We start from the raw sequence: 144,179 nt of genomic DNA, 5'->3' as shown, positions 1-144,179 counted from the left end.
TATGTGTTTTTAGCTCTAAAGTGAGTCTCTTTTAAGTAGCATATAGATAGACCTTGCTTTTTGATTCATTCCATCCATTCAGCCACCCTATGTCTTTGTTTAGAGCATATATTATTAATGTTATTATTAACAGATATGTTGTTGTTTTTGTTCACTCAGAACTCATGCTCAACTCTTTGCAACCCCATGGACTGCACCTTGCCAGGCTTCCCTGTCCTTCACTGTATCCCAGAGTTTGCTCAGATTCATTGGCATCATCATTCAACTGGCATCATTCAGTCAGTGATGCCATCCAACTCATACTCTGCTGTCCTCTTCACCTTTTGCCTTCAAATTTTCCCAAGAAAAGGATCTTTTCCAATGAGTCAGCTCTATGCATCAGGTGACCAAAGAATTGGAGGTTCAGCATCAGTCCTTCCAATGAATATTCAGGATCGATTTCCTTTAGGGTTGACTGCTTTGACCTCCTTGCAGGCAAAGAACTCTCAAGTGTCTTTTCCAGAACCACAGTTCTAAAGCATCAATTCTTTGGTGCTCTGCCTTCTCTGTGGTCAAACTCTCACATCCATCCATATTGGAAAAAACATAACTGACTATACAGACCTTTGTCAACAAAGTGATGTCTCTGCTTTTTAACATACAGTATACTTTTGTTATAGCTTTCCTTCCAAGGAGCAAGTGTCTTTTAATTTCATGGCTGCAGTCACCATCAGCAGTGATTTTGGAGGCCAAGAAAATAAAATTTGTCACTGCTTCTAGTTTTCCCCCATCTATGTGCCATGAAGTGATGGGGCCAGGTGCCATGATCCTTGTTTTTTGAATGTTCAGTTTTAAGCCAGCTTTTCCAGTCTCATCTTTCACCCTCATCAGGAGACTTTTTAGTTCCTCTTCTCTTTCTGTGTGTATAGTGGTATCATTTCCATATCTGAGATTGTTGGTGTTTCTCCCGACAATCTTGATTCCAGCTTGTGATTCAGCCAGCCTGGCATTTCAAGTGATGTACTCCTCACATGGATAAAGGAAACAGGGTACGTACTTGTTGCCATTTTGTTACTTGTTTCCTGTTTGATATTTCTGTAGTTTTCTGTTATTTTCTTCTTTTGATAATTACTTCCCTTATAGTTTTATTTTCTTTAGTATTATATTTGTATTCCTTTCTCTGTTTTTTGTGCATCTTTTGTAGGTTTTCTAGTTACCATGAGGTTAAACTATATGTCTATGTCTGTATCTATAATCATACTTGTTCTAAACTGATAGTTATTTAAACTCAAGCACATTCTAAAACTTCTACAATTTTTACCCCCATGTCTCCACAACATTTTTTATTTTGGTGTCATACTTTGCATCTTTATGTGTATCCATAAATTTTTTATTGTAGTTATGATTGATTTTATTATTTTTGTCTCTTCAAGTTTGTATTAACTTAAATGACTGATACACGCTTTTTACTATATATTTACCTTTACCAGTGAGATTGTTTATATATTTTCTTATTTCTTAGATTCTGTAACAATTCCTATACAGACAGTTTGTTTGTGATGAACTGTTTTCTTTTTTTTTTTTTAGAGTTTGGTTTTTTTTTTTTTCATTTATTTTTATTAGTTGGAGGCTAAATACTTTACAATATTGTCGTGGTTTTTGTCATACATTGACATGAATCAGCCATGGATTTACATGTATTCCCCATCCTGATCCCCCCTCCAACCTCCCTCTCTACCCGATCCCTCTGGGTCTTCCCAGTGCACCAGGCCCGAGCACTTGTCTCATGCATCCAACCTGGGCTGGTGATCTGTCTCACCCTAGATAATATACATGTTTCGATGCTGTTCTCTCGAAACATCCCACCCTCGCCTTCTCCCACAGAGTCCAAAAGTCCGTTCTGTACATCTGTGTCTCTTTTTCTGTTTTGCATATAGGGTTATCATTAGCATCTTTCTAAATTCCATATATATGTGTTAGTATACTGTAATGGTCTTTATCTTTCTGGCTTACTTCACTCTGTATAATGGGCTCCAGTTTCATCCATCTCATTAGAACTGATTCAAATGAATTCTTTTTAATGGCTGAGTAATATTCCATGGTGTATATGTACCACAGCTTCCTTATCCATTCGTCTGCTGATGGGCATCTAGGTTGCTTCCATGTCCTAGCTATTATAAACAGTGCTGTGATGGACATTGGGGTGCACGTGTCTCTTTCAGATCTGGTTTCCTTGGTGTGTATGCCCAGAAGTGGCATTGCTGGATCATATGGCAGTTCTATTTCCAGTTTTTTAAGAAATCTCCACACTGTTTTCCATAGCAGCTGTACTAGCTTGCATTCCCACCAACAGTGTAAGAGGGTTCCCTTTTCTCCACACCCTCTCCAGCATTTATTGCTTGTAGACTTTTGGATAGCAGCCATCCTGACTGGAGTGTAATGGTACCTCATTGATGTTTTGATTTGCATTTCTCTAATAATGAGTGATGTTGAGCATCTTTTCATGTGTTTGTTAGCCATCTGTATGTCTTCTTTGGAGAAATGTCTGTTTAGTTCTTTGGCCCATTTTTTGATTGGGTCATTTATTTTTCTGGAATTGAGCTGCAGGAGTTGCTTGTATCTTTTTGAGATTAATCCTTTGTCTGTAGCCACAGTCATCAAGACAGCATGGTACTGGCACAAAGACAGAAATATAGATCAATGGAACACACTAGAAAGCCCAGAGATGAATCCATGAACCTATGGACACCTTATCTTCGACAAAGGAGGCAAGGATATACAATGGATAAAAGACAACCTCTTTAACAAGTGGTGCTGGGAAAACTGGTCAACCACTTGTAAAGGAATGAAACTAGAACACTTTCTAACACCATACACAAAAATAAACTCAAAATGGATTAAAGATCTAAATGTAAAACCAGAAACTATAAAACTCCTAGAGGAGAACATAGGTAAAACACTCTCCGACATAAATCACAGCAGGATCCTCTATGACCCACCTCCGAGAATGTTGGAAATAAAAGCAAAAATAAACAAATGGGACCTAATGAAACTTAAAAGCTTTTGCACAACAAAGGAAACTATAAGCAAGGTGAAAAGACAGCCCTCAGATTGGGAGAAAATAATAGCAAAAGATGAACTGTTTTCAGTTCAGTTCAGTTGCTCAGTCATGTCTGACTCTTGGTGACCCCATGGACTGCAGCATGCCAACCTTCCCTGTCCATCACCAACACTCAGAGCCCGCTCAAACTCATGTCTGTCATGTCAGTGATGCTATCCAACCATCTCACCCATGCTATCCCCTTCTCCTCCCGCCTTCAATCTTTCGAAGCATCAGGGTCTTTTCCAAAGAGTTGGTTCTTCGCATTAGGTGGCCAAAGTATTGGATTTTCAGCTTCAGCCTCAGTCCTTCCAATTAATATTCACGACTGATTTCCTTTAGGATGAGCTATTTGGATCTCCATGCAGTCCAAGGGATTCTCAATAGTCTTATCCAACACCACAGTTCAAAAGTATGAAGCCTTTGGCACTCAGCTTTCTTTTTTTTTTTTTTTTTTACTCAGCTTTCTTTATAGTCCAACTCTCACATCCATACATGACTACTGGAAAAACCATAGCTTTGACTAAATGGACCTTTGTTGGTAAAGTAATGTCTCTGCTTTTTAATATTCTGTCTAGGTTGGTCATAGCTTTTCTTCCATGGTGCAAGCATTTTTAGTTTGTACTTATCTAGGAAATTCTTTACTTCTTCAATTCTGAATGATAGCCTTGCTGGAGAGAATATTTTTGGTTGTAGGATTTTTCCTTTCAGCATTTTACATTACCTCATTCTCTTCTAGCTAGCAAAATTTCTGCTGAAAAGACAGCTGATAGCCTCGTAGAGGTTCCCTTTTATATGAATATTTTTCTCTTGCTGTATTTAAAATACTTTTTGTCCTTAACTTTTGTCATTTTAATCATATGTGTTTATGTGGGCCTCTTTTGGTTCATCCTGTTTGAGATTCTCTGTGCTTCCTGGAGTAGATACCTATTTCCTCCTTTAGGTCTGGGAAGTTCTCAACCATAATTTCCTCAAATGTTTTCTGCCAGTTTCTATCTTTCCCTTCTGTGACCTCTCTAATGTGAGTGTTAGCATGCCTGATGTTGTCCCAGAGGTCCCTTAAATTATCCTCATCAATTATTTTTCTTTTTGCTGTTTGCATTGGGTGATTTCCACTCTTTTATCTTCAAAGTCTCTTATCCATTCTTATGTACCACTAAATCTGCTGTTAATTATAGTTGTTTTTCATTTCACTTATTGTATTCTTCAAATCTGATTAGTTCTTATATTTTCTAGTTCTTTGTTGAAGTTATCACTAGGTTCCTTTGTTCTTTTCCTGTGTTCAATGAGCATTTTCACGATGATTTCTTTGAACTTTTTATCAGATCATTTACTTAACACTATTTCTGAGAGTTTTTCCAGGATTTTTTATCATGTTCTTTCATTTGGAACATACTTCTTTATCTTCTCATTTTGTTTGACTATCTGTTTGTCTCCATGAAATTAAGTGAAATAGTAACACATCCTTGTCTTGAAGGCATGTCCCTGTGTAGGCATATCCCTCTATAGTCTATCTGTGCTCACTGGCTTTGGTGGGGAAGCTGGATCAGTGGTTAAGATAGGCTGCATCTTCTCCTGGGTTGCACTGTTGGCTTCCGCCTTGGTTTTAATCCAGAGAAGGGCAGTGCCAAAGAATGCTCAAACTACTGAACAATTGCACTCATTTTACATGCTAGAAAGTTTAGTTCAGTCGCTCAGTCCTGTCTGACTCTTTGCAACCCCGAGAACTGCAGCACGCCAGGCCTCCCTGTCTATTACCAACTCCCGGAGTCCACCCAAACCCATGTCCATTGAGTCGTTGATGCCATCCAACCATCTCATCCTCTGGCATCCCTTTCTCCTCCTGTCCTCAATCTTTCCCAGCATCAGGGTCTTTTCAAATGAGTCAGCTCTTCACATCAGGTGGCCAAAGTATTGGAGTTTCAGCTTCAACATCAGTCCTTCCAATGAACACCGAGGACTGATCTCCTTTAGGATGGACTGGTTGGATCTCCTTGCAGTCCAAGGGACTCTCAAGAGTCTTCTCCAACACCACAGTTCAAAGCCATCAATTCTTTGGCCCTCAGCCTTCTTTACAGTCCAACTCTCACATCCATACATGACCACTGGAAAAACCATAGCCTTGACTAGATAGACCTTTGTTGACAAAGTAGTGTCTCTGATTTTTAATATACTGCCTAGGTTGGTCATAACTTTCCTTCCAAGGAAGTAAGCGTCTTTTAATTTCATGTCTGCAACCACCATCTGCAGTGATTTTGGAGCCCCCAAAAATAAAGTCAGCCACGGTTTCCCCATCTATTTGCTATGAAGTGATGGGACCGGATGCCATGATCTTAGTTTTCTAAATGTTGAACTAGAAAGTAGAAAAGTAATGCTCAAAATTCTCCAAGCCAGACTTCAATAGTATGTGAATTGAGAACTTCTAAATGTTCAAACTGGATTTAGAAAAGGCAGAGGAATAGAGATCAAATTGCCAATATCTGTTGGATCATAGAAAAATATCAAGAGAATTCCAGAAAACATCTACATCTTCATTGCTATGCTAAATCCTTTGACTGTGTAGATCACAACAAACTGTGGAAAATTCTAAAAGAGATGGCAATACCAGACCACCTTATCTGTCTCCTGAGAAACCTGTATGCAGGTCAAGAAGCAACAGTTAGAACCTGACATGGAACAATGGACTGGTTTCAAATTGGGAAAGGAGTAAGTCAAGGCTGTATATTGTCACCCTGTTTATTTAACTTATATGCATAATACACCATGCAAAATGCCAGGCTGGATAAAGCACAAGCTAGAATCACAATTGCCAGGAGAAATATAAATAACCTCAAATATGCAGATGACACCACCCTTATGGCAGAAAGCAAAGAGGAACTAAAAAGCTTCTTGATGAAGGTGAAAATGGACAGACAGTGAAAAAAACTGGCTTAAAGCTCAGCATTCAGAAAACTAAAATCATGGCATCTGGTCCCATCACTTCATGGCAAATAGATGGGGGGAAAAAGGAAACAGTGACAGACTATTTTCTTGTGCTCCAAAATCACTGCAGATGGTGACTACAGCCATGAAATTAATAGACGTTTGCTCCTTGGAAGGAAAGCTATGAACAGCCTAGACAGCATATTAAAAATCTTTGACCTTACTTTGTGAACAAAGGTCTATCTAGTCAAAACTGGTTTTTCCAATAGTCATGTGTGGGTGTGAGAGTTGGATCATAAAAAAAGTTGAATACTGAAGAATTGATGCTTTTGAACCATGAAGAAGACTCTTAGAGTCCCTTGGACTGCAAGGAGATCCAACCAGTCAATCCTAAAGGAGATCAGTCCAGAATATTCATTGGAAGGACTGATGCTGAAGCTCCAATACTTGGGCCACATGATGTGAATAGCTGAATCTCTGAAAAGACCCTGATGCTGGGAAAGATTGAGGACAGGAGGAGAGGGGATGACAAAGTTTGAGATGGTTGAATGGTTATCACTGACTTGATGGACATGAGTTTGAACAAGCTCTGGGTGACGGTGAAGGACAGGGAAGCCTGGCATGCTGCAGTGTGAGGGGTCACAAAGAGTTGGACACAACTGAGTAACTGAACAACAACAACAAAAATGGCTGGAACTAGAGAGGCATAGTGGGAGCCTGATCAGAGCTGAGACTTCTTCCAGGCTCAGTGATACTCAAATGTCCTGTCATTTGGTGGGGCCAGGGCCCCAAGAGCTAGAGCCACAGTCGAATCAAGCTAAGTTTATCTTAGCATGATGGTGGTTTCCCCCTTGGCTAGAGACAGTGCCAGAACCTGAGTGGCTGGAACAAAAGGCCTAGGCTTCTCCCTAGCTTAATGTCTGCCTTTGCCTTGACCAGAGGTAGGGTTGTGGCCCCAAGAACAGGAGCCCAGTAGAAATCTTGGTTTCTCCCAAGGTGCAGTGGTGATTTCCACCTGGGCAGGGAGCAGTGCCAGAGCTGGAAGGACTGGAGCCTGAACTTGGTCTGGGCTGGAGGGTGAATTAGGGGGTAGTCCTGATAGACTGGCCAAAGTACCAGGTAGTTTTCAATATGCTACCTCTATACTAGGCCTGAGGGCAAGTAAATCTATAAGTGCACTCCTCAAAAGCAGATTTCAATTTCCTACAGCCCTCCACTAAGCCCCACTGCTTTTCCAGCCAGCCAAGGGGTCGCATCTTTCTAATGCCAGACACTAAGGCTAGAGGGCCTAATGTGAGATTTGAATCCCTTCACTCCTACACAGGATCCCTGAGCCTGTGATATGACCATCCTCTTCAGGTGTGCCCACCAGGGTGTGGGTCCCAACTGTACCACTTATCCTCCATTCCAAATAGAGTTCATATGGTTCTTTACCTATAACATTAGTTGTAGAACTATTCTGGTAGTCTTCAAGTGATTCTCAGAGAGAGTTGCTGTCTATGTAGTTGCAATCTTGATGCATTTGTCAGGGGGAGGTAAGATCAGCATCTTCCTACTCTTCCATCTTGATCCTGCCCTCTACTTTTGATTTTTTTAATTATTTTTATAAACTAGGAAGACAAAAAGTAAAAATATTATATGTAGTTTTAGAAAACTAATTGCTTGGTGCCTACCAAACTATAGCCTACCGCCTGCTTTTGTTAATAAAGTTTCATTGGAAAACAGCACAACCATTTACTTATGTGTTATATATGATTGCTTTCACATCATAATGGAAAAGTTAAGCAGCTGTAGCCAAGACTGTGTCGTCCAAAAAACCAAAAATATTTACTATCTGGCCCTTTTCATTATAAAAAGAAAAAAAATGCTGACACATGGGGTAAAATCTATTATTACAGCAGTGTATTTCACATAGTTAAAATCGTTGTTAACATAATTTTGTACACCTTTTCCATTTAATATTATAGAGAAGACATTTCCTTACTGCTATTTTTATGAACATAATCTTTAATGATTTTCTGGCAAGTCATCTATTAGATAAGACATTATTTAAAAGAACATATTTTTATTGTTGAGCATTTAGCTTCCACTTTTTCAGCACTGAAAATACTTCTCAGAAGAATAACCCTAATACATATTTGGAGCACATTTTGGACAATTCCTTTATGTTAGATTTTTAAAAATTGAGTTAGAGTGTCAAAAGATATAAATATTTTATAGTTTTCATAGAAATTATCACATGAATGTCTAAAAGATTGTACCAGTTAACAATGGTAGAAGTAATTCATGCTGGTGCTGAATTCATTTCACAATGTCAGGAAAGGTTATGGGGATAGTATGCTTCATAAATACAGATACATATTTAGAATATAAATATATATACATAAAGTTTGTCTCTCATGAGTTTATAATCTGTATCTCTTTGCTTACTTCTCAGGTTTCATTTTTTTCCATTCCTTTTTAAACTTTTGGATAGTATCCCTTATCATTTTTGGCTCACATCTTTGGGAACTTCAAGTTATTTTGTTATCATATTTATGATTTTTATGTAAAAAATTATCTGACATACTTGCTTAAATACTTTAAACTTTCTTAGTTCTTTGTATTTGACCAAACACTTTAAATCGATATTGTCTGTCTTCCATCTTCTATTTTACTGAAGTGCTAGAGAAAGTTTCATTAATGGTTTCTCACCTTTTATAGCCTACTCCCAGTGTATTATAATTATTTACATGTTTGAATTCTCCATTGGGTCATAAGTTCCTAAAGAGTGTCATTTCAATCTCAGTTCTTAGAATAAAGCAAGTGTCTACATTGATTGTTAATTAAAAGTTTAACTATAGGCATTCATATATTATGAATATAAGGTACTGTATTAGTTTACCAAGGCATTTAGCCTTCACTTTAATTATGATAAGGACAAAAAGGATGTCTACTCAAGATATTTTAAATGTCAACAGGTAGGTTTGGATTATTCTTACCATCCCTTTAAGTCTAATACACAAGCAACAATATGTAAATAATCTTCCTAACAGAGTTAATTGACTCAATAAACTAATTTATTAGAATTTTTAAATTCAGTAAATCTGATGTAAATTTTAAAGTTTCAAACATTTTTATGATGACAAAATTTCATAACATATTCTCCCCTTTGCCTTGATAGGAGAACAAAACCATGGTCCAAAAAATAACAAACATGACCATTCCTTGAGATTACTTTCCTCTCAGAAAGTTTTGGATTTAGGGTTATCTTTTGCATATTGTCACAAGTAAACAAAAATACTGAAAAATGATGCTTGTACTTGAGTTAATTTCTACTTCTTTAAATGAATTATGTTCTAAAGGTCAGAAATAATAGAGAGGGAGTCAATAGATATGTATACATACAAAAATTATAAAAATAATTTCTAGAAAAAGAGCTGAAATTAGTACTTTTCAGACATTAATTCTGTGCTTTATCTATATCATTACATGTCAGAACTTGTCAACCCAACTAGATAGAAATGTATTAAGATAAGAAGAAAGTGTACTTGAATATGATACCAGGAATAAAGCATGCTAGGATGACATAAACTAGGACTTTAAATTATTTTTCATTATCATGTCTTGATTATAGCTTTGTAACCAACTACAGAGACATTACAGAAGACAGAGAAACAAAGATACAACTAAGGACTCACTTTGCATGTTTATTAATACTGTATTGGTTAATATCAGACAAATACAATTAAAATAAGAAAAACTTCCTAGAAGAGAATGTTGTAAAGAAGATGAAATCCCAAGTAAATTTAAAAACAGGAGAATCCAGGGCACTCAAAACATCTTGTTATAGCAGCCTTTTTTAACTAAAAAGCACTTTTAGGTTATGTAAAACAGTTTCTCAAGTTTCCCCTAGATATAAAAGGATTAACGACTGTAACTAGAACATTCTCTCTACAATGAGGCAATACTGAAAGGTATTATTTCTACCATCTTCAAAAAAACTCTTGTGCCACTCCATCATTTCTCCCAGATGAAAATGGTCAAACATAAATGAAATGTCAAAAAAAAAAAAAAAAGAAACTGTTCAAGTGCTGTACCATACCTGTACCTGCCAGAAATGATTACTAAAGACTCATTCCCATAAACCATCTCTGATTACAGTATTCACTTGGAAAAAACCTCTATCAAAGTCCGTTCTAAGAAGAAAATATAAACCACTCCTTTATAGGCAGCACTAGTATGAACTGGAGTGCTGCCTTTTATACGCAAATTAAGCCAAACTTAATTGGACTCTTCCAATAGCAACTTCAGAGCTTGTCAGCGATCTGTATTCACTACTTTAGCAATGCAAAATCACAATAAAAAAGGACAACGTTCAAAAATACCATTCTTTGCATTTGAGGAGAGGTTAGGTTGAACAGCTTTTAATAAGAATGAACTCTATTCAGTTGTTTGAAAGGATTTTCATTAAGAATGAAAACGTGGCTCCTTTTCCAAGTGGCCACGTACAGAGTATATTTAGCATTTTACTTTTTTAAAGGAAAATCTCACTAAACTATCTAACTTGACAGCACATTTCAGAGAGAATATGTTTAATATACAATAGATCAATGTTTGACTTGTGCATTCATTTGTGGAAAGCTAAATTATACACAGTAAATTGGCATAATTAAATCACCCAGTAATTTAAAATTTATAATCACTTGGATATATTTGGTTAAAGTTTGTGTTTCCTTCTATTTAAAAAAATGAAGGTTTCTATTTTCAGCAATATCAAGTGTACACAAGGAAAGGGATTTCCATATTTAAGAATAAAGACCACAAACATACTAATGTAAAATTAGTGTTTATAGACAAATATTGCTTAGGCTCATGAAAATAAATTCCTAGTATATGATGAGTAAAGTTGTTTTTTTAAAAGCAGGTATTTAATACCAAAATAACATTACTTTTGACAGAGAAGGAAAAGGGAATTTCAGGAAACTAGGATATAGTTGGAAGAATTCTCATCTGACATTCCTTTTCTGCCTATCCTAGTTTTAACAATGCTTTAGGCCACTACTACCAAATAATAAGAGTTTGCACTTCTGATAAGAAACTATTTCCCATACCTGGAGTAGGAGCAGGAGAGCATATTGCTTATTCTTTGGAAGGTAAATTGCCCTGCTGAGCTAAAGGAGAGGTTTTATGTAAGAAATATATATGCTGAAATAGGTCCAGTTATAGAAAGCTATGAAAGGCAAGTTGAAGCTTTTGTGGTGTTAACTTGTAACACTTCAGTTCTCAAACCTTTTTCTTTGGTAGCGTCAGGCAAGTGTATGCTCTTCGGTTCTGTCTCATTACAACAAAGATTTAGAGTGACAGACAGTAAAGCCCTCAGAGTGTCACAGCTCTTGGATCTTGGACAGACCGTGTTATAGCTCTCAGGTCTCGAACAGACCATGTTATAGCTGTTAGATAAATCAGTGTTACAGTTCCGTGTTACAGCTCTGTTTTATTTAGAAGATAGCAGGAAAATCCATCTTCGAGGTGTGAGAGCATGTTGATCCAAAGACATGAAGAGAAGAGCGCCCCAGCGCGTGGGATAAAGAGAGAGAGAGAGCCCTTTGGCTCCTCTTTTTATATGTTTTTTTCTTCCCCCTGGGCCTGCCCTATGCAAATTGGGCTTAGCCAGGAGTGCTGTTCTACCTGAAGTCCTCACTCTGGTCCTCGGACCTTCCTTGGTTCTATTTTTGTGGGCTTTTCCCTTCCTTATCTTTTAGCCACCGCCATTTTGGACTTCTGTTATCTACTCTAACTACCTAGCATTCCTCCCTCAAGACATGGGAGGCCCAATTCTTTGGGAATAGGGGCATTGAGGTCTTTCTGGCTACTTCCAACTGCATTGGGATGGCGAGGGGTATAGGGCCTCCCCCTCTTGCTAGTCTCAAGCTTCAGAGTCCTTATAGTGATGTCCATCTAAGGGTGAGTGATATTTTCTGTGGTCAGCTGTAGTTTTATATCTTTGTTGAACTGGCACTGCATGTTGTAGCTTGTTGACCTGGGCAGAGACAAAACAGGTTAGACAATTGACAATACATGGAACAATCATAAGCAGCATCAATATGGCATAACAAGGGCTAGTAGGGGCATTAGCAAATTCCAAATTTACATCGCCAGGATGGCTCAAGTCCCTCCTTGTTCAGGGATCAGAGTATCTATCTCCTGTCTGTTGTGGAGTACAGTCTCTGCCAAGCTGTGTTGGCTCTTTAGAGTATCCTGAGAAATCTTATCTCCAGAAACTTGATTTTAAGGGTGTTCATTGGAATGGCACTCATTTGTAGTTCTGAATAGATATCTGAGATCTCCAAGGGGCTCACAGGTGGATTGATTGTCCTCTTCTGTTTTCTTCCATGGCTTGACTCGTGAGTAGTAATCCAGGAGTCATGTCCTGGTACCTTGACTGCTGTGGGGGTAGAAAGTATTACAGGGTAGGGGCCTTTCCTTGTGGGCTGGAATTGAGCCTTTGGGAACCAATCTTTCCAGACTTTAATTAGGTCTTGAGTCCCTTGAGGATATAGTGGTGACTCCTTAGAATCTTTTGGGTCCTGGTCCATACCCCACAAGCGTATATCTTGTTGGAATTGCCCAATGGCCATGGTATAAGACTGGAGGGTCTGAACCTCTGGATCTAGGAAGAGGTCATTGACATAAACAAAAGGTCTCCCATATAGCATCTCATAAGGACTAAGACCAACCTGTTCCTTAGGGGCAATACAGGTGTGAAGGAGAGCTATTGGTAAAGCCTCCTTCCATCCCAGGGAGGTCTCCTGGGTTATCTCTTTTATCGCTGATCTTAAGAATTATTTGGTTCTTTCTACTTTTCCTGAAGACTGAGGCCTCCAGGCACAAAGGAGATAATAAGTATTGCCCAATGCTTTAGAGACCCCTTGGGTGACCTTAGAAGTAAATGATGTCCCATTGTCACTTTGTAATGACCTGGGCAGACAAAATCTTGATATGATTTCATGGAGCAGTTTTTTTTACTACCTCCTCAGCCTTCTCAGTCTGGATGGGAAAGCCTTCAAACCATCCTGTGAATGTATCTATCATAACTAGTAGGTATTTATACCCTTGAGAAACTGGCATCTGGGTGAAGTCCATCTGCCAGTCCTCTCCTGGGTAGGTCCCATGTCGTTGGATGGGCTGAGCCAGCTGGGGTCTTCAAGCTCCTTGGGGGTTGTTTAATTGGCAAGTGGGACAAGAGGAGACCACCTGTCTTATAGTTGTTTGGAAGCCTGTTCCTCTGAAGGGCCTTTCTAGTAATCTTTGGAGGGCCTTTTCCCCTAAATGGTAGCATGTAAGGAGTTAACCAACTTCCATTGGAAGTTCCCGGGCAGAAAAAGGAGTCCCTCCTTTTGGAACCACCTCATATTATCTTCTTGAAAGCCCTCACTCTTAGCTTTAAGAGTCCCACCTTCAGTATATGAAGGAGTTTCCGGCAAATTAGTCTGTGGAACTAAGGTGGCAATCCCTATTAGGTCATGGTCCTGTAATGCTGCTCTCTTAGCTGCCTGATCAGCTGCTTGGTTCCCTCGTGCCACTTCCGTGCTCCGTTTTTGGTGTCCTTTACAGTGAGAGACTGAAACCTCAGTGGGCAGACTGACTGCCTCCAAGAGTCTAAGAATTTGATCACCATATTTGACTGGGGACCCTCAAGTGGTCAAGTGACCCCTTTCTTTCCAAATAGCCACATATGCATGTAGCACCAGAAAGGCATACTTGAAGTCAGTGTAAATGGCTATTCTTTTTCCTTTTCCCAGTTTTAAAGCTCAAATCAGGGCTATGAGTTCAGCTAATTGGGCTGAAGTACCTGGTGGCACAGGCTTAGCCTCTATGGTCTCAAAATTGGAGACTACTGCATACCTGGCTCTTCTTTGTCCATCTAAGACAAAGCTGCTTCCATCAGTGTATCAGATTGCCTCAGGATTGGTCAGAGGATCTTCTGACAATCCCTCTCGGGGTTTTGTCCAGTGGTCCAAGGTTTCTAGACAAGAGTGAAAGGGGAAAGAGCCCTCGGGGGTAGGCAGGAGGGTGGCTGGGTTAAGAACCTCACAAGGGGATATAGTGAGGCCTGGATTTTCCATCAGCATTACTTGATACCTGAGGATTCTTTGATCAGGCATCCATAAATGGCCTCTCCCATTTAGGAGTTGTTTTATTTGGTGGCTGGTAAAAATAGTTTGCCCCCAAAGGAGAGTTTTAAAGCATCTTCTATCATGATTGCAATAGCTGCAAGATTTCGAAGGCAGGGGGGCCAGCCTCAGGTGGTCGGATTGAGTCTCTTGATTAAGTAAGCTACAGGCTGGGGCTCAGACTCCAGCCTTTGAGTTAACACTCCCAAGGCTATTCCCTCTCTTTCATGGACATAAATTTGGAATGCTTTTTCTGGGTCTGGCAACCTCAAGGCAGGTGCCTAAGTTAAGGCCTGTTTTAGTGTAGCCTCTGCCTTCTTTTGAGGAGTTCCCCACATCATGGGATTGAATCATCTCGTCCCGTTAAGCTTTCATATAAGGACTGGGCAACTAGACCATATTTGGGTATCCAGATTCTACAATACCCAGTTTGCCCCAGGAAAGCTCGCAATTGTTTCCGAGTCATGGGGGAGGGCAGCTGGAGGATTCCTTGTACTTGATCAGAGGACAGCCTCCTGGACCCATGTGTAATCTGAACTCCCAGGTAAGTGACTTTTGTCTTGACCATTTGTGCCTTAGCACAGGAGACTTTATATCCCCTTTCTGCCAAAAAGTTTAGAATCTGAATTGCATGTTGTTGGGCACTTTTCTCATCTGGAGAGCAGATTAATAGGTCACCTATATATTGTAATGTTTTCCCATTAGATCCCAGGTCCAGATCTAGGAGATCCTGGCTAAGGGCCTGTCCAAACAAGTGGGGGCTATCTCCGAACCCCTGAGGTAATACTGTCCAAGTCATCTGTTGGTGTTTTTCTCCTGGGGCCTCCCACTCAAAGGCAAAAATATATTGGGATTCTTTAGCCAGTGGTATGCAAAAAAAATGCATCTTTGAGATCAAAGACTGTAAACCACTTGGCACTGGGTGGTATTTCTCCCAAAATTACATAGGGATTGGGTACTGTGGGATGGGAGGGGGGGGTCTACAGCTTCATTTATGATCTGGAGATCTTGAACCATTCACCAGTTTCCATTCTTTTTCTTTACTGAGAGGATTGCGGTGTTACATGGCAAGTTGGTGGGGACCAATAGCCCACAAGCAAGGAATTTATTTGTTAAAGGCTGTAGTCCCTCCCAAGCCTCTGTTTTGAGGGGATATTGTTTCCGGTTAGGAAACCAAGTGGGATCTCGAAGGACAATGACGACTGGTTCAGCTTGGTGGGCTCGTCCAGGAATTCCCTGGTCCCACACCTGGGGGTTAATTTTGTCTTCCCATAGTTTTTGGCCCCTCTCTATTGGAGAAGGTGTAATGGGTTCTTTAGTACTAACCAGGAGCTGTAGAGCTCTAGGGATTGAAAAGCTTCCCATCACAAGGGTGGTCCCCAATTTAGTGAGTATATCTCTTCCCAATAAGGGAGTAGGACACTCAGGGACCATCAGAAACTGGTGGGAAAATATTTGTTCATCCCAGCAACAAAGAAGTGCTTGGGTGAATCTTTTAGTAGTTGTTTTTCCTGTAGCACCCAAAATGGTACAGGTTTGGGAGGAGAAGGCTCCAGCATAGGATATCAAGACAGAGTAAGTAGCCCCGGTGTCAACCAAGAAATTCTCAGACCTACCTGTCACATCTAGTTGCACCCTTGGCTCCAGCCCCATGATGGTTATCTGTGACAGGCAGGCTGGCTGGAGCGGGCCGCTTCAGTCCTCTTGAACCATCGTGAAGGAAGGCTTGGCACTTGACCTTGAGGTTCTTGGGTCCCGAGGGCAGAGTGCCGCCCAATGTCCCAGTTGATGGCATTTGTAGCAAGCCGTTTTAGGAGACTTGTCACAGTTCTGACACTCTTTGGCCCAATGCCCCACCTGTCTACAGATTAGGCACTTGCCTTGTGCCTTGTCCTTCAAGGACTCAGGGTTTGCCATAGGGCTTCTCTGGAGGGTGGCCAGCATCTGGACATGCCTTGTCTCTTTCCTTCTCTCCCTCTCCTGGGCCTTGGCCTCCTTCTCTTGTTCCCTGTTATAAAAGGTATTGATGGCAGTCTGGACCATCTCATCTAAAGAGGAAGCAGGGTCCTACTGCTGTAGCTGTTGTAACTTAATTGTGATATCTGATGCACATTGGGACAGGAATTTGTCCTTTAAAATCACCTGTTCCTTGTAAGAGTTTAAGTCTAGATTGGTAAACTTTTGGAGGGCCTCTTTTAGCCTTTCCAGAAAGGTAATGGGGTTCTCATTGCACTCCTGAGTTATTGCTGAGACTGGGCACAGTCCCACAAGTAATAGGCTTCCTTCTATTCCCATGGGTGGACTTCCTTAGGGGTGAGTCTTTCTGAAGCTTATCCTACCCAGTACTGTTGCAATCTGAGAGCCAGGCATCCCTGGGTCAGGGTGCAGATCCCCAGGCAGGCTGAGGCATGACAGCCTCCCAGAGATCAAATCCCCAGGCAGGTCGAGGTATGACGGCCTCCTGAGAATTGGGTCCCTGGGCAGGTCGAGGAGTGAAGACCTCCTGGGACCCCTGGGACTGGCAGGTCCCTGAGCAACTTGAGCGTGACAACCTTTCGAGCACCAGATCCCTAGGCAAGTCAAGGCAGGTTGACCTCCTGGGACACCTGGACTGGAGTTGGGCGTCCCCAAGATCTCCAGCATGACCAGTGCTGGGTAGGATTGAGGGGTTGGATATTATACAGTATTTCCCTCCCAAGGCCAGTTATTTTCTGGTTGTCCCTCCAGAAGATTGTAGAGGCAACATTGTGGGCCCGGATGGGGCTGAGGAAAGGAGCATGAAACAGGAGGGAAGGAGGCAGAGCACAACTTTTGAAAGAATGTCATAGCACAAGGGCATAACGTAAACCAATTAAAATCAATTGGGTCCAAGATTACAAGTCAAATTCAAGTAAAACTTAATCCCCAATCTATAAATCAACAGACACACCCAGAGGTGGCAGGACAGCTCTAAGGCACTGTCAAAAGAGGGAGGAGTGGGTGGTTCCCCAATGGTTGTGATGATCCTCCCACTCATTAGCATATGTAATGCAAAACCTAACCAGGCCACATTCCATGGCTTGAGCCCTTGCCCTCGGCAATGGCGCACACCCTGAATATTCTCTCTGAATCCTAACAAATTCACCTCTTACCTATCACTTTGTCTCTCAATGAATTTTTGCAATGAGACATCAGAGCCTGAGCTTCATTAGGTCCTGAAGCCAGGCATCCTGGGTTTTGGCTGGGCTTGAGTCCCAGGACTCAACAAAGTTGGCATTACTTTGCCAACAAAGGTCCGTCTGGTCAAGGCTATGGTTTTTCCAGTGGTCATGTATGGATGTGAGAGTTGGACTGTAAAGAAAGCTGAGCATTGAAAAATTGATGCTTTTGAACTGTGGTGTTGGAGAAGACTCTTGAGAGCCCCTTGGACTGCAAGGAGATCCAATCAGTCCATCCTAAAGGAGATCAGTCCCAGGTGTTCATTGGAAGGACTGATAAGGAAGCTGAAACTCCATACCTTGGCCAGCTCATGTGAAGAGTTGACTCATTGGAAAAGACCCTGATGCTGGGAGGGATTGGGGGCAGGAGGAGAAGGGGACGACAGAGGATGTGATGGCTGGATGGCATCACCAACTCGATAGACATGAGTTTGAGTAAACTCAGGTGTTGGTGATAGACAGGGAGGCCTAGCGTGCTGCGATTCATGGTGTCACAAAGAGTCGGACACGACTGAGCGACTTAACTGAACTGAGTTCCAGGAGAGATCTGAAGGACAGGAGGAAAAAGCAGTGGGAAAAACATGCCAAGGAATCCCCTTCATAGCCATCCAGAAAATCTGCTAAATTCCTGACCTGTGCTCACAGTTTTCATTGGCCTGATTCTTGGCACAGAGAAGACAAAGGACAGAAGAACCCCCACCAGCTTGGGTAACAGCTACTGGGGTCCAGCAGATAGTGCCTTTGGGACATACCAAAGAGTAGCCTATCCAGTTCAGTTCAGTCACTCAGTCATGTCTGACTCTGCGACCCCATGAATCGCAGCACGCCAGGCCTCCCTGTCCATCACCAACTCCCAGAGCTTACTCAAACTCATGTCCATTGAGACGGTGATGCCATCCAGCCATCTCATCCTCTGTGGGCCCCTTCTCCTCCTGCCCCCAATACTTCCCAGCATCAGGGTCTTTTCCAATGAGTCAATTCTTCACATGAGGTGGCCAAAGTATTGGAGTTTCAGCTTCCTTATCAGTCCTTCCAATGAACACCCAGAACTGATCTCCGTTAGGATGGGCTGGTTGGATCTCCTTGCAGTCCAAGGGGCTCTCAAGAGTCTTCTCCAACACCACAATTCAAAAGCATCAATTTTTCAATGCTCAGCTTTCTTCACAGTCCAACACTCACATCCATACATGACCACTGGGAAAACCATAGCCTTGACCAGATGGACCTTTGTTTGCAAAGTAATGTCCCTGCTTTTTAATATGCTGTCTAGGTTGGTCATAACTTTCCTTCCTAGGAGTAAGCATCTTTTAATTTCATGGCTGCAATCACCATATGCAGTGATTTTAGAGCCCCAAAAAGTAAAGTCTGACACTGTTTCCACTGTCTCCCCATCTATTTCCCATGAGGTGATGAGATCAGATGCCATGATCTTAGTTTTCTGAATGTTAAGCTTTAAGCCAACTTTTTCACTGTCCTCTTTCACTTTCATCAAGAGGCTTTTTAGTTCCTCTTCACTTTCTGCCATAAGGGTGGTGTCATCTGCATATCTGAGGTTATTGATATTTCTCCCGGCAATCTTGATTCCAGCTTGTGCTTCATCCAGCCCAGCATTTCTCATGATGTACTCTGCATATAAGTTAAATAAGCAGGCTGACAATATACAGCCTTGACGTACTCCTTTTGCTATCTGGAACCAGTCTGTTGTTCCATGTCCAGTTCTAACTGTTGCTTCCTGACCTGCATACAGGTATCTCAAGAGGCAGGTCAGGTGGTCTGGTATTCCCATCTCTTTCAGAATTTTCCACACTTTATGGTGATCCACACAGTCGAAGACTTTGGTGTAGTCAATAAAGCAGAAATAGATGTTTTTCTGGAACTCTCTTGCTTTTTTGATTATCCAGCGGATATTGGCAATTTGATCTCTGGTTCCTCTGCCTTTTCTAAAACCAGCTTGAACATCTGGAAGTTCTCGGTTCACGTATTGCTGAAACCTGGCTTGGAGAATTTTGAGCGTTACTTTACTAGCGTGTGAGATGAGTGCAATTGTACGGTAGTTTGAGCATTCTTTCAGATTGTCTTTCTTAGGGATAGGTATTGGAATGAAAACTGACCTTTTCCAGTCCTGTGGCCACTGCTGAGTTTTCTAAATTTGCTGGCATATTGAGTGCAGCACTTTCACAGCATTATCTTTCAGAATTTTAAATAGCTCAACTGGAATTCCATCACATCCACTAGCTTTGTTTGTAGAGATGCTTTCTAAGGCCCACTTGAGTTCACATTCCAGTTTGTCTGGCTCTAGGTGAGTGATCACACCATTGTGATTATCTGGGTCATGAAGATATTTTTTGGAAAGTTCTTCTGTGTATTCTTGCCACCTCTTCTTAATATCTTCTGCTTCTGTTAGGCCCATACTATTTATGTCCTTTATCGAACCCATCTTTGCGTGAAATGTTCCCTTGGTACCTCTAATTTTCTGTGCAATGGACTGCATAGAAGCACGCCGGCTACAACAGACAGCACAGAAACGTGACTGTGAGGAGCTACCCCTCGCCCAAGATTAGGGGTAGCCACAGAGAGCACCAGGCTGTGACAGCGCAGAAGCGGCAGCAGAAAGGAGCTTCCCCACGTCCAGGGTCAGGGGCGGTAGCCAAGAGGAGCTACCCCATGCCCGAGGTCAGGGGTGGTGGCCGAGAGAAGCAAACCCACCTCCAAGGAGTGGCTGCTGCATGGGCGCAGGAGGGCCGAGAAGAGCTACTCCACGTTCAAGGTCAGGAGGGGCGGCCGTGAGAGATACCCCTCGTCAAAGGTAAGGAGCAGCGGCTGTGCTTTGCTGGAGCAGCTGTGAAGAGATAACCCATGTCCAAGGCAAGAGAAACCCAAGTAAGACGGTAGGTGTTGCGAGAGGGCATCAGAGGGCAGATGCACTAAAACCATAATCACAGAAAACTAGCCAATCTGATCACAGGACCACAGTCTTGTCTAACTCAGTGAGACTAAGCCGTGCCATGTGGGGCCACCCAAGACGGTCGGGTCATGGTGGAGAGGTCTGACAGAATGTGGTCCACTGGAGAAGGGAATGGCAAGCCACTTCAGTATTCTTGCCTTGAGAACCCCATGAACATTATGAGAAGGCAAAATGATAGGATACTGAAAGAGGAACTCCCCAGGTCAGTATGTGCCCAATATACTACTGGAGATCAGTGGAGAAATAACTCCAGAAAGAATGAAGGGTCGGAGCCAAAGCAAAAACAATACCCAGTTGTGGATGGGACTGGTGATAGAAGCAAGGTCCGATTCTGTAAAGAGCAATGTTGCATAGGAACCTGGAATGTTAGGTCCGTGAAGTGGTCAAACAGGAGATGGCAAGAGTGAATGTCAACATTCTAGGAATCAGTGAACTAAAATGGACTGGAATGGAACTAAAATGGACTGGAATTTAACTCAGATGACCATTATATCTACTACTGTGGGCAGGAATTCCTTAGAAGAAATGGAGTAGCCATCATGGTCAACAAAAGAATCTGAAATGCAGTACTTGGATGCAATCTCAAAAACGACAGAATGATCTCTGTTTGTTTCCAAGGCAAACCATTCAATATCAAGGTAATCCAAGCCTATGCCCCAACCAGGAACGCTGAAGAAACTGAAGTTGAACGGTTCTATGAAGACCTACAAGACCTTTTAGAACTAACACCCAAAAAAGATGTCCTTTTCATTATAGGGGACTAGAATGCAAAAGTAGGAAGTCAAGAAACACCTGGAGTAACAGGCAAATTTGGCCTTGGAGTACAGAATGAAGCAGGGCAAAGGTTAATAGAGTTTTGCCAAGAGAACACACTGGTCAGAGCAAACACCCTCTTCCAACAACACAAAAGAAGACTCTACACATGGACATCACCAGATGGTCAACACCAAAATCAGATTGATTATATTCTTTGCAGCCAAAGATGGAGAAGCTCTATACAGTCAGCAAAAACAAGACCAGGAGCTGACTGTGGCTCAGATCATGAACTCCTTATTGCCAAAATCAGACTTAAACTGAAGAAAGTAGGGATAACCACTATACCATTCAGGTACGACCTAAATCAAATCCATTATGACTATACAGTGGAAGTGAGAAATGGATTTAAGAGACTGGATCTGATAGAGAGCCTGATGAACTATGGACAGAGGTTCATGACATTGTACAGGAGACAGGGATCAAAACCATCCCCATGGAAAAGAAATGCAAAAAGGCAAAATGGTTGTCTGAGGAGGCCTTACAAATAGCTGTGAAATGAAGAGAAGCAAAAAGCAAAGGAGAAAAGGAAAGATATTCCCATTTGAATTCAGAGTTCCAAAGAATAACCAGGAGAGATAAGAAAGCCTTCCTTAGCGATCAGTGCAGAGAAATAGAGGGAAACAACAGAATGGGAAAGACTAGAGCCTCTCCAGGGTCCCTCAATTGTGCCCACTGCTGCCCGCCTGTTTACGGGGGAGTTCAAGGAAAAAAGAAATGAGAGATTGTAAAGGAATTAAGATATTGTTAGGCATGTCCCTCCTGCCATAGGGGAGAGGACCTCCTACCTTAACCAGAGGTCTTCTGGAATCTGAGGCTGAATCGCGTGAGCTTTCTGCTTGAGTCTCCTGCGCTGGGTTTTCTTCACGTTCCGTTTCGACCATGGGAGCTTTGGCTGAGTTGGGCTCCTGCTGTGCTTGGCCTCTTCCACGCGGAGGTTGTTTCAGCCAGGTTAAACCCGAGTCACGGAACCATAGATGTCAGGCGAGTGTGTGCTCCTTGGTTCTGTCTCATCACAACAAAGATTTGGAGTGATGGACGGTAAAGCCCCCCTCGGCTTCACAGCTCGCAGGTCTTGGACAGACCGTGTTATAGCTCTTAGACAAATCAGTGTTACAGCTTCATATTACAGCTCTATTTTATTTAGAAGATAGCAGGAAAATCCATCTTTGAGGCATGAGGGCGTGTCTATCCAAAGATGCAAAGAGAAGAGCGCCCCAGTGCAGAGGCGAGAGAGAGCCCTTTGGCTCCTCTTTTTATATGGTTTCTTCCCCCTGGGACTGGCCTATGCAAATTGGGCTTAGCCAGGAGTGCTGTTCTACCTGAAGTCCTCACTCTGGTCCTCGGACCTTCCTTTGACCTTCCTTTCTTCTATTTTCACGGGCTTTTCCCTTCCTTGTCTTTTAGTCACTGCCATTTTGGACTCCTGTTTCCTATTCTAACTACCTAACAGTAACATCTGATGGATGGTATTCAGATGAACAGTGCATTCCCATAAGTGTATCCCGCGATACATGTTAACTCCCAGAGTAAGAGCTCTGGCTCCACCCTCTTCTCTTCCATGTAAAATGGTGTTTCTGAATCAGTGAGAATGTTGTTATATGAATAAGTGTGAATCTAGTCAAATGTGTTATTTAAATCATATGTAAATTGTACTTCCATATTAGTAAACAATTACTTGTGATACATCTCAAAATTGACTATAGTGCGAGAAGAATCAGAGTTGGTTGGATGTTTTGGGGAGAAGTCCTATGAGGTCCCAATGTTTAATCATAGTGAGGAGGCAGCAAATCATTTAAGTATCAACTCTAGGATTTTAGATTTCAGGTGCTTTGGGACCCTCCAGACTAAGATAAAATGGTAAACATGGAAAGATAAGATCTTAATGATATAAATTACAAAGAAAAATTAATAGGTTTTGTACTTTTTATTACCATTGCCAATAAAGACTGAGGATGCATTGTGTTGAGGTTTGTGTAGCAATATTTTAAAGTTTAACAATTGAGTTTAAATTTAGATTGATGTTGGCATCAATATGGCCCAAAGAAATAATATTTTTCAGTTATGATAAACCATATGAAATTGCTGACATTTGACATTTTGACCTATAGAAATAATAATTTCATATAGTTCAGTCTAATATAATCCTTGTTTTTGTGGGAGAGGCAGACTTGTTTCTGGGGTAAACTATAGGCTTTAATCAAGTAAAGGATGAGCAGCAATGGAATGGCACTCTTTGTGAAAGGTAACTGGAACAAATGAAGTAAATAAAAGATCTGAAATGTAAAAAATTAACTCCCTTAGATATATAAAAGGTTTGGAATTCTCAAGGAAAAATGATCCAAAATGTATAACAAAAGGGAACATTAAGTATCAAATTATATTTATGGCTATATGATACCAAATGATTTATAAATATTGAATATTCAATCATGCTGATGTTTTCAAGTATTGTATAGACGAAATATCCAGATAAATAAATGTACATTTATTTTTCTTCTAGATATCTAGACATAATCTAAGATGGGATTTCAAAGAGTAAAAAGTGATTCCATATAATCATACTAAATAAAAATGCATCCCCCTTTTGTACTTCTTATTTAAAGGAAAAGAATGCAAGCAATGTCAATATAGGATTTAGAAAATACACTTTTTTTAAAAAAAATTAGGGGAAATAGCCTTCTCTTATAGTTAAGTACTAAGTAGACAGCTAATCTATATATAAATTTGATAAAGGGAGCAAAGTGGCAGCTTACAGGCATATATTGTTCTGTCACTAATAACAATAGCAAATAATTATTAGTTACTAATTAATAATTATGACTAGTGTTCTAATCATTCTTTAATACAATTTCAGTGTTTAAAAATTCAGAGTGACTACAAGTTTGAATTTCTAGCCTCTCTTGAAAATTTAAAAGATTGAGCAACACTGACCTCACGTTTCCAGATGTCAGCAATCAGCCAAAAGTGAAGAGCAGATACTCCCTTTAGATGAGGCAAGCACTTTAATTTTCCAATCAACCTTCCCAGCTCATTTCACTCCATTATGTTCTATTTCCTTGTGAGCCTTTGAGTTTGCAATCCCTGACATAGTGTTTGAGGACCAAATATGGATGATTGGGACAAGTTGTGGCAAAGGGATGAATTATATAAATCAAGAGGAATTCTCTTATCCTACACTCTCCTCCTCAACCTTGTGGAAATGTATATATGCTTCAAAATGAATGATGCTAAAAGCATGTGATTAATATAATTTGCATTTAAACATTTTAACAGAATTACATCCATCTGTGAAAAGATTATTTTGGTAGAGGCAAAGGGAAGGCCTTTTCCAGAGCTCCTCAAATCAAATGGTATACATACCGACTTTAACTTATATGGATAATGATGATTCAGTTCAGTTCAGTTGCTCAGTCATGTCCAACTCTTTGCGACCCCCTGGACTGCAGCACGCCAGGCCTCCCTGTCCATCACCAACTCCCGGAGTTTACTCAAACACACGTCAATTTAGTTGGTGATGCCAGCCAACCATCTTATCTTCTGTCATCCCCTTCTCCTCCTGCCTTCAATCCCAGCATCAGGGTTTTTCCAAATGAGTCAGCTCTTTGCATCAGGTGGCCAAAGTTTTGGAGTTTCAGCTTCAGCATCAGTCCTTCCAATGAATATTCAGGACTGATCTCCTTTAGGATGGATTGGTTGGATCTCATTGCAGTCCAAGGGACTCTCAAGAGTCTTCTCCAACACCACAGTTCAAAAGCTCTCTTTTATTCTTGTGCATTTATTTCCTGACAGATTTTTCATGAAAGCATTTTTTCATTTGTTGGGAGATTATTTCCTGAAAGTTTTTCAGAGTAATATTAAGTCACTCTTCACTGGGATTGGAGAAAGAGGAATTCATGAGAGAGTGAGATATGATTCCAAGTTGCTTTTTGCCTTGATGTTCCCAGTTTGGTAAAAGAGTATTCATACTCCTTGGCTCAGAGCCCAGAATAGGCCACCCCTGGCTCATAATGCCCTGTGTAGTCTGGTATTTGTTTTTCTACTGATCCAATAGAGTGACTTTTCTCAGCCTGGTAGACAAGCTGCTCTAGAAACAGTATAATCAGGAGAACAGGTACCAGTGTTAGTCATCTTAATCTTTATTTTTTTTCAAGGTTGTGCCAAACAGCATGGGGAGAGCACAGGATGGGGTGAGGATAGTCGGCCATGAATATAATGAATAAGAGGATGCTGTACTTGAAGAGAATTTAAAAATAATCAAACAGACTTTTTGACTATCAACTTTTACTATCACCATATGTCAGAATTTCTAAACATTGTTGGTGATAAGATACTCTTCCTGTCGTGGCTGACTACTCCCATGGACCCTTCCACCTTGCTATTTTCACTGCTCTTTCCCCCTTATTTTTCTAAGTAAATTGACAAAAAACTTATAATCATAAACACAAAACCCCAACTCCTCTGCCATTTAATAACTACGTGACCTTAGGTAACTCATTTAACATCTCTGTAGGTATATTGATAGAATGCACTTTACAGATATATGCGAGAAATTAATGAGTTTATTTTTATAGTGCTTATGAACACATATCCTCTTAATGTGTTATAATTATTATAATTATCATTCCTTTAGGGATTTGATGGTTACTTTTTAAAACAGGTACAATAATACTAGGATTTTATTAATTTGTAATTCCAAATTGCAATAGTATTTGTTACATTTGCACTGCTTCTGGATATAATCAAACAACTCAGGCTTAAAATAGAAGAAACTGCTCTTTTATATATTTTCCTAAACTCTGTATTAAAACAGGAACCAATTAAAAGAGACTGATTTTATAGAAAACCTTGATTTGTGAATAGGAGAATGTTCCTTATTTATTGAATGTCAAATATATCTTAGGTATTGTGAGTGATACCAAGGTATGAAATATCTCTACCCTTGCAATCTAGTGGGTGAGAATAAATCAATACCAAGACCTGTATATACACAAAGTAATTCTCCTGTTTGACCATGGAAGATATCATTAATTGATCACAATGCTATTTCTAAATATTAATGGCTTTACAGTCCTTTTGAATGTAAAACCTCAAGTAACCATCATCTGTCTATGGAAGTTGGTGATTGATTTAGTCACTAAGTCGTGTCCGACTTTTGCGACCTCATGGACTGTAGCCCGCAAGGCTCCACTGTCCATGGGATTCTCCAGGCAAGAACACTGGACTGGGTTGCCATTTCCTTCTCCAATGGAGGTTGGTAGTTAAAATCAAATCTACTTTCTGTCAAGGTCAAGATGATACTTAACTGTTAAATGAATAATCTGAGCAGAAGGAAATCATATTAAAGGGATTAAAGAGTAAAACCTTTGAAAAAGAGTGACCTTCAGTTATACTGAAGATTAAATAAAAAGATACTTAAAATGACCCAAGTGATACAGTAAGGTTTAACAACTATTTTAATATAATAATATAATTTTATGGTCACTTATTTTAAAGAAAATACGGTATTCATCTTTCAAAGTTTGAAGTAAGTTTTATGAACACAAAATGTTCTACTGAAGTCAAGCAATATATCTTTAGATTATTACGGTCAGTCTCAGTCTAGAATTAGTGTTCTATAGATAAAATAGATCAGCTGTATTTATACCCATTTGTTGAATTATTTAGATTTTAAAAATCTAAAAATCAATTAGAATGAAACTTTAAAGGTGATGTCTTTCTCTTTAGAAGATATAAAATATATGTACTTTAGTTTTTATGGGAGATACATAGAGCCCCAAAATAAATAAAACATAAGAAAGGACGTTTTATACATATACTCACAGATATTTACATATTTATCCCGTTTGTTTCTTTGGAAATTGCCAGTTCATATAACTTCATGTTCAAAAACAAAGTATTTTTTTATGAATGCTAAACATGACCTATTTAAAAAATAAAGCTCTCACCTGCACTGCAGGTAGCTCTTTGTAAATTAAATGTATAAAAAGTCAAGAGTTCAAGCTAAAAATATTCAAATGCATATTTAATCTTAAAATAGCATTAGCCATTCTTTTAAAATGTGGAGTTAACAGGGGGTATGATCTCATGATTCACTTTTTATTTCCTTTTTTTGAGTTGGTATCTCCTAACATAATATTCCTAGCTTAGGGAAATAAAGCTATTAACAATTAACACTTCCTAAATAGGGAATATAATGTTATAGTTATTCTGGAAAAAAAAATCAACATTTCTTAATTTCAAATACTTGGAAAAATATTTTATTGAAGTATAGTTGATTTACAATTTCATGTTAGTTTCATGTGTATAGTAGAGTGATTCATACTGATAAATATCTATTCATTTTCAGATTCTTTTCCATACTAGGTTATTAAAAAATATTGAATATGGTTCCCTGTGCTATACAATAGGTCCTTGTTGGTTATCTATTTCATGTGTAATAGTATGTATGTGTTAATCCCAAGCTCCTACTTTATTCCTTCCTCTTTCCCCTTTGGTAACCATAAGTTTGTTTTCTATGTCTGTGGGTCTATTTATGCTTTGTAAATAAGTTCATTTGTATCTTTTTTTAGATTCCACATATAAGAAATAAAATATTTGTCTTTGACTTATTTTACTTAGTATGATGATCTCTAGGTCCATCCATGTTGCTGCAGATGGCGTTATTTCATTCTTTTTATGGTTGAGTAATATTTCATTATATATGTATATATGACATTTTCTTTATCCATTCATCTGTTGATGGGCATTTGCTTTGCTTCCATGTCTTGACTACTGTAAAAAGTGTTGCAGTGAACATTAGGGTGCATGCCTCTTTTCAAATTGCAGTTTTCTGCAGATATGTGCCGAGGAGTGGGACTGCTGGATCATATGGCAAATCTATTTTTAGTTTTTAAAGGAATCTCCCTATTGTTCTCTATAGTGGCTGTACCAATTTACATTTCCACCAGCAGTGTAAGAAGGTTCCCTTTCTCCACACCCTCTCCAGCATTTATTTGTAGACTTTTTGATGATGGCCATTTTGACTGGAGTGGTGGTACCTCATTATAGTTTTGATTTGCATCTCTCTAATTAGTGATTTGAGCATCTTTTCATGTGCCTGTTGGCTGTGTGTAAATTTTCTTTGAAGAAATGTCAATTTAGGTCTTCTGCCCATTTTTTTATATTGAGCTGTATAACCTGTTTATATATTTTGGAAATTAATCCCTTGTTGGTTGCATTACTTCCAAATATTTTCTCCTACTCAGTAGGTTGTCTTAAATGCAAATATAACTTTTTTTTTTCAGAGTAGAATTTGTCTTATTTTACAGAAGAGATTGGTAGGAGTATCTTCATGCAGTGTAGTGGGAAGGAGTAAAGAGAAGACCTGGGATGCATTTTGCAGGGAAACATAGAAGCCAGTTTTCACTGGGGATAAAGAATCTAATAGATCATGTGGTTATCGAGCTCTTCCTAAGTGCTATTGCCTGTTTCACTTTTCTTCTGCTTTTTCCTGGAGGGAATCAGTATAAATCTGATTTCTGGTATGTATTAAAACATAGAACAACCAGCTGGCAGGAATAAGGTGTCTAGGTAGGCAACAATTTAGTTTTCTGGGAACATTATGGTGTGAGAACAATTCAGGCTCTTCTTCCTGATCCCATATACTTCTGTTCTGAATGAAAGAGTTAGTGGCAGTAGGAAAATTTACATCTCATCATTGCTACACCTTCAAATGACCTAATGTTTCAAGAAGAATAAAGGAGTCACTAGTTCTAAATATAATAGAGAAATAAAGTAATGTGTGGCTCAGTGGTAAAGAATCCACCTGCAATGCAGGAGTCATGGGCTCAACCCCTGGGTTGGGAAGATCCCCTGGAGAAGGAAATGACAACTCACTCCAGTATTCTTGCCTAGGAAATCCCATGGACAGAGATCCTGGAAGGCTACAGTCAGTCCTTGGGGTCGCAAAAGAGTCGGACATGATTGAGCAAATAAACATCAATAAAACAAGGACTGAAAAGTATCCATTGGGTTTAGCCCTTGATTGTTGTTGTTCAGTTGCTCAGTCATACCTAACTCTTCATAACTCCATAGACTGCAGCATACCAGGCTTCCCTGTCCTTCATCTCCCAGAGCTTGCTCAAACTCATGTCCATTAAGTCAGTGATGCCATCCAACCATCTCATCCTCTGTCATCTCCTTCTCCTCCTGCCTTCAATCTTTCCCAGCATCAGGGTCTTTTCCAGTGAGCTGGCTCTTTGTATTAGGTGGACAAAGTATTGGCCCTTAATATTTTATGAGAAATGCATTAGAATGGTGAATGATTAACCTACAGTTTTAATTTCAGTACCTTCCATATGGAACTATTTGGGAGACAGTAGGCCTGGAGTTGGGATGGAGAAGAGAGTGAGATTAAATAAGAGTTGAGCTTGACTGAATTGTGGATAAATGGCAAGCAGAAATGATAGATTGAAGATGGTCACATGATGCTGTGGAGACAGGAAAATTAGGATCACTAAGACACAGTGTGTTGATCACCACCTAGTTCTACAGGGGTTAAGTCATAACCCACTGCATTTGCTGACCAACAATGTATCCTGAGAGGAATTCAGGATGAAAAGCATGATAAGGTACTCCATGATTTGGGCAAGTAGGCCTTAAGCATAATTCAATGTATATTTCAAGAAGAATTTTAATTACTCCAGATTCTTGAAACTTCCCACACATAGAAAAGCACTAAAATCGTTAACTTGAGATTATCTGTTCTTTGTGACTAGAGTAATTCCTTACCAAGTTCTACGTTTGACTGCAAGTATTTCCTAGCCCAAAGTCACAGACAACCTGGCTTATCCCCGACCTCTTCAGAGTAATTTCAAAGTCTCACAGCTAACTGAGTGGCTGTCTCCCAGGCTATAGCCCATAGTAAGACCCTTAATAAAACTTAAACTCACAACTCTTACGTTGTGTGTTTTCTTTAAGTCAACACTGCAGTGTCTTTGCTTAGATAACCATAAGGTTTATTTTCCTACATCCTATAGGTCTCTTCTCAAATATTACCTCTCTGAGAGGATTTTCTTAACCACACTTTTATTGTCTCCTTGATTTCTTTTGAAGGTATGTACAGAGAGAATGAGTGTACTATTTGGCATACTGCTATACCCCAAATTTTAAAAGTAGTTTATAACATATAGGTGCATATTACTAAATATTTGAAGAGTGTCTGAATAAAAGAATATTTAAAATTACTGGAAAAATGATTTTATTGCACAATGTTGCATATTTTTAAGTGGTACAAGGAATCATGCTTCCCTCATGACTTAGTGGTAAAGAAACTGCCTGCCAATGCAGGAGACGCAGGTTTGATCCCTGGTTCGAGAAGATCCACTGGAGAAGGAAATGACAACCCACTTCAGTATTCTCGCCTGGGAAATCCCGTGGACAGAGGATCCTGATGGGCTACAGTCCGTGGGGTTGCAAAGAGTTAGACACAATTAGTGACTAAAGAACAACATAGAGGATCGTAAGAAGAAAAGAATTATTGTGGCCTGAAGAAGATGTCTTGAATTGTTCTTGATAGGAAAAAAAGGTTTGGGAAAAGAAAAATAAATTTTATTATGAAATAAAGAATGAGCATAGCATAGAAGCACTAGTAAGAATTGCATTTTTAATGATTAAATGTCCAACCTTAATAGGAAATAATAGATCCCTTTAGGGTAAACAAAGCATGGGGGAAGACTTAACTGGCAGTGCTTATCTTTACCTTAGTTTTGACATCAATATGCTCGTATAAGTCTGTAACGTTACTTTTAAATCCAGGGCGAAAATTTGTAAGAGTGACTTTGCTTTTTATTATTTCAAATTGGTGATTACTTCCCAGATTATTTTGGCTATAGAAGCACTATATAATGACAGCCAGTTAAGTTTTGTGTGTGTGTGTGTTTGTTTTATTTTTTTTGCACCCACTAAAATATCTTAGACATAGACTACTGAGGAGTTACTCATTAGTAATATCCCTATAGGCTCTCATAAGAGCATACTTATATAGGCTAATTTATAGGTTTTTCTAAGAAGTACAGGAAAGTATGATGAAACAGAAAATGTTTCTTCAGTTCACTGTACTATTAGGTCTCTGGCTTTGGGGTATGTAAACACTGAAATAATTAATCAACTTATTATGTTCAAAAAGTGGGAAAAGATGATCTTATGTGTGGATGCACTTTATAGAATCAGTGAAGACAAAGTGCCACTTACCTTTTTTCTGCTTCTTCTATGAATACCCCAATGCCTCATGAAGGATATGCATGCGAAGAATAGATATGGAATAAATGAATGAGTGACACAATAGTGAGAGCAGACTGAATCACAGGACTTCCATATTGACCACATGGTTAGCTGAGATAATTATTAAGTTCTGTGTTTAATATGCATTTTAAATTCACTAAACTCTGATAGAGATGTATATTTCTAGTCTATATTTCCTGCATTGGTCCTTATAAACAAAATTCCAAAATGTCTTGTTTTTGGATAATTCCTAACAATGGGTCATAAAACCCTTTGAAAATGTGATAGAAATTATGACTTTTTCCCCTAAGCTGGGGTGAGGTAACACAGATATATATGCCTCTATACAATTTCAAATGATTCATTAATGTTTTTAAGCTCATCCTCCAATTAAGGACCTTTGAAATTGAGGACAATATTTATTCATGAGGAATTCTCTTAATACATGGCTCTCTATTGTAATGAGCTAGTCTCTTTGGGAAATGAACTAACTCAGAAAACTATAGGACCTTTTACTCAAAAAAAAATACACTTTTTTCCTGTGACATCAAAGTATTAACATTGGTATTATAATCATAAATCTAATTATTGTTGTTCAGTTCAGTCACTCAGTCGTGTCCAACTCTTTGCGACCGCATGAATTGCAGCATGCCAGGCCTCCCTGTCCATCACCAACTCCCGGAGTTTACTCAAACTCATGTCCATTGAGTCGGTGATGCCATCCAGCCATCTCATCCTCTGTCAGCCCCTTCTCCTCCTGCCCCCAATCCCTCCCAGCATCAGGGTCTTTCCAATGCGTCAATTCTTCACATGAGGTGGCCAAAGTATTGGAGTTTCAGCTTCAGCATTAGTCCTTCCAATGAACACCCAGGACTGATCTCCTTTAAGATGGACTGGTTGGATTTCCTTGCAGTCCAAGGGACTCTCAAGAGTCTTCTCCAGCACCACAATTCAACAGCATCAATTTTTCGGTGCTCAGCTTTCTTCACAGTCCAACTCTCACATCCATACATGACTACTGGGAAAACCGTAGCCTTGACTAGACAGACCTTTGTTGGCAAAGTAATGTCTCTGCTTTTTAATATGCTATCTAGGTTGGTCATAACTTTCCTTCCAAGAAGTAAGTGTCTTTTAATTTCATGGCTGCAGTCACCATCCGCAGTGATTTTGGAGCCCAGAAAAAGAAAGTCTGACACTGTTTCCACTGTTTCCTCATCTATTTCCCATGAGGTGATGGGACCAGATGCCATGGTCTTAGTTTTCTGAATGTTAAGCTTTAAGCCAACTTTTTCACTCTCTTCTTTCACTTTCATTAAGAGGCTTTTTTGTTCCTCTTCACTTTCTGCCATAAGGGTGGTGTCATCTGCATATCTGAGATTATTGATATTCCTCCCGGCAATCCTGATTCCAGCTTGTGCTTCTTTCAGTTCAGCGTTTCTCATGATGTACTCTGCATATAAGTTAAATAAGCAGGCTGACAATATACAGCCTTGACGTACTCCTTTTGCTATTTGGAACCAGTCTGTTGTTCCATGTCCAGTTCTAACTGTTGCTTCCTGACCTGCATACAGGTTTCTCAAGAGGCAGGTCAGGTGGTCTGGTATTCCCATCTCTTTCAGAATTTTCCACAGTTTATTGTGATCCACACAGTCAAAGGCTTTGGTGTAGTCAATAAAGCAGAAATAGATGTTTTTATGGAACTCTCTTGCTTTTTTGATGATCCAGTGAATGTTGGCAATTTGATCTCTGGTTCCTCTGCCTTTTCTAAAACCAGCTTGAGCACTTGAAACTTTAAAAAATAAGAAATTTAATGATCTACTAGCCAAAAAGTCAAGATATGTTTCCCAGGATCAAATTAAGTGCACAGCAAATGTAAATGGTCAATATTGTCAATGTAAGGGTAAGGAAAACAAAACAAAAAGCATGAGGTCTGTTACTTTTGGTTCTGAGTTCATAAGAAACCCCTCGTATAGATACATAAATCTTCAGAACTGACTTCCACAGAAGTTTGAGCTTTTTGGAGGGGGTGAAGTGAGAATTGGATAAAGTCCTTTTACAGGGATCCTAATAACTTTTCATATAAGGAACTATCTCCTTAGCTTACATGTAGGATTTAATTTTAGATTATTATATGCTTACCAGACTGTCTAGATTTCATAATTAGTAATATAGGTTCACAGGACAAGTTTCACAGAAGTTATCTAAATAAAAGAAAAACAATCATATCTCTGTATAATGAGTATATGTTTATCCATAGATTCATCTAGTCAACAATACTTAACAAATTCCTACTGTGATAAGACAATTTTCCTACCACTGCAGCAGAAAGATAAAATATGTACGCAAAGCACAGTAATGCAGTGTTGTGTGTGGTATAAGAGATTAAAACACTTCATGGGAGTTCAGAAGAGGGACAACAAATGATTCATGACTAGGAAAGAACAGAGAAGGTTAGGGAGCAGGAGAATGCCCTGGTCTCTGCTCTATTTGATGAAGTTTGAACTGATCAATACAAGGATGTTTAGAATGAAGGGCTCGAAAGCAGGAAGACTTAAGCAGTGGTTTACAGAAGAGAAATTTTATGCTCAATAAAGAGGGGTAGCTGTAGAGGTGAAAACTAGATTAGAGAAAAAAATAAGGCACCATAAAGGTTAAAGAAGCAGACCTTAATAATGTTCGAACATTAGTAATAAGGAAGAATCAAAAACAATCCAGTATACTTGGTAGGAAGGACTCATAATTAGCAAAAACAGGAAAGGCAAAATAAAAGCAAGGTGTGGGAAATATGGAGAATTTGATGCATGCTGAAAATCTAGGTTGGTAAGAACTGTTTAAACATCATCTTCTGTCAAAAAAGTTCACTCCTGTCATCACCAGAGTTCTGTCAACATTAAAGTAATGAGGCTCTTACCTCATTTTTACCCCATACAGGTTAACCTGTGTAAAAATTCTGTCTTCAACACCCTAGAATAAATTTTCTGTTCAAGTAAATAGTGAGATAAGTAACTGATGATGGAAAAAAGGACTACAATTCAAAATATATTTTAAGTACAGAAGGGTAAAAACACTCTTCACATCCCTCTTTGACCTGTGAGACTGCTGGGTTTTAAGCCAAGAAATTTGGGTTGAGAGGTGTTATTGTTCAGTTGCTAAGTTGTGTCTGACTCTTTGCGACCCCATGGACTGCAGCACACCAGGCTTCCCTGTCCTTCACTATCTCCCTGAATTTGCTCAAACTCATGTCCATTGAATCAGTGATGCCATCCAGCCCTCATCCTCTGTTGTCCCCTTCCCCTCCTCCCTTCAATCTTTCCCAGAATGAGAGTCTTTTCCAATGAGTCAGACCTTCGCATCAAGTGATGAAAGTATTGGAACTTCACCTTCAGTTCCCTTGTAGCTCATAGGGTAAAGCGTCTGCCTGCAATGTGGGAGACCTGGGTTCAATCCCTGGGTTGGGAAGATCCCCAGGAGAAGGGAAAAGTTACCCACTCCAGTATTCTTGCCTGGAAAATTCCATGGATGGAGGAGCCTGGTAGGCTACAGTCCATGGGATCACAAAGAGTCAGATACAACTGAGCAACTTCAGCTTCAGCATCAGTCCTTCCAATGAATATTCAGGGTTTATTTCCTTTAAGATTGAATGGTTTGATCTCCTTGTTGTCCAAGGGACTCTCAAGAGTCTTCTCCAGCACCACAGTTAGAAAGCATCAATTCTTGGGTGCTCAGCATTCTTTATGGTCTAACTCTCACATCAATACATAACTACTGGAAAAACCATAGCTTTGACTATAAGGACCTTTGTCAGCAAAGTGACGTCTCTGCTTTCTAATACACTGTCTAGGTTTGTCATAGCTATTCTTCCAAGCAGCAAGCGTCTTTTAATTTCATAGCTGCAGTCACCATCCACATTGATTTTGGAGTCTATGAAAATGCAATCTGACACTGTTTCCACATTTTCCTATATACTTGCCATGAAGTGATAGGACAAGATGCCATGATCTTTGTTTTTTGAATGTTGTTTTAAGCCAGCTTTTTCATTCTCCACTTTCACCTTCATCAAGAGGCTCTTTAGTTGCTCTTCACTTTCTGCCATAAGGGTGGTATCATCTGCATATCTGAGGTTGTTGATATTTCTCCTGGCAGTCTTGATTCCAGCTTGTGCTTCATCCAGCCCAGCATTTCTCATGATGTACTCTACATTTAAGTTAAATAAGCAGGGTCACAATGTACAGACTTGATGTACTCATTTCCCAACTTGAAGCTAGTCCGTTGCTCCATGTCCTGTTCTAACTGTTGCTTCTTCTCCTGCATACCGGTTTCTCAGGAGGCAGTAATGTAGTCTAGTATTCCCATCCCTTTAAGTAAGAATCTTTCACAGATTTTTGTGATCCACATAGTCAAAGGCTTTAGCATTGTCAATGAAGCAGTAGATGGTCTTATTGGCATGTCTTTGCTTTTTATATGATCCAGCATATGTTAGCAATTTGATCTCTGGTTCCTCTGCCTTTTCTAAATCCAGCTTGTACATCTGGAAGTTCTTGGTTCATGTACCGCTGAAGCCTAGCTCAAAGGATTTTGAGCATAATTTTGCTGGCATGTGAAATGAGTGCAATTGTGTGGTAGTTTCAACATTCTTTGGCATTGCCTTTCTTTGGGATTGGAATGAAAACTGACCATTTCCAGTCCTGTGGCCACTGCTGTTTTCCAAATTTGCTGGCATAATGAGTACAGCATTTTAATAGCATCATCTTTTAGGATTTGAAATAGCTCAACAGGAATTCCATCACCTTCACTCGGTTTGTTTGTAATAATGCTTCCTAAGGCCTACTTGACTTCACACTCCAGGATATCTGGCTCTAGGTTAGTGACCACACCACCATGGTTATCTGGGTCATTAAGAGCTTTTTTGTACAGTTCTGTGTATTCTTGCCTTAGGCACGTACCAGTGTTTGATATGTAACAGGATTATATTACAATTGCTTATTTTCATTGTATAAATAATACAGATTGAGTCAAGTGATACTAGAAAAGTGAGGAAACCCTTAAAATTTCTGTAGCTTTTCAATTTTGTGTGTTTTTTTTTAGTTCTCTCCTTTGTTTCAGACCCATGTGTACAAAATTTTTTCTTTCCAAAAATGAAGGAAGGTTGGTTTGTATTTATCTACTGTCAGCTTGGGGCTTCCCAGGTGGTGCAGTGGTAAAGAATCTGCCTGCCAGTGCAGGAGATGTGGGTTTGATCCCTGTGTCAGGAAGATCCCCTGGAGGAGGAAATGGCAACCCATGCAGGTATTCTTGCATGGGAAATCCCATGGACAGTGGAATCTGGCGAGCTACAGTACACGGGTTCGCAAAGAGTCAGACACAACTGAGCACACGTGAGTTGTGTTACGAGTTATGAGCTTAGCTACTGTTAACTTAGTAGCTATGTAGCTTAATAGTTATGAGTTGAGTTACTGTTAACTTAGCACTTTCTCTCTACCTGTGAGGAGGTACCAGTTGTAACAACAATTCAATCTAGATTTTAAAAGTAATTTCTCAATAGGATAAAAGATTAAAATGAAACTTCTATAACAGTAGTAAGAATCACTACTACAATGCTAAGAGAAAATGAGATGGTAAACCCATTTTGTGAAACTGAGGAAGACCTTTGCATAGAAAAACTAGTACAGAAAGTCATTATCCATGAAATTTAAGATGTATTGGTTCAAAAAGTACTGGATAAATAATACCATTTATAATTCATATGAGAATAGTGGATCTAAATTTGGATTATTTTCCTATTTGACTGTGAGATATAACTGACCTTTAGATTAAATTTTCTAGTGTCAGTTTCCCATTAATATTAAACGTCCCAAACCAGCTCTCAAGCAGGTTTTCTCAACTTTTGATTTGGGATGTTATATGATCTTGATTATATACCAGTTTTTATGTAACCTTTAAATGAAATGTATATTCAAACAAAATCATTACTAAATTCCAATTTAAAATTTTGATTTAAATTAACTTTGGTTTAACAGAACTTTGGATACAAGTTTTAAAAATCCTCAAATATTTATTGTTATTTAATTTCATTATTATTTTTATCAGTTATTAAATCCACATCATCTTTATATTCATAAAAGTATTTCATATGTTGAAAGTGAAAATGTTAGTCACTCAATTGTGTCTGATTCTATGTGAGCCCATGGACTGTAACCTACCAGGGTCCTCTGTCTACGGGATTTTCCAGGCAAAAATACTGGGTCGCCATTCCCTTCTCCAGAAGATCTTCCCAATCCAGGGATCGAACCCAGATCTCCTACATTGCAGGCAGATTTTTTACCATCTGAGCTCCAAGGCTGATTCAAAGTCTATGTTGTTGCAAATAACAGGATTTCCTTCTCTTTCTACAAGCTGTTTTAAATTTGTCAGTTGAATCAGAATTTACTTGCTTAAGTAAGCATTAATATATAAAATACTGTGCCAGACATTTCTCTTGAATGTATTCTTCTCAAAATTGAGGCTGATTTGCTGATGGATGGAGATGAAATAAAGAATGAAGAAGCCCTTGGAAGCCATGAAGTACAGAGAAACAACTTTAGTTTACCCATCAAAAAGTATGAGTTCAACATCCAACTCTACCAACTTTACTAGTATAAGACTTCAAGATTGGGGAAGCTTATGTTTACATGCAATTTTAATGTTATTTAATGATATGACATATTGCCAAAAATGAGAGTGTCCTCATGCTCCTCCTTCAATATCCTATGCTATCCAGAGCAAGAGACATAATGATTTTTGCATTACTTCTGTCTCCTATTTATCGATCTACAGTCTATTGATATACATGTCTATACAAATATAGAGATACACTGAGTATTTCTATCATATATATATTTTTACATATATACGTTTGTGTTATATGTGTATATATATATGTAAAATATGTGTGGAATACACAATTTAATATAGTTTTGACTCAGTTCAGTCCTAGCTTTAAATCTTGGTTCTAATTCTTACCTGCTATGTGACCTTGAACAAATTGATTAATCTTTCTGAATCTTAACTTTGTCATCTGTGAAAATGGATATGATGATACTTCCTTAGAAAGTTATTAGTAATAATCAGCATAATCTTAGAGTTCACTTAACATACTAGCAATATTTTATGCTAGCTCTTTTATATATATACACACACACAAAATATGTCTTCCCAGGTAGTGCAGTGGTAAAGAATCTGCCTACCAATGCAAGAGACACAGGAAGATGCTGGTTTGATCCTTGTGTTGGAAACATCCCTTGGAAGAAGAAATGGCAATCCACCCCAGTGTTCTTGCCTGGGAAATCCCATTGAGAGAGGAACCTGGTGGGCTACAGTCCATGGGGTTGCTAAGTGTTAGACACAATTGAGCAGCTGAGCACGCGCACGCGCGCACACACACACACACACACACACACACACACACACACACAATAATCCAAAAAATACAAAAATATCCATAACAAAAAGCCCAAATCTATTTTAGAAATAAACATCAATTTTATATCATAGCAACTGAAGAATTCCAATAAAAATAGGCATTAAATTTCTGTCAGTATCCACTGTGAAATCAAGCACAGATTAGAAGCGTTTTGCAATATGATAAACCTGTGGACTCTATACAATTAGCGAAATACCAAGCTTTAGAAAATTAAACCACCTTATTTGATAAACTGAAATTGGTAATCTCTCTCAGACTGACATGGCTGTTTTTAGTGACTCAAAGTGAAACACAACCATTTGTATCTTTTTACTGTTGGTTTTACCTGTGGGCTAAAAACAAACAACAAGCAAACAACTATGATTCTAATTCAACAGAAATAATAAACAACAGTTTAATATTAAATTCCCTCTGCTAGAAAACATTTCAGATGTGCCTTTCCTTCTAGGTTTTGTTAATTCTACTCATCCTTTTGGATTTGGCCTAAGTGTCATATCTGTAGGGAAGCCTTTGCTAGGGCTCCTAAAACTAAGTTATTTCCACAAAACTTATACTAGAGTCTATCTTATGGTGGTTGTTATTGTTCAGTCACTCAGTCATGGTTCAGTTGCAACCCCATGGACTACAGTACTCCAGGCTTCCCTGTCCTTCACAATCTCCTGGAGCTTGCTCAAACTCATGTCCATTGAATCAGTGTTGGCATCCAGCCATCTTGTCCTTTGTCATCCCCTTCTCCTCCTGCCTTCAATCTTTCCCAGCATCAGGGTCTTTTCTAATGAGTTGCACTTCACATCAGGTGGCCAAAGTATTGGAGCTTCAGCATCAGTCCTTTCAATGAATATTTAAGATTGATTTCCTTTAGGATTGTCTGATTTGATCTCCTTTCAGTCCAAGGGACTCTCAAGAGTCTTCTCCAACACCACAGTTCAAAAGCATCAATTCTTCAGCACTCAGCCTTCTTTATGGTCCAGCTCTCACATCCATAGATGGCTACTGGAAAAACCATAGCTTTGACTAGTTGGTAAAGCATCCACCTGCAGTGCAATGCAGGAGAGCCCAGTTTGATTCCTGGGTTGGGAGAATCCGCTGGAGAAGGGATAGGCTACCCACTCCAGTATTCTTGGGCTTCCCATGTGGCTCAGCTGGTAAAGAATCCACCTGCAATGTGGGAGACTGGGTTTGATCCCTGGGTTGGGAAGATCCCCTGGAGAAGGGAAAGTTTACGCACTCCAGTATTCTGGCCTAGAGAATTCCATGGACTGGACTGTATAGTCCATGGGGTCACAAAGAGTTGGACACAACTGAGCAACTTTCATTTCACTTAGATATTCATATCATCTGCAAATAGAGACAGTTTTAATTTTCCCTTCTGTTCATACCTGATTGCTAGAAATTTCAGAACTATGAATAGGAATAGTGACTGTTCCTGATCTTAAAAGATCTGAACCTTTCACCATTGAGTATAATGTTAGCTGTGGGTTTGTTATATATGGTCTTCATTATGTTGGGAAGCATTTCTTCTATACACAATTTGTTACGATTTTTATCTTAAAGGGATGTTGAATTTTGTAAAATACTTTTTCTGTATTTTGCTGTGCTTTTCTAGGAGAGAAAGTGATGAGGTCAGAGTGTAGCCATTCCTGTTAGAAAATGCCGCGGGAGGGAAAAAGCCGCCTCTAAGGACAGGTGGTAAAGGCCTTTATTGAGCAGTCGCTCTCGGGCAGAACTCCCGGGGGCGGGTGAGTGAGGAGACAAAGGGAGTCTGCGAGGTATGAGGGGTGGGGAGGGGTTTTATAGCCAGGGCCAGCATCCAAGCCAGGTCTTTTCATATAAGGAAGAAAACGCGGGCTACAGCAGCAGTCAGTGTCTAAGGGCTCTGTGTTGGTACCTGATTGGACCAGGCTGCAGGGGGTCGGTCTCTGGAAGTTTAGCCGGCCTCCGGAATTTGCCTTGCGGCACTTTTCTGGGGCATGTCTCAACATACCCGACCTTTCATCCCGGCCTTTTTGTTATAGGACAAGGAGCGCCGGTTCTCTCTGGCTATTTCCTGCTGAACGGGAGCGGCGAGGGGTAGGGGCCAGCCGGGATGAAAGGTCAGCTTATGCAGGATTGTGAGGTGGGTCTATGTCTTCTTGATTGAGTCGAGTGTAAGCTGTTAGGAGCATGGCCCGTCCGGTCGCAGCCTGCGCTATTTCTTGGACCCATTGAGTCCGGTCCGGAGGGGGCTTTCTTGGAGCTGTCTGCGCCTTTGTTCTAGGCCTGACAATTGGGGCCGATAGGGGATGTGGAGATGCCAGTCGATGTCCAGGGCCGTAGCCACCTGCTGGGAGATCTGTGAGAGTATATTTCTTTTTAAGAGAGGAGTAGGGCAGGAGGGGATGACCAGAAAGGAGTGGGTAAATAGGCAGGAATCTAATTGACAGGGTGGTGGTTGGGTTTGGAGTGGACATGAGGGTTGGCCGTCAATGCCCATAACTGAAACCTGGGAAGGACATAAAGTGTCCCCGAAAGAGGGAAGGACCGAATAGGTAGCCCCCGCATTAACCAGACTTACCCGTTACCTGGAGTGTTACCCTGGGCTTGGCTTGGGTTATCGGGGTTCCCGAGTCTGGGCGGCATCAGCCATCGTCGAAGCTCAGCAGCTCGAAGGCCAGAGGAGGGCAGGAGGTCTCCCTGGGGCGCTCTGGTCCCCGGCCCCTAGAGGTCGGGGTCCGAGAGGCCTGGGGACAGTCACTAGCCCAGTGTCCTCGCTGTTTGCACAACGGGCACAGCTTGGAAGGAGGCCACGGATTGGGGCACATCTTGGCCCAGTGTCCTTCTTGGCCGCACTTGAAGCAGGCCCCCGGAGGGGGGTTTTGGGACCCTGAGCCCGCCGCCAGCCGCAGGGCCGCTACCAAGGCCTGGGTTTGTTGGTTTAGGAGGCTTGCCTGAAATTCGGCCTCTTGCTTGAGCCTTGCCCTTTGGCTGGCCTCAGCAGTTTCTTCACGGGCGTTATAAACTTTAAAGGCCATTTTTACCAGGTCTCGAATAGGGGTCTGAGGGCCGTCCTCGGCCTTGGCCAGCTTTTTTCGGATGTCAGGTGCGGATTGGGAGATAAAACGATTGGCCAAGGTAGCTGCCCCAATGGGGGACTCTGGGGACAGTCTGGTGTATTGAACAAGGGCCTCAGTCAGCCGATTAAGAAACATGGCTGGGTTTTCGTCGGGCCCCTGAGTCACCTCATCTAGTTTGAGGAGGTTTACTACCTTATGAGAGGACGTTTCCATCTCATTGAGGAGACACTCTATCATATAGCATACCCGCAGCTGGCCGCCACCCCCTTCTTGGTAGTTCCAATCAGGGTCGGTGTCAGGAACTGCCTGAGCTCCCAGGGGACGCTCGGGGGAGGGGTTGGCACTGTGCCACTGATCGGCCTTAGCCCTGGCTGCCGTCCAAATGGCCTGCCTCTCTTCGGGGGTGGTGGTAGACCCCAGGATGACATATATGTCCTGCCATGTTAAGGCGTAGGTGCGGGTCAGACCAGTAAACTGCTTAATGTACTGAGTGGGGTTGGAGGAAAAGGATCCCAGCTTGGCCTCAATCTGTGCTAAGTCCTGGAGAGAGAAGGGGACGTGGACCTGGGCCAGGCCCTCGGCTCCGGCCACTTGTCGCAAAGGGAGTAGCGGGGCTGGGGGAGGGGAGGCTCCTGGAGGGTTGCTGTGGGAGCGAGTGTGGGAGCTAACCGGAGACGAGAAGGGAGTGACGGGGGGAAGAGGAGGATACAAGATAGGGTTAAGAGCCAGAGAATCTGGGGCCGGCGGTGAAGCCTCGGGGGCGGGAGCAGGAACAAAAGAGGCCAGAGTAGAGTTAGAGGGGGAGGGGTTAGGAGGGGCCGGAGAGGAGGGGGAGGGGCGAGAGCGCAACGCCCAAAAGGCCTGAACATAGGGGACCTCAGACCATTTTCCCGTTTTCCGGCAGTAATTATCTAAATCACAGAGGACGTCAAAGTCTAGTGTTCCTGTGGCTGGCCATTGTGAGCTATTATCTAGGGAATACTGAGGCCAGGCCTGTGAACACAGAAAAGTGAGCTGCTGGGGGCGGATATCTCCCCTTAGTCTTAGAGTCCGCAGGTTAGTCAGCAGGCACTCTAAGGGGGTGGAGTATTGGGGATCGGGTTTGGAGGCTGTCGATCCCATGGCGACCACGGGGCGTGGAGGCAACCCCCGCTGTCCGAACGTCTTCGGACGAGTCAAGGGGAGCTGGAGGTCCATGTAGTCGCGGGGAATGTCTTCCTCATGACCGCAGGGACCCGGAAAGGCCGAAGCCGGAGGTCTACTCAGCCGCTGGGGACGTCTCCCCACCAGCTGGTGACCAGAAAGGCCGAAGCCGGAGGCCGAAGCCGGAGGTCTACTCAGCCGCTGGGGACGTCTCCCCACCAGCTGGTGACCGGGAGGGCCCAGTAAGTGCGCACCCGTTACTGGGCCCTAGGAGGTGGTCGCCAGGGAGGGCAGGCCCCAAAGCCAAAGGGACTTACTCCGTATCCTGCCGTCCGGGGGGTTGGTCAGCCGCCTGGGTCCGAGGCTTCCGCGGCGGTGGAGCTCGAGGGGGCCTCAACGGCGAGTGCCGGGGGCCCTCAACTCGAGCCTCACGTTGGGGCGCCAGATGTTAGAAAACGCAGCGGGAGGAAAAAAGCCGCCTCTAAGGACCGGTGGTAAAGGCCTTTATTGAGCGGTCGCTCTCGGGCAGAACTCCCCGGGGGCGGGTGAGTGAGGAGACAAAGGGAGTCTGCGAGGTGTGAGGGGTGGGGAGGGGTTTTATAGCCAGGGCCGGCGTCCAAGCAAGGTCTTTTCATATAAGGAAGAAAACGCGGGCTACAGCAGCAGTCAGTGTCTAAGGGCTCTGTGTTGGTACCTGATTGGACCAAGCTGCAGGGGGTCGGTCTCCGGAAGTTTAGCCAGCCTCCGGAATTTGCCTTGTGGCACTTTTCTGGGGCATGTCTCAACATACCCAACCTTTCAATTCCTTTTAACCTTCTGATGCATTTCTTCTTGGTCTCTGTGGTCTGGGGCAGGTTCACCCTCAACCCTGGGATCTTCACAGTGGTTGTCTTTTCTATGGATAGTTGCTAGTTGGTCTTCGTGTGAAGAGGACTGAAGCCAGAAACATCTTATATCACCATCATGATCCAGATAGATAGGTTTGTTTGTTTTTTTAACCACTAGTACTTGGCTTGACTAGTACGTGGCAGGATATAATCTGAATCAAAACAAAAGAAAAGGTAAAAATAGTTGATAAAAGTACTTGGGCAGGAATTTAATTTTAATTACAATGGATGATCTTTAGCAGTGAATTATCTAAGACAAATGGAGGCAGCTTCCACATAAACAGTAAATAAACATATTTGTGTAAAATCCAACTTGTTGCATTAACATACAATTTGATGGAATGCTTTCCCAACATGCAAATGTATCCATCAAATAGTGTTGCACCTCAGTTAATGAACTTAATATGCTCTCCAGATGTGTAAGCAAATGTAATGGTCAAAGTCAAGAACCCTAAAGACAGACTTCCATAGTTTGAACTTCCTTATGCTACTTACTATGTGTGATTTCAAGAAAGTTACTCCACATCTCCTTGCCTCACTTTTCCTCAACTCTAAAGTGAAGTTGATAAAAGTAATATCTACCTCAAAGGGTTATTGAGATAATTACATTAGTTTATATATAGGGAACTTACAAAGTGTTTGAAATATACTCAGAATTAGCATTGTTTCTTATTCTTAGTTACACACTTGAAGTGAATTTTTTATAAGAAAGATACTATTAGGTTGGTACAAACATAATTGTGATTTTTGCAATGTTGAAATTTGCCATTCAATATTGGAATACATTCTTAATAAATATGGTTATGTTATACATCATTTTAATGCACATTTCTTGCTTTATTTTTTTTGCTAATGATTTATCACTTGCTGTTTATATTTATTTTGAACTATGGAAATGATGTTAAAAAACAAGTAGTTTTCTTATTCAAGTTCCAAATGGTTCATAAAGTAGTGGAGACAACTCCTAACATCAACAATGCATGTGGCCCAGGAACTACTAATAAACGTACAATGCAGTGGTGGTTCAAGAAGTTTTGCAAAGGAGGTGAGAGTCTTGAAGATAAGGAGCACAGTGGCCAGTCATCAGAAGTTGGTAATGACAATTGAGAGCCATCACCAAAGCTGATTCTCTTAAAACCACACGAAAATTTGCATAAGAACTCAGTGTTGACCATTCTATGTTCATTCAGCATTTGAAGCAAATTGGAAAGGTGAAAAAGCTTAATAAGTGGGTGCCTCATGAGCTGACCCAAAATAAAAAAAAAAATACATCATTGTAAAGTGTCATTTTCTCTTATTCTATGCAACAACAACAAACTATTTCTCGAGTGGATTGTGAGATGTGACAATAAGTAGATTTTATATAACCAGTGATGACCAGCTCAGTGGTTGGACCAAGAAGCTCCAAAGCATTTCCCAAAGCCAAACGTGCATCAAGAAAAAGGTCATGGTCACTGTTTGGCGGTCTGCTGCCCATCTGATCCATCACAGCTTTCTGAATCCTGGTGAAATCATTACATCTGAGAAGTATGCTCAGCAAATCAGTGAGATGCACTGAAAACTACAGCCAGCTTTATTCAACAGAAAGGGCCCAATTCTTATCTGTAACAACACCCAACAGCATATTGCACAATCAGTGCTAAAAGTTGGATGAATTGGGCTGTGAAGTTTTGTTTCATCTGCCATATTTACCTGACCTCTCACCAGCTGACTACCACTTCTTCAAGCATCTTGACAACCTTTCACAGAGAAAACGTTTCTACAACCAGCAGGATGTAGAAAATGCTTTCCAAGTATTCATCAAATGTCAAAGCACAGACTTTTATGCTACAGGAATAAACCAATTTATTTCTCATTGGCAAAAATGTATTTATTGTAATGGTTCCTATTTTGATTAATAAAGATGCATTTGAACCTAGTTATAATGATTTTAAATTCACCGTCCAAAACTGCAATCACTTTTGGACCAACCTAAGAAACATTTGTTTTCTAGTTCCATGGAAAATTGGAAAAAAATTGAAATCTTAAAATAAGGTAAAAAGTGATCATGGTTTCAATTGATACATAAGAATGAATTTCTTTCCATCAATGTAACAAAACTTTAGGAAACGCAAGGCCTCTCTTATTGATGAAGACAACACATTGCCACCTATTGTGAATGGTTTAGATCTGTGCTATCCAATATAGTAGCTACTAACAACATGTGGGTTTCCCAGGTGGCTCAGTGGGTAAAGAATCTGCCTGCAGTGCAGGAGACACAGGAGACATGGGTTTGATTCCTGGGTCAATAAAATCCCCTGGAGGAGGGCATGGCAACCCATCCCAGTGTTCTTGCCTTCCCATAGACAGAGGAGCCTGGCGGGCTACAGTCCACAGGTTCGCAAAGAGTTGGACACAACTGAAGCGACTGAGCACAACAACTAGTGGTATTGAACATTTGCAATGTGACTAGTCAAAACTGAGATGTGCTGTAAGGGTAAAATACACACTGGATTTTGAAGACTTTAGTGTAAAGGTAAAAGGAAGTTAAAATAGCTTATTAATATTTTATATACATTAAAAATTGAAATAATATTTTGGACATATTGGGTTAAACATATTAATAAAATTAATCACAACTGTTTCTTTTTTACTTTTGTACCATGGCTACTATAAAATTTTAAGTTACACATGGGCTTGCATTGTATTTCTGTTGAACAGCAGTGGCTCTAGATCCTTGCTACTCCAAGTGTGGTCTTTGGACCAACCACACCACCCAGGAATTTGTTAGCAATTCTGAGTCTCCAGCTTTTGTCCTAGGCCACTAGAGCGCTTCCTGACATTTTACAAGATCTCCAGGTGCATATAAACTTACATGAAGAATTAATGACCAGTGGTTAGGAAGATCCTCTGGAGAAGGGAATGGCAACTGACTCCAGTATTCTTACCTGAAAAATTCAATGGACAGATTCTGTAAATATGCATTAGAATATGATATTTATCTTTCTAACTTACTTCACTCTGTATAATAGGTTCTAGTTTCATCCACCTCATTAGAACTGACTCAAATGTGATCTTTTTATGGCTAAGTAGTATTTCATCGTGTATATGTACCACACTTCTTTATCCATTCATTCTAATGCATATATACGGAATCTAGAAAAGTGGTACTGAAGAATTTATTTACAGGGCAGCAATGGAGAAATAGACATAGAGAACGGACCTATGAACATGGGGAGAGGGGAGGAGAGGGGGAAGTTTATGGAAGGAGTAACATGGAAACTTACATTACTGTATGTAAAATAGATAGCCAAAGGGAATTTGCTGTATGGCTCAGGAAACTCAAACAGCAGCTCTGTATCAACCTAGAGGGGTGGGATGGGGAGGGAGATGGGAGGGAGGTTCAAAATGGAGGGGATATATGTATACCTGTGGTTGATTCATATTGAGGTTTGACAGAAAACAACAAAATTCTATAAAGCAATTATCCTTCAATAAAAATAAATTAATTTTTTAAAATTCCACGAAAAAAAAATTCCATGGACAGAAGAGCCTGCAGGCTACAGTCCATGGGGTCGCAAAGAGTCAGACATGACAGAGCACACATGAAATATGAGCCGATGACTTAGCACTTTCTATCTGTGAGTATGTGCCAGTTACCACAACAATACAGTCTAGATGTATGGACCTCCTGGTTGGTTCATAGTAAAGACTGTGCCTGCAATGCAGGAGACACAGGAGATGTGGGTTCAATCCCTAGGTTGGGAAGATCCCCTGGAGGAGAAAATGGCAACCCACTCCAGTATTCTTGCCTGTGAAATCCCATGGACAGAGGAACCTGGCAGACTACAGCCCGTAGGATCACAAAGATTCAAACATGACTGAGCATGCACACAGATGCAGTTTATATTTATAGAATGATCTAACTAGAAATTAAGTATCCTGAAGTTGCCTTTTTCATGCTTTCTCTTTGGTCCTAATTTATGATTTTTCCATAGTTGAGGGCAGAAGTTGGGTGGGTGTTCAATAGTAGTTTACTACTAGATTAGTCCTGGGTGTTCATTGGAAGGACTGATGCTGAAACTGAAACTCCAGTACTTTGGCCACCTCATTCGAAGAGTTGACTCATTGGAAAAGACCCTGATGCTGGGAGGGATTGGGGGCAGGAGGAGAAGGGGACGACAGAGGATGAGATGGCTGGATGGCATCACCGACTCGATGGGCATGAGTTTGAGTAAACTCTGGGAGTTGGTGATGGACAGGGAGGCCTGGCGTGCTGCGATTCATGGGGTCGCCAAGAGTCAGACACGACTGAGCAACTGAACTGAACTGAACTGTTCACCCAAGAGGGCATTTGCAGTAAGCCAGTGAAACTGGAGTGGTTTGGAATAGGGGATTTTCCAATAAATCTGGCCCTCTGGCAGTAAACCAAGAACATAAATTATTACAGTCATGTATTTTTATGAGAGAAAGTAGCTAAGGTCATTCAATTTCCTATAGACAGCCAATTATACTTAAATAGTCATATATATTTTCCTCATATAAAATGAGTCAAATATCTCATTATATATTCCTCCACAGTAAGGGTAGTAACAGCTTTTGTTTGTTTGAAATAATCAAGAAAAATGCCTAATGAGGTAAGAATTTTACTTCATGATTGAAAGTTCAAGAAATAGGAAAATTCAAGGAAATTCAACAGTAAAAATGCAAAATAGAGAATTAAAACCTGGATGTACTTCCAGCATCAACACTTTGGGAAGAAAGCTATGTAAGAATTTTTTTTATTAAAATGAGTGTTAAATTAGGAAATGTGAAGGCTGAAGGAAAGTAGAAGAATTTTTTTATAAGTTGTATATTTGACAATCTTAGGAATATACTACCCAATTAAATCTGCCTAGGAAGAGAGCAAGCTTGGCTGGAGAGACAAGGTATTTCAGTGAAGTACTGGAGGCAATTAATAGTGTCAAATTTAGCAAAGAGGACAGATACTGATAAAAAAATTTCTTCAATACCATTCAAACTCTATGATGTAATTAGAGGCTGCCAACTTCCATTTGGTTTGGCATAGTATCTTGGCTCTCAAAAGTAAACTTTATTATGGAATTAATTTTTGATAAAAATAGCCATTAAGGCCATGAATACTCTATGATTAATGTACCATATGATTGTATGAACTGTATCATTGCCAGAGTAAATGTATCATGTAATTGCATGAATAAATATAAAATTATACTATTAAATATGAGTCTCTGTCCACTGTAACTGATCTTTATGTGGATAGAAATGAGTCAGCACATACCATGGGGTCATTTCATGCTAAAAATCAATGCTCCCCTCTCACATTTCTAATTAATTCAGTTCTCTTATTTACCTCATCCTATGCCTAGGGTACCAGATTTAGCAAATAAATACAGAAGACCCAGTTAAATTTGAATTTCATATAATAATATTTTAGCATTAATATGTTGTGTGCAATGGTACTTATTATTTATCTGAAATTCAAATTTAACTGGGTGTCCTGCATTTTTCCTGCAATCTTAGTACTGTCTCATTGTTTTCAGGACATTTTCATGTACTTGGCCCTCTCCAAATCATCCTTTCCTACACTTTTCTAATCATAGCCAAAATGTGAAATACTGAATTTACCTATTGGTTAACAATGAAAAACTTTTCTGAAAGAGGCACATGAAATAAAGATACTAATAGACTTGTTCTCACTAGCAACATGGAAATCTTTATCTGTACAGTTCTTTTCAAAGTATAGCATTTTGGGTAGAGGTGGTGAAAGCAGAGTATATAAATCTTCAATAAACCAGAGAGCTACCTGTTAATGGATGGGGTCATTTTATTAACTCAATTTCAGCCTCTCTTTCTTTCTTTCTTTTTTACACTGTTTTTTGTTTAATTTAGTCTCTCTCTGTGACATAATATTATCCTAAAAATATTACCACTAGGTCTTGAGCAGTTTTTCACTTAACTGTTCTTTTATAGCCAAACAATTTTTTAAATCTTCTTTCTTCCTGTGTCTTATCAAGTCATTCTCATCAGAGCCTGTGAATGCACAGACACATGCATGAGCGTGCGTGTGGACACACACACACATACACAGTGTCTCTCCCAGTCACTTTTAGTTTTTGCTCTCTAAAGAGGACTATTGTCAGGGGACAGTTCTTTCATAGTTTCCCTTTGACTAGAGCTGGACTATTTTTTTGTTGCAAAATAATAGATTTGAGAATGTTTTCTTTGCCATGGGCTGACATATTAAAGGTTTCTGCTATCTATCAAGGGACTTGTTATAAATAAGGGGTGGGGGAGATGCTATCATTCTGCTTCTTACATTGAATTTGTTCTATCAAAGGGGCCTGTGGGTTTTTTTTAAACAATCATTGTCACTTCCTTTGTCTCTTCCTATTTCTCACACTGCTGTGCTTTTCCTGGCAGAGCCCTTTAATGTCCTTAGAAATAACCATTTTGAGACTGGCCTGGAAACTGACATACAAAAAAAAAAAATCAATAGCGTTTTCTAAAGATTAAGATCTTACTATCTGCCATTAAAATGGGTTCTCTACATTCTGGCTCTAGAGATTTCTTTATATAAATGCGTGATTGAAGTGATACACAACTAGGATAGAGTTGAAAATTAGTGTGGGGAAGAGGTACCAAAATAAAAATTGTACCAAACTATATGTAGGAAGATGTCTGAGGCAACATTCTTCATTATAAAATTCAAAATTCTTCAAGTGTGTTTAACATTTTGTGCATATTCTCCCTTAGCCTTGAAATAGTGTATACTACCAAATCATTATCCCAGGTATGCCCCCACACTATTACCTATTGAAGGTTGTAGTGAATTTCTCAGTCTTGGATGTTTAGACATCATCTTGGATGACTTCAGTATTCATGTGTTTGTAGTGCTTCAGACAGCCCTCCACAAGATGTACTTCTGTGCCATGGGAATTTTTCTGAGTGAAAGGCAGTCAAGACCATGCAGGCTTATGAGAGACTACTGCTTACCAACCTAGAATAATTTAAATGGGGGATTTTTTTCCCAGAAAATAATTGCTGGAGATACACTTTATCTAAATGGCTCAATCTGTATGTCATGCAAACATCTAAGTACCCAACATTTACTTTTTTTTTTAATTGTTCTGAGAATGATCCTTCTGTCCTTGAGGCCCCTGAACTCCCCATTACTTACCACAGGGTAGTAAATATATCTAATTTTTCCATTCTATCTCTGAATCTCTCTTATATGTGGAGTCTCTGACCTTCTTATGTATGTGGGGTTCCCATATGTATAAAATTAAATTTGATTTTTCCTGTTACTCTGTATCATGTCAGTTTAATTCCTAGAGCAGCCAGAAGATCTTTGAAAGGTAGAGGAAAGTTTTCTTCTACCTTGACATCTTTGTCCATGGCCTTTAGGGTGCTTACTGTTCTTATCAATGATTTTCTTTTTGTAATCAGTTTTATCCAGTAAACACAACAGAATGCAAATGACATGTTTCATAGGTATTTTTATCTGTCAATGTCCAAATTGTAAGTTCTCTTTACCAGCTATCCATCCTTTCTTGTACCATTATTTCTATAAATCTTTTAACTTTCTTGCCCCTCACCAAATACTTCTTTGTACATTCTTCCAAGGCATCATCTAATATTTTTGCTGTCTAATGAGCAACTATAGGTGAAATATGAGCTGGTGAATGTACCTTGAAGGAGACAGCATATATTCATTTATATGAAGTAGTAAGTTTACTTTTTATTTCTGAAAGGACTTATGCTAGTTTTACTCAATGCACTGTTCCAAATACAGAAGAGCAGAGATAATGACAAGATAATTCTATTATGTCAACATCGCCTTGTACTCATTCAGCTAATTTAAGATCTTACAGAAGACATTTTGTTACATGCTGATTTTGTCAACCTTTCATAAAATGACCATTCATGCAATTAGAATAACAACCTTCTGAGAGATCAGGTGAAAGAAAAAGGTTGACTGAGAAAACACTTCATCCAAACATTAAAAAAAAAAAAGGCATCTCTTTGCTAATCTATGGCCTTGGGAAATAATCACTAAGAATAAAATTAATTCCCCAGCACCTACTTCTGCAGTCAAGCACAAACATAAAGACTATTGTGATAATTTTGACTGGAGAGCTTAAATGAAAATCTATTTAAGGAAACAATGTTAGTGAAACAAGTTTTTCGGTTTCATTGGTATAATCACATTTTTGTGCCTGTTGACTCTCCAACCAGTTGTTGGGATACTAATGGGACATAAGTTCAGTGATGGAATTCCACAACTGTTGGAGCTGTGGTGCCCTATGCGCTTGATTTTATGACACTTCTTCCAAAACGTGCAGTATGTTGCACAGTTCACTGTCAAGTTTATATCTGTTCCATGAGTCAGGGAAAGTATTCATGAATTCTTTAGAGAGCTAAGGAAAATATATTCACTTAAAACACAGAGTAGCTCAATATCTTTTCTAAATTATTTTTCTTTGTAAAGTTGACTTTGGTAAATTTTAGGACAATCTTTAAGATGTCTATCAGAAAAGACTTTTATTGTCATCTGTAAAGGATCAGGAAATACTGTCTAAAAATGATTCACTCTTACTAAATCAGAAACTTTTCTTATATTTCACTCTATATTATCATGTATAACATTCACCCAAATTGGGTATTTCACAAGTTTTAGAATAGCAGTGCTTAATATAATGATTGGTACATAGTAGGAAAATACAAAGATAAATAATGATAATAATGCAAAAATTCATTCATTTACTAAGTACCTACTGTGTATTAGATAAGAATAGACAAGATTCCTGCCATTATGAAACTTGAAGTAGCAGAGAAGAAAATGAAGTATAATTATTTAAATTCAACTGCAGTAAGAGCAAGAGAACTAGTGTGCTTTCAAACTTTGAAGTAATAATAATTACAGTAAAAGTACTAATGATATAGAGGTTGAAGTATTACAGGGTATATATGCTCTGGCTTTTAAGTCTATAAAGACGTTGAGATGGGCAGTTTCATGTGTATTGAGCTGCATTTCTAAGCAGGGTTGCTTTTCACTTGGACTAGGACTATTGGAGAATTCAGCTGTAAATATGGGAGAGAGTACAAAACAGAAAAGCTTTATTTTTTTAAACCTCTGTGCTCATTTCTATCCCTCTGTAGCAAGAATGCAGGATAAATAAGTAACAATTAATTGCAAAATACCTATAAAACAAATATATATGTAAAATTAATATATATGTACAAATAAAAACTGATGCACATATCCTGTTTTAAATAGTTCAAAGCCATGACATTAATGGCAAGAGATGAATAAAGTATGTTTACATGTGTGTGTAAACAAAGGGGTTCTTTTTATTTCATTTATTGAGGTATAGTTGATGTATGATGTTGTGTCAGTTTCCACTGTACAGTGAAGTGACTCAGACATATATATATACATACACATGCATTTTTAAATATTTTTTCATTATAGTTTATCATAGGATATTGAATATAGTTTCCTGTGGTATACAGTAGGACTTTGTTTGTTTTTCCATTCTGTATATGAAAGCTTACATCTGATAACCCCAACCTCCAACCCCATCCCTTTCCTAACCTCTTCCCCCCTTGGCAACCACAGGTTTGTTCTCTATGTTCATAAGGCATTTTCTGTTTCATGGATAGGTTCATTTGTGTCGTATTTTAGATTCCACTTATTAAGTGGTATCATATGGTATTTGTCTTTTTCTTTCTGACTTCACTTAGTATGATCATCTCCAGGTCCATCCATGTTGCTGCAAATTACATTATTTTGTTCTTTTTTATGGCTAAGTAGCATTCTATTATATATACCATATCTTGTTAATCCTTTCATCTGTCAGTGGACATGTACGTTGTTTCCATGTCTAGGCTATTGTAAATAGTGTTGCTATGAACATAGGGGTGTATGTACCTTTTTGAATTATAGTTTTGTGTGGATATATACCTAGGACTGGGATTGCTGGATCACATGGCAGCTCTATTTTTAGTTTTCTGAGAAACCTTCATACTGTTTTCCATAGTGGCTGCACCAATTTGCATCCCCACCAACAATGTAGGAGGGTTCCAAAGGGTTCATTTTATAAATTGTATAAAGTTACATATGTTTTGTTAACAGAAATGTGACTATGGTTTACTAAGCTGATTATAGTGAGTTTTTCATATTCCTAAGTGTGAAAGTCAGCATAATAACTGATGTTATATCACTGGCATGTTTTCTTGATTGAATGGTTGCAAGCTTGCCAACTGCTGTCACACTCCCTTTCTCTTTATTCCTTTCCCTTTCATCTCTCACTAGCTAAATTGTGAAAACACCAGTTAGATTCTGGATTCTTTATCTACTTATCACTAAGATTTATCAGTTTGTACCATTTCTGCCATAATGCAAAGTCCAGTAATATCCTAATGATGTGACTTTTTTTTTTTATCCAGTGTTGGTAGACATGTTTCTTGACATGGAGAAAATGACGTTTCTGAAAAATGGAATTGGGTTTTGTTTTCTTATCATTCAAGTTCCTTGAAACTTGATTCCATCACAAATGGACCTTGATTTGTACTACATTTTTGTTCCAGTACAAATTTTATAAAATATATTCTATTTCAGATGTTCTAAAAGATTGAGGTGTTCTTTAAAGGATTGTATTTAATAATTCTCTAGAGTAAAGATTCTGCTTCAAGATCTCAGAGATTTCTGTTCCCTTTAGCCTTGTTTTTGCAAAACGTCTATCTAGAGCACTTTTGTTTTCAAATTCTACCTCATGGTCTCTAATTCATTCTTCTAAGATCAACTCAGCTGGAAGTTTTCTATCCTGACTTACTTCTTCTCAACCTATCAATACCCCATGAATACGTGCTTGCCCGCCTATGTGCTAAGTCACTTCAGTCATGTTCAACTCTTTGCAATCCTGTTAACTGAAGCCCTTGGAGCTCCTCTGTCCATGGGACTCTCCAGGCAAGAATACTGGAGTAGGTTGCCATGCCCTCCTCCAGGAGATCTTCCCTACCCAGGGAATGAATCCGTGTCTTTTCCATTGCAGGCAGATTATTTACTGCTGAACTGGACATGGAACAACAGACCGGTTCCAAATAGAAAAAGGAGTGCATCAAGGCTCTATATTGTCACCATGTTTATGTAACTTCTATGCAGAGTACATCATGAGAAACTCTGGGCTGGATAAAGCACAAGCTGAAATCAAGATTGCCAGGAGAAATAACAGTAACCTCGGATAAGCAGATGACACCATCCTTAAGGCAGAAAGTGAAGAACTAAAGAGCCTCTTGATGAAAGTGAAAGAGGAGAGTGAAACAGTTGGCTTAAAGCTCAACATTCAGAAAACTAAGATCATGGCATATGGTCCCATCACTTCATAGCAAATAGATGGGAAACAGTGGAAACAGTGGTTGACTTTATTTTTTGGGGCTCCAAGGTCACTGCAGATGGTGACTGCAGCCATGAAATTAAAAGACGCTTACTCCTTGAAAGGAAAGCTGTGACCAACCTAGACAGCATATTAAAAAGCAGAGGCATTACTTTGTCAACAAAGGTCCATTTAGTCAAGGCTATGGTTTTTCCAGGAGTTAAGTGTGGATGTGAGTGTTGGGCTATAAAGAAAGCTGAGCACCGAAGAATTAATGCTTTTGAACTGTGGTGTTGGAGAAGACTCTTGAGAGTCCCTTGGACTGCAAGGATATCCAACCAGTCCATCCTAAAGGAGATCAGTCCTGAGTGTTCATTGGAAGGACTGATGCTGAAGCTGAAACTCCAATACTTTGGCCACCTGATGCAAAGAGCTGACTCATTTGAAAAAACCCTGATGCTGGGAAAGATTGAAGGCCCGAGGAGAAGGGGATGACAGAGGATGAGATGGTTGGATGGCATCACTGACTCAATGGACATGAGTTTGGATAAACTTTGGGAGTTGGTGATAGACAGGGAGGCCTGGCATGCTGCAGTCCATGGGGTTGCAAAGAGTCAGACACGACTGAGCGATTGAACTGAACCACCAGGGAAGCCTGAATATGTGCTTATATCCATGTAATAATTTTCACATTGTGTTATAATTAAAGTATTCTTTCTCCAAGAATGAAAATAACTTGGTGTTTCCTGATTACAAAGATGATATATGCTACTGCAGAGAAATTCAAGGAATTGAAAAGAGAAGCAATTTAGTTTGACATTTTCCCAGGAATATATCTATAATTGTCTACAGATTTCAACAATATTTTATGTGAATTAGAGCATATTATCTAATTTTTTAGCTTGGAATTATCCTTAGTAATGTGCTATAGAAACCTTTGCATATCAATGCTTAAAAGGGGGGATATATTTTATTGGCTACATAATATTCTGCTTATGAACATATGCTTGAGTATTTAATCAGTTCCACAAATGATAAACATTTGGATGTCTACAGCTTAAAAATGCTAGCTTTATAATGACTTTCACTTCCATACTTTCCTTTGTATTCCACTGCTACCACCCACTCTATTTCAGCCTTTCACTATTTCTTGTCTGGACCACATGTTGGTTTTCTAGCCTCCTAATCCAGTCAATCTCTGCCTATTCCATTTTGCTCTATGCAATTTCTGGAAAGCAGTGCTGATTAATTTATTACTCTCTTGCTCAGTAACTCTCCATGGCCTTTTGTTAACTAATAAATAAGCACGACATGCCTTCATCTGCAGTCATTATGGACAAGCCATATGTTCAGTTGTGTTCATGTGTTCTAATATTTAAAAAAAAAAAATCTATGGGTTAAGTCCAGCTGGAAGATGTGATTTGTTTGGCTTATATGGTATTTCAAAACTTTGTGAATTTGAATTCTTTCCAGTGTAGTATGCCCATTCCTTTGTTTCAGGGTAGATGGAACCAGTTCTTACTATCTTTCCCTTTGCCAGACTTTTCTCATATTTGCCTGGCTTCTGAATAGATATACTAAACATAACTTATATTTCCACTAAGTAGAATTATTGATGATTTCTTGAACACCTGAGCCTTTACTCCTCACCATCTTAATACTGTGCCTTCCTTCCTGCTTTTCCTTCACAGAACTGTTCTGTAATTTAAATAACAAAAATCTATGCAACCTTATTTCAAACCACTAATAAGTGCAAAATATTTTGTGAAGCCTTTACTGTGCTTCCAAAGAAGATGAAATATTTCTCTTATTTAAATATCTCTAGTGCTTTATATGGTTTATTGTGTAACCTTTAATTTTCTACTTATTATTGGCATTTTCCTGATAATTCCCTAAGTAGATTCCATAAAGTGTTGAAACAATGCACAATCTGCATTGTTGCACTCTGTGCAAGACACTTGGCTGAAAGATGCAGAAAATAAATGTAAGGTGTTAAAGGAATTCAAAACTACATTTGGGGGAAGATGAAGTAGTGGCTACAGGCTTGGCCACATCTTATGGGAAGTGAAGTGCCTTTTAACACAGTGCTTAGAAATCCCAAGGACTTATTTTCTTTCACTCGCCTCTCCTTTAGCTCTCTGCACTTTCTGACTTTTAATATCTATGGCTATCCTTAGGATCTTACATTTTGTGTTACCTTACCCATCACACAAAAGGTGTTTTTTCCATTGATCTCCTTCAAATCTATCACACAAGGCATGTCTGTGAGTACAATTTTGTGATAATATGTCTGTTCTTAAAAGCATCAGTCCACCTTACAAGCAGATACTTCACTGGTCACTTTACAGATTTTAGCCAATATGCCTTGTTACTAGAACCTCTTGTATTAGTCAAAGTTCTCCAAAGAAAAAGAACCATACAAGATATGTACAAATATATATATACACACAAATATATATATATATATATACACACACACACACACACAAATATATATATATATAATTATATATAGATGATAGATTCATTACTTACAGAAACAAATATAGATTTACAGATTCATCAATCTCCATATATACATATGTATGGAAATTCATTATAGGAATTTGATCACATGGTTATGGAGAATGAAAATTTCCATCTTCCAATTTGGTAACTAGGAAAGCCAGTGGTGTAGTTCAGTCCAACTCTGAAAGCCTTAACAACCAGGGAGCCAATAGTATGAATTCTAGTTCAAATATAAAGTCCCAAGAATTGAGGGACCAGTGGTATAAGGACAAAACCAAAAGCCCAAGAACCAAGAGCAGTAATGTCTAAGAGCAGGAAAAGAAGAGTGTCCCTGCTCAAGCAAAGAGTCAAGTTGCCTTTCCCCCAGCTTTTTGTTCTATGTAGGCCCTCAGTGGATTGGAGGATGCTTACACATACTGGTAATGGCAATTTTTTTTTATTCAGTCTACCAGAAACACTCTAGCAGACACATACAGAAATAATGTTCTACCAGCTATCTGGATATTCCTTAGTCTGGACATGTTGACACCTAAAATTAACCATGATACTTCGTTTCTCCTTTCCCTCACTTTTGTTTCTGAAAATTAGCATTATTAATTTTGTTCATTATGGTAACAAAATTAACAAATTCATACCACCATTAACACCTGTCACTTCCATTCAGTTTTTATGCAATACAACTTAGACATTTCTGTACACTTGATATAATTTGGACATCACCCTACCTACATACAGCTTGTTCATAGCTTATTCATGTATTTTTCCAAAGAAAAGACAGTGATCCCTAATATAAAGCCTTGTGTGAAAATATTTAAATACGCTATTTTTAAAAGTATTACTATGTATTCTGCGTTGAGGGAGGATAGATTAGGCAAAATGGATTAACAACACAAAAGAGATGTTTCAGTTTGGGTAAGGCTAGGTTATGAAGAAAGCAATATCAAGAAGGAATTGGTAAACTGGGACATAAATGAGGGACATGGTAGAATGAATCCTAAGGTTGAATATTTTATTAAAGTCATATCGAAAAAAAGCAGTTATCAAAACTATTCAGGTGTTTTTGATATGGCCTGTTAGTTGGAAACCAGCATTCCAGACAGGCTATTAGACAGAAAACAAGAATAAGACACATAGCTACAATTCACCTTACTATTAGAAAAAATGGTAAAATAATATACTGGTGGCTGACATTATGATTGTATGCCTATAAAACCTAAGAGAATATGCTGAAAATTGATTAGGAATAAAAACACCAGTAAAGTGTCCAGAAAGAAAATCAATATAGGTAAAATATGAATTCTTTTACAAATTGGCAATAACTACTGAGAAAGTACAAATCCAATTCACAATAGTAACAAGAATGATATCAACAAAATAGGGGAATAGGAGTTTTTCTGCTGTCTTCCTCCCAAAGAACACTGATCTTAAAAATTACCTACAGATAAGAGGGCCTTTGTGGACAACAATATAAGTTTGCCAGGAATAAATTTAAAAAGAAATGTGTAAAATCTATAAAATAAGAACAACAATGAAACTTTATTGGAAATATAAAAGAGAAATAAGTGAAGAGCTTATTATGGACTAAATGTTAGTGTCCCCCCAGAAATTCCTATGTTGAAATCTAATTTCCCAGTGTGAAGGTATTTGGAGATGAAGACTTTGGGAAGTAATTAGGTCTAAGGGCAGAACCCTCATAAATGGGATTATTGCCCTTATAAAAAGAGGCCAGAGAGCTATCTTGCTCCTTTCCACCATGTCAGGACATAGCAAAAAGACAGCCTTCTGCAACCCAGATGAGAATCCTCACTAGAATATGACCATGTTAGCACCCTGATATTGGACTTCTAGCTTTTAGAACTGTGAGAAATAAGTATTTGTTTTTCCTAAGCCACTCTGCCTAAGATACTTTGTTATAAACAGCCTGAAGTGAAATAGAGAGAAGGGCATGGCAACCCACTCCAGTTTTCTTCCCTGGAGAATCCTTTTGGACAAAGGAGCCCGGCAGGCTGCAGTCCATGGGGTCACAAAGAGTCGGACATGACTAAGCAACTAAGCACAGCACATATAAGATTTTGTAAGGCATTGGGTATAAAATTAAGAGCAAACAAAAGGATCTTGCCATCATGAAATCACAATCTAGTGGAATAAACACCTATTTTTAAAAAATCACACACATACAAATGCAGGTTCTTGCTTTGAACAATGCAGAGTTAAGTACATATCACTCTGCTCTCCCACTAAATACAACTGTAAATCCTAGACAGAATTAAATTAGATGTTTGAGGACACCAAAAAGTAAGTAATAGCAGGCAGAATGGGGAAGAGACGGAAATTAAATGTTCCACTTGAACTGGTAATAGATTTACATTTTTTACTCTGATATTCTATTTAGTTGTGTAGGGAACAGTGAAGTGGATAGCAGAGAACAATCAGAAAGATTCAGGAGACGCTGTCTAGTTCTGGTTCAAGACAGGAAACTTCAAACACCCAAAGAGAATATATTGTGCGCATGACACAGTGGTATAATAAAAGCTACGGCATTCTAGCCAGGAGACTTAAAAGGTAACCCTAAGCCACTAGGAAGTGCCCTAATTGTTAATTAATCCCTGGATTCATTCTATAGTATTCAGAGATGAATCTTAACACTATTCAGTATGCCAAAGACATTGAGACCTGAACTGACAAACAGATCACTATCCAGGTCCCAAAATGAGCTTTGGGTGGAACACACACAGATGATGGGTCTAAATAGAACTGTGAAGTCCTTGAAAACTGAACTGACATTAGAATCAAGAAAACAGAAGGCAGATTGGAAATCTCTCTCTGAAATTAATAAGGATACTGCTTGATAAAACAAAAATCTCAGCATTATCCAACATACTTTAAATAAGACTCACAGTAACATAATATTCAAAATGTCTAGGAAATAATACAAAACTAGCCAGCATACAAAGAGAGAATTTAAATGGGAAAAGACAATGGGAGTACAAATGCTGAAATGGAAATGATGCTGGAATTATGTAACAAAGACTTGAAAACAGACATTATTTCAGAAAAATATTGAGCAAAAAGAAACTTTAAGAGTACAACAACCATACATAGACTGCAGATCCACTGATTGTCAAATCCCAACCCCACCCCCCACCTCCAGTCTCTATCTCAATTTCTAGCTCTTTCTCTGTGTGATAAGGTATGGGATATGTGTGCTGTTATCTATATTTTTGTTTGAACTACTTGAAAGTAACCTATATGTTATCCGTAAACTCTTCACACCATGGAAATTATTAATTCAAATACATTATCTAACATACAGTACAAACTTAATTTTTCCTATTTGTTTCAAAGCTGTCTATTTTTTTTCAATCTAAGGTACAACCCAGATTTGTATGTTGCATTTGGTCATGTCTCCTTAATATCTTTAAGTCTAGAACAGTTGTTTTTGTTGTTGGTTGGTTGTCACAATGTTGACCTTTTGGAATACTCTTGTATAATATATGTCAGACTGCTTCCTCATGATTGTACTCACGTAAATAATTTTGGAAAATCTATTTACATAGGTTATGCCGTGTATCTCATGTCATTGCATCAGGGACACATAAGATGAGATAGTTCAAATTATCGGTGATACCAAGTTTGATTACTTACTAAAACTTCTAAAAGCTAGATCTATTCATAATAAAACTATATATTTTTCTTTGTAATTAATCATCTTTGAAAGGATTCTTTGGGAGTATGGAAATACCTGTTTTCCAGCAACATTTTACTCACAGGTTTTTGTTTTTGACATTTGTTGATGAATTCTTCCAAAACCATTGCATTGGTGTTATAGACATCATAATTCTATCATTCTATATTTACTGTCTTTTGTATGTATTACCACTTTCTTTCATTCTTTATCTTTCCTTCTTCCCCCTCCTTTCCCCTCCTTTTTCTTTTTCTTTCTTTTCTTTGTTTCTGTCCGTCTTCCCCTCTCCCTCCTTCCTTCCCTTCATTCCTTTCTTTCTTCTTGAGTGGGTATATATATGGGCTAATTAGTTTTTCACTCATTTTCATAGTCCATTAATGCCATACGGTCATTATCCTTTTTAATGTTAACTTGCCCCAAACTTGACGTATGGGATCTTTTCAAAGAGAATCCTATCTGCTTTCTTCATAACCCAATTTATTTTTGAGAATTTCCTTGTGTGTCTTTTTTTCTGCAATATGTTTCAGATTCACATATTTTCCCTTCCTAGAAACTGGAATAGGACATTTCTCCTAGGCATTCCAGGTTCTCTTGATGGAGAATAGTATTTAGAAACCAAGATCTAGCTGCTAGATATGTTCTCTGCTACCAGGGTATGAGTACTTCTAGTCCATTCAATTAATCAGTTAATTAAATTTTAATTGAAGTATAATTGATTTACAATATCATATTAATTTCAGGTGTACAGCACAGTGATTCAGTATTTTTGCATATTATACTCCACTAAAAGTTATTATAAGATAATGATTGTAGTCCCCATGCTATACAATATATGCTTTTTGCTTACCTATTTTATACATAGTAGTTTATCTTTAATTTAGATTCAACAACACAGGGCTTTTTTCCACCCTCATCTTTTCCTAGTCCATATTTTTCTTCTTATCTCCCACAATAGGAGAATTAAAGAACACTCCTGTAACTGGAAGAAATAAAAACAGTAAAATATTAAAATATCACTAAGTATACAGAAGATTTGAATAACATGATTAAAATGAATTAAATGCACTGAACCCTATAGCTTTGGAATACAGATTTCTGGTAGGCACACACTGAACATTTAAAATTTGCCAGATTTGAATTATCATTAGGACTATTTGAGAGTAAATTTTGCAGGATTGATATTTACATAAAGAAAATAATCACAAACTGATAATGTCTAATGCAATGCAGATTATATGTATATCCTAGATATAAAATAATTTTAAATATAATCCAAAGATTAAACTAAAAGGGTGCAAGTGTTCCAAACATACTATAAAGTCCTTATGTGCTTATAAATTAAAGTTAAAATATACTCACATAAGAATTTTTTCATTTATTTCTAATATATGCATTGAAAGCTCTAAATTCTCCCAGTAAGCATGGAAGTAGCTATATTTATTCAGTATAAAATATTTCTAAAATATTTCCTGAGTTTATATGCATTTATCATATAATGAAAGTAAAGGTATTAGTCACTCAGTCGTGTCTGACTCTTTGTGACCCCATGGACTGTAGCCCACCAGTCTCCTCTGTCCATGGAATTCTCCAGGCAAGAATACTGGACTGGATTGCCGTTTTCAGGTGATGTTCCTGACCCAGGGATTGAACCTGGGTCTCCCTCATTGCAGGCAGACTCTTTACCTACTGAGCCACCAGGGAAGCCCTATCATATAATATGTAATCATTAAAACTATGCTTAATGAAACATCTAGAGCCTCAAATGCATATATTAGAAAAGAAAGAAAAATGACAGTGAGTTAAACATCCATTACACCCAATTATTAAAAGATAAGCAAATTAAATTCAAATAAACTAGTATAGGAATAATACAAATAAAAGAAATAACTGAAAAAAGAGAAAACAATGATACAACCTTTTGATGGCAACCAATTTGTAAGTTTGAAGATGGCACACATTTTACTGTGGACAGTGTATCTAGCAATTGACTAAAAGGTATGGGAAATATTTTTGTTACTGGAAGATAAAAGATTTTTTCAATAATTTTTTAATTGGTTGTTAGAAACAAATGTGCAGTTCATTCCTAAGCAGTATAATACAACGAGATCTGAACTAGTTATTCAGTAAATAAGGATGGTTTCAAAACTCAATTACATAGTAAACGTGTAAAATTAATTAAGACACTATGGCCAAGTCACTGACTTGTTGCAATATACATTAATTTATTTTTTCATTCAACAATTGTTTATAGAAAACTAAATATATACTGGTATCAATAAACACAACACAACTTTATCTTCTTTCCTAAAAACCTCAAAGCTTTGGAGGGGAAAGATGTAAAAAGATCAATTATAATACAAAGTGAAAAATGGATCAATAATAATATAGACAATACAGAGTTAGAAAAGTGGTTAACACCATGAAGAACAAGAGTTTGTTAAAGAAAGCATCCACAAAGTTGGCAAGATCTATAGAACAATAATTCAACATTTAAAAAAGATTCAATTACAATTAGTCAATTAAGCTTACTCTAACTCTGTGTAGTCATGCTACTAATTATGTTGGAAGGGTTTAGTCATTTTAAAAGAGAAGGATTTAAAGGCAAACAATATGACTAAGCTATAAATAATTTCCCTTATTATAAGAAAACTGAAGTTGAAAAAAATTGAATTATCTTAAAATAATATTTTTTCAATGTGTGAAATTCATGTCTAATCATTATCCACCTCATAGGACAATATCATAACATGTTATAGAGTGAATTGTGCCCTACCTCTCCATTTGTGTTTTTAACATCTGACTTACAGACCTTTTACCCTTCACAGAAATTAACTCAAATCGAGTCATAGACATAAATGTAAAACAGAAAACTATAAAACTCCTAGACAATAACATAGGGGAAAGCATAGATGACCTCGGATATGGTGATAATGCTTTAGTTACAACATCAAAGGCACAATCCATGAAAGAAACAATAGATAAGCTAGTCTTTAGTAAATTTAAAAACTTCTGAGAAAGACAAATTCAGAAGAAGGAGAAGGCAAGTCAAAGATTGGGAGAAAATATTTGCCAAGGATACAATTTATGAAGAGCTGTTATCCAAAATACACAAAGAACTCTTATAAACTCAATAATAAGAAAAGAGCCTGATTAAAAAAATGAATCAGAGATCTTAACATAGACATCACTAAAGAAAATACACAGATGGTAAATAAGTATGTGAAGAGATGTTCCACATCATACCCCATCAAGGAAATACAAAAAGAACAATGAAATACCATTAGGTGTATAATAGATGTGTAACCTATTAGACAGATCTGTTGACACAGTCATTGCTGGTAGGAATGCACTTTTGGAAGACAGTTTGTTGGTTTCTTACAAGACTAAATATACTGTTATTGTGTGATCCAGTAGTCATACTCCTTGCTATTTACCCAAAGGAGTTGAAAACACATATGGTCCCCCAAAATTTATACATGGCTTTTATACCAGCTTCATTCATCACTGCCAAACTTTGGAAGCAATCAAGATATCCTGCAGTAGGTGACTGGATAAATACATTATTATATATCTAGACAATGGAACGGGGCTTCCCTGGTGGCTCAGATGGTAAAGCATCTGTCTGCAATGAGGGAGACTGGGGGTGAATCCCTGGGTTGGGTAGAACCCCTGGAGAAGAGAACGGCTACCCACTCCAATATTCTTGCCTGGAGAATTCCATAGAGAGAGGAGCCTGGCAGGCTACAGTCCATGGGATCACAAAGGGTTGGACATGACTGAGTGACTCACACTTTCAGAAAATGGAATATTATTCAGCAGTAAGAATAAATGAGCTATTAGTTCTTAGTTGTTCCCTTCTCCAGGGGTTCTTCTTGACCCAGGGATTGAATCTTTGTCTCCTGCATTGAAGGCACATTCTTCACCATCTGAGCCACCAGGGAAACTATTAACTAAATGTTAATTAATCATTTAATTTATAAACAAGTAAATAAACATTAAATTAATTAAAATTAATTATAAATACATTTAAATAAATTATTAATTAAATGAACTAGTAAGCCATGAAAAAAACATGGAAGAAATTTAAATGCATATTGCTAAGTGAAAGAAGCCAATCTGAAAATGTTACACATTATATGATTCCAACTATATGACATCCTAGAAAAGGCAAAACTATGGAAACAAAATTATCAGTGGCTACTAGGGTTTAGGGATGGTGGAGGAATGAATAGGTGGAGGATGAAGAATGTTTAAGATAGTGAAAATGCTCTGTATTTTCATAATGATTTCCATAATGATTGATACATGTCATTACACATATGTTCAAACCCATAGAATGCCCATCACCAAGAATGAACACTAAAATATGGAATTTGGATGATTATGATTTATCAATGTATTAAATTCATCAATTGTAACAAATGCACTACTCTGACTGGGCATATGATAATAATGGAGGATATGCATGCATGGGGGTAAAGGATATATGGGAAATCTCTGTTCTACTTTCTCAATTTCACTGTGAACCTAACATCACCCTTTGAAAAAGGCTTTATAAAAAGATTGGCTGATTCACGCTGATATATCACAATATTGTAATTATCCTCCAATTAAAATAATTAATTTTTAAAAAGATTTGATTATGCCTGTGCTGTTCTAAGTCACTTCAGTGGTATCCGACTCTTGGCAACCCTATGGACTATAGCCTGCCAGGCTCTTCTGTCCATGGGATTCTCCAGGCAAGAATACTGGAGCAGGTTGCCATGCTCTCCTCCTGGGGATTTTCCCGACTCAGGGATCAAACCTGTGTCTCTTATGTCTCCTGCATTGGCAGGCGGGTTCTTTACCACTAGCGCCACCTGGGAAGCCCAGAAATTAAAAAAAAAAAAAAAAGGTAAATTACAATGTCAGTTTAGTTTCTTAGTGACACTCAACATCTATTTTCTAGTAGGGTTAAAAAGAGAAAAAAATAACAAAAATGTAAATAGAAAAAATTGTGTTTGTAATAATATCAGTGAAACAATTCAGTAATAATGGCAGGCAAATATCAAATTGTGAAGAGTTTAGAGGCTTTCCCTTCTTAACAACAGTAAGTTATTATTTTATTATTAACATAGGAATAACACTACAAAAGCTATGACCAACCTAGACAGCATATTAAAAAGCAGAGACATTGCTTTGCCAACAAAGGTCTGTCTAGTCAAAAATATGTTTTTTCCAGTAGTCATGTATGAATGTGAGAGTTGAACTATAAAGAAAACTGAGCACCAAAGAATTGATGCTTTTGAACTGTGGTGTTGGAGAAGACTTCCTGAGAGTCCCTTGGACTGCAAGGAGATCCAACCAGTCAATCCTAAAGGAAATCAGTCCTGAATATTCATTGGAAGGACTGATGCTGAAGCTGAAACTCCAATATTTTGGCCACCTGATGCGAAGAACTGACTCATTGGAAAATACCCTGATGTTGGGAAAGATTGAAAGCAGGAGGAGAAGGGGACGACAGAGGATGAGATGGTTGGATGGCATCACTGACTCTGTGGATATGAGTTTGAGTAAGCTCTGGGAGTTGGTGATGGACAGGGAAGCCTGGCATTTTGCAGTCCATGGGGTCACAAAGAGTCGGACATGACTGAACAACTGAACTGAACACTACAAAAGTAATATTCCTCATTGGATGACTGAAATAATAATAAAGAATCTGGGGACAGAGAATGCAATGACAGCTAACAGTTGTTATAAACTGTCGAACTTGTAGGAAGTCAAAGGGGCCATCAGAGGGAGGAAGAATGGAAAATATAAGATGAAAAATTGCCAACATTGATAGTATTATTATAGACAAAATGTCATAAAATATTTTTAAGACTGCATTAAACAGACTTTGGCTCTCAGCTTCATTGATGACATTGCATTTGGCTTGTTGTTGTTATTCAGTCACTAAGTCATGTCCAACTCTTTTGCAACCTCATGGACTATATAGCCCACCAAGCTCTTCTGCCCATGGGATTTTCCAGGCAAGAATACTGGAGTGGGTTGCCATTGCATTTGGGTAGGGAAGAGATATAAAATGTTGAGCCTCTAGTATATTTGTTTTAGCTATTAATAATGTTTAATGCTAGGAGTAGGTTGATACATTAGCACATCATCTATGATCCAGAGTGGAAAAGAGGCCACATTCCAATACTGTCATTAACACATGCAATGAGAACTACTGCTATTGTGGGTTGCCCTTTCTTTTTTTTCATAAAAAAGGAAGTGAGTTGATAACTACTAGTTGGTCTGACATGATAAGAACAAAAAGTCTCTAGGTCCAAATGCTCAATAGCACTCGCCTGCAAAACATCTTAAAATTCCAGAAATCAGATATATTTGTCATGTTCTGGTAATATGCACATTTTTATTGGCTTTAGATATAACACCTTTGCTAGAAAACTAATAGCTCAGTAACTTGTTATAGCTGTTTGTTTTATACTCAAGTGACCCATGATTCAAAATCTTAAGGAGATAAGGCAAGTAAATTTGTGAATATGAGAATCCAGTGTATGGAGTGCTGTTCAGAAAAGTCAAAATAAGGAGGACAAGCTAGGTAGCAGTATGTAAATCCTGGGAACCTGGAAAACTTGCCAAAAGAAGCAATGTTTACCCAAAGAAATTATGTAGGAACATTAAAAAAAAAAAAAAAAGCAAAAACTACAGAAGCATAGAAGAATGGGTAACTTTGGGTAATGTTTAGAAACAAAAGCTTTTGAGTCAGCTTGGGTTTGAATGCTAGCTTTTAACAAGGATTCTCTTTCTGACTAAGCTGTAGTCAGAGTTCCCTGATCCCTCTTCTCAACTAAGTCATATACTTGGTCAAGTTCCTTGGCTTGCTAAGGCCAGTTCAGCAATAGTTCTGCCAAGTCAGCTTAGTGTCTTTCCACCCTTGATACCTCACCAAGTTTTTCTTAGTAATTTTTCATCTGCTGACTCCCTCATCCTGCCTATTGACTAAAATTCCCCAAATGCCCCTGTTTTATTCAGGATAAAGTTCAATCTCACTTTCATATTACAATAGCCTTGAATAAAGTTTTTTTTGCCTGTATAAATCTAACTGGTGTAAATATTTTTGACAGTGATGGTTCTGACTTGGAGAGGACCAGATTCACCATTAGACCTTGTACCTCACACCTAGAACCCTAGATGCATTACTTTAAAGTATTTGTCTTCATTCCCAACTGACTGATTGAGGATCCATTGGTGAGTCCAACTCCTGATACAAAACACTAAAAGAACAGATTTTGATTCTTAGGATGCAGAGTATAGTCTTGAGGCTGGGTTAGAGTCCCAGACTTCTGTTTTATGGAAAGGTACCATTGGTTTAGAACCTGGAAGATTCTCGTTGAGGTCTCATTTGCTTAACTTTATTATTATTATCATCATGTATTTAGAGTACTGTTCCTCATTTGGATTTTTTCTATGTACAAAAATCTCATATGCAGAAATATTTTATGGGTAATTTGTAACTTCAGTGGTCTCTTTGGGAGACCTGAAATCTTCTCAAACTGGCTCACCTAAGACTTCTTTCTCATTACCTCTACTCCTTCCATATTTTATGAACTTCAATCTTCACTTTAGCCCCTTTAAATCTTTGATCTGTCCCATTTCAATATCACTGCCCTCTCTGTCCTTTTTTTCCAACCCTGCCAAACCTTTACCATTCTATTCCCTCAACTCCCTACTACCATATGAATATTTTGAGGTTCAAGAATTGCAAAAGCAACTACCTGAGGTTGAAAAAGAGAAAAAGAAAACTGGAAACACACTGAATATTTTGTTCACTTCAAAGGACTTTGGAAACACCCAGACAAGTGATTAGTGTCTACCAAATCCCTCACCTAAAACTTCATCCACAGCCTCCATAGAGAAAGAAAAACTTAAAAGTCTCTTCCAGGTGTTAATATTATTGGAAAGATTTAGCTCTCATACTGAGCAGGTAACTGCAACAAGTCTAATTTGCCAGAAATACAATTCAGATAAAAATAAAAAGTGGCACAAAAATCAGAGTCAAATTTTTATATAGACCAGTGAGTTTTGTATTACTGTGTTTATGCCTGACTCATAGCTAAGACGCTTGCATCCATCCATGTATGTTTCTCCATATGTACATATATATATACATGCTATTTATATGTACATACAAATATATGTATATGTGATATTTTACCTGCCCCCAGATGGCATTAACAATTAACAAATTAACAGTTAATTTATAAAATCTAATACAGAGTTCTATTCTAATTGGCTTACAGATCAGTTCAGTTCAGTCGTTCAGTTGTGTCCGACTCTTTGTGACCCCATGGACTGCAGCACACCAGGTCCCCTGTCCATCACCAACTCATGTCCATCAAGTTGGTGATGCCATCCAACCATCTCATCCTCTGTCATCCCCTTCTCCTCCCACCCTCAATCTTTCCCAGCATCAGGGTATTTTCCAGATAAATAATCACTTCTAAAAATTAAATATTTCTGAAACTCCCAGTGATGATAATAATAAAAGCCCTGAACTTCCAATAATTCCAATATGGAAAAGTAACTGTTCTCATAAAAAATAAGTAAATTTTCTCTTAAATTAAGTAAATCTTTAGCAAATAAACCTAGTTTAATGTTGTAGATATAATAAAAACAGCTATGTGTTCTGAGTTATTAGCATTAATTCAATGCATAGATATATTTTATTCTAATTGGGTTTGCTAGTCAAAAAAGGTAATATTTGCTAGGTGTTTGTTGTTGTTCAGTCACTCACTCGTGTCTGACTCTTTGAGACCCCATGGACTACAGCACGCCAGGCTTTCCTGTCCTTCACCATCTCCTGGAGTTTGCTCAAACTCATGTCCATTGAGTCAGTGACGCCATCCAACCATCTTTCCTCTGTCATCCCCTTCTCCTGCCTTCAGTCTTTCCCAGATTCAGGGTCTTTTCCGATGAGTCGGCTCTTTGCATCAGGTGACCAAAGTTTTGGAGCTTCAGCCTCAGCATCAGTCCCTCCAATGAATATTCAGGATTGATTTCCTTTAAGATTGACTGGTTTGATTTCCTTGCAGTCCAAGGGACTCTCAAGAGTCTTCTCCAACACCACAGTTCAAAAGCATCAATTCTTCAGCACTCAGCCTTCTTTGTGGTCCAACTCTCACATCCATACATGACTACTGGAAAAACCATACCTTAGCCTATACAGACCTTTTTTGGCAAAGTAATGTCTCTACTTTTTAATAGGCTGTCTAGGTTTGTCATAGCTTTTCTTCCAAGGAGCTATGTGTTTAGGGTTATAAAAATAATGTTGGATTGTGATCAAATTAAGTCATTATTCATACCGAAAATTAGTAAATAATAGTTTCATTTTATAATATGTCTGCTTAAAAATAGTTTCTAAAATCTTTTTGGTAACATGCAAATTTAGACTTATGCAAATTAAGTAATGGATACTAACATAAAATACTGAAATGTTTATTGCTGAGTGTAAGTTTATGTACTGCTATCTTCTTATTTTTACATTATACAGAGGCTAAATATATTGGAATCTGGTAAGAATATACTCTTCTTGCTATTGAAAAGCTGTGCTATAAGGATTCTATAAAAATTGCAAGATGGTATATTCATGAGCATTGATAGTCTGCTGAGCAATGCTAATATTTGAAAAACAGTAATTATCCACTTCCTAGTTTTCTCTGTAAAATAAAGTCACTAATAATTAAAAATTATATATTAATGAAACTACTAGGAACAATAAAGACAAACAATTTTCTTTAAGTAAACTATGCAAGGTAGGTAGGATTTTTTTTGACCAAGCAGCACGGCATGTGGGAACTTAGTTCCCCCACCAGGGGTTGAACACATGTCCCCTGCATTGGAAATGCACCCTTAACCACTGGATCACCAGAAGAGACTCTAGGGTTATTTTCATTAAGTAAAAAGAGAGTAATTTTTGTCCTAAAGTGAAGTAAGTGGTTGTTCCAAACTGACAGGAGGAAAGAGTAGGCCAAAATCTGAATGGATATAGAAAGTTGTAGAAAGTTTATGAAAAATGAACCTTAAGTTGTGTGGGTAAAGCTGAATGGGATTGGTTTATTTATATGGTTTTATATTTTGCTTGTTTGATTTAATGAGCTTTAGTATCAACAATATACTGATCCAAAACTAGAGTTTGTTTTTGTCTCTATTAAAATGACTAAATTTTTCTTGGATTACTGGTCTTCATAGTAAGAAATTATAAAAGGGTTTTCTTTACCTTTTGAGTAATCTGACTAGCAAACAAAGATTCTGTGTCTTATCAGAATAATTTCCTCTAGTTAATCTTGATTTTATCCTATCCTTGATTATTTAAGATATTTAATATTAAGATTATTTACCTGTCTTCTCTTTTTAGTAGAGCTATATTTTTTCTAATCATGGTACTTCCTATATTTTCTTTTTAAAGTAGAGATCCTGATGTTGGGAAAGATTGAAGGTGGGAGGAGAATGGGATGCCAGAGGATGAGATGGTTGGATGGCATCACTGACTCAATGGATGTGAGTTTGAGTAAACTCCAGGAGTTGGTGATGGACAGGGAGGCCTGGTGTGCTGCAGTCCATGGGGTCACAGAGAGTCAGACATGACTGAGCGAATGAACTGAACTGAACTGAACTGATGGGACAGGATGCCATGATCTTAGTTTTGTGAATGTTGAGTTATAAGGCAGCTTTTTCACTCTCCTCTTTCACTTTCATCAAGAAGCTCTTTAATTCTTCTTTGCTTTCTTCCGTAAGAGTGGTGTCATCTGCATATCTGAGGTTATTGACATTTCTCCTGGCAACCTTGATTCCAGCTTGTGCTTCATCCAGCTCAGGATTTTGCATGATGTACTCTGCATTTAAATTAAATAAGCAGGGTGGCAATATACAGTCTTGACGTACTCCTTTCCCAATTTGGAACCACTCTGTTGTTCCATGTCTGGTTCTAACTGCTGCTTCTTGACCTGTATAGAAATTTCTCAGGAGGCAGGTAACATGGTCTGGTATTCCCATCTCTTTAAGAATTTTCCACAGTTTGTTGTGATCCACACTCAAGAGTTTTGGCATAGTCAATAAAGCAGAAGTAGATGTTTTTCTGGAACTCTCTTGCTTTCTCAATGATCCAATGGATGTTGGCAATTTGATCTCTGGTTCCCCTGCCTTTTCTAAATCCACCTTGAACTTCTGGAAGTTCATGTACTCTTGAAGCCTGGCTTAAATAATTTTGAGCATTCCTTTGCTAGCATGTGAGATGAGTACAATTGTGCAGTAGTTTGAACATTCTTTGGCACTGCCTTTATTTGGCATTTGAATGAAAACTCACCTTTTTCAGTCCTGTGGCCACTGCTGCATTTTCCAAATTTTGGCATATTCAGTGCAGCACTTTCACTGCATCATCTTTTAGGATTTGAAATAGCTCAACTGGAATTCCATCACCTCCACTAGCTTTGTTCATAGTGGTGCTTCCTAAGACCCACTTGACTTCTCATTCTAGGATGTCTGGCTGTACATGAGTGATGACACCATCGTGATTATCTGGGTCATGAAGATCTTTTTTGTATAGTTCTTCTGTGTATTCTTGCCACCTCTTCTTAATATCTTCTGCTTCTGTTAGGTCCATACCATTTCAATAATTGAGGTAAAAAATAATGACTGCCTGAACAAAGGCACTAGCAACAGAAACTGAGGGAGAGGGTGAGGATATGAGATAAAGAATCATCAGGTGACCTTAGGCAAAGAGAAGCCTTGAGGATTGATATGGGCTTCCCTGGTAGCTCAGCTGGTAAAAAATCTACCTGCAATGCAGTAGACCGTGGTTCAATTCTGGGTCAGGAAGATCCCCTGAAGAAGGGATAGGCTACCACTCCCACTATTCTTGGGCTTCTTTGGTGGCTCAGATGCTAACGAATCTGCCTGCAATGCGGGAGACCTGGCTCAAATCCCTGGGTTGGGAAGATCCCCTGGAGAAGAGAATGGATTGACATAGCATGAAGAGTATTTACATATGACACCTTGTCATGTGAGAAAGGACATAGATTTGTTTTTTTCCTGGTAGTACATAAGAGACACAGATTTAAGGAGAGCAGATTCCTGGGAACCAGAGTTATATAAAAGGGAAAAACAAAACAAAAAGCTAAGCATCTCCTTCATGAAGCATTTCCTGTAGTTGGAGGGATTTAGAATATACTACAAATGAACATTTAAAAATTATCCATACTTTGGGCATGGAATTAATTTAGTCTATTGAAACTTCCTTTCCTTTATCCTATGTCCCAGCCAAATATTTTATTTCAAAAGCCTTATATTTATCTACCTCTATGCCTTTATATATATTTTTTCATTTAATTTTATTAGTTGGAGGCTAATTACTTTACAACATTGTAGTGGTTTTTGTCATAGATTGACATGAATCAGCCATGGATTTACATGTATTCCCCATCCCAATCCCCCCTCCCACCTCCCTCTATACCCGCTCCCTCTGGGTCTTCCCAGTGCACCAGGCCCGAGCACTTGTCTCATGCATCCAACCTGGGCTGGTGATCTGTTTCACCCTAAATAATATACATGTTTCGATGCTGTTCTCTCAAAACATCCCACCCTCGCCTTCTCCTACAGAGTCCAAAAGTCTGTTCTGTACATCTGTGTCTCTTTTTCTGTTTTGCATATAGGGTTATCATTACCATCTTTCTAAATTCCATATATATGTGTTAGTATACTGTAATGGTCTTTATCTTTCTGGCTACTTCACTCTGTATAATGGGCTCCAGTTCCATCCATCTCATTAGAACTGACTCAAATGAATTCTTTTTAATGGCTGAGTAATATTCCATGGTGTATATGTACCATAACTTCCTTATCCATTTGTCTGCTGATGGGCATCTAGGTTGCTTCCATGTCCTGGCTGTTATAAACAGTGCTGTGATGGACATTGGGGTGCATGTGTCTCTTTCAGATCTGGTTTCCTCGGTGTGTATGCCCAGAAGTGGGATTACTGGGTCATATGGCAGTTCTATTTCCAGTTTTTTAAGAAATCTCCACACTAAAGACTCTATCAGAAAATTACTAGAGCTAATCAGCGAATATCGTAAAGTTACAGGATATAAAATTAACACAGAGAAATCCCTTGCATTCCTATACACTAACAATGAGAAAACATAAAGAGAAATTAAGGAAACAATACCATTCACCATTGCAACAAAAAGAATAAAATACTCAGGAGTATATCTACCTAAAGAAACAAAAGACCTATACATAGAAAACTAGAAAGCACTGATGAAAGAAATCAAAGAGGACACAAACAGATGGAGAAACATACCGTGTTCATGGATTGGAAGAATCAATATTGTCAAAATGGCTATACTACCCAAAGCAATCTATAGATTCAATGCAATCCCTATCAAGCTACCAACGGTATTTTCCACAGAACTAGAACAAATAATTTCACAATTTGTATGGAAATACAAAAAACCTCGAATAGCCAAAGTAATCTTGAGAAAGAAGAATGGAACAGGAGGAATCAACCTGCCTGACTTCAGGCTCTACTACAAAGCCACAGTCATCAAGACAGTATGGTACCAGCACAAAGACAGAAATATAGATCAATGGAACAGATTAGAAAGCCCAGAGATAAATCCACGCACCTATCGACACCTTATCTTTGACAGAGGAGGCAAGGATATACAATGGAAAAAAGACAACCTCTTTAACAAGTGGTGCTGGGAAAACTGGTCAATCACTTGTAAAAGAATGAAACTAGAACACTTTCTAACACCATACACAAAAATAAACTCAAAATGGATTAAAGATCTAAATGTAAGACCAGAAACTATAAAAGTCCTAGAGGAGAACATAGGCAAAACACTCACTGACATAAATCACAGCAAGATCCTCTATGACCCACCTCCCAGAACATTGGAAATAAAAGCAAAAATAAACAAATGGGACCTAATGAAACTTAAAAGCTTTTGCACAACAAAGGAAACTATAAGTAAGGTGAAAAGACAGCCCTCAGATTGGGAGAAAATAATAGCAAATGAAGCAACAAAGGATTAATCTCAAAAATATACAAGCAACTCCTGAAGCTCAATTCCAGAAAAATAAATGACTCAATCAAAAAATGCGCCAAAGATCTAAACAGACATTTCTCCAAAGAAGACATACAGATGGCTAACAAACACATGAAAAGATGCTCAACATCACTCATTATCAGAGAAATGCAAATCAAAACCACAATGAGGTACCATTACACGCCAGTCAGGATGGCTGCTATCCAAAAGTCTACAAGCAATAAATGCTGGAGAGGGTGTGGAGAAAAGGGAACCCTCTTATGCCTTTATATTAACCCATGCCATTCCTATTGATGTACATCCTTTCTCCTTACATATAATGTGAATGAGATACATGTTGAGTATGTTTCTTTAAATTACTACAAATCCTAATTTAAAGATGGAGGTGACATTTCAACAGTCCGGCATCATGATTCTACTCTGACATTACTGATTTATGATGTCATTTCACAAATTTACTACCAAACCAACTTCTTTTTATATCATTCTTTCTTTTCCCTCCAGTTTTATTGGGATATAATTGACAAAATTATAAGACATTTAAAGTGTATGTTGTGGTGATTTAATATATGTTTACAGTGTGAAAGGATTTCCCCCATCTAGTTAATTTTCTCTTTGAGTAGTACATTTCTAATATATTGCTTTATTCAATGGTCTTAGAGAACAAAAACTTTAAGTATACCATTGGAAATAATGTTATTCCGGTTTCTTATTGGGTATTTGGGATTTTCCTCATGTTATGGACTGAACTGTGTCCATTAAAAATTCATATGTTGAGACTTAACCAACCCATATATAACTATATTTGGAGATAGGATTTTTAGGGAGGTAATTACGATTAAATAAGATAATAAGTTTGGCCCCTTAATCCAACAGAATTAGAGTTCTTATAAGAAGGGACACCAGAGATCCCTCTCTCCCCCACTCACCTCTGCTCAGAGAAATAGTCATGTGAAGAAACAGCAAGAAGGTGGTCATCTGAAAGTCCAGAAGAGAGCTCTCATGGGAAAAATAAAAAACCTTCTGGCCATTGATATGGGACTTTCAGCTTCCAGAGTTGTATGAAAATAAGTATCTGGTGTTCAAGCCACATTGTCTGTGGCATTCTATTATGGCAGTCTGAGAAGACTAAAACAGAACTTAATGCTGTGAATGGGGTGCTGCTATAACAAATACTTAAGAATGTGTAAATGACTTTGGAACTGGGCATTGATAAAGACTTGAGTTTACAGACAAATAATAGAAAAAGCCTACATTGTATTGAAGTGTCTGTTGGATGTTAAAAGCAATTCTAGAGAGACTTAAGACAGAAATGAGGAACATGTTATTGAAAATTGATGGAAAGAGGATCTTGTTTTAAATGATGAAAAACTTAGCTGAACAGTATGCTAGTGTCTTGTGGAAAGTAGAACTTGGGAGCTATGAAATTGAATATTTAGCTGAGATTTCTAAGCAAAGTATTGAAGATGCAGTATTGCTTCTCCTTTCTGCTTATTATAAAAAATGGGAAATGAAAGACATAAATTGAAGAAGTTGTTAAGTAAAAAGGAACATGAACTTGAAATTTTGGAAAATTCTCAGTTTATCCATTCTACAGAAAGTGTGAAACTATGTTCTGAATATAACACTAAGGACGTGGTTGAACAATCATTTGATAAGGAGGCTACTCTGGATATGAATTGGGCATTTCAATCAAAGCCAGGAAAGGAGGTGGGATTATACTACCAGACAATACTATTTTGCACCAAAAGGAGCAGAGAAAAATATAAAAAAGCTTCTGGATTTCTATAGGATGGGTGAATAGAGCTCTTTGGCTGTGAAGGAGCATTATTCTTCAAGAAGACAAGAATAACCACGAGGTCATTTTGATTGCCAAAGCTGCCTTCTTGGTTTCAAAGGCTGGGGTCACTGCCTCCATCTCACCAGGCTGGGATGCTGCTGACTGGAGCCTTGCAGGCAGGGCTGCCACCTAGGGGCCCTGGAGTTGATTTTACTGACCCAGTAGGCCTGGAGGACAGAGCATTGAATCAAAGATCCATGGCTGATTCATGTCAATGTATGGCAAAAACCACTACAATACTGTAAAGTAATTAGCCTCCAACTAATAAAAATAAATGGAAAGAAAAAGATGATTATTTTTAAGACTTAAGATCCAATAAACACATAATTTGCAAATACTTTCTCCCATTTTGTAGGTTGTCTTTTCATTTTGTATATGGTTTCCTTTGCTATGCAAAAGCTTTTAAGTTTAATTAGGTCCCATTTGTTTATTTTTGTCCTTATTTTCATTACACTAGGAGATGAATCCAAAAAGATGTTGCTGAGATTTATGTCCAAAAGTATCTTGCCTATGTTTTCCTCTAAGAGTTTTATAATATCTAGTCTTACATTTAGCTATTTAATCCACTTTGGATTCTTGTGTATGGTATTAAAGAGGGTTCTAATTTCATCCTTCCACATGTAGTTGTTCAGTTTTTCCAGCACCACTTATTGAGGAGACTGTCTTTTCTTCACTATATATTATTGCCTCCTTTGTCATAGATTAATTGACCATAAGCGAGTGGGTTTATTTTTAGGCTTTCTATGCTGTTCCATTTATCTATATTTCTGTTTTTGTGTCAGTGCCATACTATTTTGATTACTGTAGCTTTGTAGTATAGTTTGAAGCCAGGAAGCCTGATTCCTCTGGCTCCATTTTTCTTTCTCAAAATTTCTTTGTCTATTCAGGGGCTTTTGCATTTCTACAAAAAATTTTAAATGTTTTGTTCTAATTCTGTGAAAAATGGCATTGGTAGTTTGATAAAAATTTCTATGAATCTATAGATTTCCTTGGGTAATATGGTCATTTTGACAATATTGATTCTTTCAATCCAAAAACACAGAATATCTTTCCATCTGTTTGTGTCATCTCAGATTTCTTTCATCAGCATCTTACAGTTTTTAGAATACAGGTCTTTTGCCTCCTTAGGTAGATTTATTCCTAGGTATTTTATTCTTTTTGATATGGTGCTAAATGTGATTGTTTCCTTAATTGCTCTATCTTTTGTTGTTACTGTATAGAAATGCAAGAGATTTCTATGGATTGATTTTGTATCCTGCAACTTTACAGAAATTGATTGACGAGCTCTAGTCGTTTTCTGGTAGTGTCTTTAGGATATTCTATGCATAATATCATATCATCTATAAACAGTGACAGACAAGTGATTAATTACTAAAATGTACAAACAGTTTATACAGCACAATATAAAAAAAAACAATCAAAAATGGGCAGAAGATCTAAATAGACATTCCTCCAGAGAAGACAAACAGATGGCCAAAAGACCCATGAAAACATGCTCAATATTGCTATTAATGAGATATCACCTCTCACAGGTCAGAATGGTCATCATCAAACAGTCTACAGATATTCCTGCCCTGCAAACAGTCTCATCTGTACCATCTTTCTAGATTCCATACATATGTGTTAATATATGGTATTTATTTTTCTCTTTCTGACGTACTTCACTCTATATAACAGATTCTATGTCCATCCACATCACTAAAAATGACACAATTTCATTCCCTTTTATGGCTGAGTAATATAAGTATCACATCTTCTGAGTATATATGTACCACATCTTTTTTATCCATTCATCTACTGATGGACATTTAGGTTTCTTCCATGTCCTGGAAATTGTAAATAATGCTGCAAAGAACACTGGGGGGTACACATTTTTTATTTGAAGGAAACTGCTTTATAATGTTGTGTTGGTTTCTGCTGTACAACAGTGCTAATGTCATATATATATATATATATATATATATATATATATATATATATATATATTTATACGCACACACACACACACACGGTGTATCCCCTCACTCCCCTCCCCCACATCCGATCCCTCTAGGTCATCAAAGAGCGCCAAGCTGGGCTCCCTGTGTTATAGAGCAGCTTCCCACTAGCTATCTGTTTTACACAGGTTAGTGTATATATGTCAGTGCTACTTTCTCAGTTCGTCTTATCCTCTCCTTCCCCTGCTGTGTCCACAAGTCCATTCTGTACATCTGCTTCTCCTGTTTACATGTGTCTTTTTGAGTTAAGAAGTTGCTGTATAGCACAAGGAGCTCAGCTTGGTGCTCTGTGATGACCTAGAGGGATGGGATGTATGTATATATTTAATGTAATAAGCAAGACAGAAAATGATAAATGTCATATGATATCATTTATATGTGGAATCGTAAAAGATTAAAAAAAGACACAAATGAACTTATTTCCAAAATAGAAATAGACTCTCAAAGAAAGAAAACATACTTATGGTTACCAAAGGAGAAAGGGAGGGAAGGAGAGGGATAAATTCTGAGGCTGAGGTTAACATATACACACTACTGTAAATAAAATAGATAATCAACAAGGACTTACTGGATAGCACAGGGAACTATTCTCAATATTTTCTAATAGCCTATAGGGGAAAAGAATCTGAAATAGAGTATCTATCTATCTATATGTATATATCTCTATCTATATAGACATATAGCTGAATTACTGTGCTGTATACATGAAACTTACACAATATTCTAAATCAACTATACTTCAATAGCAAAATTTTAGGAAATTATCTAATGGAATTTGCCTTGGAAGTTTTTAGACTCACTTGTGACCTGTCACCTCTTTCTTCTTTCCTATTTCTCCCTTTTGGAATGAGAATGTCTATCCTATGCCTGTCCCACCATTTTATTTTGGAAGTACATAACTTGTCTGGTTTCACAGATTCACACCTGGAAAGGAATTTGGCCTCAGAATGAACTATTCCTCAAATCTCATTCATACTTTACTTAGATGATAATTTACATGAGACTTTGGAGCTTAGGCTTTAAAGTTGATAATGGAATGAAGACTTCAGCGCTTAATGTATTTTTCATGTAGTAAGGACAAGATGCTTGGGAGACTTGACAGCATAATATTGTAGACAGCATATATATGGGTCTTGTTTTTGTATCCATTCAGCCAGTCTGTGTCTTTTGGTTGGAGCATTTAATCCATTTACATTTAAAGTAATTATTGATATATATCTTCCTATTGCCATTTTCTTCATTGTTTGGGGTTGATTTTATAGATCTTTTTTCTTGTATTTCTTGACTATATTAAGTCCCTTTAACATTTGTTGTAAAGCTGGTTTAGTGGTACTGAATTCTTTTAACTTTTGCTTGTCTGAAAAGCTTTTTATTTCTCCATCAGTTCTGAATGAGATCCTTGCTGGGTACAGTAATCTTAGTTGTAGATTTTTCCCTCTCATTACTTTAAATATATCCTACCATTCCCTTCTGGCCTGCAGAGTTTCTGCTGAAAGATCAGCTGTGAGGCATATGGGGTTTCCCTTGTATGTTACTTGCTTCTCCCTTGCTGCTTTTAATATTCCTTCTTTGTATTTAGTCTTTGTTAGTTTGATTAGTATGTGTCTTGGCGTGTTTCTCCTTGGGTTTATTCTGTATGGGACTCTTTGTGCCTCTTGAACTTGATTGACTATTTCCTTCTCCATGTTGGGGAAATTTTAACTATAACCTCTTTAAATGTTTTCTCATACACTTTCTTTTTCTCTTCTTCTTCTGGGACCCCTATAATTCGAATGTTGGTGAGTTTGACATTGTCCCAGAGGTATCTGAGACTATCTTCAGTTCTTTACATTCTTTTCCAGCTCACTAATTTGTTCTTCAGTTTCAGATATTCTGCTATTGATTCCTTCTAGAGCATTTTTAATTTTAGTAATTGTGTTGTCTCTGTATGTTTATTCTTTAATTCTTCTAGCTCTTTGTTAATTGATTCTTGCATTTTCTCCATTTTGTTTTCAAAGTTTTTGATCATCTTTACTGTCATCATTCTGAATTCTTTTTCAGGTAGTTTGCCTGTTTCCTCTTCATTTATTTGGACTTCTGTGTTTCTAGTTTGTTCTTTCATTTGTGTAGTATTTCTCTGCCTTTTCATTATTATTTTTTAACTTACTCTGTTTGAGGTCTCCTTTTCCCAGGCTTCAAGGTTGAATTCTTCCTTCCTTTTGGTTTCTGCCCTCCTAAGGTTGGTCCAGTGGTTTGTGTAAGCTTCATATAGGGTGATATTTGTGCTGAGTTTTTGTTTCTTTCTTTGTTTTTCCTCTAATGGGCAACGCTGAGGGAGGTGGTACTCCTGTCTGCTGATGATTTGGTTTTTATTTTTGTTTCGTTGGAGAAGGAAATGGCAACCCATTCCAGTATTCTTGCCTGGAAAATGCCATGGACAGAGGAACCTGGTAGGCTACAGTCCATGAGGTCGCAAAGAGTCGGACACAACTGAGCGACTTCACTTTCACTTTTCACTTTCACTTTGTTTTGTTTGTTGTTTAGATGAGGTGTCCTGCACAGGGTGCTACTGATGGTTGGGTGATGCTGAGTCTTGTATTCCAGTGGTTTCCTTTGTGTGAGTTCTCACTAGTTGATACCCCCTAGGGTTATTTATCGGGTAGCCTAGGGTCTTGGAGTCAGTGCTCCCACTCCAAAGGCTCAGGGCTTTATCTCTTTGGTAGAACAGGTCCACACAGCTTTCAATCCTTGAATGTGATTCTCGATCAGGTTAATCATTCTTTTCAATCCCCGTAAGACATGGCAGATTCCATGAGACAATATTTGGAGTAGATAATGTTGTTTGGAGTCTCTGGCAAGCAAGGAAGTCACAGGACAGAAATCTAGGATTCAAGCAAGCTACAGCATAATATTATGGACTGAATTGTGCCCACCCCCACCCCAAATTCATACATTAAAGACTTAATCACCAGTGTAACTGTATTTGGAGATAGGGCCTTTCAATAGGTAATTAAGATTAAATGAGATAATAACAGTGGAGCTATAACCAATAGGGTTAGTGTCTATAAGATAAGGGGAAGAGATAGTATGTCTCTTTCTCTCTTTCTCTCTCTCTCTGCACACAGAAAAATTCATGTGAGGAAACAGTGAGATAATTGTTTTTTGCAATCCATGAAATGAGACCTCACCAGAAACCAAACCCTGCCAGACCTTGATCTATGATCTCCAGAACTGTGAGAAAATTAATTTCTGTTGTTTAAGATATGGAGCCTATGATATTTTGTTATGGCAGCTCAAGGAAACTAATACACCATAACTTTTCTTTTCCCTTTTTGCTTTACTTTATAAAAGATAGTCTCTGACTCCCTTTCCCATGTCTATATCTTCTAAAATCTTTTATATATATGGTTAAATAAATGAAGAGATTTCCTCTAGATAGAACGTTTTTAAACATTTTCCCTTTTATATTGTTTATATGTTTATATTGACTATTCATATTATAACATGTTTATATTGACTATGTTCCTTCATGTTATTTTAAAAAAATTGTCATTCATAAACATAACAAAAATGATATTAGAGAAGACAGAGAGTGGTAATATCTAGCCATTTGGGCTTTTGGTGGTGTTGCAGTTCAATTCAGTCACTCAGCTATGTCCAAGTCTTTCTGGCCCCATAGACTGCAGCACACCAGGCTTCCCTGTCCATTACCAACTCACAGAGCTTGCTCAAACTCAAGTCCATTGAGTTGATGATACCATTCAACCATCTCATCCTCTGTCATCCCCTTCTCCTCCTGCCTTCAATCTTTGTCAGCATCAGGGTCTTTTCCAATAACTCAATTCTTCACATTAGGTGGCGAAAGTATTGGAGCTTCAGCATCAGTCCTTCCAATGAATATTCAGGACTGATTTCCTTCAGGGTGGACTGGTTGGATCTCCTTGCTGTCCAAGAGACTCTCAACACCAAGGTCTTCTCCAACACCACAGTTCAAAAGCATCAATTCTTCAATGCTCAGCCTTTATGGTCTAATTTCACCTCCATACATGACTACTGGAAAAACCATAGCTTTGACTAGATGGACCTTATTGGCAAAGTAATGTCTCTGCTTTTTAATATGCTGTCTAGGTTGGTTATAGCTTTTCTTCCAATAAGCAAGTGTTTTTTAATTTCATTTCTTTAGTAACCATCCGCAGTGATTCTGGAGCCCAAGAAAATAAAGTCTGTCACTGTTTCCATTGTTTCCCCAGCTATTTGTCATGAATTGATGGGATCGGATGCCATGATCTTTGTTTTTTGAATGTTGAATTTTAAGCCAGCTTTTTCACTCTCCTCTTTCACTTTTATCAAGAGGCTCCTTCATTCCTCTTCACTTTCTGCCATAAGGGTGGTGTCATCTGCATATCTGAGGTTATTGATATTTCTCCTGGGACTCTTGATTCTGGCTTGTGCTTCATGTGGCCCAGCATTTTGCATGATGTACTCTGCATGTAAGTTAAATAAGCAGAGTGACAATATACAGCCTTGATGTATTGCAGTAGAGGGCATGTATTGCTCTCTTGGAAATCTCACAATAGAGATTAATATTGGAAGGTACAGTGCCATCTGTTAGAAAAGCAGCAGAAATTATGAAGAAGTCCTGTGACCAACCATTTAGGAAAACAACTATTATACAGTAGTTTGCTTAGTAGCTTTGTAATTTTCTGTTTTTATAGAGGGAAAATAAATTTTCCATTTTCTGCTTTCATAGAGGGAAAAGAGATATTTTCTATTTTCATCCTGAAAGATATTTTTTCATCTTCTTAAAATGCCAACCATCACCAATATAACCATCAATATATTTCTCTTTGGTGTTGTAGATAGGGAGTTTAATATCTCACGTACAATTCACTTTCAAGAGATTAAAACATCTATTGTCAGACGTTTTCACTATTTTCAAAGAAAGGCTAAACTCAGGTACACTGTTCATATTATAAATTTATTAAACAATTGGTTAACTGCCTATGTACCTTTTTATCACCCATAAATTAAGAAATTATATTTTCTGTCTCACTCATGCACAAGGGCTTCTAAGGGATAGAGAGGCAAAGTAAGCAGTTTTTGCAATACTGGAGCAGAGCTCCTATGAAGACATTCAGAAACATAAATCTATGTCTTCAAACATAGCTTAGTCTATAGATCTAGGATTTATATCACATTTTTTTTTTTTGTCACAAGGCAAGAGTCTTAATCCCAACTGATAATAAAGCCTTGTGTAAATCTCAAAAGGATTCTAGAGCATATTAGCTTTCTATTGGTGTTAGCAACTTCAACCAAATATTCATTTATTTGCTCATAGTTCTGTGGGTCAGTTCAGGTAGGTTCACCTGGCTTCTCCACTCGAGGTCTCACAAAGCTGAAATCAGATTGTTAGCTGGATAGTCTCTTACTTGGAGGTCTTGTGGAAGAATCCAAAATCCAAGCTCATTTAGATTGTCGGCAGAATTCAGGTCCCTTGCCATTGTAGGATTGAAATGCCCATTTTCTGGCTATCTGCTCTAATCTTATAGAGGCCTTTTTCAGGTCCTTTTGCTATGACCCCCCCCCCCCATCTCAACAAATGGAGGACCTCCTTAATGTCAAATTCTCTCACACTTTCAATTCTTCTGCTACTGAATAGATAAAACTCTCTGCTTTCAGGGCTCATGTGATAGCTCAGGCACACTTGGATAATCTCTTTCTCTTAAGGTCATCAGAATAGTAAACCTAATTAAATATGCAAAGATCCCTTTTCTTGGATACCATGATGGAAGGAAGGGAGCAAGAGAGGAAGGAAAACTAAAGCAATAAAAGAGTAAAACAACAAAAACAAAATGAAATGAAAAACTGAAAGAAAATTCAGATTTTGGAGTATTATAGTGTTTGGAAACAAGAAAAAGCATAAATATATTTTCAGAAATAACCCTATGGCTAGGTTTAATGCTAAAGTCTTTCAAGTTTACAAGCATGGTAGATCAACGTTATTCTCTGTAGAATAGCTAGCACACAAATTGTTAAATCGTTTCTGTATCTTGGCTATTGCGATCAATACTGAAACAAACATGAAGGGGCATTTATTTCTTTGGAATACTGATTTCATTTCCTTTGGATGCATACCCAGAAGTGGAGTTGCTGGATCATATGGCAGTTCTATTTTTAATTTTTTGAGAAACTAATACTTTTTTTATAGTGGATACATCAATTTATATTACCAATAGAAGGGTACAGGGTTTCCTTTTCTCCACATTTTTACCAGCATATCATCTTTTTTTTTTTTTAAATAGTAGCCATCCGAATAGGTGTGAGGTCGTATCTCATTGTGGTGTAGATTTGGATTTCCCTGATGTTTAGCGATGTTGAGCAGCTTTTCATGTAATTGTTGGCCATTTGTATATCTTCTTTGGAGAAAGGTCTATTCAAGCCCTACGCCTATTTTAAATTGAGTGTATTTTTGCTGTTGAGCATAACATTCCTTATACATTTTGGATAATAATGTCTTATCAGATATGCAGTTTGAAAATATTTTCTACCATTCTGTGAGTTGCCTTTTCATTTTGTCAATTGTTTTTTTTTTTCTTTTTGCTGAACAGAAAATTCTTAGTGTGATATAGTCCCACTTATTGATTCTTACATTTGTTGTTTGTGCCATTGGTGTCATAATAAAAAAAAAAAAATCCTTGCCAAAATCTATGTAAGGCAGTTTTTACTTATTGTTTAGGAATTTTATGGTTTCAGTTCTTACATTTAAGTCCTTAATTAGGTTCAAGTTGATTTTTGTAAGTGGTGTGTGTAAGATGGGGGGGGAGTGGTGAGTCAAATTTCACTCTTTTCATGTGAATATCCAGTTTTTCTACACCATTTATCCTGTCCCCACTGAGTATTCTTGGCACCTTTGTCAAATGGTACTTGACCACATACATGAAGGTTTATTTCTGGGCTCTCTATTCTGTCCTATTTGTTTACTGTATCTGTTTTATTCCAGATTCAAACCATTTTCATTGTGGTAGCTTTGTAATATATTATGAAATCAGAATTCTGATGCTTCCAATTTTGTTTTTCGTGAAGATTATCATGTCTATTTGGTGTCTTTTGTGGTTCCACATGAATATGATATTTTTGTCTGTTTTTGTGAGAAATCTGGTTTATTCTTGTAGGGTACAGTTCTATTAGTGATTTAATTTTCAAAGGTATTGAGTTATTTTGGTTCAGCTTTTAATCTCATGCTCCATGTGAGTGTATAGGATGAATTAGAGAAAGTCATGACTTGAGCCCAGAAGACCTATTAGGTTGGTGGAGTGATGTAATAGAAATGACCTGGTTAAGGTGATGATAGTGGACTTATGGAGAAGAATACGGACTCAAAGGATATTTCAGTACATATTGCTTGTATGTGTGCTCAGTCATGTCCGACTCTGTGATCCCATGGATGAGAGCTCACCAGGCTCCTCTGTCCATGGAATTTTCCAGGAAAGAATACTAAAGTGGGTTGCAATTTCCTTCTTCCGGGGATCTTCCGTACCCAGGGATTGAACCCATGTCTCCAGCATGTCTTGCATAGGCAGGCAGATTCTTTAACACTGAGCCACCTGGAAAGCTCAGGTGTAATGCTTAGTAATGAGTTACATATGATAGGTAAAGGAGAGACAGGACCCTAAGCAGACTGCTTATTTGAATTTAATAGCGTATTGTCGTGTATTCACCACAATAGGAAAGCAATTTATGCTTTCTCATTTCAGGATCTTACTGCTGACCTGTCTCAACATTTTTCACTCATTTCTTTACTGTTGCTTCACCCTCCATATAAATCTTATTCATGCTTTGACACTTTTGACATGCTTTATAGTGTCTTTTCCTCCAAATAATTTTATATTTTCATTACATGTTTATTATTATTATATTTGTATCACGTTATATCCCCTATATAATTTTTTGAATCTCTATATCACTTATCATATTTTTCTTATATATTAATTGTGCTTTGTACTAACTTCCTGAAATAGACTAAACTTATTGAGAAGAGGGACTGTGTATTCAACACAGCACCATTAGAGAGTAGTTATTCAATACACGTTTACTGAATAAAGGAACAGATAAATAAATGGTATTAATTATAACTTCATGTTCACCAGAATATTAGTAATAGCATTGAGATTTTTTCCTAGTAGAGGATATTCTAGATGTATATCACAGAGAAATGCAGCACACATGCACACACACAAACACAATAAACACAATAAATAACACTATCCATGCCTTAGCCCTAATCACAGTAAAAATTACTCTCTATGATTGTAATTTCTTTGCTAAGCCTATTACATTTCTAAGCTTCTGTAAGATATTTTAAGTTATGTTTATAAGTAATATTATTCTCTATTCAATGCCCAAACCTGCCATAAATTTAAGAATAGCAAGGGACTGAAGACTTAAGAAAACCAAGGATCATTCAATGACAGGAATAATTAAAACTTTTTTTTCTATGTTTAAACCCCTGCCTGAACTAAATTCTGTAGATAGTGCATATTCAGGGAGATGCCAGATAATTCAAGTGTAAACTTGTAGAAGCATCCTAAGAGAGGTGGAGTTTTCAAACAATAGTCCAGAAACAAAGTACATTGAGCATAATATGAATTGCTTGCACTCGTATCACTAATACCATTCTGACTCCCAAACTTGTCTGTCTTCAGGCATCTCAGATCAACTTTATGATACAAGGTATACATCTTTGGTTAAAGCTAGATATGTGGATTCATAAACATTTCACTGTCTTTAATATTGCTTTTTCAGCTATGGGGTCAGGTCTCTTGACTCCTTTTTTAATAGATGACACATTCTGTCTGAAGTTAAAACCGCAATCCGTGACAGTGGGCAGAAGCTGTTAATATCTTGTATCCACTTCATGGAGACTAAATTTATATGTGATCTCAGCACAGTGTCCTCAACTACTGAGCTATCAAGAAACATGCAATAATGTCTATTCTACTGAGAATCTATTCCTTTTTCTTAATTAGAAATATTTGTCACCAGAGCAGTTCTTTGGTATACTTGGTTTTGCAATAACCCCTTAACTTCCTACCACATAGTTTACTTTCTACTTACAAGTACACTCTTCTTCCAGATATCTCTCCTCTGTCTGCCTTTCTCTCTCTCAATGACATAATCTGTCTTCCACCCAATGACTCAAGAATGTAATATGGTGTTATGTTAGACTAATGAATCTCTTCCTTATTTTTGGCATCTCAACTTTTCTTTGCAGCTTCATCATTCATAATTGTCCTGATATATCATGTCCTCTGTTCACACTAGATTACTTGGCATTTTTATATATTTTTAATGCTTTCCTATTTTTGCCTATGCTGTCTTTCTACTGGAAGCATACTTCAGTCCCCTTTTTTAATTTTGCCAACCTCTTTTATGACTTCTTCTGAGAAGCCTTCCCCAGGCTTTTAGGTAAAAGCAATTACTACTTTTATTCCCCATTATTCTCTTATTTATGTTACTCAAATTTTTAGTGAGATATAATTGAAAATTAAAACTGTATATATTTTAAGTATGCAATTTGATGCATTAATATGTCTATCTATAAAAACTGATAAACTATAAAACTATATAACTATAGTTATATAGTTTATATAACTATAAAAACTATAAAAACTATTGATAAAACTCAAGCTAATTAACATATCCATCACCTCATATAGTTACCATTTTCTGTGTGTGTATGTGTGTAGAACACTTACGATATAACCTCTTTAGTGAATTTCAAGTATACAATGCAATATTGTTAAAAACAGTCACATTTTATATTAGATAGCCATAGATTTTTCATCTTTCATAACTAAAACTTTATATTCCTTATTTGATGTCTGCTCATTTTCTTCTTCCTCCAGTCCCTGAAAACCACGTCTATCCTCTGCCATTATGACTTCGACTATTTTAGATTCTACATATAAGTGAGATCATGTGGTATTTGTCTCTCTCTCTCTGGCACCCTTGTCAAAGATCAGTTGACTATCAATATGTGGATTGATTTCTGGGCGCTCTATTATGTTCCATTGGCCTGTATGTCTGACTTTTTGCAACTACCATACTCTTTTGGTTACTGTGGCTTTGAAACCAGGCAGTGTAATAACTCCAGCTTTTTCCTTCTTGCTCAATATTCTTTTGGCTATTTGGGGCTTTTGTGGTTTCATCTGAATTTTAAAATTCTCTATTTCTGTAAAGAATGTCATTACAATATTTGTAAGAAATTGCACTGAATCTTTGGATCACTTTGGGTAGTATGGACAGTTTAACAATATGGAGTCTTTCAGTCTTTAAACATGGGATGCCTTTCCATTTATCCATGTCTTCTTTCTTTCATCAGTATACAGGTCTTCCATCTCTTAAGTTTATTCCTAAGTATTTTACTCCTTTTGTTGCTATTGTAATGAGGTTTTTTTCATTTTGTTTGTGTATAGATACATGACTGATTTTTTATGTTGATTTTGCATCCTTCAACTTTGCTGAATTTATTAGTTCAACAGTTTTTTTTTGTTGTTGTTAAGTCTTTAAGGTTTTCTACATGTATGAGCCTGTCATCTGCAAACAGATATAAATTTTCTTCCTTTTCAATTTGAATTATTTTTACTTTCTTTTTCTTGTCTAATTGCTCTGGCTAGGACTTCTAGTACTATGTTGAAAAGAAGTTAAGAGTGTGGGCATCTGTCTTAAAGGAAAAGTGTTTAGTTTTCCCCCATTCTTTATGATGTTAGTTTGGGCTTTTCATATATGGCCTTTATTGTGTTGAGGTGTTTCCAATATACTTGATACATACTTGAATTATTCAAGATAATCTGTTATGTTGGTCACATTTACAAGATATACACATGAATCTTTGCCTTTCCATTTCATAGTAAGTGATCAATACATTATTATCTCACCACTGTTATCGCCTTTTACAGTTATATGAGAACTATATAATTCTGTGTGTTTCCCTCTTTCATATTATAGGCATACCTCATTTTATTGGGCTTCACATTATTGTGCTTTGCAGATACTGTTTTTTTTTTTTTTTAAATAAATTGATGGTTAGCGGCAACCTTGTGCAAGTCGTTGGTACCACTTTTCCAACAGTTTTACTCACTTCATGTTTCTGTATCACATTTTGGTAATTCTCACAATATTTCAAACCCTCCACCAGCTAATAAGCTGATGACTTGCTGAAGGCACAGATTATTACTAGCATTCTTAGCAATAAAGGATATTTAAATTAAGGTATGCACATTGTTTTTTCCAGATATAATGCTATTGCACACCTAATAGACTACAATATAGTACAAACATAACTTTTATATGCACTGAAAAACCAAAACAGAAATGTGTGACTCACTTTATTGCAGTGGTCTGGAACTAAATCTGCAATATCTCTGAGGTATGCCTGTGTATTCCAGGGTTCAAATCTTAATTATTTTTAAATTGACTTTCCAAGCTCATTCTATGTATCTAGTGTATTGTTCTTTTAATTATTTTATTTTCTAGGCTTAAAATGTTATTATAAATGTGTTATGACATAACATACAATTTCAAATACTGTCAGAACTATGCAAGTATAAATTATGAACAACAAAAATGAAAGGTCTATTATACTTGCTAGTTCAAAAAATAATTTCCTGAGCTTCAACCCCTGCCTTTATGTTCATAATTTTCAGATCTAAAGTTTTATGACTCCAAAGACAAGTCTATCATTATAGTAGGTGTAAACTGAGATTCTTTTTTTTTTGTAGTAGTGTCGAGCATTTTATACTTAAAAAATAACCATCGCAGCACACCTGGTTATTCCTCTCTGTTCAGTTTTTTCATATAATATTTAACTTTATAATATACTATATGCATTATTTAGTATGTCTGTGGTCCACCTCTCATGATACTAAGTTTTACAAGGGCCATGATATTTTTATTTTTTAAAATTATTCACTGATGTATATCAGGGGCCTAGAAAAACACCTGCCACACCATAGGACATCAATAAAGTTTAGTTGAATGAATAAATGAACTGTCCCTTAACATGGTATCCCACCTCTTGTTAATCAATATTTTCTCATTATTCTTGTTCTTCTCAATTTGTATTCATAACCTAAACAATGACATTTAGGATTCTCACCTGACTATTCTCTTGGGAAATGTCTGTGACATTTCAATGACCTCCTAAATACTAGACAAAATGGGCACATTTCAACCACCATAATCTATTTTAGGCTATATTTGACACTCTTGCTCAGAACCTACTTCTTGAAAATTGCCACTATATTTTATGTCCATTATTATATACTCTTTGTATTTCTTCTTCTGATTTTTTCTTTTGATTTCTTCCTGGGCTGTTCATATTCCATGGGCCTTATAAATATTGATGTTTATCTCTAGAGATTTACTGTTTTCAATCTTCATACTTTCCATGAGTAATCTAGCCCGTAATTATTTTATCAACCATTGTGCCTAACTCACAGTATCTATAGTTACAAAACAGATCTCTACACCAAGTTTCAGAATTACATAGCTAACTTCCTGCTGAATAACTCCTCCTGGGAAGGCCAATGTTATCTTAGACTCTACAACACAAATAATTAAACACAGCTTAACAACTAAAACTACGCTTATCCTTCCTTCCCTACTAAATGGTACCACCAGCCATTCAGAAACCCCAACTAGAAATTTGGAAATGATCCTTGAATGTTTCTCCCTCTCAATCAATCAACAAATCTTACTGGTTGACCATATAATTATTTTCCTTTAATGTGACTAATTACCCATTTCTATCCACATCACTCTGGTTAAGCCCCCAATCATCTGTTACCTAAGTGATTTTTTGACTATGAGATTTGGAGAAACAAGAAGTATAAAATGGCATACAGATTTTTATGTGCTTATCTTAGGTGACTTGGGTGACTGGAAAGATGGTGGTGTTACGATAGACCTGAACCCATTCTTCCAGTCCTCAAAACCGTTCTCTCTTAAATCCATCCACATCTCTCCCAAAGCAATATTCTGGAGTTGTCAATATAGAGGTGGTAGTTAAAACCATCAAATTATATGAAATCATTCAGAAAAAGAGCAAATAAAAGGGGAAGCAGTGGAAGACTACACATGTTAGCAGAAGGTGGTATTATGTGTTAGGCAGACATGTGATGAAAAGAAGTAGACACCAGATTATTAAGGGCCTTGTAAGGCCCTTATTCTGAAGACTTTGAAATATGCAAGTTCAATGACAGAACACTGAAAGGTTTAATGAATTCAGATAAATGAATGCCACATTAGTTTGGCTTTTCAAGTAGGTTACATTGACTGCAGTATAAACAATTCTTGCAGAAAAGCAAGACTAAAGGTAGAAAAAGCAGTTAGGAACTACAATAATCTTGGTGAGAGATGATGGTAAAATGGACCAAGCTAGCAGAAAGATGCCAACTCCATCACTGTGAGGGATGTATATTGCTTCTGGGGGAGTTCTTGTGAAATCACATGGAAATGATCTGCCAAGTTTCAGGTTCAGATCACATAGGACTGTTAATTAAAACAGTAGGGAAGTTCTCTGAACCCTAGGATAAAATGCTAAAGAGAAGTAGTTAATATCAAAATCAGAGATGTGGAATAAGTCTTCATATTGAAAGAGTGCTGAGGTAAAAAAGTTCTCAGATAATATACATGTTTTGATGCTGTTCTCTTGAAACATCCCACCCTCGCCTTCTCCCAGAGTCCAAAAGTCTATTCTGTACATCTGTGTCTCTTTTTCTGTTTTGCATATAGGGTTATCGTTACCATCTTTCTAAATTCCATATATATGTGTTAGTATACTGTATTGGTCTTTATCTTTCTGGCTTACTTCACTCTGTGTAATAGGCTCCAGTTTCACCAGCCCAGGTTGGATGCATGAGACAAGTGCTCGGAGCTGGTGCACTGGGAAGACCCAGAGGGATCAGGTGGAGAGGGAGGTGGGAGGGGGGATCGGGATGGGGAATACATGTAAATCCATGGCTGATTCACGTCAATGTACGGCAAAAACCACTACAATATTGTAAAGTAATTAGCCTCCAACTAATAAAAAAAAGCATATCTTAAAAAACAACAGCAAACTTCTCAGAGTTCAAGTATCAAATGAATGGGGGAACAAATCAGAAACCACACTTAAAGGCTTTGAGGATGCTGGTGTTTGAGGTTATAAGAGAACTTAATGAAGGACTTAATTTGGATCAGAGAAGGGGTGAAAAATTTAAGGGAAAAGGCATTTAAGGAGAAACTTAAAAATGCAATTGGAATTAGGGGAACAGAATGGGGGAACAGTATTCCAGGTTGATGGAGCAGCATTGCAAAGACCCTGATGTTGGAAGGATTTTGGTATTTTCAAGAAATTGAAAGGAGACCACTATCTTGATTAGAAACCTGGGAAGAGTGATATAAGATAAAATTGAAAAGCAGAAGCCAGTACACATAACCCTTACTGATAATTATTTAAAAAAATAATTTCCTTAGAGTAATGGAAACTTATGAGTGACTCAATCAGATTTACATTTAAAGATATCACCCTGACTGCAGTTCAGAGAATGAATTGTAGTGGAGCAAAGACAGAAGTCAGAATATTTGTCACAGTGTATCACAGTGGTGCAAAGGAAAGATGTTGTTGTCTTACAGAAGGATCATGGCAGTGTGAATGGAGAAAAACAGTCAAAATTGAAATACACATATTTGAAATAATACCCAAGATGAGTGTTTGGGTCACATGGAGTAAAACCATTATGGTTTGGGAAAACAATAGATTAGAGATATCCAAGGCGAAGCCTCTATTATCACTAGAATAGGAAAACGGGAAGATGAATTTTATTTTTTAGAATTTTATCAGCTGAATTTTGAAATATGCAGATACTGAAATATCTGTAAGATGTTTAAATAGAGATGTTCACAAATCCTTTAAATACTTTACCCCACACTTAATTCAGAGAACTAAGATAGCAACAAAATTTTGACACAATAGGAGTAGATGAGATCACATACATTTTTGGTAGGGTGAAACAGAAAGTCCAAGACAGAACTCGAGAGTTCAAATACCAGGTGGAGGGAAACAATTCATTAAAAAATTAAAAGGAATGTTGGTGTCACTCACAAAGAAATCATTTTTATTAAATAAATAAAGCCCCATAGAGGAAACAGGCCAAAAATAAATCTCAAGTAGCCGTTGATAAGTATCCTGTGACCCTCACTGCAGTTGAGTTTGTGCTATAGCAACGTATGTGTTTTCTTAAGTACACTTAGGTTCAGAATTCCCGTAGTGAGGAGACAGCTTATATTTTCATCTTTGTCAGTTCTTTTCAGAATGCATTGTAGGTGCTCGCTAAAACTATTATTGACTTAAAATTATTAGCAGAGCTAGAAAATAATAAAGGTGTATGTTACCTTATTTTGTACTTCTCCAACCATTATGAAAGGCAGGATAAAAATGGAAAATAGAATAAAAAGTCAGGTGTTCACAGCAATTATTCAATCCAGCTGGAAAAATCAGTTAAGCTATTTGTTACCATTACTTTAGGGTTTAAATTAATAGTTTTTTTTTTCCTCTCCCTCCACAGTGACGATTACTCTGTTATCTATTTAAAACAGCCATAGTAGGGAAGAAAGTAAGACAGAAGGAAGAAACAGAGAAAAGATGAAGGGAGGGAGAAAGAAATTTTACAATTTGGAATTGTATTTGGAGATTATCTTATTTATTTTTACTTTAAAACAAAGTTACTTCTGTTGTGGATATTAGCAACTAAAAATATATGAATTATATATTATTAATATAGTTATATAATTATATTTATCTTATAAATCATATATAAACACATCTTATATAAATATATATCAACAGTTTGACAGAAAAGCTGCAGTCTGAAAACTTGAAAAAATATAGCTAGTTCATCTACAATTGCCCTTAGGTAATCAATATTCTCAGTAGGTAGACAAATAGAAAGTTTATGTCACTGTGATTTGCCAGCGTGATAAGGAGCAACACCTCCCATATTTTCTAGGACACAAGATATATATTTTGCTTACTAATATACCAATGTGGATATTAAGTGAAGGTATCAATGTTACAGATTAAACTGGTCCTTAAAATGAGACTAAAATTTGTGCTAGAAGATGGTGAATAAAATATTTGTATACACATACAAGGAGTAATTTAGGCAAACTATAGTATACAATTTACAGTAGAGTTGTCCCCCTTACCCAGAGGGACTCTCATAATCTGCCTGAATATCATCTGACTCATTCCTTTAAACCCCTGAAATTATATGGGGCCTAACAAAGCAAGAGGAAGGCAGATAGTAGTAAAATAATAGTACCATTGGCTCCTTTAGCTAGGGTTATCTCATCAAATTAGCTACTTGAAAACGAGCAGCTTTAAGTAGAGCATCAGTTTGACAGTACTGTCTGTAGGACATATGTCATATGTTCTCAATATCCAGACAATGGAATATTATTCAGCACTTAAATGAGCTATTGCTTCTTAGTTGCTCAGTTATGTCTGATTCTTTGTGACCCCATGGACTATCTGTTGCCTGCCAGGCTCTCCTGTCCATGGGATCTTCCAGGCAAGAATACTAGAGTGGGTAGCCGCTTCCTTCTCCAGGGGATCTTCCCAACCCAGGGACCGAACCTACGTCTCCTGCTTGGCAGGAGGATTCTTTGTCACTAAGCCAACTGGGAAGCCCATAAATTTCTCAGGACCCAGGCAGCTGAGCATATTAGCCTTAGACAAAAGAAAACGACGCCTCCCTTTAAAAATACATAAGCTGACAGCTTGAGGAAAATTTACTCTTAAGGTGAATATGTGTGCTATTAGCAAAATTCTTCCCATTCTGGCATTTTGGAAGAATCCTAGCCTCAAGGCTGGCACCATACTTACTTTAAAATGAAACATGTCAATAGATAAGCCTTGCCCACATACACAGATTTCCAAGTCAGGCTTCATAACTACAGGGAGACCTTACAGGAAATTTATCTATGTGGAAACAGAACTACCTAGAAGAAATAGACAAACTGCCTGTTCCCATATGTAAATAAAAACCCAGAGGTATGAAGAAAATCAATAGCATGAAAGGCAAAGAACAGAAAACAAACACAACTATTAACCCCAGGGGAAAAAAAAAGTTTTTAAAGACATATTTTAAGAAACAAGAAATTAAACTGACAAACACAACTCTAGAGCCATCTAATTTGCGTTTTCAGAGGGACCTGTGAAGCAATTTCATTCATTAAAAATCAATAAAAAAGGAAATGTCACAGTACAAAAAATTGGAAAAAATCATAAAGTATCATTTCCAAAATTAGAAATATGTAGAAGTTTAGATGATAGAGTTAAATATCTCAAAAGAGAGAGAGGGCAAGCCAATAGACTGAAGAAAGCTACTGAAATAAGAAAAAGTTTTAAGTATGTAATTTAAAGATACCATAGTAATCAAGAACTGTACTTGTCAAGTATATCTCAATTATCCTAGGAAATTTTTTTAAAAGATTACCATTAGAGAGATTAAGTGGAAGGGTGTAAGAGTGACATAAAATCTTGGTTTTCAATAAGGAAATGTAATGGATAATGTATTTAATCAAGAAGGCAATGAGCAATATGTGTTATTTCAAATTAAGTCTGAAAAACTAATAAAAATGGTAATTGTTAAAAATGGTTACCTTAGAATACTACTCAATAATTTTAAAAAAAAATGCACTGTTGACACCTGAAGCAACACAGGTGAACTTCAATGCATTTAAAAAGCAAGGCTCAAAAGAATATATACTGCCTGGTGTATGTTTCCCATTAATTTCTGGAAAATACAAACCAATAGTGAAAGAAACAGAGCAGTCGTTGCTAGTGTGTACTAGAGTTTCTGGAAATAAAACTGACTGCAAAGGTACAGGAAGGAACTTTTTTAATGTAATAGACATCATCTGGGTCTCAGTTTGCTAGTGATTACACAACTGTATAGATTTGTCAAGACTCATCAAATTTCAACTCTAAAAAAGGATAGAATTTACTAGAAAAATTTTATATCATGAGAAAGCTGACTGGAAAACCAATAAATAAAAATTGTCACCTCTGGGAAGTGGAACTGGGGATATGGAGCAGTGGAGAATGGAACAATTGTAATTTGTTAAATGATCTTGTATGTTATTTAATATTTTAATCATGTATAAATAGTGCTTAAAAAAATTAAAATAAGAATGCAAACAAAAACGGAAGACAATGGGTAAAATATATGTGGATAGAAAGGAAACATGTATAAACACCACCTGAAAAGACTGTGCTTATGCTGTTACACTTAGTTACTCAAAATATCTTTTTAAAAGTTTAGTCATGGGTAAAGGAATTTATTTTACTAAATATTTCAAAAACTTGTGAATAGTCAAAGCAATACATGATTTTAATTTTGATAACGTGTATTATGAGGTGGTATACTTTTTATTATAAACTATAATGCTTCATTTGATAAAATGTTTCTGTACTTTTGGTTGATCTTTACTGTCTAGTTGTGAAACTACCTGGTCAGTTGGCACCTAATAAAAATCTAGGACCTCTGACAATGGCATTATGAAAGGAAAGAGAGAAATAGAGAAATTCAAAATATATACTCAGAAAACAGCATCCTATTGTTTGTAGTTGTCTTTCCCATACGGACAAGAATGAGGTCTTTCTCATCACCTTATCACCAGTATCCAAGCTGAGTACATGGCACATAATCAGTGTTTCATAAATATATGTGAAATTAATGAACTGTAAGAAAAGAGTACAATTTATTCACTCAATATGAATTTATGTGTCAAGTATTACACTGGGGGAATTGTGACAGAAACTTGTACAGAAGTCCTTGTTCCTACCCACAGGGAACTCACAATCTTAGAAAAGCATCAAACACCAAATATTATGTGATGAGATGTTGCAGTTGAGACATTCACAATGACTTTGGAAGATATGAAGAGTATTTACAAATTTTGCCTGTAAGAATTGGGAAAAGCTTCAAAAAGAGGCCATATTTAGCTGAAGATTTTAATAAGTTACGACTGATAGTAGAAACTAAAGGGGTTCCTTTTAGAGAGACAAACATGCGCAAAAGCTAAGTAATGTGAAACAGCACATTACATGTCAGGAAAAGCAAGTTTTGTGCAAGGGCATATACAGAGAAGAGAAATGGGAATCCACTGCTGGAAAAATAGGTTTGGAGCAATTATGACCAGAAAATTTTATCCTGGAGTTACTGATGAGCCAGAGGAGGACTATATGCGGGGAAGTGTTACTTTGACAGCAGGATAAAAGGAGACACAAGAGGCTCAGAGTCTAGGGAGAGAAATCAGTCAACAGGTGATTGTTAATTGTCCAGGCTGCAAACATGCATAAAGTAAGAGCCATTATAATATTTTGGATTTTATAAAAGGAAAACTTTGATTGACATAAACATAAACATTTTTAGAGGGAAGTTAATGGCTTTTATTTTTATTGAAGTATAGTAGATTTACACTGTTGTGTTAGATTTAGGTGTACAGCAAAGTGACTCTCTTATACATATATTTTTAGGTTCTCTTCTCTTATAGATTATTATAAATATTGAGTATAATTCCCTGTGCTATATAGCAGGTCCTTGTTGTTATCTATTTTATATATAATAGAGTGCATATGTTAAATGTTAATCCCAAACCTCAAAGGATAAACTTTTAGGTAAAAATGTTCTTATATTTATGAAACAGCATTCATTCTTTCACTGGTTTGACTGATGCAAAATTATTTAGCTTCTCTTTTAAAAAGCTACAGAGAGAAAATAAGCTAAAATGCTTTGTGTATTTGTTTACAGTTAAACATTTGACTATGGTGTAAGAAAAATTACTCAATTCTGAAAAATATTTCTAAACATATTGTAAATTATGTGCAGATAATTCAAACTTCTGCTTTCATTGACATATACATTCATAAAACTTATCTTAGAATTAGAGCAAAACTTTTACAGCTCCCAGGGTATAGCATTTACCTCAGCAGTTGTTTTGATATTGCATTTATCTCATGTTCCATTGGCCTTCCATCTGTTCTGATTTTACAAGAAAGCTGCAAGAGTGTTGGCAACAATTTTTCCCCTATTCTTTGGCAAGAGACTAATTTCCTTAAAGTGGAAGAATGGTTTTAATGTGGCAAAGATTATTTAATTAAAACACAGACTATAAAAATGCTAAGCTTCTATTGCTTCACTTTTTTAAAAAATATTTAATTGGAGGCTAATTACTTTACAATATTATGGTGGTTTTTGCCATACATCGACATTGCCTCACTTCTTAAAATATAATACTTTAAAATCTTCTTGCACCTGCAGTCATTATTTTTAGCTATCTGAAAGCAATGCATGCTAAGTTGTTTCAGTTATGCCTGATTCTTTGCAACCCTAGGGACTGTAGCCCACCAGGCTCCTCCTGTCCATGGGATTCTGCAGGCAAGAACTGGAGTGGGTTGCCATTGCCTCCTCCAGTGGATCTTCCTTACTCAGGGGTCGAACTTGCAGCTCCTGCATTGCAGGCAGATACTTTACTGCTAGAGCCACCAGGGAAGCAAGAACCGTGTCAATGAACATCCATAACCCAGCACCTTTTTACTTCCTAGGCTCTAAATTAAGAAATCTCTAGGGCGTTTCAAGCAACAAGATAATGATTAATGAACAGCAATAGTAATATTCTTGGTTAAAACATTATATAGCCAAGCTCCCTTAAATTATTTCCAAAGAATTTAAACAATTATAATGCAGTGAGTGAGTGAAACAGACTTCTCACTTACTGTGAGTCCCCTTATAATCTCAAGTGATTCATAGTCATTTGTCAAAAAAAAAAAAGTTTTGTCAAGATGTGTTCACATGAAGACAGAAACACCTGTCTCACTGGTTAACACTTGGCACCCATTTATTCATTTAATTGTTTCAACAGACATTTCTTGAATGCTTAATATTTACTAGGATTTGGGATTACAGACATGAGAAAGACACACCTCCTCTGGTCTCAGATATGGTGGAAGAGACATGTGAAAACCTTATAGTTTGTATTATATATAGATATGAGTATAATATGTTACAAGAACTCAGAGGAAGGGTCAAGGATATTTCACTGAGAAAATCCATTAAACTTTACTGAAGTCACATTTTAGGTGCTTCTTAAAGCATAAAAAGTATTTAATAGGCATATGGAAGGATAAAGGATAACATTTCAGTTATTCAGAATGAATTTTTAAAAGCTTGAAGATGTAAAAGAACATAGTGCATTCTGGGATTTCAAAATAACGGAGTACAATAGCAATGTGCCATGTATGAAGGATAGTGCTGACAGATTGAGCCAAAAAGATGGGAGAGACCAAACTGGCAACACTCCAAGGTACCATACTAAAGGGTTTAAATTTTAATATGTATGTGGCAAGTGTCACTGAAGGTTTCTGCAGGTGACTGATATTAACATACTTGTGTTTTGAAAGGCTATTTAGGATGACCATATACAGGTGGAGAACATGAGGATGTAGGTAAGATTATGAGACACGATTAGAAGGGTTTTGGAGGGAACATGTTGAATAGAGATTGATGAAGATTTATAGTCCTGGAGTTTACAATAAAAGTGAGACCTAAGTAGAATATAGGTGAAAATTGAAATAATGAAAATTGAAGTAATGAGACCCTCTCTGAAGTCAATCAGAGAGGAGCAGGAGAGGACTTTGACGAATAGTATCAGCATGTAAAAAGGCAGGAGACAAAAAAGGATCCAAAGTAGTGAATAATTTTGAGTCAGAGTACTCATAGATACAGAAATAGAACTAAAATAAAATGGTTCTGTAGAAAACCAAGAGAGATGTACATGAAAATGGCAACCATGGCAAATGTTAAATATGTGTCAAGTAAAATAAAGTACAATAAAGAACTGTTGGATTAGACAAGTGGGAAGTCATTGATTGACTTCAGAGTAAGCATTTTCAAGAACTGAAGATCCAAACTAATTTTGAGTGGAATGAAAAATAATCAGTAGGTTAAAAACTAGAGACAAGACTCGAGAAGTTTGTTTTTTTAAGAAGTTTGTATGACTGAAATATATCAGTAAGTTAAAGAGAAACAAAGTTGAAAGGTTTCTTCTCTTTTTCCTCCTCCTGCTTCTCCTCCTCTTTCACCTGCCTATTCTTTTTTTAAAATATATATTTTATTGAAGTCTAGTTGACTTACAATGTCTCAGGTACACAGCAAGGTGATTCAGTTATACAAACACACATGTATTACTTTTGAAATTATTTTCCATCATAGGTTATTACAAGCTATTGACTATAGTTCCCTATGCCATACAGCAAACCTTTGTTGTTTGTTACATATCTATTTTTAAATTAGAAATCTAGCATTCTAATCATACTAAGTCGAATAAGTGGAATCAAAATGTCATAACTTTGGCAAAAATTCTAGGTTTTCTAAAAATATATATAGATATGTATATATATTTATACAAAACCTTTTCTCCTACACTTGATAAAGGCTTGAGAAAACATAAAAAAAAAGAGATGGCGAAATCGGAGAACATAAACTAAATAAAATGGGAGCACTGAATATGAAATAGAAAAACGGAAACAAACTAGATAAAAGATCACCATATAGTACAGCTGTTTTTCAACATGACTGCTCATTGGAAAGATATTTGGAGCTCTGGAGAAAAAAAGCAATTCTTGAGCATTTGTATTTTTCAAAAAATTCAAGATAATTCTGATATGCATCTGGATTTTAAAAAGTGATTACAGGTGTTTCTATTAGATCCTAGTTTTGGTGATGATAGAGTTCTATCATTTTTCTGTTGACCAATCATAATACAATGATATTAAGTAACAGTTACATAATCACAACAGTAAAAGATATCAGTTTTCACAATCAACAGCCAAACAAAAAATAAAAGTACAATTGCAAGCCATAGTGGGAATATGGTTAACTTAACAATATAAAATAATTACATACAATGTGGGGGGGTTAAGTAGAGTGATGTAGTAAGTGCAAGTGCATACATGCACGTTTTCACCCACCCAGTCTGTCTATGTCTTTTGGTTGGTGTATTTAATCCATTTACATTTAAGGTAATTATCAATATGCATGATCCTATTACCATTATCTTAATTGTCTTGGGTTTATTTTCTGTAGGTCTTTTCCTTCTCTTATGTTTCCTGCCTAGAGAAGATCCTTTAGTATTTGTTATAAAGCTGGTTTGGTGGTGCTGAATTCTCTTAACTTTTGCTTGTCTGGAAAGCTTTTGATTTCTCCATCAAATCTGAAGGAGAATATTGCTGGGTAGAATAATCTTGGTTGTAGATTCTTCCCATTCATCACTTTAAATATATCATGCCATTCCCTTCTGACGTGTAGAGTTTCTGTTGAGAAATCAGCTGATAGCCTGATGGAAGTCCCTTGTATGTTATGTGTCATTTTTCCCTTGTTACTTTTAATATTTTACCTGTCCTTAATTTCTGTCAGTTTGATTACTTTGTGTTTTGGTGTGTTCCTCCTTGGGTTTATCCTTCCTGGGATACTCTGTGTTTCCGGGACTTGGTTGACTATTTCCTTTCCCATGTTCAGAAATTCTTCAGCTATTATCTCTTCAAATATTTTTTCAGGTCCTTTCTCTCTCTCTCCTCCTTCTTAGACCTCTATAATGCAAATGTTGGTACATTTAATGTTGTCCCAGAGGTCTCTTAGGCTGTTTTCATTTCTTTTCATTCTTTTTCTATATTATGTTCTGTGGCAGTGATTTCTACCATTTTGTCCTCTGGGTTATTTACCAATTCTCTGCCTGTTATTCTGCTATTGATTTCTTTTAGTGTATTAGTCATTTGTTTGTTCTTTAGCTCTTCTAGGTGTTTGGTAAACTTTTTTTTTTTTTTTTGCATCTTTACAGTCTTTGACTCCATTCTTTTCCCGAGATCCTGGGTCACCTTCACTATCATTATTCTGAAGTCTTTTTCTGGAAGGTTGCCTATCTCCACTTCATTTAGTTGTTTTTCTGGGATTTTATCTTGTCCATTCATCTGGGACATGTGAAAGTTGCTCAGTTCTGTCCAACTCTGTGCAAACCCATGGACTATACCATCCATGGAATTCTCTAGGACAGAATACTTGAGTAGGTAGCCTTTCCCTTCTCCAGGGGATCTTCCCAACCCAGGAATTGAACCCAGGTCTCCCACACTGTGGGCAGGTGCTTTCCCAGCTGAGCCAAAAGGGACATAACTTTCTTTTTCATCATGATCACCTTTCCGTAATATGGTTTTTGTTTTAGCTGCTGTGAGACTGTGCTTCTTCTTGCTTCTTCTATCTTCCCTCTGATGGATGAGGCTAAGAGGCTTGTGTAAGCTTCATGATGGGAGGGACTGGCAATGGGAAAAACTGTGTCTTGCTCTCATGGGCAGGGCCTTGCTCAGTAAAGCTTTAATCCAATTATCTACTGATGAATGGGGTTGCACTTCTTCCCTGGTAGTTGTTTGGCCTGAGGAGACCCAGCCCTGGGGTCTAAAGGGCTCTATGGTAGGGTTAATGGCAAACTCCAAGAGGGTTTACACCAAACGGGACTTTCCAGTGCCCCCTTCCCTGTGGTGAGCCACACCTGACCCATGCCTCCACAGGAGATCCTCCAACACTGGCAGACAGTTTTTGTCCAGTCTCCTGTGGGGTCACCGCTCCTCTCCTCTGGGTCTTGGTACATGCAAAATTTTTGGTTGTGCCCTGGAGTCTCTCTTTCCCTCAGTCCTCTGGAAGTCCTATGATCAAATTCCGCTGGCCCTCAAGGCCAGATTGCCAGGGGATTCCCTGACCCTTTTGTCAGATCCCCAGGCTGGGAAGCCTGATATGGGTTTCAGAACCTTCACAATAGTGCCAAGAACTTGTTTTGGTATTGATCTCCAGTCTGTGGGTCACTCACCTGGCAAGTATGGGATTTGATGTGATTGTGCCTCTCCTACTGTCTTACTGTGGCTTCTTCTTTGTCTTTGGACATGTGGTATCTTTTTCTGGTAGGTTTCAGCATCCACCTGTCAATGACTATTCAAGAGGTAGTTGCAATTTTGTTGCTCTCGCAGGGGGAGATGAGTGCTTGTCCCTCTACTCGGCCATCTTGAACCCTCTTTTAATATTTTAATGGAAAAAAATAGGCATAGTTATAGACTGAAGGGAAGGTGCAACTTTAGGGATACTGAAGATACGGGTACTGGAGGGAAAACCCATAACTGATGGCTCAAGGTAAGAGAAAAAACAGGATAGACATTGCTATTACTATGACTTAACACATAAGCACCCAGGTTCAGGAAACTAGAATACCGGGGTTTTTATTTTGGTTCACCATTGAATATTTCTGTGAATTCAAAAACCTGTTAAATGTTTTAAGTGTTACAGGATGGGGAACACATGTACACCCATGGTGGATTCATGTCAATGTATGATAAAACTACTACAAAATTGTAAAGTAGTTACTCTCCAATTAAAATAAATGAATTTATTTAAAAAATTAAATAAATAAAATGGAAATAATAACTACACCACAGGACCATTATGAGGAGAAAATGAAAAAAAATGGAACCAAAAAATCCCATGAAACACGTCCTGGTGCTCAGTAAACATTTTACTATTAACATTAATATTCAGCTATTAGATATATATTTTTACAAAGGAGACACGTAACCCACTTATGTAAAATAAAAAGAAAGAAAAGAATGATTAAAGGGATAGATAAATTTGTAGGTAGTCAAGGATGGTGTAAAAATTATTTTATCTCTAAAGAAGCTCATATGCTGTAGATATACTATGCACATTTCCATAAGAATGAGGAACCTGAAAAAGAAAAACTGTTCAGTCACTCCGTCATGTCTAAATCTTTGCGACCTGAATGACCATAGCCCACTGGGCATCTGTGTTATAGAATTCCAGGCAAGAATACTGGAGTGGGCAGACATTCCCTTCTGCAGGGGATCTTCCCGACCCAGGGAACTTACCTGGGTCTTCCATGTTACAGAAAGATTCTAAATCATCTGAGACATGCAAGGACAAATAAATTATATCAGTCATCATCTAAATTTTGATCAAATATTTAGGTCCTCAACAAAATATTGTAGGGCTGGGTACTGGGCAGAGTGCAGACATTGGCACATCGGGCCCAGGATGCAGAGTTGGTGATGACTGATGGCAAGTCTGATGCACAGCTGGGTAGGGTAGAGAGTAGGGGGCAGTAGTCAAGGCTGGTGGGAGGAGGAGGCAGCGACAGCAGTGAATCTCTTATCAACGGGGCCAAAGCAGGACCTGAAGCCTCAATTCCAGGAGGGTGAGAGAAGGAAGTGCTTGTGTGAGCTGCTGCTTTATGAAACGAAGTAGCTACAAGTTACCATCAAAGGTAAAGTGCCATACTTTATACATTACAGTGCTTGGAATGGGGTCCAGAAAGCAGACTCCTCAAGCACCTGGATATCAATCTGCAGAAGCAAGGAGAACTTCAAAGAGCCAGTCAGCAGGGGCATGCAGATGCCAAGATGCATACAAGGGGCAGCCCCTGGCAAAAAGCCTAGTGCAATGCAGCAGATAAACAATGAAGTGAAAACAAAAACGAACCAACTTACAAGGCACCTGGAACTGGAGGTGGTGGCAGCCCCCTTGAGACACCTCAGCTATGTCCCCAGAGAAGGTCTCGAGTAGATCCTGTTGAAATCAAGGAAATGTTCATGAGCATGGTTGCTGTCAAAGTCACGATCCCCAAATGACTCTAACGGTGGCTTGGTGATGACTGGAACTTAATTACCTGGCCCAAACAAGCTCTTTCATCTTCTTAGCAAAAAGAATGTGCATTCCGTTCTAGTGCGTGTGTTCCACGTCACGTCAGTCTCCTGAGACTCTTTGCCTCCCCTCGGACTATAGCCCACCAAGTTCCTCTCTCCGTGGGAATCTCCAGGCAAGATCCTGGAGTGGGTTATCATACCCTTCTCCAGGGGATCTTCCTGACCAGGGATCGAAACCATGTCTCCTGTAGCTCCTGTAGCACTGAGGTCAGATTCTTTACAGTCTGAGAGAAGGCCAAATTAATCATCTAGGTCATCTTCTTACCTCAGATTAAATATTTAGCTCCTCAAAAAAGACTTGAGGTCCGAGTGCTGGGCAGTCTGGGGATGCCAACACATCAGGCCCAAGATGCAGAGCTGGCGATAAATGATGGGAAATCTGACGCACAGCTGGGTGGGGTAGCGACTAGTGGGCAGTATTCAGGGCTGGTGGGGAGAGGAGGCGGCAACGAAAGCGAATCGTTGATCAAGGGTGCTGAAGCAGGACCCAAACCCACAATTCAGGAGGGTGACAGAGGGCCGTGCTTGTGTGAGCTGCTTCGTTATGAAATGAAGTAGCTACAAGTTGCAACTGAAGATAAACAAGTGCCTTACTTCATACATTACAGTGCTTGGACTGGATTCCAAAAAGCAGAGTCCTCCAGCATGTGGATACCAATCTGCAAACAAGAAGAACTTCAAAGAGCCAGTCAGCAGGAGCATGCAGAGGGGAACATGCATGCGAGGGGTGGCCCCAGGAAAGAAGCCTGGTGCAATGCAACAGAGAAGCACTGAAATGAAAATGAAAAAGAAGAAACTTGGAACTCCCCTGGAACTGGAGATGGCGTCTGCCCCCGTGAGTCACCACAGCCTCCTCCCCAGAGAAGGTCTCGGGTAGATCCTACTGTTGAAAACGAGGAAACAGTCATGAGCAGGATTGCCGTCAAAGTCACGATACCTGAACAACACAAACGGTGGCGAGGTGATGACTAGAACTTAATCACCCGGCCCAAACAAGCTCTCTAATCTTCCTGTGAAGAAGAATGTGGATTCCGTGCTAGTGCGTGTCTTCCAGATAGCGACAGTCTCATGCGACTCTTGCCTCCCCATGGACTGTAGCCCACCAGCCTGCACTGTCCCTGGAATTATCCAGGCATGAACACGGGGGTGGGTTACCATGCCTTTCTCCAGGGGATCTTCCTGACCTAGGGATCGAACCCGTGTCTCCTGTAGCACCTGTAGCACTGCGGTCAGATTTTTTATGGTCTGAGACATGGAAGGCCAAATTAATCGTCTCGGTCAACTTCTTGCCTGCGGAAAATATTTACTTCCTCAAAAAAGCAATGAGGTCCGGTTGCTGGGCCGTCTGCAGAGGCAGGTGCATTGGGAACAGGACTTAGAGTTGGCGATGCCTGAGGGCAAGTCTGACGCACAGCTGGGTGGGGTAGAGAGTTCGTGGCAGTAGTCAGGGCTGGCAGGAGGAGGCGGCAGTGGCATAAGCCAATCTCTCTTCCACAGCACTGAAGCAGGACCCGAAGCCTCAATTCCAAGAGGGTGAGATAGTGCCGTGCTTGTGGAGCTGCTGCTTTATGAAATGAAGCAGCTAGTAGTTGCCATCAAAGATAAGTAAGTGCCATACATCATACCTTACAGTATTGGACTGGATTCCAGAAAGCACACTCCTGAAGCATGTGGATACCAATTTGCAGAAACAAACAGAACTTCAAAGAGCCAGTCAACAGAGGCATGCAGAGGGGAAGATGCATGCGAGGGGCGGCCACTGGCAAGAAGCCTGGTGCAATGCAACAGAGAAACATTGAAGTGAACATGAAAAAGACCACACTTAGAACTCCCCTGGAAGTGGAGATGTTGGCTGCCCCCGTGAGTCACCTCAGCCTCCTCCCTAGAGACGGTCTCGGGTAGATACTACTGTTGAAAACGAGGACACAGTCATGAGCAGGATTGCCGACAAAGTCATGATACCTGAACAACACAAACGGTGGCTAGGTGATGACTAGAACTTGATTACCCGGCACAAACAAGCTCTCTCATCTTCCTGTGAAGAAGAATGTGGATTCCGTGCTAGTGCATGTCTTCCAGATCGTGACAGTCTCATGCGACTCTTGCTTCCCCAAGGACTGTAGCCCACCAGCCTGCACTGTCCGTGGAATTATCCAGGCATGATCCGGGAGTGGGTTACCATGCCATTCTCCAGGGGATCTTCCTGACCTAGGGATCGAAACCATGTCTCCTGTAGCTCCTGAAGCAGTGCGGTCAGATTTTTTATGGTCTGAGTCTTGGAAGGCCAAATTAATCGTCTCGGTCACCTTCTTGCCTCCAGTTAAATATTTAGCTCCTCAAAAAAGCATTGAAGTCCGGTTGCTGGGCCGTCTGCGGACGCAGGTACATGTCACCAGGACATAGATTTGGCGATGCCTGAGGGCAAGTCTGACGCACAGCTGGGTGGGCTAGAGAGTTGGTGGCAGTATTCAGGGCTGGAGGGAGGAGGCGGCAGTGGCATTAGCCAATCTCTCATCCACAGCATCAAAGCAGGACACGAAGGCTCAATTCCAAGAGGGTGAGACTGTGCCGTGCTTGTGGAGCTCCTACTTTAGGAAACGAAGTAGCTAGAAGTTGCCATCGAAGATAAGCAAGTGCCTCGCTTCGTACATTAAAGTGCGTTATTGGATTCCAGAAAGCAGAGTCCTGAATCATGTGGATGCCAATCTGCAAAGCAAGTAATTCAAACAGCCAGTCACTATCGGCATGCAGAGGGGAAGACGCATGCGAGACGAAGCCCCTGGCAAGAATCCTGGTGCAATGCAACAGAGAAACATTGAAGTGAACATGAAAAAGAGCAAACTTAGAACTCCCCTGGAAGTGGAGATGGTGGCTGCCCCCGTGAGTCACCTCAGCCTCCTCCCAAGAGACGGTCTCGGGTAGATCCAACCATTGAACACGAGGACACAGTCATGAGCAGGATTGCCGTCAAAGTCACGGTCCCCGACAACTCAAACGGTGGCTAGGTGATGACTAAAACTTAATTACCCGGCCCAAACAAGCTCTCTCATCTTCCTGTCAAGAAGAATGTGGATTCCGTGCTAGTGCATGTCTTCCAGATCGCGACAGTCTCATGCGATTCTTGCTTCCCCATGGACTCTAGCCCATCAGCCTGCACTGTCCCTGGAATTATCCAGGCATGAACCCGGGAGTGGGTTACCATGTCATTCTCCAGTGGATCTTCCTGACCTAGGGATCAAACCCGTGTGTCCAGTAGCTCCTGAAGCACTGCGGTCATATTTTTTATGGTCTGAGTCTTGGAAGGCCAAATAATCGTCTCGGTCACCTTCTTTTCTCCAGTTAAATATTTAGCTCCTCAAAAAGGCACTGAACAGACATTTCTCCAAAGAAGACATACAGATGCCTAACAATCACATGAAAAGATGCTCAACATCTCTCATTATTAGAGAAATGCAAATCAAAACCACAATGAGGTACCATTACACGCCAGTCAGGATGGCTGCTATCCAACAGGTACCATTACACGCCAGTCAGGATGGCTGCTATCCAAAAGTCTACAAGCAATAAATGCTGGAGAGGGTGTGGAGAAAAGGGAACCCTCTTACACTGTTGGTGGGAATGCAAACTAGTACAGCCGCTATGGAAAACAGTGTGGAGATTTCTTAAAAAACTGCAAATAGAACTGCCATATGACCCAGCAATCCCACTTCTGGGCATACACACTGAGGAAACCAGATCTGAAAGAGACACATGCACCCCAATGTTCATCGCAGCACTGTTCATAATAGCCAGGACATGGAAGCAACCTAGATGCCCATCAGCAGATGAATGGATAAGGAAGCTGTGGTACATATACACCATGGAATATTACTCAGCCATTAAAAAGAATTCATTTGAATCAGTCCTAATGAGATGGATGAAACTGGAGCCCATTATACAGAGTGAAGTAAGCCAGAAAGATAAAGAACATTACAGCATACTAACACATATATATGGAATTTAGAAAGCTGGTAACGATAACCCTATATGCAAAACAGAAAAAGAGACACAGAAATACAGAACAGACTTTTGAACTCTGTGGGAGAATGTGAGGGTGGGATATTTCAAAAGAACAGCATGTATACTATCTATGGTGAAACAGATCACCAGCCCAGGTGGGATGCATGAGACAAGTGCTCGGGCCTGGTGCACTGGGAAGACCCAGAGGAATCGGGTGGAGAGGGAGGTGGGAGGGGGATCGGGATGCGGAATACATTGAAATCTATGGCTGATTCATATCAATGTATGACAGAAAAAGTTAAATAAATAAAAATTAAAAAAAAAAAAAAGCACTGAAGTCCGGTTGCTGGGCCGTCTGCGGACGCAGGTACATGGCACCAGGACATAGAGTTGGCGATGCCTGAGGGCAAGTCTGACGCACAGCTGGGTGGGGTAGAGAGTTCATGGCAGTAGTCAGGGCTGGAGGGAGGAGGCGGCAGTGGCAGTAGCCAATCTCTCATCCACAGCAACAAATCAGGACCCGAAGCCTCAATTCCAAGAGGGTGAGACAGTGCCATGCTTGTGGAGCTCCTACTTTAGGAAATGAAGTAGCTAGAACTTGCCATCGAAGATAAGCAAGTGCCATGCTTCATACATTACAGTGCTTTACTGGATTCCAGAAAGCAGAGTCCTGAATCCTGTGGATGCCAATCTGCAAAGCAAGCACTTCAAACAGCCAGTCAGCAGAGGCATGCAGAGTGGAAGACGCATGAGAGGGGCGGCCCCTGGCAAGAAGCCTGGTGCAATGCAACAGAGAAACATTGAAGTGAAAATGAAACAGTTCAAACTTAGAACTCCCCTGGAACTGGAGATGGTGGCTGCCCCCGTGAGTCACCACAGCCTCCTCCCCAGAGAAGGTCTCGGGAAGATCCTATTGTTGAAAACGAGGAAACAGTCATGAGCAGGATTGACCTCAAAGTCACGATACCCGAACAACACAAACGGTGGCTAGGTGATTGAGTCTTGGAAGGCCAAATTAATCGTCTCGGTCACCTTCTTGCCTCCAGTTAAATATTTAGCTCCTCAAAAAAGCTCTGAAGTCCGGTTGTTGGGCCATCTGCGGACGCAGGTACATGGCAACAGGACATAGAGTTGGCGATGCCTGAGGCAAGTCTGATGCAGAGCTGGGTGGGGTAGAGTGTTGCTGGCAGTAGTCAGGGCTGGTGGGAGGAGGCGGCAGTGGCAGTAGCCAATCTCTCATCCACAGCAACAAAGCAGGACCCGAGGCCTCAATTCCAAGAGGGTGAGACAGTGCCGTGCTTGTGGAGCTCCTACTTTAGGAAACGACATAGCTAGCAGTTGCCGTCGAAGATAAGCAAGCGCCATACTTCATACATTACAGTGCTTGGCCTCAATTCCAGAAAACAGAGTCCTCAAGCATGTGGATGCCAATCTGCAAAGCAAGCACTTCAAATAGCCAGTCAGCAGCGGCAGGCAGAGGGGAAGACGCATGCGAGGGGCGGCCCCTGGCAAGAAGCCTGGTGCAATGCAACAGGGAAACACTGAAGTGAAAACGAAGAAGAGCAAACGTAGAACTCCCCTGGAACTGGAGATGGTGGCTGCCCCCATGACTCACCTCAGCCTCCTCCGAAGAGACGGTCTCCGAGAGATCCAACTATTGAAAAAGTGGACACAGTCATGAGCAGGATTGCCGTCAAAGTCACGGTCCCCGACAACTCAAACCGTGGCTAGGTGATGACTAAAACTTAATTGCCTGGCCCAAACAAGCTCTCTCATCTTCCTGTCAGGAAGAATGTGGATTCCGTGCTACTGCGTGTCTTCCAGATCGCGACAGTCTCATGCGACTCTTGCTTCCCCATCGACTGTAGCCCACCAGCCTGCACTGTCCCTGGAATTATCCAGGCATGAACCCGGGAGTGGGTTACCATGTCATTCTCCAGCGGATCTTCCTGACCTAGGGATCAAACCTGTGTGTCCAGTTGCTCCTGAAGCAGTGGGGTCAGATTTTTTATGGTCTGAGTCTTGGAAGGCCAAATTAATCGTCTCGGTCACCTTCTTGCCTCCAGTTAAATATTTAGCTCCTCAAAAAAGCACTGAAATCCGGTTCCTGGGCCGTCTTGGACACAGGTACACTGCACCAGGACATAGAATTGGCGATGCCTGAGGGCAAGTCTGACGCACAGCTGGGTGGGGTAGAGAGTTGGTGGCAGTATTCAGGGCTGGAGGGAGGACGCGGCAGTGGCAGTAGCCAATCTCTCATCCACAGTAGCAAAGCAGGAACCGAAGCCTCAATTCCAAGAGGGTGAGACTGTGCCGTGCTTGTGGAGCTTCTTCTTTAGGAAACGAAGTAGCTAGAAGTTGCCATCGAAGATAAGCAAGTGCCATGCTTTATACATTACAGTGCTTGGACTGGATTCCAGAAAGCAGAGTCCTGAATCATGTGGATGCCAATCTGCAAAGCAAGCACTTCAAACAGCCAGTCAGCAACGGCATGCAGAGGGGAAGACGCGTGCGAGGCAAAGCCCCTGGCAAGAATCCTGGTGCAATGCAACAGAGAAACATTGAAGTGAACACGAAAAAGAGCAAACTTAGAACTCCCCTGAAAGTGGAGATGGTGGCTGCCCCCGTGAGTCACCTCAGGCTCCTCCCAAGAGACGGTCTCGGGTAGATCCAACCATTGAACACGAGGACACAGTCATGAGCAGGATTGCCGTTAAAGTCATGATCCCCGACAACTCAAACGGTGGCTAGGTAATGACTAAAACTTAATTACCTGGCCCAAACAAGCTCTCTAATCTTCCTGTCAAGAAGAATGTGGATGCCGTGCTACTGCGTGTCTTCCAGATTGTGAGAGTCTCATGCGACTCTTGCTTCCCCATGGACTCTAGCCCATCAGCCTGCACTGTCCCTGGAATTATCCAGGCATGAACCCGGGAGTAGGTTACCATGTCATTCTCCAGTGGATCTTCCTGACCTAGCGATCAAAAGCGTGTGTCCAGTAGCTCCTGAAGCACTGCGGTCAGATTTTTTATGGTCTGAGTCTTGGAAGGCCAAATGAATCGTCTTGGTCTCCTTCTTGCCTCCAGTTAAATATTTAGCTCCTCAAAAAAGCATTGAGGTCCGGTTGCTGGGCGTCTGTGGACACAGGTACATGGCACCAGGACATAGAGTTGTCGATGCCTGAGGGCAAGTCTGACGCAATCTCGGTAGGGTAGTGATTTGGTGGCAGTAGTCAGGGATGGTGGGAGGAGGCGGCAGTCGCAGTCGCCAATCTCTCAACCACAGCATCGAAGCAGGACTCGAAGCCTCAATTCCAGGAGGGTGAGACAGTGCCGTGCTTGTGGAGCTCCTTCTTTAGGAAACGAAGTAGCTAGGAGTTGCCATCGAAGATAAGCAACTGCCATACTTCATACATTACAGTGCTTGGACTGGATTCCAGAAAGCAGAGTCCTCAAGCATGTGCATACCAATCAGCAAACCAAGAAGAACTACAAAGAGCCGTTCAGCAGCGGCATGCAGAGGGGAAGATGCAAGCGAGGGGTGGCCCCTGGCAAGAAGGCTGGTGCAATGCAACAGAGAAACATTGAAGTGAACACAAAAAAGTACAAACTTAGAACTCCCCTGGAAGTGGAGATGGTGGCTGCCCCCGTGAGTCACCACAGCTTCCTCCCCAGAGAAGGTCTCGGGAAGATACTACTGTTGAAAACGAGGAAACACTCATGAGCCGAATTGCCGTCAAAGTCACAATATCCGAACAACACAAACGGTGGCTAGGTGATGACTAAAACTTAATTAGCTGTCCCAAACAAGCTCTCTCATCTTCCTGTCAAGAAGAATGTGGATTCCGTGCTAGTGCGTGTCTTCCAGATCGTGACAGTCTCATGCGACTCTTGCCCCCCCTTGGACTGTAGCCCACCAGATTTCACTGTCGAATTATCCAGGCATGAATCCGGGAGTGGCTTACCATGCCTTTCTCCAGGGGATCTTCCTGACCTAGGGATCGAACCCGTGTCTCCTGCAGCTCCTGTAGCACTGCGGTCAGACTTTTTATGCTCTGAGTCTTGGAAAGCCAAATTAACCGTCTTGGTCATCTTCTTACCTCCGGTTAAATATTTACCTCCTCAAAAAAGCATTTAGGTCCAGTTGCTGGGCCGTCTGCGGGCGCAGGTGCATTGGGACCAGGATGGAGATTTGGCGATGCCTGAGGGCAAGTCTGACGCACAGCTGGGTGGGGTAGAGAGTTGGTGGCAGTACACAGGGCTGGAGGGAGGAGGCGGCAGTGGCAGTAGCCAATCTCTCATCCACAGCATCAAAGCAGGAACTGAAGCCTCAATACCAAGAGGGTGAGACAGTGTCGTGCTTGTTGAGCTCCTACTTTAGGAAACGAAGTAGCTAGAAGTTGCCATCAAAGATAAGCAAGTGCCAGCCTTCGTACATTACAGTGCTTTACTGGATTCAAGAAAGCAGAGTCCTGAATCATGTTGATGCCAATCTGCAAAGCAAGCACTTCAAAAAGCCAGTCAGTAGTGGCATGCAGAGGGGAAGACGCATGCGAGGGGTGGCCCCTGGCAAGAAGCCTGTTGCAATGCAACAGAGAAACATTGAAGGGAAAATGAAAAAGTACAAACTTACAACTCCCCTGGAACTCGAGATTGTGGATGCCCCCATGAGTCACCTCAGCCTCCTCCCACGAGGCGGTCTTGGATAGATCCAACTATTGAAAATGAGGACACAGTCATGAGCAGGACTCCAGTCAATGTCACGATCCCCGGTAACTCAAACGTTGGCTAGGTGATGACTAAAACTTAATTACCCGGCCCAAACAAGCTCTCTCATCTTCCTGTCAAGTAGTATGTGGATTTCGAGCAAGTGCGTGTCTTCCAGATTGCGATAGTCTCATGCGACTCTTGCTTCCCCATTGACTCTAGCCCATCAGCCTGCACTGTCCCTGGAATTATCCAGGCATGAACCCGGGAGTGGGTTACCATGTCATTCTCCAGTGGATCTTCCTGACCTAGGGTTCGAACCTGTGTGTCCAGTAGCTCCTGAAGCACTGCGGTCAGATTTTTTATGGTCTGAGGCTTGGACGGCCAAATTAATCATCTCAGTCAACTTCTTGCCTCCAGTTAAATATTTACCTCCTCAAAAAAGCATTGAGGTCCGGTTGCTGGGCCATCTGCAGACGCAGGTGCATTGGCACCAGGATGTAGAGTTGGCGATGCCAGAGGGCAAGTCTGTCGCACAGCTGGGTAGGGCAGAGCACTGGTGGCAGTAGTCAGGGCTGGAGGGAGGAGGCGGTGGTTGCAGTAGCCCATCTCTCATCCACACCAATGAAGCAGGACCCGAAGCCTCAATTCCAAGAGGGTGATACAGTGCCGTGCTTGTGGATCTCCTTTTTTAGGAAACGAAGTGGCTAGAAGTTGCCATCAATGATAAGCAAGTACCATACTTCATACATTAGAGTGCTCTGACTGGATTCCAGAAAGCAGAGTCCTGAAGCAAGTGGATGCCAGTCTGCAAAGCAAGAACTTCAAAAAGCCAGTCAGCAGAGGCAGGCAGAGGGGAAGACGCATGTGAGGGGAGGCGCCTGTCCAGAAGCCTGGAGCAATGCAACAGAGAATCTTTGAAGTGAAAACGAAAAGGAACAAACTTAGCACTCCCCTGGAACTGGAGATGGTGGCTGCCCCCGTGAGTCACCTCAGCCTCCTCCCCAGAGAAGGTCTCGGGTATATCCTACTGTTGAAAACAAGGACAGAGTCATGAGCAGGATTGACCTCAAAGTCACGATCCCGGAACAACTCAAACGGTGGCTAGGTGATGACTACAACTTAATTACCCGGCCCAAACAAGCTCTCTCATCTTCCTGTCAAGAAGAATGTGGATTCCGTGCTAGTGCGTGTCTTCCAGATTGCGACAGTCTCATGCGACTCTTGCTTCCCCATGGACTGTAGCCCACCAGCGTGCACTGTCCGTGGAATTATCCAGGCATGAATCCGGGAGTGGGTTACCATGCCTTTCTCCAGGGGATCTTCCTGACCTAGGGATCGAACCCGTGTCTCCTGTAGCTCCTGTAGCACTGCGGCCAGATTTTTTATGGTCTGAGTCATGGAAGGCCAAATTAATCGTCTGGGTCATCTTCTTTCTTCCGGATAAATATTTAACTCCTCAAAAAAGCATTGAGGTCCGGTTGCTGGGCCGTCTGCGGATGCAGGTGCATTGGGACCAGGACGGAGAGTTGGCGATGCCTGAGGGCAAGTCTGATGCACAGCTGGGTGGGGTAGAGCGTTGGTGGCAGTAGTCAGGGCTGGCAGGAGGAGGCGGCAGTGGCAGTAGGCAATCTCTCATCCACAGCACTGAAGCAGGACCCGAAGCCTAAATTCCAAGTGGGTGAGAGTGCCGTGCTTGTGGAGGTGCTTCTTTATGAAATGAAGTAGCTAGACGTTGCCATCGAAGATAAGCAAGTGCCATACTTCATACATTCCAGTGTTGGCCTGGATTCCAGAAAGTAGAGTCCTCAAGCATCTGGATACCAATTTGCAGAAACAAAGAGAACTTCAAAGAGCCAGTCAACAGGGGCATGCAGAGGGGAAGATGCAGGCCAGGGGCGGCCCCTGGCAAGAAGCCTGGTGCAATGCAGCAGAGAAACATTGAAGTGAAGTGCAAAGGAAAATGAACAAACTTAGAATGTGAAGCTCTCACGGCTAACGCCATGGTAGGCAGCCTAGATTAGGAGTAGGCCTGCTTTCCCAGGGTAACATAATTATCAGTCCTCCTGGAGCCAGCCAATCAACATATGCCTAGCCAGAAAAAAGTGTACCTATCAGGGGAAAGCTGAAAGCCCCACGTTGGGCCAACACAAATTACCTTGCAACTGTGTAACCAATCAGCTTGCGCCAACTACCCACTGTGTAACCAATCCGATTGCACCAACTACCTGCTGCTTATTTTGACCCAATAAATACCTGAGAGAACTGCGGCTCGGGGCCTTTCGTCCTCACACACCTGGTGAGTGCGGGAGGCCCTGGCTCGAGTCAGTAATAAATTCCCCTATTGCGAGTTGCATAGTTTCGAGGAGTCTTCTTTCCCGACCGGGGACTCGGACTACGGGCAGAACATTTGGGGGCTCGTCTGGGATCCCTTCACTGGGGAAGAACGCTCTTTGGAACAATGGGGAATAAACACAGGTAATAGCACCCGTGCTCAAGCAGGTTTAGAAAAGACCAGAGTAAAGCCGAGGCCCTGCTGTGAAGCGGGAAGGTGTCTGGCGCAGAAAAAGACCAGAGTAAAGCCGAGGCCCTGCTGTGAAGCAGGAAGGTGTCTGGCGCAGAAAAAGACCAGAGTAAAGCCGAGGCCCGTCTGTGAAGCAGGAAGGTGTCTGGCGTTAGGGAAAGCTTTCCATGAGGGAACGGACTGGCCATTCTGGCTGGTGTGAGGCCGCGGCCAGCGAGCGCGCTGGGAGGCAGCCAGCTCTGCGGGAAGGAGACCTCCTCTCCTAAGCCTGAATCTGGGGAACAGTGGACGCCATACGGTAAGGTGACCCTTGTTCCAGTGGATCTGTGTTGTCCGCCGATGTGTGTCTGTCTGTGTGTTTTTCTGTATATCTGCCGGCATTGTCTCCTGTCTCGTTGTTCTCTGGTGTGTCGTTGTCTACTTCTTCCTATAAAGCCTTGGAGCCTCATTCCTGTTTCTGAGAGTTTCAGTGAACGGGCAGTTGTTGGGGCAACTGACGAGTCCCGGCCAGGGCTACTCCCTGGTGGATTCTGAAGGCCTCCCAACAAGTCAGCCCCAGTAACGGGAGCCCAAAAGGGTGAAACTCCTTTCTTTTTTTCTCATATTCTAAACCGAGAATCTGGCCAAATAAAAACCCGTCTGTGGGCACGGGACAGGCACTTAAGAGCCGATAGGGCGCCTGCCACTGGAAGACTCCCGTGAAAGGATAAGGGGGTCATGGAACGAGCTAGAAACCCTTAGGGTGCCCGCCCCCAGCAAGAAAACTTCCGTGCAATGACTAAGGCACTCAAATAGTTCCACGAAGCATACCACAAGCCCAACCTCCTGGCCGCCACCACTCCCGATAGGATTTATTGGTGGTAATTCTCGGTGACTTTCTTCTGACTCTCGCTATGGGGCAAAGAAAATCTACCTCACTCTCTCTCATGATTGATCATTTCTCGGATGTCAGGGCTAGAGCGTATGATCTGTCGCTACTGGTTACAAAGAGTAAATTAATAACCTTTTGCTCTGCAGAGTGGCCCGCCTTCCAGGTTGGATGGCCTCCAGAAGAAACTTTTCAACCTTCTATTATTCCGGCGGTGAAAAAGAAAAAGTTATGGCTCCTGATCCCTGGGGCCACCCGAGCCAAGTCCCATATGTTATGGTCTGGCAAGATCTAGTAAAAGATCTGCCCGAATGGTTAAAACCTTTTGTTCACAAACTCCCTGATTCTCCTAATGTACAAGCCCTGGTTATGGAAACTCCCACTCCCCCAGAGGAAGCCAAGAAGAATAAGGGCCCAAAACCGGTCTTGCAGGAATCCTCGGACCGGAACCTGATTGACTTGGAGACGGAAATTAGGCCCGCACCATGTGCCCCTCCTCCGTTGCAGGTTCCCCCGGGGGGAGGAGCCCCCCCGATGAATCAGAAGGGACAAGGGAACCCCGACCCCAGAGAAAGAATAGAGGAAATAGGGGTGAGCAGGATCATGGGGACCCAGAGTTACCTTCATCTACTGTACAGGCACTCCCCATCCGGGTGGGACCAGCTAACCCGGACGGAGAGCGAACCTATCAGTACTGGCCCTTTTCCCATTTTGTTCACTCATAACCCCACCTGGGATGATTGCCAGCAGCTGTTGCAGGTGCTCTTCACCACGGAAGAATGGGAGCAAATCCTGGCAGAGGCACGGAAACGGGTCCTGGGGGTCGATGGGAGACCAACCGCCCAGCCTCATCTCATGGACGAGGGGTTTCCTCTGTTGCGGCCTAACTGGGATTTTGAGCGAATGGAAGGTAGGGAGCGTCTCCGAGTGTACCGCCAGACTCTAATGGCTGGCCTACAGGCCGCAGCTAAAAAGCCAACAAATTTGGCAAAGGTAAATTTAGTAAGGCAAGAGCCCACTGAGAGCCCGTCAGCCTTCCTAGAGAGGCTAATGGAAGCCTTTAGGCAATATATACCCATGGACCCTCAGGCTAAGGAATCACGCGCTGCAGTTCTACTAATGTTTGTGAATCAGGCAGCCCCAGATATTAGGAGGAAATTACAAAAGATGGAGGGGTTAAGAGAACAGACAATACAAGACTTACTGAAGGCAGCTGAAAAGGTATTTAATAATAGGGAGACCCCAGAAGAAAGGGAGGAACGACTTCGTCGGGAGGAAAGGGAACTAGCTGAGAAGATCAGGAAAGAAGATAGGGAACATAGGACAAAGGTAAACCGGAAGAGCCAGAGAGAGCTAGCCAAGATTCTTTTTGCAGGGATGAAGGCCGGAACAGAATTGAGGGAGGCTCGAGGCCCCCAGATGGGAGAAACAGAGAGACCAAAAAGGCAGACCCTAAAGAAAGATCAGTGCTCTTACTGCAAAGAACAGGGGCACTGGAAAAAAGGAGTACCCTAAGAGGGACCTGAAGAGAGGAACAACCCAGAGAGAGACAATTTCCCCTGGAACTCGAGTTCTATATGTGGGGGAAGACAGTGACTAGGGGAGTCAAGACTCGACACCCCTCCCCGAGTCCTGGGTAACCATACATGTGGAGGGGAAACCCGTTGGCTTCATGGTGGACACTGGCGCCCAACACTCTGTTTTAAATAAAAAACTGGGACCAATGTCTAAAAAAACCAGCTTGGTGCAGGGAGCCATGGGGACAAAAAGATATTGTTGGACCACGGAACGGAAAGTAAATCTGGGGACCCATCAGGTGTCCCATTCGTTTTTGGTGATACCAGAATGCCCAGCCCCTCTACTTGGACGGGACTTGTTGACTAAAGTTAATGCTCAGATCCATTTTGACCCTGGGGGAATGTCAGTCACGGATGGACTTGGACAGCCGATACATGTCTTGTCTCTAGCTTTAAGAGATGAATACAGACTTTTTGTGCCTAAGCCCTCAGAGGTTATAGCACCAGATATACAACCATGGGTCCACAAATACCCGTTGGCATGGGCAGAAACAGCAGGAATGGGACTGGCTAAACAGAGACATCCGGTCGTCATCGAACTAAAAGCCGAGGCGACTCCTGTGAGGGTGAGGCAATACCCTATGAGCCAGGAGGCTCGGCGGGGGATCACTCCCCACATTCGACAGCTCATGGATGCCGGAATTCTCAAGCGGTGCCAATCCCCTTGGAACACCCCTTACTACCGGTGAAGAAGCCACGGAGTATGGATTACAGACCTGTCCAGGACCTACGAGAAGTCAACAAGCGGGTGAGTGACATACACCCTACTGTCCCCAACCCGTATACCCTCCTGAGCAGTCTGCTGCCTGAGTACACTTGGTACACTGTGTTGGACTTGAAAGATGCTTTTTTCAGCCTACCCCTGGCGGCCCAGAGCCAGGAAATATTTGCCTTTGAGTGGACTGAGGGGGAAGGCCAACCGGTAGTACAACTAACTTGGACCCGCCTCCCATAAGGGTTCAAAAACTCCCCTACCTTGTTTAATGAGGCTTTGAGTGAGGACCTCTATGAATATCGGACTCGCCACCCAGAGGTCATCCTGCTGCAATATGTGGATGACCTTATGTTGGCTGGAACCACAGAGGAGGCATGCAGCCGTGCCACCAGTGACCTCTTACAGACTCTAGGCACCTTGGGATATCGTGCTAGCGCAAAAGAGGCGCAAATATCTCAGCAAGAGGTCACCTATTTGGGGTATAAGATCAGGCAGGGGCAAAGGTGGCTAACTCAGGCCATGAAGGAAACAATATTGCAGATACCAGAGCCCAAGACCCCCCGCCAGGTGAGAGAGTTTTTGGGGACTGTTGGATATTGTAGACTGTGGATCATGGGGTTTGCTGAGAAGGCCCGGCCCTTGTATGAGGGAGGTAAAGAGACCCCAAACTGGACTTGGACTGAGCCAATGAAACAGGCTTTCCAGACACTCAGACGGGCCCTACTAAAAGCGGCCAGCTGGGACTACGCCGCCCCCATATTAGCCATGGGACTTCCACCTCCTGGTATGGGGACTCTACCGCCAGTCCCCGACTATTCCCTCCCTGACCTCATTTGGATCAACGAGGATACCACCCTCCAGAAGGATGACAAAGATAGATGGTACCAAGATCAAAACAACAACCTGATATTGCCTGCCATCCTGGGTCGTCACCTATGTGAACACCTGCATAAAACTACACACTTGGGAGAAAAAAAGACCTTGACACTTCTCCAGACAGCCTGCCTGAGGTTCCCTCGACAAAATGCAACTGTATGAGAGATAATCCAGGCTTGCAAAGCGTGCTAGCTGATGAAGACAGGGAAAAGGCAGCACACTGGAACCGAGGGGAAGAGCCAGGGCAACACTGGGGGATAGATTTCACTGAGGTAAGACCAGGCAAGTACGGGTATCACTATCTGTTGGTTCTGGTAGATACCTTCTCGGGATGGGTAGAAGCCTTCCCCACTAAGGGAGAGACAGCAACAGTGGTTGCTAAAAAGATCTTAGAGAAGATAGTGCCTAGGTACGGGCTGCTAGTGACTATGGGCTCAGATAACGGACCTGCCTTTGTGAGCCAGATTGTACAAGGGCTGGCCCAAGCTCTGGGGACAAAATGGAAGTGACATTGTGAATATAATCCCCAGAGCTCAGGACAGGTTGAGAGAATGAATCGGACCCTAAAAGAAACTTTGACAAAGTTGGCAATAGAGACTGGCGGGGACTGGGTGACCCTCCTTCCCTTCGCGCTCTTTCAAGTGTGTAACACCCCTTATAAGCTGAATCTTACCCCTTCTGAGATTCTGTATAGAAGACCCCCTCCTGTGTGTCCTATATTCGAGGGAAAATGCCTACCACCCCCTACCTTGGGACAATTTCAGCAAACACTGATGGCATTAAGTAAGGTACATAGCCATGTTTAAAAATTAATTCGAGAGATACATGAGGGTCCAAGCAAGGGGACCATCCCCTCACATAATATTGGCCCGGGTGATTGGGTTTGGGTAAAACGACACCAATCTAAAGCATTAGAACCTAGATGAAAAGGCCCTTATGTTGTTCTCCTTACCACTCCTACTGCTGTTAAGGTCGACGAGATCGGGCCCTAGGTTCACTGCAATCACGTGTGGCAAGCCACCCCGGAAGAACAGGAGAAGGCACAAACAGAATGGGAGGCAAGACCTCACCCATCAAATCCTTTAAAACTGAAACTCGTACGACGAGAGCCCTCTTAACTCTCCTGCTGATAACAGCTTTCATCGGCCCAGGAACAACCAGCCACAACCCCCATCAGCCGGCTAACCTGACTTGGGTGATCTACAATCCTGAGACTGGAGAAGTGCTTAATTCGAGCTCCAATGTGGCCCCCAAAGGGACATGGTGGCCAGTACTGACCTTTGATTTGTGCATGCTGGCGGCTGACGGTAATCGGTTTGGTCCCCACCAACTGACCAAGTTCTTTGCCCACGGCTCTTTTGGTCTGTTCACCCGTAACTGTGAGCGAAAAGGCCCACAGTACTAGGAACAGGTGCCTGTCTATGTCTGCCCGGGGGCAAGAAGGGATCGAAACCAAATTGAAAAATGTGGGGGAGTTGACTCTTTTTATTGTGCCGCTTGGGGTTGCGAAACCACGGGAACAGTCCATTTCACACCTCCAAGAATCCTTGAGCTCCTTGGCTGAAGTAGTGTTACAGAATAAGAGAAGTTTAGATTTGTTGTTTCTGCAACAAGGAAGATTATGTGCAGCACTGAGAAAAGAATGCTGTTTCTATATCGACCATTCAGGGGTGGTAGAAAAATCTCTCCAGAAAGTAAGAGAGGGACTAGCCCAGCGAAAGAGAGAACAAAAAGCCCAAAAAGGCTGGTTTAAATCTTGGTTTCAGCGCTCCCGCTGGTTGACCACTTTGATTTCCACCCTCCTGGGTCCACTCATAATATTAAAATTGTTACTGACCTTTGGTCCATGCATTTTAAACCGTCTGGTCTCATTTATTAGGGAGCGCCTAAATCATCCAAATTATGGTATTGAGACAACAATATCAGTCAATTTCACAGGGTAAAGAGGAAGATTCCTCTACTTGAACAACAGACAGGGGGGAAATGTGAGGCTGTCACGGCTAACGCCATGGTAGGCAGCCTAGATTAGGAGTAGGCCTGGTTTCCCAGGGTAACATAATTATCAGGCCTCCTGGAGCCAGCCAATCAACATATGCCTAGCCAGAAAAAAGGGAACCTATCAGGGGAAAGCTGAAAGCCCCACGTTGGGCCAACAAAAATTACCTTGCAACTGTGTAACCAATCAGCTTGCGCCAACTACCCACTGTGTAACCAATCTGATTGCTCCAACTACCTGCTGCTTATTTTGACCTAATGAATACCTGAGAGAACTGGGGCTCGGGGCCTTTCATCCTCACACACCTGGTGAGGGCGGGAGGCCCTGGCTCGAGTCAGTAATAAATTCCCCTATTGCGAGTTGCATTGTTTCGAGGAGTCTTCTTTCCCGACCGGGGACTTGGACTACGGGCAGAACAAGAACTCCCCTGGAACTGGAGATGGTGGCAGACCCAGTGAGTCACCTCAGCCTCCTCCCCAGAGAAGGTCTTGAGTAGATCCTACTGTTGAAATCAAGGAAACGTTCATGAGCACGGTTGCAGTCAAAGTCATGATCCCCAAAGAACTCAAATGGTGGCTAGGTGATGACTGGAACTTAATTACCCGGCCCAAACAAGCTCTCTCATCTTCCTGTCAAGAAGAATGTGGATTCCGTGCTAGTGCGTGTGTTCCAGATCGTGACAGACTTATGCGACTCTTTTCGTCCCCATGGACTTTAGCCCACCAGGCTCCTCTGTCCATGGGATTCTCCAAGCAAGAATCCTGGAGTAAGTTACCATGCCCTTCTGCAGGGGATCTTCCTGACCCAGGGATCTCACCGGTGTCTCTTGTTCCTCCTGTAACACGTGGTCATATTCTTTACCACTGAGCCACCATCGAAGCCCTCCATTTAGAGGGTTATGCAATGTACCGGACATCTTGAAGCAACACAAATAATAAGGAGTATGCAATCAATGAAATTTGGCCATTGTAAAGGAGTAGTTCAGCACGATGCTGGGCACTCAACAGCTGTATAAGTTTGAGAGGCCTCATACGCTGAGATCCTTGTGGACCACCCTGGTGCACCCATGTCCCAGGTGTACTGGTCCTCACATCTCTTGAGAGTGTTTTTAGAATTGGAGCAATGTTGGTCTATACACCTCTGGATCAGAATGGCCTTGTTTTATTTTTGAATGAATTATCTTCATCATTTCCTAAAATACCCGGCAAGGAACTCTACAACTTTGTTTAGTGCCAGCGATTATGAAGTTGTTCCTGTGAGTCCCACTGGAAATCTGTGTGATATGCTTGCACTCACCCATTTTTGATCTCTGTAAACACATTTTGTTTCTTAGTCCTTCTCCTGTAGAAACAATGTACTTTGTAAACATTCATGTTAACAGAATTAATGTTTGTGTTGTTTTATTTTAAATAGATAAAATAAAAGGAGTTACAGCTCCTTTTTTCTTTTCAAAGTTGCTACCAGTTTATTCGGTGATGGACAACAGACATGCTGTCGATTGTTTTATTGCTTAGTGGGCAAAGCTGCTTTTGAACGCTGGTAGTTTCTATTTCTTTAGCACTACGCACTTTTACAATATGTGCTAATGCTACATGACATGATACTCTGATTCCTAGTGCCAAAGGTTCAATTCAGTGTATATAACTGAACACACTCATCCATCTGTGCTCCCGCCATCTTTTATGGTGCTTAAAGTAAAAGGAGCCCATCCTTTGCGAGTCATCCATCTATGTTGTTCATTAGGCATTTTATCTTTGCTCAGATTGTTGAAGAACGGTGGCTTGTTTCATGGTTTATGTATTTGTGCCTAATGCATGTTTTAACTTGATAGACGCAATACATTATGCAGCTACAGTTTTCTGGAAAAAAAGTTAATCGTTTAGAAATTGTTTTTCAGATCTTCAATAAATTTTTTCTTTAAATTTCAAAACATATATAGTCATCTAAACTCAGACATAAAGTTTAGGGGTGATAAAGAGTAACACAATCCATCCCATATTCAGTTCTCATCTGACCCTCTCTGCATGATTAGTAAACTAATGTATTCTTCACAAATAACCATAGCTTTGATAATATAAAGTTATCTTACTACAAATATTTCTAAAAATTATGCTTTAATGTTAGTCATATGATGTTTTTGGGTTTCCCTCTAATTATGGTTTGTTCACCAATTAATTCTTTGTACAAGTATTCTAATATTTGACTACTTTCCCCAATATTGGCAAACTGAAGCTGGTGGCCAGTATCTCAGGACTAAGGCTACATCTACTGGAAGCTATTACTGGCAGAGTGATTTTCTGGGTGACCATACTGCATCAACAAGCATGAATATTAAACAACTTTAGTTCAGAAGTCACTTGCGGATGTATCACTATTTTACACTGTCTTAACATCCTGCTTATGAGGCAGAATTAGCTAGAAGTTAAAGCTATTAATGTATAATTTTAAGAAGTAATTCTTCAGCATCCTACTTTCTTTGTGTTCATTCTGAAGCAACTGTGACAAAAATTATTTTTATTTTTTCATTGGGAGATCCTGCTTTGTTGTATTATACCTAATCCTGAAACTCAAGGACCCTTGGTGGCAGCCGAGGCAGATAAACCTTTCAGGGAGATATGCTCCAGGTTCCAGGGACCCAAATGATCTCTGTCTCCTCTGCCAGTGTCATTGCAGTATTGTTAAGTTCAAGTTATCAAGAACTTATTGGTAAGTTCTGCCTGCTCACACCTCTCCATATGAACTGTTCAGAATTGAATATATGATAAAATTTTCTACAACAATGAAAGTTATTACTCTGCCAGCTTGATAAATTGTAGTCCCAACTGGCAGAGCCATTTGCCTTGCAGTAAGCACAAAATGACAGAGTTCTTTTCTCCACACCTCTCCAACACTTGTTATTTCCTACCTCTTTCATAATAGCATTCCAACAGTTGTGAGGCAATAGCTCATTGTGGTTTTGATTTGCATTTCTCTAATAATTAAGGATGTTGAACATCCTTTCATTTGCCTATTGAACTATCATATGTCGTCTCTGGAAAAATGTTTATTCAGCTCCTCTGTTCATTTTTTAAAAACTGGGATTCTTTTTGTTATTAACTTGTATGTGTTCTTTATATATTTTGGCCATTAACTCTTATAAAATTTATGATTTGCAAATACTTTCTTTTAGTAGGTTGTCTTTTGATTATGTTTTGGTTTCCTGAGCTGTGCAGAAATCATTTAATTTGCTGTAGTCCCACTTATTTTTGGTTTTGATTCCCTTGCATGAGACATCCAGAAAGGTACTGCTAAACTGATGTTAAAGAACATACTCTTTATGCTTTCTACTAGGAGTTTATGGTTTCATAGGCCATATTCAAGTCTTTAGTCCACTTTGAGTTTATTTTGTGTATGGCATGAGGTAGCAGTTTTACTTTTTGTTTTCTGATTGTTCTGTAACTCGTTTATTTTTGTGTTTTCTACCATTTTATGTTAGTAGTTTTCTACGTTTTTCTCAGTTTCCTCTTTTTTGTGTGTCTGTGCTATAGATGTATGTTTTGTGGTCACCAGGAGTTATTTTTAAGATGTCTCATAGACAAAATAGCCCTTTTGCTGCTGATAGCACCTTATCTTTATTTGCCTGATGTTCATCCTTTTTCTCTTCCCCCTTTTATGCTCTTGTTATCTCACATTATCTATCCCTTTTTATGTTTTGATTTTCTTACCAAATTGCAGTAGGTGTAATCATTTTTTACTGTCTTTTCTATTTAACCTTCATGCTATAATTAACTGTTTAACAGCCCATTCTAATATGGAATTGAAAATATCTGATTCTATCACCTTACTCAAAGCTTTATGTGCCTTTGCCTTTTTGTTTCAGATAGAAGAACTGCTTTCAACATGTCTTGTAAAGCAGGTCTAGGGTTGACAAACTCCCTCAGCTTTTCTTTTTCTGGGAAAGGCTTTTGTTTCTCCTTCATAGCTGAATGGCATCTTGCTAAATAGTATATTATTGGTTGACAGCAGTTTTTATCTTTTAGTATTTTAAGTACGTCATTCCACCCTCTCCTTGACTATAGAGAAATCTGCTGATAGCCTAATAGGAGTTTCTTTGTAGGTTACCAATTTTTCTTCCCTGGCTGACTTTAAAATTCTGCCTTTGTCACTGAATTGTGATAGTTTTAATATAATACATCTTGAGGAAGGTCTTTTTGCATTGAGGTAATTAGGTATTCTCTTGGTTTCATGAAATTCTATATCCTGTTCCTTCCCCATATTTGGGAAGTTCTCACCTATTATTTCTTTAAATGAATGCTGTTATATTACCTTCTACCCTTCTCCTTCTGGGATACCCATTATCTTAATTTTTCCCTTTGTAATAGAGTTGGGTAGTTCTCATAGAATTTCTTCATTTTTTTTAGATTTTCTTTCTTTCTCTTACGTGTGTCATTGCTAGGGTTCTACCTTTGAACTCACTGATTCTGCTTTTCACATGGTATTTTCTATTTACAATGCTTTCTATGCATTATTCATCTAATTTTGGGGGGTTCTTCAACTTAATAATTTGGTACTTTGTTTTTTAGGGATTCATTAGGTAGCTCAGTGGTAAAGAATCCACCTGCCAGTGCAGGAGACACAAGAGATGCATGTTTGATCCTTGGGTCGGGAACATCCCCTAGAGTAGGGAATAGAAACCCACTCCAGTACTCTTGCCTGGGAAATCCTATGGACAGAGAAGCCTCGTGGGATGCAGTCTATGGGGTCGCAGAGTTGGACATAACTGAGCACACATACTGTTTTTTTTAAGAGTTTCAATTTCTCCTTCTGTTAATTTTATTCATGAGCTTACTGAACTGCCTTTCTAGGTTTTCTTATATATCACTGAGTTTCTTCATGACAGTTACTTTGAATTCTGTATCAGTTACCTGGCAAAGTTCCATGACTAAGTTTGGCTTCTTGGGAACTGTCATTTTCTTCTTATGATACTATGTTAGTGTGGTTCTTCATGTTACTTGATGTTGTTCCTCTGCTGATGCATTTGAAGTAACGGACACCTTTCTTCCTTCTCTTCCTCGCCTCTTTATTCTTCTCTCTTCCTTGATTCTAAGAATTCAACAGGTTAGTAATTAGGGGCCTTTCTTTTCTTTTCCAGTAGGTGGCACTATATCACAAGGTTTTCATTTCTCCTCTCAGAGCTACCTCTGGGTATACCTGAGAATTGAAGCTTTCCACCCTACAAGGACTCTTTCAGAGGTATCTCCCCTCAATGTTGCTGATTGTGCCTCTGGAGTCATGGATGCCTTGCTGCTACTGGTGTAACTGGCAATGCTGCCTGTGGCACCAGGATGGTGGGCACCTGTCCTGGATCCAGTATCCTGAGTTGTATACTCTCCCATCATGAGGAGGGGTGGGGACCCAGGGTCAAAGGTGTCTCTGCCTTGACTAGGGTTGTTGGGTTCATGGGTGCCACCACTGTAGGTGGTATTGCAGGGCCAGAGTCATAGGTGCCTCTGTGCCTGATGGGACAGGGTCACAGGTTTTACTGCCCCTGTGTTCAGTTAGCTCCCTGTGACTGTGGACACCACTGCAGCTGAAAGGCTGGTTATGTGCATTGCCTTCCCTGATGCTACTGGGTTCTCTGGGGCTGCAGGCTCAGCCACTGCAACCAGGGGTCCAGGATCACAGGCACTGTCTCAAGTGCTCCCCTTGTTCTACCTCTTCTATGTGTCCACTCCACCTTCCTTTAGATGTACAGATGTGTGGAACTGTCCAGAGTCCTGGGCAGAAGCATCTTTGTTGAGTTATAGCTGTTTTAATGGTTATAGACTGAAGAGGAGAGAAAAAGGGAGCATTTCATGATGCCATGATGTTAACATTACTCAATAATTCTTTATTAATATTGGGTTAGCTGAAAAGTTCACTTGGGTTTTTTCCATAAGATGTTAGTTAAATTTAAGCTTTTTCAACAATCATCTTAAAATTGTAGCTTAAACCAAATACAACAAAAGTGAGAAACTTCCAAGTTACATTGATACTTTAGTCACCTGCTTTCAATCACTCTCATTCCTAGTTCCTTCTAACTGTAGACATAACTTCTTCATATTTACCTGAGGCCTCTCCAATGTGATCTGGACACCAACAATTCTCAGTCTTCTATTTTTCATAATTTGCAAATCTCAGCTACTACAGGGAAGAAAATTATATTGTAAGAAAATAAGACTGTGTTTCTTTCTCAAGGCCCTGTTTGTACTATTTCCAACAACCAAAACAACATCTGAGGGTTCCAGTTGTTTTACATCTTAACCAAGTTTGGAATTGTCAGCTTTCTTAATTTTAGCTATTTTGGTATGACTATAAAGATACCTCATTTTGTTTTTATTTGTTTTCCCCTAATGAAGAACAATGGTGATCACCATTTGGGAAAAATAGAACCAAACGCAATTAGTTATCACTGCACACCTATTAAAATGGATAAAACTATAAACAAGAACTTAAAATACAAAGTTCTGGAGAGAATGCAGAACAACTGAAATGTCACACACTGCTGGTAAGAATGTAAAATGTTATAATCATTTTAGAAAACAGTTTGGCAGATTCTTATGAAGTTAAATAACCATACAACATATGTCTAGCAATCCAAATCCTAAGGATTTATCCAAGAGAAATGTAAATTATGTTCATACAAAAGCTTGGACATATATATAGAAGTTTTGTTCAAAATTTTCCCCAAACTGAAAGAACTTAGATGCCTTTCAAAAGGTGAATGGATAGATAAACCTTGGAACACATATGGAATGGAGTGTTCCTTAGCAATAAAAATAAGGAACTAGTAATTCATTCAACTGAGGTAAATCTTAAATGTACTTTGATAAAAGAAGCCAGATCCGAAAGACTATATGTGATATGATTCCATTTATATGACATCATACATGGCCATAAGACAAGTTAGAAATTTATTATAAGTATACAGTCTGATTGCAATGGAATTTAATCTCCTTACTAGGGGAAAAAATCCAGAAAACAGACAAACTTTAAAAACTAAGGAACATACTTCTAAATAACCCATAGATGAAGTCAGTAATCACAGCAAAATTAGATAAGTTTTTTAAGTGAGTAATAACAAAAGAAATGAACATACAGGAAAGTAAATAACTAGAATAAATGATCTAAGTCTCCAACTTAAGAAGCTATAAAAATAACTGTGCAGAAGTCTAAAGTAAGGAGATGGAAGGGGATAACAAACTACAATCAGACATCAAAGAGAGACTTCCCTGTCAGTCCAGTGGTTAAGACTGTGCTAAATGTAGGGGGCATGGGTTCCATCTCTGGTCAGGGAACTAAGATCCCACGTGCTATCTGTAGAGCACAGCCAAAAAAAGAAATAGGAAACAATATAAAAAAAGTTTTAAATTGAAAAAAAATGTTTTTGAAACGTTTAATAAGTTGTAAAGAATCCACATGCAATGTGGAAGACCTGTTCGATCCCTGGGTTAGGAAGATTCCCTGGAGAAGGGAAAGTCTACCCACTCCAGTATACTGGACTGGAGAATTCCATGGACTGTATAGTCCATTGGATCCCAAAGAGTCAGACATGACTGAGTGACTTTCACTTTCACTTCACAAATCCTTAAAAGAAAGACCAACACTTGAGTGAATGTGGATTTTCACTACAGATCTGGGATATATTAAAAGTATGGGTAGTCAGAAAAATGGGGTACTACAAATTTCCAAGGCCTTATTCTCCCTCAGAAAAAATACAAAACTAGCAGGGCTCTCTGAACCATCTTTGTCAGATTTCTGGAGAACAGTCAAAGGTTTATACAAACCAAGTGAACACTCAATCAGAAAAAAACATCCTCCAAAATGATAGAAAAATTTATTTGTATGTTTACTTTTCCCCACATTCTTCTGGTGTGGAGCCAGTCTTGGTCTTGCAGTGGGAGCACTCTAGTTCCCAGTTCCCTTTCTTAAACCAGAGAGAACTGGCTAATCTTATTTGCAGATTATCATATACATCTGTTCTAACATGTTTAGGGGATACCTGAAGCAAAGCACTCATTTCTACTTCTCCCAACTCCGGACACAGGTGGGATAAGTAGCTGGCCCTTCTCATAAAAGCTGCGAGAGGACAAGAAATCCACAGACACCTGAGGCAAGAGATTATGGCCAGAGACATACAACGGACCACATAAGGAACTAGAGTGAGGCTTTTTGTGGAATTAAGATGTTCAACACCAGCCACATATATGGGAAAACTCAGAAAGCTGAGATACATGCTCAAAAAGGACTTGAGTAGACATCAAGCTTTCATGTTGGGCTACAGAAAAGAGGCAATTTGCAGACTAGGAAAGGTAACTGAGTCTTTTTGTTTGTTTGTTTTGCCTTTTTTTTTTTCTTTTGGTTTGTTTGTTCTGTTATAGCCTGTGGCATTAAAGGAAATTTCTACTAAAATATTGCCTAAATATAAGTTATGAAAATAGAGACTTCAGTGATTACATACAGTAAGAAATAGCCTTTGTAAAAATGGTCTAGCAAAATCTCAAAACAAATGTTAATACCATACTTTAAGTGATTTCAAAAAAATACCACAGAAAATCCTGGAGAATTGGATATGAATTCCAGTGTTACCACAATGTAAGTGTCAAATTCCCAATCTGAAATAACACTTAATGCTGAGCAAAATATGTAGAAATCATTCCTGAGAAAATCCATACTTCAACCCAGACTTCAGCTGCACCCAACATCTGCTAGCCACAGATTTGACAAACCCTGAGTCTATAAAAGATGCCAAACTATTGTTGCCTTCAGAGTTCTGACCCTAGAGATCCCCTGCCATGATGCTAAGTGACATCACTTATACATATAAGCTCTCTTTCTGTTTCCCTCCCCTCTGTGAGTCCGCTATCCCTCTTCTCCTTCTGAGCAATGATCCAAAAGTATCTGGAAGGTTCCCGACTGTGAGAGACTTCCTCTCATAAGGAATCCTATTGAACCGCCACCCAAATAAATCTCTGCTACAGCTACCTCTTGTCTTTTCCAAGAAATCATCAAATAATTGATATGACTACAGGTGTATATTGAACTGACTAGATTACATTTCATCAAATTTAAGAAAATGTCTGCCACTATTTCTTCAATAAGTTTTTTTTTTCACATTTATCTCTGTTTTATCTTTGAGGATGTTAATTACACATGTAATTGACTTTTTGACATTGCCCACAGCTCACTGATTTTCTCTTCATTTTATGGTTTTATTACCTTCTCTGTTTTATAATTTGCATTGAATAACTCCACATTCACAAATATTTCTTTCTGTAGTATCTAACATGCCCTTAATCTCATTCAGCATATTTTGGAGTTTTTATCTGTGTAGATTTGTGCCATACTTCCCTTGTGGCTCAGCTGGTAAAGAATCCACCTGCAATGCATGAGACCTGGGTTCAATCCCTGGGCTGGGAAGATCCCCTGGAGAAGGGAAAGGCTACCCACTCCAGTATTCTGGCCTGGAGAATTTCAGAGACTGTACAGTCCATGGGGTCACAAAGAGTTGTAAAGAACTAAGTGACTTTCACATATCTTTCATGTCTCTAACTTCTTTAAGACTGAAATTATAATAATTGATATGTCCTTTGCTAATTCTAAGCACTGTGTCATTGTGTAATTTCTAGATTGGTTTCTGTTTATTAATTTCTGTTCTCATTTGGGTTCTCATCTGCATCTTTTCATGTTTTTTTTTTTTTTAATGGCATGCCAGCCATTGTGGATTTAACCTTGTTGAGTTCTGGAAACTTTTCTTGAATTCCAAAAAAATCTCCATCTTCCTTCTGGTACACAGCTAAGTTACCTGAAAACAATTTAATCTTCCAGGACTTGCTTTTAAGATTTATTAGGTACCCCAAGACACATATTAATCAAATTAACAAAGATCAAACACAAAGAACAAATATTGAAAGCAGCAAGGGAGAAACAACAAATAACACACAAAGGGATTCCTATAAGGATAACAGCTGATCTATCAATAGAAACCCTCCAGGCCAGAAGGGAATGGCAGGACATACTGAAAGTAATGAAAGAGAATAACCTACAACCTAGATTACTGTACCCAGCAAGGATCTCATTCAGATATGAAGGAGAATTCAAAAGCTTTACAGACAAGCAAAAAGCTGAAGAAGTCAGCACCACCAAATCCCAGCTCTTCAGACAAATGCTAAAAGGAAGTCTTCTCTATGACAGGAACACAGAAAGTGTCAATATAAACCGGAACCTCAAACTAACAAAGTAAATGGCAACGGGACACACTATCAATATTACCTTTAATGTAAAAGATGGGTTGAATGCCCCAACCAAAAGACAAAGACTGGCTGAATGGAACAAAAACATGACCCCTATGATATGCTCGTCTATAATGAGAACCACCCTCACAACAAGAGAACACTACAGACTAAAAGTGAAGGCTGGACAAAAATTTCGAAAGCTAAAACGGAGACCAAAAGAAAGCGGAGTCGCGAATAACCTATCAGATAAAATAGACTTTCAAATAAAGGATGTGAACAAGAGACCAAAGGAAGGACACTACATAATGATCAAAGGATCAATTTCCAATAGAGATATAACAATTATAAATATATGTCAGCCCAACATACGAGCACGCATATGTATGCAAACGCTTAATGAGTATTGACAAGAGGAAATTAATAGTAACACAATAATAGAGGGAGACTTTAATACCCACTCACAAATATGGATAGATCAACTAAACAGAAAATTAGCAAGGAAACACAAACCTTAAATGACACAATGGACCAGCTAGACCTAATTGATATCTATAGGACATTTCACCCCAAAACAATCAACTTCACCTTTTCTCAAGTGCACACGGAACCTTCTCCAGAATAGATCACATCCTGGGCCATAAATCTAGTCTTGGAAAATTCAAAAAAATTGAAATCATTCAAGTCCATGCTTTCTGACCACAGTGCAGTAAGATTGATGATTCAATACAGGAATAAAAATTGTTAAAAACTTCAAAACACATGGAGGCCTAAATAACACGCTTCATGAATTATACCAACAAATCATAGAAGAGAAATCCAGAAAGAAATAAATATGTTATATGAAATGAATGAAAATGAAAACACAACAACCCAAAACCTATGCGGACATCTGTGAAACACAGCTAAGGGTAACGGTTCATAGATTCCAGGGCTTACTCAAAAATAAGTAAAAAGCCAAATAAATAACCTAACTTACACCTAAAGCAATTAGAGAAGGAAGAAATGAAGAACCTGCCAGGGTTAGCAGAAAGGAAGAAATCTTATAAATTAGGGCAGAAATAAATGAAAAGAAACTAAAGAGACCATAGCAAATCAACAAAGCTAAAAGCTGGTTTTTTGAAAAAATAAACAAAACTGACAAACCATTAGCAAGACTCATTAAGAAACAAAGAGAGAAGAACCAAATTAACAAAATTAGAAATGAAAATGGAGAGATCACAACAGACAACACTGAAATACAAAGGATCATAAGAGACTACTACCAGCAGCTCTATGCCAATAAAATGGACAACTTGGATGAAATGGACAAATTCTTAGAAAAGTATAACTTTCTAAAACTGAACCAGGAAGAAATAGAAGATCTTAACAGACCCATCACAAGCAAGGAAATTGAAACTGTAATCAAAAATCTTCCAGCAAACAAAAGCCCAGGACCAGATGGCTTCACAGCTGAATTCTACCAAAAATTTAGAGAAGAGCTAACACCTATCTTACTCAAACTCTTCCAGAAAATTGCAGATGAAGGTAAGCTTCCAAACTCATTCTATGAAGCCACCATCACCCTAATTCCAAAACCAGACAAAGATGCCACAAAAAAAGAAAACTACAGGCCAATATCACTGATGAACATAGATGCAAAAATCCTTAACAAAATTCTAGCAAACAGAATCCAACAACATATTAAAAAAATCATACACCACGACCAAGTGGGCTTTATCCCAGGAATGCAAGGATTCTTTAATATCCGCAAATCAATCAATGTAATACACCACATTAACAAATTGAAAGATAAAAACCATATGATTATCTCAATAGATGCAGAGAAAGCCTTTGACAAAATTCAACACTCATTTATGATTAAAACTCTCCAAAAAGCAGGAATAGAAGGAACATACCTCAACATTATAAAAGCCATATATGACAAACCCACAGCAAGCATCACCCTCAATGGTGAAAAATTGAAAGCATTCCCCCTGAAATCAAGAACAAGACAAGGGTGCCCACTGTCACCACTACTGTTCAACATAGTGTTGGAAGTTCTGGCCACAGCAATCAGAGCAGAAAAAGAAGTAAAAGGAATCCAGATAGGAAAAGAAGAAGTGAAACTCTCACTGTTTGCAGATGACATGATCCTCTACATAGAAAACCCTAAAGACTCTACCAGAAAATTACTAGAACTAATCAATGAATATAGTAAAGTTGCAGGATATAAAATTAACACACAAAAATCCCTTGCATTCCTATATACTAACAATGAAAAAACAGAAAGAGAAATTAAGGAAACAATACCATTCACCATTGCAACAAAAAGAATAAAATACTTAGGAGTATATCTACCTAAAGAAACAAAAGACCTATACATAGAAAACTATAAAACACTGATGAAAGAAATCAAAGAGGACACAAACAGATGGAGAAACATACCGTGTTCATGGATTGGAAGAATCAATATTGTCAAAATGGCTATTCTACCCAAAGCAATCTATAGATTCAATGCAATCCCTATCAAGCTACCAACGGTATTTTTCACAGAACTAGACCAAAGAATTTCACAATTTGTATGGAAATACAAAAAACCTCGAATAGCCAAAGTAATCTTGAGAAAGAAGAATGGAACTGGAGGAATCAACCTGCCTGACTTCAGACTCTACTACAAAGCCACAGTCATCAAGACAGTATGGTACTGGCACAAAGACAGAAATATAGATCAATGGAACAGAATAGAAGCCCAGAGATAATCATCGAACCTATGGACACCTTATCTTGACAAACGGACAAGGACATACAATGAAAAAAGACAAACCTCTTTAACAAGTGTGCTGGGAAAACTGGTCAATCACTTGTAAAACAATGAAACTAGAACACTTTCTAACACCATACACAAAAATAAACTCAAAATGGATTAAAGATCTAAATGTAAGACCAGAAACTATAAAACTCCTAGAGGAGAACATAGGCAAAACACTCTCCAACATAAATCACAGCAGGATCTTCTATGACCCACCTCCCAGAATATTGGAAATAAAAGCAAAAATAAACAAATGGGACCTAATGAAACTTAAAAGCTTTTGCACTACAAAGGAAACTATAAGTAAGGTGAAAAGACAGCCCTCAGATTGGGAGAAAATAATAGCAAATGAAGAAACAGACAAAGGATTAATCTCAAAAATATACAAGCAACTCCTGCAGCTCAATTCCAGAAAAATAAATGACCCAATCAAAAAATGGGCCAAAGAACTAAACAGACATTTCTCCAAAGAAGACATACAGATGGCTAACAAACACATGAAAAGATGCTCCACATCACTCATTATCAGAGAAATGCAAATCAAAACCACAATGAGGTACCATTACACTCCAGTCAGGATGGCTGCTATCCAAAAGGTCTACAAGCAATAAATGCTGGAGAGGGTGTGGAGAAAAGGGAACCCTCTTACACTGTTCGTGGGAATGCAAACTAGTACAGCCACTATGGAAAACAGTGTGGAGATTCCTTAAAAAACTGGAAATAGAACTGCCATATGACCCAGCAATCCCACTTCTGGGCATACACACTGAGGAAACCAGATCTGAAAGAGACACGTGCACTCCAATGTTCATCGCAGCACTGTTTATTATAGCCAGGACATGGAAGCAACCTAGATGCCCATCAGCAGATGAATGGATAAGGAAGCTGTGGTACATATACACCATGGAATATTACTCAGCCGTTAAAAAGAATTCATTTGAATCAGTTCTAATGAGATGGATGAAACTGGAGCCCATTATACAGAGTGAAGTAAGCCAGAAAAATAAAGAACATTACAGCATACTAATACATATATATGGAATTTACAAAGATGGTAATGATAACCCTATATGCAAAACAGAAAAAGACACACAGATGTACAGAACAGACTTTTGGACTCTGTGGGAGAAGGCGAGGGTGGGATGTTTTGAGAGAACAGCATCAAAACATGTATATTATCTATAGTGAAACAGATCACCAGCCCAGGTTGGATGCATGAGGTAAGTGCTTGGACCTGGTGCACTGGGAAGACCCAGAGGAATCGGGTATAGAGGGAGGTGGGAGGGGGGATCAGGATGGGGATTACATGTAACTCCATGGCTGATCCATGACAATGTATGACAAAACCCACTACAATACTGTAAAGTAATTAGCCTCCAACTAATAAAAATAAATGAAAAAATAAATAAATAAATGGCTAACAAATAAAAATAAATATGAACATTAAAAAAAGAAAAGACTGTTTTTCCATCACTGTATAGTCATGCTCCCTTTGTCATTGATTAATCGATCATAGGTGCCTGGGTTTATTTCTGAGCTTTCTATCCTGTTGCACTGATCTATATTTCTGTTTTTGTGCTGGTACCGTACTACTTTGATGGCTATAGCTTTGTAGTCTAGTCTGAAGTCAGGGAGCCTGAGTCTTCCAACTCCATTTTTTTCCCCTCAATATTACTTTGGCTATTTGCTGTCTCTGTGCCTCCATATAGATTTTAAGATATTTTTTGTTCTAGTTCTGTGAAAAAAGCCCTTGGTAATTTGATAGGTAATTTTCTTCTAGTTCAGATTTTATATACAGTGTTTTAATTATAATTTCATTTAGATACTCAAATTTTCCGTATTATTTTTCATTCCATGAGTCATTTATATGAGTGTTTTACATTTTTTGATTTAGGAAAATATGGCTACATTTTGTTATCAGCTTCTAATTTAATGCATTGTTGTCCATATGGTAACAAATCTGGTTTGAGTTTGCTCTGGTCTGTGGCTACTAATGGAAGTGTTCTATGAATTCTAAATTTTGTAAATGGCAATTGAAGTTTCTATATTAACTAGATTAAAAATTTTATTTGTGTTTTCCATAAACCTTGCTATTTTAAACTGTACAATGAATAAATCATTTGGAAATTCACATTAAATCTTCATATAATATTTGCAGATTTATAACTTCCTGTTCATAATCAATTTTATCTTTATATATTTTAAACTTATATATATCACTGAATATAAACAAGTTCATAGTTTTAATAGCTTGTTAGCACTAATTAATAATCACATTCTGAATAATGCTTTTCATTCATGTTTATTTTATCTGATATTAACATCAGGACCCTGTTTCTTGTTATTTGTAATTATTTGTTATGTGTTTTTATATAATTTCTTTCACATTTCTATGGTCTCATAGTTTAAGTATGAGTATTTTAATAATATGTGTGCTCAGACACTTCACTTGTGTCTGACTCTTTGTGACCCCATGGACTGTAGCCCACCAGGTTCCTCTTTCCATCGGATTATCCCAGCAAGAATACTGGAGCAGGTTGCCACTTCCTCCTCCAGGGATTTTAAAACTCAGTTTGATATTTGTTGAGTCTGAGATACTGATTTGTTACCATATAATTTGTCCTCTCCCCTTATCTAATTTTTAACCTAAGTTCTTTTTGAAAATTTTTTTATTGAAGTGTCAACTATTTATAATGTCATGTATGCTTCAGGTATACAGCACAGTATTTCAGTTGTATATATTTCTTTCTCAGATTCTTTTCCCTTATAGATTATTACATAATATGCAGTCTAGTTCCCCTATGGTATACATTAAGTCCTTGGTGGGCATCTATTTTATACAAAGTAGTGTTTATATGTTAACCTCAGCCAAATTACTTTATCTATTTAAGTATTCTACATTATATTTTAATTTTTTATCATTATTTTCAATGTTTTAACAAGGATACTTTAATTCTTTTTACTGTATCTACCATCCCTCTTACAATAGAAATACAATAGGATTTATTTCCAGGAATGTTCTACCTCCATCTTGTTGGTTATACTTGTCTAGATCAGAGATTCCCAAATGTTGTGCTTGGGAAAATGGTATGGTTAAGAAATCTATATAAATGTGTTGAGAGATCAATACCATAGGTACTCAGGGAAGCCAGAAACATTAAGAGTCCCCGAGCCAATCACCTCAGTTTATGAGAAACCTTGATGATTTACTACAGCATGACATATAGAAATCACCACTATTTACTGTTCAGGTGTGTGAAAAAATAATGTACATTATAGCATTGAATTTTACTTTTTCCATTAACCACTTATACTTAAATCTTATCATTACTTACTTTTTATAGGCAAGGCATGTAACAAATCTACTCAATATATTTATTATTTGTACACCACTGTTTCTTGCATCCTAATAGATTTGGTTCCATTTTTATCCACCTGAAATACATCTAATAGTTCTTTTAATGATAGCTTATGAATAATAATTTTATATTGTTTATAAAATGTTTTTATTGACCCTAATTATTGTTTAGTTGCATACAAAATTGTTGTTGAGTAGGTCTTTTTCCTCAAAACCTTAAAACTAAGATTTCCTTCTGTCATTTATTTCAAGTTTTCTGTAGTAAGGAATTTGGAAATTAGAAGGAGCTAGTTTTTCAAAATTTAGCTCTTAGTATGTTGCTTCTACACAGTTTTCTCCATCTGCATCTTCAGTATATATTGACCTTTTTATTCATTTATCTATATCTCCCAAATATTCCTTCATGTTATTTTTAAGCTCATTGATTCTGTGTTTTTCATTTTAAGTAATTCTATTTTTCATTTTGTGATTATAATTTCAGGTATGTCTAACCCAATATTTGACAAGCTTCTGTTGTTTTGTTTCCACAATTAACTGTTTCAGTTCTACGATTTTTTTCTTATTCTTTTAAAAAAAATTACAGTATCTAAGACCTTCTCTGAAAAATTGGTAAAAGTGTTATTCTGATTTTTTCTAATTAATCTAATTCTTAGGGCTTGTTTCAAGATTTTCTGTTTTATCTATAAGCTCATGTTTCTTATATCTTCATGTGTAAGTCTTTTTGAGCCCTGTGTTGAAAGCTGTGTTCCTCTAGATGAAATCTGCCTTTGTTTTTATCAGTTCCATGGAGGCAGTATCAAACTTGGACTTCTTTAAAGAATAAATTCTCTATTTAAGTTTTCTCAGACAAAACAATGTTAATTCAAGACTGCATACTGACATATGGCCTTGAATTAATTATCTCTTGCTGCAAAACAAATCTCCCTAAAACTTAGTGGCTTAAAAAAACATGCATTCTTTATCTCAGAGTATTCATGGTTTAGGAATCCAGGTACCCTGCAGGTGAGTACTCTGTTTCAGAATGTTGCAAGGCTGCAATCAAGGTGTCAGCAGGGGCTGAATTCTTATTTGAAGATGCGATTGAGCAAAGATCCACTGACAAGTCCACTTACATAGTTCTTGGCAGGATTCAATTCCTCAAGAGTTGTTAAACTGAGAGCTGCTCACATCTTCCCAGGCTGTTAGTCTGAGGCCTCCCTCAGTCCTTCCCAAGTCTTAGTATATTGGTTATATCTTAGTATATTGCTTAGTATATTGTCTGTGTGTCGTTCTCTCTCTCTCTCTCTCTCTCTCTCTCTCTCTCAAGGCAGTGTTTTTATGGAGAACTCTGACTGGTACCATTTTTGGTACTGAGTTGTTCAAGAATGGAATTTGAGTTCTTTGACTTGCGAGTTTCTGGAATTGGATTTCTAACCTCAGTAGATTTATAGATGCTAATGACTATTTCTAGTAGTAAATAGAGCACTGACAGTCTACGATCTAGCAATGCAGAACATTAGAACTGGTTAATCCTAATCAACCACTTAAAAGCAAGGAACTAGGTCAGTGTGTATATGATATTTGAATAGTTATGATAAACTAATATAGGGAGACTGGCTGCTTACTCCTAATGTCTCTGAACAAATTGAGAAAAAAAAGAATGAGCTCAAGGATTTGAATTCTGAGTTCAAATGCCATATAATTCTATTGCTTGTATCTCAGAATCTTAAATCTTGTATCTCTGAAGGAGATACCTCCTGTAATTGCTGAAAACCATCCCCAGAATCTCATCTGCATCTGGCTGCATTATAACACAATTTAAACTCCCAGCCTCACAGGATGACTATGGTTAAAGTGAGAGAATTGATGGGGAAGGACTAGGGCCTTGAAAGTTGGAATGCAGACATACAGGAGAACACTGATGGAGCTGGGGACATGGAGTCCTAAATCCTAATGAATCTTCTTTGCCAATGGGAGCATATCTAGTGTAGTCAGTTATTCTATAAAACAATGCTGATTCTTCTCAAGACACCCCCAGTACTCCTCTCTGCATCTAGATCTGTAACTAGACTCAAGTTCCAGCAAGCTCCTGAAGGTAAGGTATCAATACATAGTATGACCCATAAGAATTTGTGCTATACTCCAACAGAACTGCTTGAATTTTCAAATTTGTGTAGTAATGGATACTACGGAAGTGGAATAATGGTGGGAAGAACATGAAGTTGTACAGACTAAATTTATATATGTAAGCATAATCACAAAGCAGAGATTCTGCATTTAATGGTGCAGTATCAGGAATTAGAGAGGGCTCTGTTTGGCTGATTCATGGATCAAAAGATGCCCCACCATGTTTGAGTTTGAAATGCTAGACATGACTTACTTTAATGTAGAGGAAGCACTTCAAAGGCATAGGGATATTGAAACGTTACAACAGATTTGTCATATAAGAACTACTCATCCACACTGGGAGGGTCTAAAAGGTCTTTCACCATGACTAAGAAAGAAACTTGTGAGGGGAGCCCAGTATCCTTGAAAAGTCCTGTGGTCTTCTCTGTATGCCAGACCTTTCAGTGGGAAATGCAATCACTGAATTGGGAAACCTAAGTGCAATGGGAGTAATAAGATCCCAGGGTGACAGTGACATGTGGTGACACTTAACCACTAAAGGCAAGATGGTGTGGTTACCATACTGGACAGTTGAGTCAAAGCAGCAAGCAATCATCTGATTTTCACAGACCTATCGCACTGGCTAGTTGATCATGACTTTTGTAGACATGTTAGGAAGGCTACTAAATTATTACTTGATCTTATAGTCATAAAAGTTCTAGATCAAGTAAGCAAAAGTCTAACTTAAATCATAAAACAGAGTCCTAACTTCAGGAGACCTGAAATATCACTGTGGTCCACCAAAGAGTAGGGGTTTATGAAGGTAAAATAATTTTACCTCATTTCATATCTCATGGCGGGTTCAGTGATCCCTGAACTCATCCTGTTCTGGAATGCAGAATTGGAATAGAAAACTTCAGTAGCTGGCATAATTCCCACATTGGTTCCCTGACTTGTACAGTGAGGGATGTTATAGTGGGAAAGGCCCAATGGAAGCCATTAGAACTGTCTCTATGCAGCAAAATAATAATGAAAAGCAATGCTGCATTCCTGAAGGGACTGAAGAAGTTGGTGCTACAATCAAGGACTTGAAAGATAAGAAGTGATTATTCCTACCACATCCCCATTTTACTTGCTTATTTATCCTGTGCAGAAGACAGTGGATCTTAGAAAATGACAACAGATTATTGTAAGCTTAACTGGGTGGTGACTCCAACTGCAGCCTCTGTACCAGATGTGGTTTCATTGTTTGAGCAATTTATCATATCCCCTGGTACCTTGTATGCAGCTATTGATCTGGCAAATGCACTTTTCTCCATCCCTGTCAAGATCAGCACAAGTAGTTTGCATACAACTGGCAAGGCCAGAGATATATCTTCTCTGTTCTAATGCAGGGGTATATCAACTATCCAGCCATATGTCATAATTTAGTTCACAGGGATCTTGATTGCCTTTCCTTTCCACAAGATGTAACACTGGTCCATTACATCAATGACATTATGCTGATGGGACCCAATGAGCAAGCAAGAAGAACTATTCTAGTCTTATTGTTGAAACATTTGTGTGTCAGAAGCTAAGGTTTAATCCCACAAAATTCAGTCTTTCTACCTCAGTAAGATTTCTAGGTATGCAGTGATGTGGAGTATGTCAAGAAGGATAAGTTGTTTTATCTGACTCTCCTACAACCAAAAATGAGGTGCAATGCCTAATGGACCTCTTTGGATTTTGGAGGAGAAAGTCCTTATTTGAGTGTGTTTCTAACTTATTTATTAAGTGATCCTAAAAGCTACTATATTTTTGTGGGGCCCTGAATAAGAGAAGGTTCTACAACAGGTCCAGGCTGCTGTGCAAGCTGTTTTGCACTTTTGCAATATGATCCCTCAGGTCCAATGGTGCTTGAAGTGTCCGTGGAAGACAGGGAGGCTGTTAGGAGCCTCTAGTAGGCTACTATAGGTGAACTGAAGAGAAGATTCTTTGAATTTTGGAGCAAATGCCACCATTCTCTGTGGATAATTACTTCCTTTTGAGGAGAAAGTTATGGGCCTGCTACTGGGCTTTAGTAGAAAATGAATACTTGGTCATGGGCCACTAAGTTCCTGGGTAACCTGAGCTGCCCATCTGAACTGGGTGTTATTTGACTCACCACACTGTAAATTTGGGCAT

The 144,179-nt window shown here is 39.2% G+C and overlaps 2 long non-coding RNA genes and 5 pseudogenes across 2 annotated transcripts; 5 read left to right on the top strand and 2 right to left on the bottom strand.

Annotated features, from left to right (window-relative positions):
- Window positions 1-43,637: 43,637 nt before the first annotated feature.
- On the bottom strand, window positions 43,638-62,478 carry LOC122435990. Its single transcript, XR_006267761.1, has 3 exons — window positions 62,353-62,478; window positions 46,792-46,864; window positions 43,638-44,089 (listed from the first exon to the last, which is right to left on the bottom strand). It is a non-coding gene; the product is annotated as an uncharacterized LOC122435990 (long non-coding RNA).
- Window positions 62,479-72,539: 10,061 nt separating this feature from the next.
- LOC122435991 lies at window positions 72,540-101,863 on the bottom strand. The gene is made up of 3 exons (XR_006267762.1): window positions 101,694-101,863; window positions 90,606-90,608; window positions 72,540-72,579 (listed from the first exon to the last, which is right to left on the bottom strand). It is a non-coding gene; the product is annotated as an uncharacterized LOC122435991 (long non-coding RNA).
- A 2,517-nt stretch (window positions 101,864-104,380) lies between these two features.
- Window positions 104,381-107,099, top strand: LOC122435721 (annotated as a pseudogene).
- LOC122435719 lies at window positions 106,599-107,409 on the top strand (annotated as a pseudogene).
- A 114-nt stretch (window positions 107,410-107,523) lies between these two features.
- LOC122435718 lies at window positions 107,524-108,674 on the top strand (annotated as a pseudogene).
- Window positions 108,675-112,426: 3,752 nt separating this feature from the next.
- On the top strand, window positions 112,427-114,617 carry LOC122435717 (annotated as a pseudogene).
- Window positions 114,618-116,029: 1,412 nt separating this feature from the next.
- On the top strand, window positions 116,030-124,838 carry LOC122435716 (annotated as a pseudogene).
- The last annotated feature ends 19,341 nt before the right edge of the window (window positions 124,839-144,179 follow it).

Source organism: Cervus canadensis, chromosome X (genome assembly GCF_019320065.1).
Source record: "Cervus canadensis isolate Bull #8, Minnesota chromosome X, ASM1932006v1, whole genome shotgun sequence".
NCBI lineage: Eukaryota > Metazoa > Chordata > Mammalia > Artiodactyla > Cervidae > Cervus > Cervus canadensis.
Note: the sequence above shows the minus strand (reverse complement) of the source record. Positions and strands in the feature narration are given on the sequence as shown.